Raw genomic sequence first — 144,179 nt, forward strand, 5'->3', positions numbered from 1 at the left:
TTGTTGTCTATATTTTTTATATAGTCAACGATTGTTGTCTAAACACTACAAGAAAATCATTAAATAGAAACCAATTTTTAGAAATCAAAATAATTAGTTGCAATAGTAACTAAATTAAATACCATTTTAGAAACTAAAAAAATGTTTGTTTTTAAATTAGTTTTTATTATTGTTAAATAGTTTTTAAATTGATATTTAATTAGCAATTAAGATTTTAACTACCAATTATTTAGTTTCTAAATTTGGTAGCAACAACTTTAATTGCTAATTAGATACCAATCTAAAAACTATTTAACAATAATATAAACTAGTTATTATATCTCATAAATAACAGTTACTTCATCAACTTTCGTCCAACCTATGACATATAAATAATTTATAGGAAAAAATATAGGTGATGATTGTTGTTTGAAACTGTCACCTTTAGTGTTAATGTATGAAAAAAGACTAATAGGTGACACTTATTGTCAAATATTTTTTTTCACTTTTGTTTGATCAAAAGATGAAACAATTGATGAGTTGTTATTGTGTATATTTATGCGTGTATGGTGATTTTTTATTTATTTTGATTTTCATCAATAATTATAAAATATTTATACAAATAATCATGGAAATTATATATTATTTATTAACGCTTGATGTACAATTTTTTAAACAAAAATATAAAAAAGTTATAATTATTAATAAAATTTACGAATCAAACTGACTGTTGAATTCATAATCAACTTTGACCTACAATGAGAAGACATCGAAGACATGAAAAACACTCCTAAGAAAAAAAATAACCTTGACTTTAGTTACAATCAGAATAATTTCAATAGTTTGGGATTTTGTAAGATCAAAATAAAAAATTAATACAAAAAAACATAATAAGTCATGCTCCAGAGTGCTTCCAAGGGAATCTTCTTACTTTTTCAGCACATAAAAGAAGAGGAAATGAATATTATTTTCTCTATCTACTTTATCTTCCTTTTTTTCTGTAAAGGAAGCTTAGATTTTAATCATAATTCCTCCGCAAGCACTTAAAACTTCATATGGTTTTGGCATGAGCTAAGATATTATTGATACGTAATATTAATTAGCTATTGATTAAAGCATAAAGCTATTGTACTTAATGAATAATACTCAACATTAGCTTGCAACTCCACACAACTCATATGCACTACTATTAAAAAAAATGTTAATTTTTTTTCTAGCACATAGGTTTCCATATAGTTTGACATGCATGATTCATGCATCTTAGATACGGTTTTCTCAAAATCTTCGTCACTTAAATTAATGTTTATCAAACTAGTGCAATCGTGTTAAAAATCATGAAAAATTCATAAAAGAAGTAAAACGAGTCCTGATAGAGAAAAAACGTTTATAGAAGTACACACAAAGGAGAAGTAATTGTTAAAATATTTATTATGGATTATCAATTATCAATTAATAATTATAATATTATATTGTTAATTGATAATAATTATGTTGATTTTTTTTAAATAAACTTGTTTGTTTAATGTATTGTGTCAAATAGTGGAAGTGGGTCATGTAAGGGGGGCCAGACGCACCTATCAGGAGATTGGTCAATCTTCGGACATCGGTACCATAGACCCCGACGTTGGAGATCGACATCAGAACTTACCAATAGAGGGAGAGATCGAACATCAGTGGTCTGAACGTTATAGTGGGCCACGTAAGGTGGACCCTAGAATTATACTAAGTTATCAGTTAAAACATCAGATAAGGGAAATGTCTAAGTCACGAGGGATCCATGCACGTGATGTGTATAGCACATACAGGCGCAACACGAGAGAATAATCCTTGGAGGCGCTAAGGCCCATTAAGGTTAGGGTTTCCAAGGAAAACTGCATGCATGACCCGTGAATACTTAGGGCACCCGCAGAAACAAATGATGTTAGAGATTAGGTGCACAAGTTGGTACCCAAGCGACCACTCTGTTAGTCGTTGCACTCCAGTTAAGGAAAGTTCTATGTGCCAGATACGCTAAGATTATGTAAATAGCGGTGCAAGGACGTTCCCCAAGGAACCCTAGACAAGGGTAACCGCACAAAGGTAAACCCAAGTTTCAACCTATATAAAGGGTGCCAAGAACCCTAGTAAAAGACACAATTTCTAAGACTGAAGCTACTATATACACTTGGTGTTTCTTTGCCCTAATACTAACTTGAGTGTCGGAGTGCAAACGACCGTCAAGGCGCCCCTTTGTCTTTTCAGGTGAGAGATTTCTTAATCAAGAAAGTATGATTCTCAGGCGGGGATAGAAGGGCCAAAGACTATCGTTATAGTCAACCGGCGACGCGAGTCAACTGGCAGGAACATTTGGCGCCCATCGTGCGGCCCGTTAAAGCAAGGTCCCACTCACAATCGTGTTGAGAGTTTCTACCAACAATATGAGGAGTACAAGGCAAGGATCTGTTGTAGCCACAGGTGTAGTACCCCTTGGAGGGGACAACGTTACCAGCAACAAATACTGGAAACTATGTGTGCCCATCAAGCAGAGGTGGCAGCATCTAGGGTTGAAATTGCCGCATCACGCGCGGACAACGAAGAACTGCGTAGGGCCAATGAGGAACTGCGCAGGGATTTGCAACAGGTAAGGGAATATGCAGTGGATGAACGTGCCCCACCTGTACCCCTGAGGGAATGTCCCATGCCGTTCTCGCAGGCAATCATGGATACGGCGTTGCCCAACACGTCTCTGGGCCCGAAGGTCACTTTCACGTGTGTGGAGGCCTAGAGGCCCATCTCACGATGTTCCACACTCAGATGATGCTCAAAGGAGGATCTGACGCTGTGTACTGTAAGCTGCTCATGAGCACGTTGGCAAGCACGGCGTTAGAGTGGTTCGTCAGTCTCCCCGATGGACACATCACCACCTTCGACCAATTTGCCACGCTGTTCAGGGAACAATACCTTGTTAACAAGGCCCCCACCCCACTTTCTTATGATGTCTTTGACATTAAACAGTACCAGGGGGAGTCCATGCAGGACTACTTGAACAGGTTTGGGGTCTAGGTGGTAAGGTTGAAACCCACGGATGAGGCCATGACAGTGCATGCCTTTGTCAAGGGAATGCTGCCATGACCTTTCAGCGAATCGTTGTTAAGGTTCTACTCGAAGACATTCACTGAGATCAGACGTCGAGCGTTGGCACACATCACCGCAGAAGATCGAGTAACGGAGAAACGAGGTCTTGCAGGTCCTATCCGACCTCGAGCAGCAGGACGACCTCAGCCCATGAGGGTGCACGAGGCGAACACAGAGAAGAAGGGAGCGGGAAAACCCTACGAACAGTCCCAGGCGAGGACACGCGCACGAAGGGACCCGCCCCCAAAACATAATTTCAGAGTGGAGCTCAAGGAGCTAATCACTATCCCGAACATAGCGGCAAGACCGACAGGAAGATGGGGCCCAACAAGAACGCTTGGTGTGAGTTTCACCAAGCACATGGGCACTACACACACAATTGCTTGGCCCTGGCACACCAACTAGATGAGTTAGTGAAGAGCGACTTCTTAAAGAATTACCATCAAGAGTAGCAGAACGATCAAGCGTTGGTGACTGCAGGGGCAGATCAGGGGCACGAGGTGCCCATTCATGGGGAGATCAACACGATCTCTAAAGGGTTTTCAGGAGGAGGATGCACTGCCTCCCAGCGAAAGAAGTATACGCGAGAAGTGATGGCAGTAGAGGTACAAAAGGAAGATCAGACCCCCGACGTCGACCTCATCTTCACCAGGGCCGACCGCCAAGATTTCATACCCCATGACAATGACCCAGTTGTAATTTCGTTACTCACAGTAGGGAGAAGGGTGCATCGCGTCCTCATAGACTAAGGAAGCTCGACCGACGTGATGTTCTGGTCTACCTTCAACAAGTTGCAGTTGTCTCCAGACCAGTTGAGGCTCTATATTGGGTGCTTGTATGGTTTCGCCGGAGACCAGGTGGAGGTACGTGGGCATATAGAGTTAAGGACGACCTTCACGTACGACACAACTTCGCGTACTGCCAACATCAGGTATCTTGTCGTTAACGCCCCATCAGCCTACAATATACTGTTAGGTATACCTGTTTTAAACAGGATTGGAGCAATTGACTCCATGAGGCATATGAAGATGAAGTTGCCTTCCCTTGAAGGTACGGTGATCACCATCAAGTCTGACGAGAAAGAGGCTAAGAAGAGTTACGAAAATAGCCCCAAGACGAAGATGTTAGAATGTATGGCTTTAAACTAAAGGGGGGGTGAATGGTTTAAAGAGGGTTTTCGCAAACTTTTAAGCCTAGAATGAAATTACTTCGAGAAACACTTGAATCAGAATTCAGTTTGCCGAAAAACAAAGCAAATAAGCACAACACCAGAAAAACAATCGGTTGTTTCGCAGAAACAATTGGTTGTTTATACCAGTTTACAAATATAAAAACTGAATTTAAAGAGATTAAGGATAGAGAGAATGCACACAGAGATTTATACTGGTTCACTCTTAACCCAGAGCTACATCCAGTCTTCCCAAAAACCAATGGGGAATCCACTAAGCAATCAACCCTAGATTACTTACAACACAACCAAAGAAATGACCTTGATCCCCTCAAGACACACACTTCCTTTGGCTTTAGCACAACACCACTAAGAATGCTGATATTGATCCCCTCAAGAACACTCAACACTTCTCAGCTATACACACAGAGTTTCTTTCAAAGTACAAAGGATTACACTTGTTACAAAAAAGATCTGAAATCAATACAAGATGAAAATCCTATCTCACACTCTTTGATCAATGCAATCTCTAAGCAATTCTCAACTTTTCAAAAGCTCAAAATTATGAAAAACTCAAATCTGTTTTTCTGTGATTAAAACAAAGTTGTTTGTTGCATAATCTTAACAAACTATTAATTGCATTTAAAGATTGGTCAAAGCATTTAAAACTGGAGCGTAAACAGTTAGAAAATCATTTAATGCTCAATCAAAGCACAAAACAGTTTTCTATTATGGTTCCAAAACAAACAATCGGTTGTTTCCACGAATCAATCGGTTGTTTTGGTTTGACAGCAAGTCAACCATCAAAAATAGTTTTCAACCTTTCTAAAATTACCTAAGTATAAAACAATCGGTTGTTTCAACAAAACAACAGGTTGTTTTTCACTTAGTTTGAAAAACACTTTTCAATTAAAAGGTTTGAGAATGCTTATGCTTTGGATTCAATCAAGAGTGGTATATACAATTAATCTACCCCAGATCCTATATAAAGACAACTCAGCAACAACAAGCACATCCTGCCTTTCATCAACCTTCAAAGGGTTTGGATTCTTCAAAGCTTGAACACACTTGGTTCAACAGAAGAGAGAGGTGTTCACTGTTACTACCCAGCCTCCAAGGGAAGAAGGAGTCACCCGTGTAGAGATCGCCCGAGAGAGGCGACCCGAACCCGCCGGAGATGTGCTTGAAAGAGAGATCGGTGGGTAGATGTTCAAGCTTGGCAGGACTTTGAGCCAAGAGTCGCATGATCAGATTGCCGAGGTCATAGCAAGGCACCTCGACGCTTTCGCGTGGTCTGCCTCTAACATGTCTGGCACAGACCCTGACTTGTTGTTGGGTCTATTAGTGTCTAAGTTCAAGAGGGGAGGGGTGAATTGAACATATAAAATTTTCGCAAATACACAGTTTTCAGTGTATCAAAGGAAAAAAGAACAGATTGTTTTTAAACGAAACAGATTGATTCTTCAGAACAGTCTAACACAATTTGAACTTGTTCAGATTAAAATTGCAATCAACAGAGAGGTATAACAGAATCAGATTGGTTAAATTTTACCAGTTTGAAGAATACAGATTATGCCAAGAAAACAATCAAGTTCATTCAACACAAGGTTTTCAAAGGAAATGAATCTTTGTCAGGATTTAATGAATAAGACTATTTGTCCTTAAATCAATGAAAACCTCATATACAAACACTGTGTTAGTGATTAGAGAACTTTAACAAATCAGGAAGAACAGTTTTTATTAAACCTAGAATTAACATATTTGATTTCAAATGAACAGATTTTGTTCTTGACAGAATTAAGCAAAAACTATAAACGAGTGCAGGGATGAGAAGAAAAGTACAGGCAAGCTTTTATATTGGTTCACTCATAAAGAGCTACATCCAATTTCACCTTACTCCAAGGTGGAATCCACTAAAAACATTATCAATCACTTACAAACACAACAGTTCTTGAACACTACAAGAACAATACAACCAATGCTGAAAAACCCTATTTCAGCACACCTTGCACTCCAAGAAACCCTATCAAGGAGTGACTAACACTTACACCTTTACAAACCAGAATAAAGGAAAGATAACACCTGAAAAGAAGATGCAAGAACTCAAAACCAGTAGTTCAATTTGCTGCAGAACTGCACCAGCACCTCCACCAAGATCAAAGTTTTCCTAGAACAAGCACACTTGAAAATCCCTTTGGAAAACCTTTCAAAAAACTCTTTTCAATCCTTCTTCTCACATAGAAAGTGTTTAATCTCTGTCAAAAACGTGATTGCTCAGCATCCTTTCATGTGAGAGAAGCTTTTCTTTATATAGAAAACAGTTTCTAACTTCTTTTCAAAAAACAGTTGAAAAGTTGTTATGAAAACAACAAATTCAGTTTTAAACTAAACAGATTTATTTTAGGAAAACTGCCAACTCAGCTAACTGAAATAACTGACTGAGTTGTACCTTTGGTGCCCTAACCAACTTTCGAAAATCCTTTCAGCACACAAAAAATAAACCTATTCTTTTACAGAGAAACAGATTTATTTTTGTGCAGTATCCTGATTTTTGGAGAGAACTCTAAAAAGCTTTTGGAAAAACTTTTAACCACTTCAAGTGCTTGATCTATGCTTGGTTAGGCATCTAGGATAGGTCATGTAGCAAAAGGCAACCTTGAATACACACAACCCTAAAGTACAAGATCATCTAAGACACATTGCAACCTACAAAGCAAACTAGCTAACATCTACATAAAACACACTAAGGCTAGGTAGATATGAGCTTCATCCATCTTCAACACTTGTGTCATCGTCTCACCATGGACCCCCAAGTTCGACCTGTTCGCCAGAGAAGACGAAAGTTCAACGAGGAAAGGCGTCAGGTTGTACGCGAAGAGACAGAGAAGCTATTGAAGGCTGGCCACATTAGGGAGATTCAGTACCCTGAATGGTTGGCCAATGTGGTGTTGGTGAAAAAGGTCAGTGGGAAGTGGAGGATGTGTGTTGACTTCACAGACCTCAACAAGGCCTGTCCGAAGGACTCCTACCCGCTGCCTAGTATCGACGCCTTGGTAGACAGTGCGTTTGGATGCAGATTACTCAGTTTCCTGGACGCCTTCTTTGGTCACAACCAGATCATTATGCACCCTAGAGACGAGTGCAAGACAACATTAATGACAGAGCTGTCTTGTTATTGCTACAAGGTGATGCCCTTTAGACTGAAGAACGCAGGTGCCATCTACCAAAGGTTGATGGACAGAGTACTAGCGCCCATGTTAGGGCGAAATGTCCAAGCATATGTAGATGACATGGTGGTCACCTCCCAACAGAAGGAGCAGCACGTGGCAGACCTGGAAGATTTGTTCTCCATGATAGCGAAGTACAGGCTGAAGCTGAACCCAGAGAAGTGTGTGTTCGGGGTCGAGGTAAGAAAGTTCTTGGGGTTCCTACTCACTGAACATGGGATAGAGGCGAATCCCGAGAAGTGCGCTACGATAATAGAAATAAGGATCCCAATCTCAGTCAAAGAGGTGCAGCAGTTAACAGGGCGCATGACCGCTTTGTCCAGATTTGTATCGGCAGGAGGAGATAAGGGGCATCCTTACTTTCAGTGCCTGAAGAAAAACAACAGGTTCGTGTGGACCCAGGAGTGCGAAAAGGCGTTTGTGAAGCTGAAAGAGTACCTGGCTAGTCTACCAGTATTGTGCAAACCAAAGTTAGGTACTCCCCTTCCCCTATACTTTGCAGTTACAAAGAAGTAGATTAGTTTGGTCCTGTTGCAAGAACAAGACCAGATGCAGAAACCGATTTACTTCATCAACAAGGTGTTGCAAGGGCCAGAGGTGAGATACCAGGCCCTAGAGAAAGTGGCTCTAGCAGTAGTATACTCAGCGCGAAGACTACGCCATTACTTTCAGAGCTTCACCGTAATAGTAATGACAGACCTTCCAATTCGCAAGGTCTTACAAAAGCCAGATGTGGCGGGTAGAATGGCGCGATGGGCAGTAGAGCTATCTGAGTTTGACGTACAGTATGAGCCTAGAGGCCCCATCAAGGCCAGGTTTATGCTGACTTCGTAGTAGAGCTCTCCTCAGCAGCCACACACCAAGAAGGATCAGGTTTTCAAATTGGTGCTCTCTGTAGATGGTTGCTTAAACCAACAAGGTAATGGGGTTCGTGTCATCTTGGAAGGACCAGATGAATTACTGATTGAGCAGGCCTTATGGTTCGCTTTCAAGGCCAGTAACAACCAAGCAGAGTAATAGGCCCTGATCGCCGGAATGATGTTGGCCAAGGAGATGGGAGCGAAAGGTTTGCTGGCAAAGAGTGACTCCTTGTTAGTCACGGGTCAGGTCACGGGGGAATACCAAGCTAAAAACCCCCAGATGGTCGCCTACCTAGGGTATGTCTAAGTTCTGAAGGGGACGTTCGAGGTGTTCGAGTTAGTTAATGTGCCCAGAGAGCAGAATGTCCGAGTAGACTTGCTTGCAAAGCTCGCCAGTTCGGACAAGGGGGCAGACAGAGGACATTAATTCAGGAGACCCTGGAGACACCTCGAACTACCGCAGACAATGTGGTTGAGGTCCAGCACATCAACACAGCGGAAGAAGTGAGGAGGAGTCATCGGTCGTTAACGCAAGAGACGTTGAAAACGCCCAGGATAAGCGTATACTCGATTGCTGGGAAAATGTCGTCCCGGTTCACCTAGTCGAAATAGGAGAAACTTGGATGACACCCTACCAACATTATTTGACCGATACAATACTCCCACTATAACCCATAGAGGGTAGAAAAATCAAGAAAAATTCGAGCAAGTACACCTTGATCGACGGAAAGTTGTTCAGGCACAAATTCATCTACCCTATTCTAGTAAGTGTAAGTGGTGAGCAGTGCACCCGTATTATGGCAGAACTGCACAAGGGAATATGCGATAGCCACGTCGGCGGTCGATCCCTCTCGTCAAAGGCCATTCGTGCAGGATATTACTGGCCAACCATGAGAGAAGATTGCACGAGGTATGCCCAGCAATGCAAATAGTGCCAACAACATGCTTACTTGCACAAGGCGCCTCTAGAGGAGGTGAGGTTGATCTACAGCCCATGGCCATTTCATACTTGGGGGATCGACATTTTGGGGCCTTTCCCTTTGGCAATACGACAGATGAAGTACCTCGTGGTTGCCATAGAGTATTTCACAAAGTGGATCGAGGTTGAACCAGTGGTGCAAATCACAGCCCATAAGGTCTAACACTTTGTGTGGAAAAATATAGTATGCCGCTTTGGAATTCCGAAGAGATTGGTGTCTGACAATGGTACCCAATTTGCAAGCCAACAATTGGGCAAGTTATGTACAAAGCTGGGAGTAAAACAGGTGTTCGCATCAGTTGAACACCCCCAAACAAACGGGCAGGTCGAGTCTGCCAACCGAGTTCTGCTCAGAGGTCTGAAGAGAAGGCTAGACAAAGCCAAGAGGACCTGGGCGGAAGAAGTTCCTAGAATTGTGTGGGCTTACCACACTACTCCCCAGTCCACAACCAGGGAAACACTCTTTAGCTTGGTGTATTGTTTGAATGCAATGATTCCAGTAGAAATTAAGAAGAACTCGCCGCGTTTCCAGAACTTCGTGGTCGAGGAGTCCAACGAAGAGAGAAAGGTGAACCTGGACCTACTAGAAAAAGTAAGGTGAACCTCCCTCTTACGTAAGTTTACCAAGGTTGAGAACAGTATGGTTCAAACGTTAAAGGCCTGCCCCTTGACTTCTTATAGCAAGGTCGCGATCAGACCTGTCCCTTGACTTTTTACAGCAAGGATGAGGTCGGTAAGAGTCGTTCACCCGAGTTAGAAACACCAAGATGAGGGCAGTATAGTTCCTTAGGGAGCCCCCCTCTTGTGTATAAACTCCAGGGTCGAACAACATGGCTCATCAGTTAAGTTCACCCTTACCTTTGTAATGCAGGGTTGAGATCGGGAGGACGCACCTCTTCCTTTGTTAGTAAGCCAAGGTTGAGAACAGTGTGATTCGCCAATGATCCCAGCAAGATACTCCCTTCGATCTTAGAGGGGTAGGGACAAGATCTGCAGAAAGCCTTACTTTGCAAGAAGAAGAGTAAAAACAGCAAGAGGAGTTTATCCTCGAACAAAGGTCGAGTCAGTTAAGGGATCCACGCACACAATGTCAACGTGTGCTACCTAAAGCGCGAACCAATGTCGCAGGTGCTGTTAGTTGAATTCGATGCAAGTAAAGGCAGAAAAATGCAAGCTAAAGCAGCTAAGACAAGCAGTTAAAGGAAAAACAAATGGTTATAAATATATATATATATATATATATATATATATATATATATATATATATATATATATATGAGCAGATTGTTCATCAAGAAGATAAAATTACAAGGCGGTTACTCTCTGAGCACAAGTTGCCCATCAACGACGCATTTGGACTCACTGAAAGGGGAAAGATCCACCTCAGGATACATACAGGCAAACTGAGCCATGGCATCTTGGAACCCCTCGCCGTAAGCATCGACAACATCATTGTTTAGCTTCTCTTCTGTCTTCTTGAAGAATTCAACTTACTCGGCCAACTCCATTTCTATCTGCCTCAGTTGGACCTCGCGTTGGGCGGCCCTCTCCTCCAACTTGGCCATTTGGGCTGCATTCCCTCGACCTTCTCCTCCAAGTCAACCACCTTGTTGTGAAGGGGCAAGATCTTCGCTTCTAGATTGACGACCTCTTGGGTCTTGTAAAAAAGAAGCTTCTTGGCGTCCTTCTCGAATTGGCGAAGACTTGCCAACTCCTAGTACATGGCGGTTTCGCGGTTGGAGAAGACCTTGGTCTTGAGGGCCAGTTCCTCCTCTAGTTTCGCCATCCTAGCTTGGAGTTCTTGTGTCTCTTGAGCTTTACTTAGCGCAAGGCTGGATGCGACGGGGAAGTCTCCAAGGCCGTAGGCCACGCGGTCTTGGAGGATGTTGCCGCTCAAGCTCTCCAACATCTTATTGTCTTGGAAGCGCTTGAGGGCTTGTTGGAGGAACACAGGGAGCTCGGGAGCAGGAGGTATTGGGCAGCCTTTAGGGGCGGTCTCCCCCCACCTTCGTGTACCACGAGATCGCGTGGGGAGGAAGCACTCAGAGGATTATCCCTGAAGGCGGGGGTGAGTCCGCCAAATGCAGAATGGGAGGGCGCTGCGGCTTCGCCCACCCTTGGCCTCTTGAAGACAAGGCCTGTACAGGTATCCTTATCCTCGGAATCAACAACCACAGCCACCACCCCTTTCTGCCAATCGACAGGGGCTGGCTCAGTGGTTTTAGGAGCAAAAGTAACAGAGTTTGGAGGAGATCTGGGCGTTGAAGTGCCCACGCCAGCAGTGACCGCTCTGCGCTTGGCAAGAAGTTCGCCTAGCTTCTTCCTCTTGTCTTTGTTAAAGCCCATATCTGCATGAAGACAGCAAGTCAAGACACGTAGGTAATAACAATAAAACAAGTAAAGGTGCGGACAAAGACAGGAATAAGAAGGGTACCGATGTAACTCTTAAGGGCCTTGGGGCTAAACTCAAGTTTGAGCAGCTCCAATGTACTAAAGGGGGTATGAAGTCCAGAGAGGAGGTCGCATACTTCCCGCTTCTGAGGGGGAAGGTCCTCGAGGCACCTGGGCTTCTGGAGGTTTGGATTCTCCGCCCAGTAGAGAAGGAACCCATCTAAAAGGGTGGGGCCCCTCCGATTGCACCGCACCTTGAAGAAGTGCTTCTTGAACCCCTTATAGGATTGTTGGAAGAGCGTTAGAAGCACCCTCCCAACAACGCTATTAAAGCTGCCCCACAGCTTCTTGCCTGGACTTTTCGCTTCGAAGAAGAAGAGGAACACATCCACCGATGGCGTATGGCCAAGACAATGGCAAAGGATCACAAAGGCCCTCACGAACGCCCAACTGTCGGGGTGCAGTTGGGCGGGGGCGACGTTCACCTCAGTTAGGAGTGCTCGCTCGAAGGGGTAAAGGGTAATCGAAGCCCAAGCCTCCGAAAAACAATGGAGTAGATAAAACAGAAAGGCCCTTCGGGGTCTGAAGACTCATCAGCACACACCGGCTCCCCTACTCTGCAAGCCACCATCCTCACGAACTTGTCGTGGTCTTTACCAAAAATGCGTGATTTGTGGCAGGTCTGCTTCTTCCTATAAGCAACTATACTCTCAAGAGAGGTAAAGCTGGAGGTCTCATTTAGAATAGCAGCGAGTGCCCAGCGGTACAAGGACTTATAGACGGAGGCGGAAGGAGGAGGGTTTGGTGTTGTAGATGGAACCGAGGATGGAGACGAAACTGAGCTAGAATATGAAGGAAGAGCTGGAGGAGATTCTTATTGGGTCATCTTAAATAAGGAAGCTAAAAAAAGAAAAGAAAAAAAACCGAAATTTAGAGGAGGAAGATGGTGTGACTCGACAAAACTAGAAAAAGCCAGAGAATAGAGACTCGAAGTGTAAAACAGAGGAAATGAATGTGCAGAAAACCTAAAATGCAGAAAACATAAACAGTCCCAGGCAGTTATAGCATGTTATGGAAAGCGGAATCATAAAGCAAGAGCATTCGTCGAGGAAAAATCATACCTTTGAATGTTGAGGTTCGAAGGTTTGAGGTTTCAGAAGAGAGAAGAGTGTTTCACAGAAATACTCGAGGGAAATATTCGCTTAAGTGAAAGTGATGAAACAGTGAAGAAAGCGTAAGAGTTTAAGGGTTTGAACAGTGCACGAAGAAGTTCGAACGCCAACAAGTCCCAGCCGTTGATCTTTCCATGTGTACGTTGATCTAAAAAGTGTGGTGAGATGTCACTTCGGTGTACTGTTCACGCCTGTTACCCAGTGCCACGTAGGTCGCCCAGCGCGACCACTTAGTCTCTTCAATGAAACAAGTTACAGCTCGAGACTGGGGGGCTTGTGTCCCGACTAGTCCTCGGTCATCGATCCCAGTGACTGACCTTAGACATCGCCCACTAGTGCCTGATAGTGGAAGTGGGCCACACAAGGGGGGGCCCAGATGCATCTATCAAGAGATCGGTCAGTCTTCGGACATCGGTACCATAGACCCCGACGTTGGAGATCGACACCAGACCTCACCAACAAAGGGAGAGATTGGACATCGACGATCTTAACGTTATGGTGGGCCACGTAAGGTGGACCCTAGAATTATATCAGATAAGGGAAAAGCCTAAGTCACGAGGGATCCATGCACGTGGTGTGTATAGCGCATACAGGCGCGACACGAGAGAATAATCCTTGGAGGCGCTGAGGCCCATTAGGGTTAGGGTTTCCAAGGAAAGCTGCATGCATGATACGTGAATACTTAGGACACCCGCAGAAACAAATGGCGCCAGAGATTAGGTGCATGAGTTGGTACCTAGACGACCACTCTGTTAGTCGTTGCACTCCAGTTAAGGGAAGTTTTATGTGCTAGATACGCTAAGATTATGTAAATAGCGGTGCAAGGACGTTCCCCAAGGAACCCTAGACAAGGGTAACCGCACAAAGGTAAACCCTAGTTTTAACCTATATAAAGGGTGCCAAGAACCCTAGTAAGGGACACAGTTTTTAAGACTGAAGCTATTATATACACTTGTGTTTCTTTGCCCTAATACTGACTTAAGCGTCAGAATGCAAACGACCGTCAAGACACCCCTTTGTCTTTGCAGGTAAGAGATTTCTTGATCAAGGAAGTACGATTCTCAAGTGAGGATAGAAGGGTCAAAGACTATCGTTAGAGTCAACCGGCGACATGAGTCAATCGGGAGGAATAATTGTTAAATAGTTTCTAAATTGGTATCTAATTAGCTACCAAAGTTTTTGCTACCAAATTTAGAATCTAAATAATTGGTAGTTAAAATCTTGGTAGCTAATTAGATACCAATTTAGAAACTATTTAAAAATAATAGAAACTAATTTATAAATAATTTTTTTTTAATTTCTAAAATGATGTCTAATTTAGTCAATATAGCAACTAATTATTTTATGTCTATAAAATTGGTTTTTATTTCATGATTATATGAGAATGGATTATACATGATTTGTTATTTTATTAGGAAAATTTAGACAAAGTCACGAAACAGTTCTTATAAATTGTGGATAGAAAACTCTCGAATGAAATCAGGGTTTTATAATTACCAAATGGTCCAAATTGAAGTTAATTAGTAATATTGGTGTTTAAACATTATAGAATCTTCTAATGATAATGATCATATTTAACGAGTAGTTAATTAGGTAGGAAAAAGCATGGTTAAATATATGAAGTAATTAATTAGTTGCAAAGGAGGTAGGACCACAGAAGAGATGTAATTAGGGTATCATGAGCAGAATTTCCACAGAATGGTTTGAAAGTGCAGTGATTTGAGTGGTCACTACTGGTTGTCTGAGCAGAGTGCAGTATCTAAAACAAAGAAGAGCACAACACGCACTTCCTTAGTGATACGCATTCAAAAGTAGGGTCTTGATACGACTCCCCGGCCATGGGGTGTCGTCCCTTTGCTCCAAACCTCTAACCTCTTAGGCTTATTAATCAAATACCATTTTCTTCAAATTAAATCTTACTTACAGTTTATAATTCTAACCTCATAATATAATTTTTAAATTATTTCATCTCTTTATGTAAATTTACATTTCATCTCTACAAATATCAACAGCAATAATGATGACTAATTAACAAGTGAAGAAAGATAGATGAAATTGCAAAAATAGTTAACACTTAATTTCTTAGAGTGATAAATAAACTATGAGAAGTCAAAAGAGAAAAGTGTTTTTAAATGTTAACTATTGTTTTAAAGTGGAAAAGTAGTCTTTTTATGCATTTTGTTGAATTATAGGGAAGCCTAGCTAATGTATATCATATATATTAATTCATGGCAGAAAAGGTATAAAGCATTATCATCAAACACATACACTTTGTACTTTATTTGCTAATTCAAGTGTGGATTTTGTCACTTGCAAACTTCGTGGCAACCAAGGGCATGTCGGTTCACGTAGTACATTTCATATTTTCCAAATGTCTGTACTACTTACAGTAAAATCGATATATCTTTATAATACTTTTCAATATTTTGTACTATAGTAAACTTCTACATATTCAAAACTGAAACATAATGAAAAAAAAAATGGAATTGAAAAGGAAATGAATTATATACAATTAATTAATCTAGCCTAGCACAGTGTAAATCATCCCGTAAAGTTAATTTTTATTCAGTAAAATCGTTACTAGCAGATTTGGTTATGTGCGTAAATAAAAAAATTTCTGCAACTTGAAATTTATCTTGGCAATTTAATAAAGAACACTGCTTAATTGTGAAAAGTTTTGAGGCAAATTAGAGTGTGACACGTATTATTCATGCAACTGTATACAAATAGTTTTGTGCTGTATAACTTTTCCCCTTCGACTAATGAAATATATGATTAATTCAACTGCGTAATATAGATGTGACGAAATGAATTGAACCACAGAATGCAGAACATATATTTTACTTTCCTTTTGGGCCATAAAATTAGATTTTAAGATACTTGATGCGTGAGCTTAACATAGACAAATATCATATATGTATTCCAATTTGAAAACAATACATAGTTGTTACATATTCAGCAGATTTTCTTTGTCCTTTGCTCCCAAATCATTGATACCACGTATTCTCCAATATATTTGTTTGCCTATGTCACGTTTCATGTTTTATCGTGGCCCATCCTTAACATCAATAAAAGTTTCAGACATATCATCAAAGACCACAATATCCCCAAAGAGGACGTGCAATGTTTTAGACCGCTAGATTAACAAAACGTCCTCGTAGTAGATTTCTCCAATCTACCCCATAGCCAGCAATCATAACACACTTTACTTCACCAAAGCCACCATGCACAGTGCACATGGTGCAGTTTGGGGAAAAAATATGCAACTTGTGAAATGACTTAAATTCCCTTCATCGTGTCAGCAGCAATTAGAGCAGTCCCCAAGTGACTGGGAATAGCTGTTTGAGCAAAAGTGGAGCATCACAGAAGCGAAATGGGGATCTAATCCGTAATCACATACCAATCATCACGACGTTTTTGTCTCCTAAACGTGACATCTATGTAACATATATAGCTAGGTCCAATGACATAATTCAGTCATCAACTTGTAACATTCTGGTTTCTATATCAGTATCTTTCGTAAGGACAACGTTGGAATTTTTCCTTTACTCTTTTCATCATCATGTGTCCAGTGTAAAATACTTTGTAACTTTATCTTACTAGTCTCAGTTTAAGAATACAGTTTATCACTTTCATTCACAATCATGCACATATACTTCATATAAGAAGTTTGAATTTCTAAGTCGAGTTCAACTCCATTGATTAAAAGTTTAAAACATGTAATAGGAAGAAAGAGAAAAGGTAGATGAAGAAGGGACAAGTTGGGAGTGGAAGCATGGAGCTGTAACGGGTCCTCTCAAGTAGCAAATGTGGGAACCGGGTGAAGCAGTGAGGAGCCAATGAAGATATCCTTCACACAAGTTGTTTGGTGTTTTTCTGTTTTCTCTTCCCTTTTGATTGCTCTTTTTCTCTCCCGAGTCATAGGCTTTTCAACAGTAGGGTGTGCAAGATTCCACTACCAAAGCATAGGCCTCTCATCAACGGCTTTGATAATGGGCTTGTGATGGGGTCGAGGTTCTCAAAAGCCACCTGAATATTTTTCGTCACTAGGGTTCATACTTTTGTTTTTCACAATTTGCTTCCTCAGTTTTGTCGGATTCTCAGGTGAAGTTGGATTAGGTTGGAAATTTTTCACGCATGGCTGGCTGATGAATTTGCTACCAAGGAGAGCACTAGCACACAAGAGGACACAACCATTCTCATCTTTTATTTGTTACAGTATGGAAGTCAAGACAGAACCTAATGAAAAACATTTGTTTGTTTTATTTTATAATGGCTTAAATTTATTATTTTCTATTACCTTTTTCATCCTATTTTTGTTTTGGCCTGCTCACTTAAATCTTAAAGAAATCAAAGAGAAACTTTTGGACCCAAAATTGTAACTTCACTTTCATCATTATATTGCTCTCAGTATTACAGCAGAACAAGACATTATGGCAGCTGGTTTTACTTTTTAATCATTTCCCTCACCACTTTCCAAATGTACTGTTTCAAGAATGCATTAAAACAAGTTGTTAAATATTTAAAGCAACGTTTTTTCTCTCTTACGATTTCGATAGATTAGCTAATGTGTATCCATTCTGTTTAAAAAAGTTAATGTCTTTCCAAATATAAATGATCATTTATTACGTTTTTTTAAGTTAATATGTTAGACGCGTGTTATACAATATAAACTATTTTTTTTAACTTAATAATTTAAATGTAGTTTGTTTAGTTATTTATAATTATTTCATTATATTTAATATAATTTCACATCATTCTGAAGAGTTGAAGTTAATAATAAACAATATTAAATGATATAACATGTTTCACATGTTACTTGAAATCGAAAGAATAATATAGTATCTTCTTTCTAAATTAGTTCCATATTCTCTTTAATTCTTCTCATAGATATACATTGTTTCATGAACATTTTTTAACAACTTTTCATTGTTTACATAATTTTTTGAAAGCTTTAATATCATGTATACGGTTCTTAGTTTTTGTGTATGAATTCACGTACTAAGCACCGGCCATAGAGCAATAGTTACACACGTTTTGGCAGTTCAAAAGTGTATATGGGGTAATATAGCTTGGGATAAAAAATGTGAGGACACAGTTGTTGCTAAATGTGTCTGAGCACAGTGACCTATTTGTGCACTCAAACTCTAATTGAAGTAAAAAAGAAAAAAAACTTTGGTCGGTCAGGCTAAAATTTGACTCATTTTGATCGTTGATTTGAATTGGGAAGGAGAAGCACCGTTCTTTTTTATTATATATCTTTTGATGAAAAAAAAAACATAAAGGGCTTCCACTAAAAAGTAAATGATACTAATAAATCATGCACGCAAGTTTGTATCTTTGAAAACCAACCAAAACAAAAAGCCCTCTCACTACTTTTCTCTCCCACATTATTTTGTACTCAACAAAACTAGGTTGATTGTGTTAAAGGGAAGGAGAATTAATGTGGTTAGATGAATGAAACAAAAACCCTCCGAGTTGTCATTCCTTTGTAGTAAGACTCCTCCTTTTTACTTTCAGCATTTTTCTATCTTTCAACTTGCTAAAACATATCCGTTTCAGCAATAAAGAGGGTCTATTATTGAAACCCACTTAGGTCGTCTTCTCCAAAAGTTGCTGGTCAAAAATCATTCTCACACAAAATGATTTGTCACACTTCGACTCCTTACAATCAATCATTCACCCAATCAAACATGCATCTTTATCATCTTTTCTTTCTCTAATTTAATACGAATCATGCACCGTCTTCACATAATTTATACAACCTCAATAATGCTTTCTCTTTATTAATTGCTTTGAAAGCAATGTATTCACAACACTAATCAAACTACGTTCAATCTCATGCTTGTAGCCCCCAATACATCCAACAATTTTTCTTCAACAGACGGAATTCTCGTTATGGAATAGGTCAGTGTTCAATAATATATATTGATTCAATTGCTGATGTTATATATATGAGGGACCTAAAAGGAATACACCTAGGGCACTTGGTGCGATTGACCTAAATTGTTGGGAACAGACTTTGAGCAAATGCCTTATGGATAACCTCACTTTAGGGAGATTGATGATCAATCCAATCGAATATAATAAGAAATTTGATTTCATTTAATTTCTTCAAGTTAAAAGTTATTCAAATTGGATTTGATGATTCTAATTTTATATTTTAAGTATAAATTATCACGTTAGAATTAATATTGAAATTTGTTTAAAAAAAATATTAAAATAAAATCAATATGCATGTATCTTAATAAAACATAATAAGAAAATAAAACTAACGTAATTTCATGATTTTCTACTTATATATAAGTATGAATTTTAATGGTAATTTCATAATATGAAGTACATGAAAATTAATCGTTGAAGATAAGAATATCTCTTTCGCCTTTCTTTTTATGTGTGTTCACTACACGAATGCGTTTACTTTACAGAAAGGTTTGATGAATTGATTTCAAGTTAAGGCTTTTCTTATTATAACAGGATATTCAAAAGTTTCATCAAATATTCTACTTTTTTTTTTCTCTGGACAAAATTCATAACTAGGACCAAGCCTATGTTTTGATTCAACGTGTACAAAAAGTTCTCGTCGAATTTTACCCAGCTTTCATGCCTCATTCACTCGTTCAATTACGAAGTTTTACAAAAAATTTGGTAGCTCGTGCATTCTCATACTTTAAGCTGTAAAGTGGATGTGTATTTGAATAAAAAAAATGAAGCTTGGTAATGATGAAGTGATAAATAAAAAATGGGAAATTAATTTGTGTTTCCACACACTAACTAATTGGGCAATCTTAAATTAATCCTAAAACCTAAATTTATTAAAGGGATTCGTTAGAACTATTTTTGTTTTTTTATTGCGGCTGAAGGTTTGGCAAGTGTATCAAAAATGGTGGTTGAGAAAAATTTGATTGATAGTTTGGAAGTTGAGGATAAAAAAGTTAAGGTAAAACCATGTTACAATATACAGATGATACCTTATTTTTCTTTGAAGCTAATACTAAAAGTGTGTTTAACATTTTTTTAAGCGAAAAACAAATAAATAAATAAGAGGTATTTTAGGGATACCTCAACCCTTATACAAGTATGAGAATCTAATCTTCTAACCTCTTAACAAAAACTATCTCTTAGGAACTTTAACTGACCTCATACAAAACAAAGGCTCAAGACACCAATCTGAGTATGAAAAACTTACACTGCGCACTTTAGACGTAATCCAAGAACAAATATTCATTTGAGCCATAGTGAAAATTTCAAAGTGATCTACCTTGCCTCCTTTGAAAATCCTCTTATAACTATGTTACCACCTTCTCCTACAACTACTATCCACACGCCGCCCCAAAATTTGATTTACACTTTCCTTGACACCACTAATCCTGAAGCTTTTAAAATGGTTTTTTGGCTCCCTATGATCTGTTGCTGCCAATCTCATCCACTCGTAAAACTTAGACCACACGAGCCAAGCTACTCTACATGTGCAGAAAAGATGGGACGTGGTTTCCTCTTCCTCCCCGCACAGACAATACAAAATGGTATTCATGCATAACCCCCTTCTAACCAAGTTTGATTTAGACGCTATTTTGTCTTCCAGAACCCTCCATGTTGTGAGATGTGAAGATGGTTGTGCCTTCAACCTCCATAAATCTCCATACAACTCCCTTTCAATCCCAAGAACATCATCATTGAACTTTGTACGTTGATTTTACCGTGAACACTGCTGACCCTTTGTCTTTCCAAACCCAAGAATTCTCCTTATCCAACTTTCCCCCAATACTTGCATCAACTAATGTTCTTGAGTCCGTTCCCATTCAAACATATTCCTTCTCCATTCGATCTTCCACTTCCATTCTAATTTTTGTGACATTTGCCCCGCTTGCCAAACAGACAAATCCTTGTTGGAGCTGATGGTGAAAAGTCTCGGAAAGGTGTCCTTGAGATTCAGGTTGCCTACCCATTTATCCTCCCAAAACCTTATCTCCATCCCATTCCCTACCTCCAAAAAAGAAAAAGTATCCTCAAAACTGTTTTCCCACTCGTCAAGAGACCAAACCTCCTTCAAATCCTTCCACCAAAGAGAATCTGTTATGCTTTTTCTTCGACTCCGAAGATCCCTCTAACCACCATATTTTGAATCTAGAACTTCTTTCCACAAACCCGTGTTCTCGGATCCTAAACGCCAGATCCACTTGCCCAACAAAGCAAAGTTAAAACGCCTTAAACTTATCACACCGAGCCCTCCATCCTCTTTTGACTCATAAACCTTTTTCCATGAAACCCAAGAAATTTTCCTTCCTTCCGAGTCCCATCCCCACAAAAAGTTCCTCTGCAACCTCTCTATATCCTTCATCACCATAGCCGACATTTTAAAAAGAGACAAGAAGAACAGAGGGAGGGCAGACAACACCGATTTAATCAAACAAAGTCTACCTGCCATCAAAATAAACTTACCTTTCCATTTGCTTAACCTTCTTTTCAATTTTTCCACCACTTCTTCCCACAATTTACTTCTTTTGTGGCATCCACCTACCGGCAAACCCAGATAAATAAAAGGGATCTTCATCTTCTCACAATTCAAAATAGTTGTGAACTGTTGAACTAGCAGAGGACTGCAGCCTACCCCTCCGACACTGCTCTTTTGAAAGTTGACCTTCAGGCCAGAGGCCAATTCAAAGCAATTTAGAATAGCCTTGATAACCAACACACTTTGTGCTTGTGCCTTGCAAAAGAACAACGTGTCGTCTGCGTATCGTAGCATATTAACTTTTATGAACCTACCTCCAATTTCCACACTTTTTAACATATCTTTGTCGACCGCCTCCCTAACTGCTCCAGCTAAGCCTTCTGCCACAATTAGGAAGAGGAACGGTGCTAAGGGGTCTCCTTGTCTCAACCCTTTCCTTGGTTTGAACTTCTTAGTAGGACTCCCATTAACTAACACGGACACCGATGCAGACACAAGACAAAATCTTATCCAGCCAATCTACTTGTCACAGAAACCAAGCCTCCCCAACATGTAGTAGATAAACTCCCAAACTACTTTGTCATACGCCTTCTCATAGTCGACCTTAAAGAACACACAACTGCTCTTTTTCCTCTTCACTTCTTCCATCACTTCATTTGCTACTAAAACGCTATCCAGAATTCCTCTACCCTTCAGGAACGCAGATTGTTTGGAATTTATTACCTTGTGTGTCACTTTTTTCATCTTGAGAGATAGAATTTTTGCCACAATTTTGTATAAGCATCCATTAAGGCGACTTTGAATTATTTTGAATTATCTTCTGGTCTTAAGGTGAATTTCTTGAAGAGTAGAATTGGTGGGTTGGGGATCAACCAAACTATGATTTAGCGTTTGGCGGCTATTCTTAATTGTGATGTGATGAAAACTTTATTTGAGTACTTGGAGTTGCTGGTAGGGGGTGTCATGAGAGATGTGTCTTTTGGGATGGTGTGTTTGAACGATTGAAGAATAGACTGGGCAGGTGGAAAGGTAGGCTTTTTCCAATGACCGAGAGTATTTGTCTGATTAAGTATGTTCTTTATTCTATTCTGTTATTTTATTTTTCTTTATACAAAATGCCATTCTGTGGTGTTAAAGGAGATAGTGAGAATTCAGAGGAATTTTCTTTGGGGGTGGGGGAATAAAGGGAGGAAGATTGCTTGGCCTTCTTGGAAAAAGATTTGTGAGGCTAGTAGTCTTGGAATCATTGATTTAGGGATTTTAATGTAGGTTTATTAGGAAAATGGATTTGGCGTCTGGGAAGAACAAGGGCGGCTTGTAAAAGAAGATTATGGAATCAAAATACAGAGGGTGGAGAAGTCTGAGAGTGCGCGTTAATAAATCTAAGGCGTCTCTCTAGTAGAAAGATTTGAAGAAGGTCTGAGATTTTCAGGATTGGGGAAGGAGGTTTGAAGATTGCTTCAGTTGGAATAAGGTAGCAACTACATGTACTTATGAAGATTAGATGGAAAGTTGCAAAGGAAACAGGCTCGGGTGAAAAAGTCAGAGTTGCAAGACAACATAGCTGCATACTGTAGAACAAACACTGGAAGGCATGCTAACTTATTGGGAGAAGATTATGCTCAATGGTTGATGGATTTGTGTCTTCTTCTTTGCGGTTTTGAAGGTGATTTGCGGAAGCTCCATGGATTGAAGGTGGAACAAAGATCTCACATAGAGAGCTGGACTCCTTGAAAGTGCATGCTAAGTATGAAGAGTGAGTGGCGAGGCCATCTCACTTGGAAGGTGACGTTTGGAAGATTAAAAGCCTAATCCTAAGAGGTTTTAGGCAAAGAGTGGGAATTTGGCAGCATTTTACTAATGAATTAATCTTGAAAATACATGAGGTAGGCTCCTCCTTTTATTGCCAAGGAGGACCGGAAATGGCCAAGGCAAATGGTGGGAAATTCAAATCCTAATGGTTTGAAAGTTCGCGCCTAATTGTAGCTCACATGGCAAGTGTGACAAGGTGTGCTTCATGTGATGCAATTAGGTCTAAATGACCTGCCTTAGTTAGATTAGGTGTTTCTAGAAACCCTAATCTAACTTAGGTTGGTTTTTAGAAGCCAATATTCAACCTAATTACAATTAAACAATTTTACAAAAGAAAATTCCTATGCTACTTTGACAAGAATTTAAAGACTATGCTACGCTTGAATTTGGACCTCTTGGAACATATAGGGGTAAGTTTCTCTGCCATAAGTAGTAGTGTTCCAGTCCTCTTCAAGCCTCTTAGCCATGGCCCTTGTAGTTGGCTCAATATGTCTTGATGTTTGGCTCTCCTTTGGGTTGGTGCTTGGCCCTCTTCCATCATCCCCTCCCCCTTGGAAAGGATTGGTCCTCAAATCCAAGGCGTCATCTTCTTCATTGGTACCTACGAAAGGGGATAAGTCAATGATATTAAAAGTATCATGTACTCCATATTCAGCAGGTAAATCTAATTTGTAAGCATTATTATTAACTTTCTTGAGGATTTGAAAGGGTCCATCACCACGGGGACTAAGTTTGGACTTTCTCTTAGTTGGAAATCTATCATTCCTAAGATGAAGCCAAACTAAGTCTCCCTCCTCAAAAATGATTTCTCTTTTCCCCTTATTGTTGTATTTGACATACTTCTTAGTTTGTTGTTGTATTTGCATTTTAACCTTCTCATGCATTTTCTTAACAAATTCAGCTTTGATAGCTCCTTCCTTATGCCCAAAATCTTGTGGATTAGGAAGGGGTAGCAAATCTAAAGGAGTAAGAGGGTTAAAACCATATACAACTTTAAAAGGAGATGCATTAGTAGTTTTGTGAACTACTCTATTGTAAGAAAATTCAATATGGGGAGGGTACTCATCCCAAGATTTGTAGCTACCCTTCATGATTGCCCTAAGCATAGTACCAAGAGATCTATTGACTACTTCGGTTTGTCCATCCGTTTGAGGATGACATGATGTAGAAAATTGTAGTCTAGTGCCAAGTTTTTCCCAAAGTGTTTTCCAAAAATGGCTTATAAACTTTGGATCTCTATCAGATACTATACTCCTTGGTAAACCATGAAGTCTTACCACTTCTCTAAAGAAGAGTTTAGAAATATTTTGAGCATCATCCACTTTGTGGCAAGGAATAAAATGTGCCATTTTACTAAAATGATCCACTACCACAAAGATGGAGTCATAACCTCTTGCAGTCCTAGGAAGTCCTAAGATGAAATCCATGCTAATATCTTCCCATGGAGCATTTGCAATCGGTAGAGGGGTATAAAGTCCATGAGGCATTGTTTTAGCTTTAGCTTTTAAACATGAGATACACCTAAAGCAATGTCTTTGGACATCTCTTCTCATGTGTGGCCAAAAGAATTTTCCTTTTAAAAGGTCAAGAGTTTTGTCAACTCCAAAATGGCCCATGAGACCCCCTTCATGTGATTCCTTTACAAGAAGTTTTCTATGTGTACCTTGGGGAATACAAAGTTTGCTTTCTTTAAAAAGATACCCCTCGGACACATAGTATCCTTCTTGTGCTCTACGTTCACATTTAGCAAAGATGAATGCAAAGTCTTGGTCTTCTTGATAAAGTTCTCTTATGTTGTCAAATCCAAGAATTTGAGCACCAAGTTTTAAAAAGAGCACATGTCTCCTTGAGAGAGCATCTGCCACTATATTTGTGCTTCCATTCTTGTATTTGATGACATAAGGAAATTGTTCAAGAAATTCCATCCATTTTGCATGACGTTTATTGAGCTTGTGTTGGCCTTTCAAATATTTTAAAGACTCATGGTCTCTATGTGTAACAAATTCTTTAGAAACAAGATAGTGTTCCCAAGTCTTTAAGGCCCTCACAAGTGCATAGAGCTCTTTGTCATACGTGGGGTAGTTAAGGGTGGCTCCTTGAAGTTTTTCACTAAAATAAGCAATTGGATGCCCTCCCTGTAACAAAACCGCACCTATGCCAACCCCCGATGCATCACACTCTAGCTCAAAAGTTTTAGCAAAATTTGGTAAAGCTAGAATGGGTGCATTAGTAAGTTGAGCCTTTAGCCTTTTGAAGGCTTGTTCCTGCTTTTCATTCCAGCAAAATGTAGTGTCTTTCTTCACTAACTCATTGACTGGTGAAGCTAGACTTGAAAAGTTAGGCACAAAGCATCTATAGAAGTTAGCCAAACCATGAAAACTCCTAACCTCTCCTACATTTTGTGGAGTTGGCCATTCTTGGATGGCTTTGATTTTTTCGGGGTCAACATGTACCCCCTTTTTGTTTACTACAAAACCAAGAAAAACTATGCTATCAACACAAAAACTACACTTATCACTATTTGCAAACAAACTATTATTTCTAAGCACTAGAAAAACTTCCCTAAGGTGTCTTAGGTGGTCATATAGGTTTTGACTATAAACTAAGATATCATGAAAATAAACTACTACATATTTACCTATGCAATCTCTCAAGACATGATTCATGAGCCTCATGAAGGTACTAGGTGCGTTAGTGAGACCAAAAGGCATCACCAACCATTCATATAGTCCAAATTTGGTTTTAAAAGCGGTTTTCCACTCATCACCCTCCTTGATTCTAATTTGGTGATAACCACTTTTAAGATCAATTTTGGAAAATATAATTGACCCATGTAGTTCATCAAGCATATCATCAAGTCTTGGGATTGGATGCCTATACTTGATGGTGATGTTGTTGATGGCTCTACAATCACAGCACATTCTCCATTTTCCATCTTTTTTAGGCACCAACAAGACAGGTACAACACAAGGGCTTAGGCTCTTTTGCTCCCAACCCTTCTCCAACAAATCTTGTACTTGAGATTCTATCTCCTTTGTTTCCTCAGGATTAGTTCTATAGGCTGGTCTATTTGGTAGACTAGCCCCCAAAACCAAATCAATTTGATGTTCTATACCTCTAAAAGGAGGAAGTCCTATGGGTCCCTCTTTAGAGAATATATCATCAAATTCGTTTAAAAGATCTTTGACTTGAGGAAGTAGAGTCATAGTCTCAAGATTTGTGGCAGTGCATGTAAGTGTTCCTTTACAAAAGATAAGGCTAGGTTGTTCAACAAGAAGCATATTTTCAAAGGTATTTTCAATTACTTTGTCTTGTTGAATGACCTTGTGGGAAGGAACACTCTTCTCCCACGCCTTTTGTTCCCTAAGGATTTTCTCTTTTTCTATTTTTGTTTTTTTTTCTCCTCATCCCTCTTTTGTTTCATTTGTATTTGATCTCTTACCACTTGGGAATGTGGTAAAGGATTAAGTACAAACTTCTTTTTCTTGTGGGTGAAGGTAATCTCGTTGGTTAGACCATTGTGCAAGGTTTTCTTGTCAAATTGCCTTGGTCTACCCAATAAGATGTGGCAAGCTTCCATAGGAACTACATCACATAAAACATTGTCTTGGTAGTTACCTTTAGAAAACTCGACTTTCACTTGTTTATCTACAGTTAGTTCCCCATCTTCATTTATCCATTGAAGTTTGTAAGGTTTAGGATGAGGGACTACTTGTAGATTTCACTTTTCAACCAACCTAGTGCTACAACAATTGCAACATGAACCACTATCCACAATGAGAGAACAAGTGAAAGATGTTCTCTCTTTGTGTTTCTATGGTTACACTAGTTTGGTTGTTGAGGGTCCTTCTAATCATCAATAATCCCCCCTTTAAAGGATACACTCTTTCATCTTCTCCCCCTTCTTCTTTTTCACTAGGTTCTTCTTCACAACTAGTATACTCACCTATTCCTTTCAAAAACAAGGTTCTTTGGTTTGGACATTGAGCTTGCACATGTCCTCTTCCAAAGCATTTAAAGCATTTAACATCCCTAGTGTGAATGGGTGGAGTGAGCATATCTTTTCCTATGGGTTTGGGAGTCTCTTTTGGTTTTTCTTTGGATGTACTCTCCCTCTTAAAATCTCTTTTTGGATAGGAGTTAGAGTATGAACCTTCCTTACGACTTGAAGTTTTCCTTAAATTTTGCTGTTCAACTTTGATACATAGTTGAACCAAGTCATTCAAGTCTTGATAAGGTAAGAGTTCAACTCTATCTCTTATCTCAAGATTTAGCCCGCTTAAGAATCTAGCTGTGGTGGTATGGTTGTCTTCGTTAATCCTTGCCGTTTTTATATATATCGCCATCTTTTGCCAATATTCTTCTACACTTAGATTTTTTGATGAAGTCCTTGGAGTTTGCCCATTGACTTCCTTTTGTAGGATGAGGGAATATGGCGACATCTCAAGGCTGCCCTAAGGTCATTCCAATATGTAATGGGAGGGTCCTTGTGGAGATGTCTCTCTCTTTTTAGGGCAATCCACCAATTCATAGCATTTCCTTGAAAACTTAAGATAGCTAAGGGTACCTTTCTTTCCTCACATACTCTATGACAAGCAAACAATTGTTCTACCTTCATTTCCCAATCTAGATAGGTTTCTACATTTTCTTTCCCATGGAAATAAGGTAGATCTACCCTAACCTCCTTAGTGCTTTCTTGTTCTTTTCTTTCTCTTCTAGTTCTCCTAGGGGGTGGTTGATAATATTCATTTATCCTAAGACTTTCTTCCCCAAAAGATTCATGATTGTGAGAACTAGATGCATGTGAATATATTTTTTTAGATTTTTTATAGCTTTCATCCTTTTCTTTAGCCATTTTCAACTCTTTGATTTGTACCTCATGTTCCAATTGTCTATATGGGAATGATTGAAAGTCCTTGGCTAATTGTTTTAAAAGAGTTTTAATGGACTTTATATCACTTTCACTAGATTTAGAAGAGTGAGTTGACATGACTAAAACTTTGTGTTTACAAGTATTTTACCTCAAGAAAGAAAAGGAAAGTAATGAAGGTAGCTTTCCAGGAAAGAGAGGTGGATCACTAGGATCTCTTAAGTACCAAGTCTTTCCTTGCCAAAATCTATCCCTCAAAAACTTCACACAATTCTTTTTCTAAGTAAATTACTTAGATCACAATTAGGAATGAAAAGTCAATTTTTATGCAAAGGAAAACAATGCAAAGAAATTAAACAATGCAAAACAAGTTTAACAATACAAAACAAGTAATTAAAGCAAAGCAATTAACTAAGCACAAATTAAAGATTGTTAACTACAAAGCTTTAAACTAGACGAATCCTAAGGTGAGGCTTCTAGACACTTGGAGCCATTGAAGACACACTCACCGTCTACATGTGATTAATCCACTAATTAATCAAGGTTAAATGTAATTACAACTCAAATAAATACAAAGAAATTGAATTACAAAAAATAAAATTCAGATTTCTTATACTATGCACTCCTTAGCTTGTGGTTGATCTTCCTTGTTGTGTTCTAGAAAGTGTATGTATTTGTATTTGCTGCAGCTCCTTGCCTTAACCTCTTATGGTTAGCCAATTAAATTCTTGAAAACAGTACCTACTAAGTAGAGATAGACTCACCACAAGGTCAATTCCACTTAACAAGCACCAATTGAATTTTATCCACCAACAATTTAGAGGTCAAGAAAAGAAAGCAAGAAACAATTCAAATTTTAAAACAGGACAACAACAAATGGATTTGAATTATATGACACAACTTAGAAAGAGTTTTGAATGATATTGGACAAGCAATAAAAATAGGCACTCAACAAATGATAGCACACAAAAGGAACCTAAAGAAATGCACTATAATTGATTAGAAAAACCAAAATAGCACTACTGGTAAAATTAGGTTCACAAAGCGTGATTTAAAATATTTATGCTGAGCTGGCTATTTTGAATTGGATTCTGAAATTTTAACCATAAACGATTCAAGGTCTTGGCAAACTTTTGGCGTTGGAATCGCACCAAATAATTGTGATAAATCTTTCAAAATTATTGTCCAACTACCGTATATTTTGGCACCAGGATGCACACTTTTTTTGTTTTATTTATAATTTTTTCTCTATTTTGTCTTTTGCTTTGATTCTTTTTTTCTTGATTTTCTAACACATCAAAATGTATAGATCTATATTTTCATAGTTTTTCTTCAACGTATTTGAATTTCATAACAAAAAACAGCCAGCACAGAATTTGAAAAACAGAGTAATCCTAATTCTAGAATTTAAAAACAGAATGATAAACTTCAAAAATACAATGGAGTGGATGTATATGAATTTCTATGGATCTAACATACAAATATGAACTCAAACTAAAAGAAAAATGCACCAAAGGATCAACAAACACAGAATTATAAATCTGGACTCAAATCAAATCAAGAAACCAAAATTATCAACAAATTCAGCACTACATGGGATTGATGACAAATTAGGAGAAACATGACTTAGACAAAACATAATAGGATTCAGAAATTAAAATGACTCAAGACACATATAATGAACCAAATAGAATTGCAAACAAGACTCAAACAAACTAAAAACAAAACAGCAACACAATTCTATATAGATTCCTACACAAATGTGAAAATTAGAAGCTCAAGAACAATTTGAACACAATGCACCGATTGAATTTCTTTAAACAACACCTAAATCAAATTAAAATGCAAAAAACAGCAAGACAACATGAAGAAGTGAAGAACAACATGGAAATAAGAAGAAAACACAAATTAAAATGGAAGAAGACACTTAACTCTTGTAGAACCATAGCTCATGATACCAAATGATGGATTTGTGTCTTCTTCTTTGTGGTTTTGAAGGTGATTTGCAGAAGCTCCATGGATTGAAGGTGGAACAAGGATCTCACGTAGAGAGCTGGACTCCTTGAAGGTGCATGCTAAGTATGAAGAGTGAGTGGTGAGGCCATCTCACTTGGAAGGTGACGGTTGGAAGAGCCTAATCCTAAGAGGTTTTAGGCAAAGAGTGAGAATGGCACAAAATTGGCAGCATTTCACTAATGAATTAATCTTGAAAATACATGAGGTAGGCTCCTCCTTTTATAGCCAAGGAGGACCGGAAATGGCCAAGGCAAATGGTGGGAAATTCAAATCCTAATGGTTTGAAAGTTCGCGCCTAATTGTAGCTCACATGGCAAGTGTGACAAGGTGTGCTTCATGTGATGCAATTAGGTCTAAATGGCCGGCCTTAGTTAGATTAGGTGTTTCTAGAAACCCTAATCTAACTTAGGTTGGATTTTAGAAGCCAATATTCAACCTAATTACAATTAAACAATTTTACAAAAGAAAATTCCTATGCTACTTTGACAAGAATTTAAAGACTATGCTACGCTTGAATTTGGACCTCTTGGAACATGTAGAGGTAAGTTTCTCTGCCACCAGTAGCAGTGTTCCAGTCCTCTTCAAGCCTTTTAGCCATGGCCCTTGTAGTTGGCCCAATATGTCTTCATGTTTGGCTCTCCTTTGGGTTGGTGCTTGGCCCTCTTCCATCAATGGTCTTGCTCATTGGTTTTTCTAAGGGAGGTGTGTCTGATTCAAAGTAGTAGTTGTTTTGTGTCTAGTCTGGATGTGCTTGATCCAATGCAGCAGCTGTGTGGTGCACCAAATCCACTACAGGTGAAGATTGAAGGTGTAGAATTGGTTGAAGGTGCAAGGACGACCTTAACATGGAAGTTGTTGGCCTTCTTAATGGAATTATGCAGATCCCTCAATGCAGAATTCAGGTCCAATGGCTGGAATTGATGAATGGAAGGGTACTTCTGAAAGGAGCATTATTATGTTGCACATCTTATATGAGAGAATCTAATCTTGTCCAAATCTTGTTCAAAAGCCAAAATTGGTTATGGGAAATAGGGTAATCTCCTGGATGGAAGACACATAACTGTGAAAAAACTAGGTGATTGGAGGGGCAGGGCAATTGCGGTTTCATGAGTAATAATTATGGAAAATGTGTTGTTATGCAAGCTTGTTGTTTCAAAGGTGCAGAGGATTATGCAGTTTATAAAGAACCATCTTTATATGTAGCTTTTTCTAGTGTAAAATGCAACTTTGGATGTAGTTTTTTGACCAATTGTGTGGGCCGAGTATGTGTTTGCAGTGCCAAATTATCATGCAGTAATGGTTAGGAATGTACTAATCATGGGTTAAAATTGTTAGGTGGGAAGCTATGAATTTGTTGTTTTGTTGCAAGTATGTTGGTGTTGTCATGGCAGCAACACTATTGGTGCAGTTTGGGCTGTTATATTGTGGGAAACTTTTGCCTATAGATGGTGAAGGTATTTTGTTCTTGTATACGGGTTGGGACACTCCTGAAGTGTCCCCGTTTTAATTAATTTTATTCTTTGCTGATAAAAAAAAGTTGGAAGGTTGGGAATGGGAAGGAAATCTCTTTTTGAGAAGATAATTGGGTGGGTTGTGGTGCCTTGAAGAACAATTTTCCGAGGTTGTGTTCTTTGAGTTTGTCCTCTGATTCTAAGTTGTTTGAGTGTGGGGATTGGAATAACGGTGTTTGGGAGTGGAATTTATCTTGGAGAAGGAGATTTTTTGAATGAGAAAAGAATTTGGAGAGCCAACTTCTTTAGAAAATTCAAGGGTTGAGGTTAGTTTTAGAAATTGAAGATAGCTGGGTTTGGAAAGATGGTGTGATTTTAACTAACTCAATCCCAAAAAATCGGCTCATGGGGTGAGGTTTGCATTCACTTATATACAATGAATTGTCCTCATCTCTAGTCGATGTGGGATCTCCAACAATGTGTCTAGTGTTTTACTTCTTTATCTCTAACAACTAAACTAAATCTCCAGTTGCAATTTGTTTATGTTAGAATATATAGCCTTAAACGAGAGGGGGGGGGGGGGTGTGAATTGTTTAAAAGGGATTTTTGAAAACTTTTTCAGCTTGAACAAAATCCTTTGTGTGAATCCAGATCAGAATTTCAGTTAGCCAAGAATTTAAGCATAAAACAGCAAAGCACCAGAAAAAAATCGGTTGTTTCTGCAAAACAATTGGTTGTTTATACCAGTAAAACAATAACTGAATTTAAATGAGTTTAAGGGAAGAAAGAGATACACAAACAATTTATACTGGTTCACTCTTAAACCAAGAGCTACATCCAGTCCCCAGAAGACACTGGGTAATCCACTAAGCAATCAACACAGATTACACACAAACCACTAAAGTAGTGACCTTGAACCCTTCAAGAAACACACCCACTTTGGCACAACACACACCAAGAATGTTGATCTTGACCACCTCAAGAACACACACAATACTTTTTGGCTACAACACCAAAATTTACAGAAGATTCATAACGAATTACACTTGTCTACAGAATAATCTGAAATCAATACATATTTAATCCTATTCCACTCCTTCTTGAGAAAACCCAAAGCTTGATGTGAATGTTCAAAAACTTGAAAGCAATCTTTTTCTCAACTAAAACTTAAATTTGTCTCTCTTGTTTGTTTTAAAACATAAACAAACCATTTATACTTTTCAAAGATTGGTCAAAGCATTTCACAAATCTAAGAAAGGGTTGAAGATATTGATTTTGGATGATAATGGTATTCCCACAAATTTCACTACTAACGTGGTTTACAAAGAAATATTCGAAAATGTTTGAAGTATTAACTTACAGCGTTACATATGAGGTATGAAATTTCTTTATTTATTTGAAATATATTTTTATTTATCATATTTTTTTGTAATATATGAACAACAATTTAAGAACTGATATACACCATCTCTTATAGGTTTTGATCAATGCTTTTGTTTGACACAATTATTCATGGTCATCTTGAAAGTATGGTACGTATCTTTTATTTTGACATATCTTTGTCAAGGTTGCTTAATTTAATTAATGTTTTACAGGAATTATTTATAAGAAGTAACAGTTTTGTAAAATTAAAGTTCAGAAATGATGAATCTGTAAAGCACTTGATGACGTATGTTTACTTAAATTATTAATTACATAATTTATTATTACTATTACAAATTTCGTGTACCTATTTGTGTACTTAATCTTTTATTCAGGCTCTTGAAAGGCAATGTGAAATTCTTGATTTATGGAGTCAAATTCTATTGAGGGTTGCGTACTGGATGATCATATCTCATTCAAGATATTAAGGACAAATATCAACATTGATTCAAAAGGAAGTAATTTTAATGAAGAAATTTGATGTAGTATTAGCACTGCTGGGACAGTTTTGCAGTATATTCGTTACTCTCTACATATTATTTAATTTATATTCACACTATATTTTGATGATTTGTAGAATTACTATTGCACATTTCTTTGTATAATGTTTTGGTCTCACCACACGACACAATGTTTCAGGTACTGTTAATATTAGAGTTAAAACAATTTCTTAAATTTCAATACGTTTATATATTATATATATAAATTTTTATTATTATCTTATTTTAATCAGTATTTTTTTTATAACTGATATAAATTTTTTTTATCTAGAATATTTCAGGTGAGTTATTTGTTTCAAGAACCTTTACAGGTATTGTCATCATTTTTGTATACATTTTAACAGTTTGTTTTATTAGTAATAACTATGTGTTTTATTAATTTTTAGCGTTTTTACTATTTGGACACTTTTAATTTTTTTGTGTAATGTGTTACTGTGCTCAAATTATATCTTAAATCATAACTTATACCTTAAATGATTATATAAGTTACTGTGCTCATATTATATCAACATTATGGTCAACAAGATAAAAGGTAGATCATTTCTTATTTTCAAGCCTTTTGTTTATTGATAAATGGTTGCATTAAATAGTTATCAGACTAATTAAGTCAATAATTTATTTTATTCTTTTTCAGATAGAGTGTGCCCTTTTTATTTTCCTGATACACTTTTTTCGAAATTTAATTGCTTTTTCCTATACAGAGTTCGTGAAGCAGGTAATTGATCCTGCCTGTTGACCGGAGCGCTGGAGAATGCCTCGTCAAAGGATCGACGTGCGCACCGCTTCTCACCTCCGTTCCTCTTCGGGATCTATCTCAAGAACATGCAAAGAAACGATACGGCGCCGCTGCGGCCGATCGCACTCCGACGCTCAAGTCAGTGACGGTATCACCAAATACTAAGAACGAGAACCGTGCAAATCCTCTCTCACAATCAGCTCTATCACTCGCAAGCGTAAAGTGTATGAACTGAACGTGCGTACCTCAGAAAGTCTGTTAAGAACTCTTATATACCTGGTGGCTTTCTCTCTCCTGGCAGTTACAGACTTGGACACGTGGCTCGCATCCAACTGTACACGTGCCATCATCTGGAGGCTCCCTGACTTGGCGCTGCTTCTACTCTCATTTTGGCTAAGTTACTTATGCATGGTACTGCCCAGTGCATAGCTAACTTAGGAGTGCGATCTCTACTGGAACTGGCGAGTTAGGGCTTTCATACACCTTCCCTGTGGTCTCGCCGGCCGCCTTCATAACCTGCTGCTTCTCCTTCATCTTCGGCGATGAGCTTGCTCTGGCGATCTCCAACGCCTAGGTCACCTGAATCTACATCTGGCGACTTAATCTTTAACCTGGCGATCGCCTATCCTGGTAAGCTGGAAGTCGGAACACGCCAACTTAACAACTGGCGACTACACGTGCCTCCCGACTTCCTTCCTTTCTGCCAACCTGGCGCCCTGCCAACACACCTACACTGTAGCAGGATACCACGTCATCACACCTGACCACCAGGGCGGTACACAAGCCCCCCAGTCTTAAGCGAAGACTTGTCTAGCGAAAAGACTGAAAGAGCCTTCGTTAACACCGATCTACGTGGCACTGACGCAGAATTCCAAGCGATTGTACTTTCTGCTGCTCTGACACTCCACCAACCCCTTCACTCATCGTTCGACACGTGGCTTCATCAACGGCTCTCTTCATCTGCCGTTAGCGCTTCCTAAAATCATTTCGAAAACCCTGAGATCATGGGAACCATGGTGCCTCCCAACCTGGTGGGGGTAAAAGCGTCGTTCAAGGGGGTAGAAGACCCGGAGGCGCATCTGACGGCATTCCACACCCAGATGATGTTGTTTGGGGGCTCAGACGCTGTGTACTGCAAGATGTTCATGAGCACATTGAGCGGAATCGCCATGGAGTGGTTCGTGAGTTTACCAGAAGGGCATATCACGTCTTTCTCTCAGTTCTCGAAGCTCTTCACTGAACAATACATCGTCAACAAGGCACCTGCAGTGGTGTCCTACGATCTGTTCGACGTGCGCCAATACCAGGGGGAGTCGCTGAAGGACTACCTCAACCGCTTTGGGGCACAAGTGGTTAGACTGCCCAGCAAAGATGAAGATATGCTTGTGCACGCGTTTAAGAAGGGAGTGTTGCCTGGCCCTTTCAGCGAGTCTCTCATCAGGAGCCATCCCAGCACTTTTGCAGAGATTCGACGACGTGCGGTGGCGCACATAGTGGCAGAAACAGAGGTTTCTGAGAAGAGGGGAAGTGCTGCACCACCCAGACCGCGTGGAGGGCAAGGAAAGCCACAGCAAGCAAGGGTGCATGAGGCCAAGGAGGGGAAGAAGGTGCGAGAGAAACCTCGTCCCTATGCACCAGGCAAAGACCAGAGCAGGGGGCGTGCAAGGGAGAACAACGCACCCCCGAGATATAACTTCATGGTAGGATTGGCGGATCTCATCGCCCTTCCTGCTGTAGCAGCAAGACTACGAGTACCAGAGAAGACAGATAAGGTGCTTGGAAGGAAGAAGAACGAATGGTGTGAGTTTCATCAGGCTTTTGGCCATACACTTCATTCCTGTTTGGCGTTGGGACACCAACTGGCAGAGTTGGTGAAGTCTGGTTTCCTAGCAGATTACCTGCGTGAGCCGCAGGGTGATCGCGCGTCAGGATCCCAGACTGGAGAACAGCAGCATGAAGTCCCAGTCCATGGGGAAGTACAGACGATCGCAGGAGGCTTCTCGGGTAGGGGATGCACAGCTTCACAGAGAAGGAGATACGCTCGGTCAGTAATGGCGGTAGATGCGGTGAATGAGAGTCATTACCCTGAAGTGGACATCATCTTCAGGAAGGCTGATCTACGGGACGTTGTCCCACACGACAACGACCCTGTGGTCATTTCTCTCATCACTGCGGGAAGGCGAGTGCACCGAGTACTCGTAGATCAAGGAAGTTCGGCAGACGTCATGTTCTGGCCAACATTCAACAAGTTATAGTTATCCCCTGACCAGCTAAGACCGTATACTGGTTGTCTCTACGGTTTTGCAGGGGATCAGGTAGAGGTGCGGGGATACATCGAGCTGAGGACAACGTTCACTGACGGAACGACAGCCCGCACTGAAAAGATAAAGTACCTGGTGGTGAACGCCCCTTCTGCGTACAATGTCCTGCTGGGGAGGCCAACACTCAATAGACTGGGCGCAATACCATCGACAAGGCATATGAAGTTGAAGTTGCCGTCGATGGAAGGGACCGTGATAACCATCAAGTCGGATCAGGCTGAGGCAAGACGCTGTTACGAGAACAGCCTGAAGCAAAAAAGAAGTGTGTGCCATGTCACCACAAAACCACCTCCGGGCGTGCGCGAAGAGCGATCGGTGGTCAGAGAGACACAGGGCGCTCAGAGGATGGAGGATGCTGCGGTGGGGGGCTCCCAAGTAGCCCAAGTTGAAGAAGAAGAGGAAGGCGCGATCACTCCTCGCGAGTCAGGGATCGCGAGAGCGGTCATTGCCAGTGAGAGAAGGCCCCACCTAGCTGAAGGATGGGTCGAAGTGGACATCGGGGGAAGAAAGTTCAAGTTGGGGGGATCCCTCGTTGAAGAAGAGCGAAGGCTGATCATGGGTGTGATTGAGAAGCACATGAATGCCTTTGCATGGTCAGCATCCGACATGCCAGGAATCGACCCCGATTTCCTCTGCCATCGTCTGTCGATGGACCCCATGGTTCGACCGGTGCGACAGAGGAGAAGGAAATTCAACGAGGAGAAGAGGAAGGTGATCCACGACGAAGCGCAGAAGCTCCTTGTCGCAGGGCATATCAGAGAAATCCAGTACCCCGAGTGGCTAGCGAATGTGGTACTGGTGCAGAAGGCAAGCGGCAAGTGGAGAATGTGCGTGGACTTCACTGACCTCAACAAGGCGTGCCCCAAGGATTCTTACCCCTTACCCAGTATAGATGCTCTAGTCGATAGCGCATCGGGGGGAAAGCTGCTCAGCTTCTTGGACGCTTTCTCGGGGTACAACCAGATCAGGATGCACTCCATGGATGAGTGCAAGACTGCGTTTATGACGGAACGGTCTTGCTATTGCTACAAGGTCATGCCATTCGGGTTAAAGAATGCGGGGGCTACCTACCAGAGGCTCATGGATAGGGTGCTCTCGCCCATGCTGGGAAGGAACGTACACGCCTATGTAGATGACATGGTGGTTACGTCCCAAGAGAAGAAGCATCATGCAGCTGATCTGGAAGAGCTATTCACCACCATTGCCAAGTACAGGCTGAAGCTCAACCCTGAGAAATGCATTTTTGGTGTGGAGGCTGGGAAGTTCTTGGGTTTCCTCTTAACAGAGCGGGGAATCGAAGCTAACCCAGAGAAGTGCGCAACAATCGTGGCAATGAGGAGCCCAACGACGGTAAAGGAAGTGCAGCAGCTCACCGGTCGCTTGGCAGCCTTGTCCCGGTTTATGTCCGCTGGAGGGGAGAAAGGTCACCCATACTTCCATTGTCTCAAGCGCAACAGCAGATTTCTCTGGACACAGGAGTGCGAGGAGGCCTTCGTTAAGTTGAAGGGGTATCTGGCAAGCCCACCAGTCTTGCGAAAACCTCGGGTAGGCATCCCTCTTCGTCTATATTTTGCTGTGACGGAGAGAGCAGTCAGCTCAGTCCTGGTGCAAGAGCAGGACCAGGCCCAGAGGCCTGTTTACTTCGTGAGTAAAGTGCTGCAAGGCCCTGAAACGAGGTACCAAGCCCTCGAGAAGGCTGCTCTGGCAGTGGTATTCTCAGCCAGAAGACTCAGGCATTATTTCCACAGCTTCACAGTGGTGGTGATGACTGATCTGCCTATCCAGAATGTATTGAAGAAACCTGATGTAGCAGGCAGGATGGTCAAATGGGCAGTAGAATTGTCAGAATTTGATATTCAGTACGAGCCCCGAGGACCGATCAAGGGGCAGGTGTTCGCGGACTTTGTAGTCGAGCTATCATCAGTCGCGACACCTGCAGAAGGGCTAGATTTCCGATGGGTGTTATCGGTGGATGGCTCCTCTAATCAGCAGGGAAGCGGCGCTGGAGTCATCCTGGAAGGACCAAACGGGGTACTGATCGAGCAGTCCCTCCGTTTTGCCTTCAAAGCTAGCAACAATCAGGTGGAGTATGAGGCCCTGATCGCAGGAATGTTGCTAGCAAGAGAAATGGGAGCAAGAAATCTGCTGGCCAAGAGCGATTCGTTACTGGTCACTGGGCAGGTTACGGGGGAGTTCCAAGCAAAGGATCCCCAGATGGCAGCCTACCTGGAGTATGTGCAGCTCCTGAAGACGTCCTTCACTGAGTTTGAGTTAGTGCATGTGCCAAGAGAGCAAAATGCCCGAGCAGACCTGCTTGCCAAGCTGGCCAGCTCAGGCAAGGGGGGGAAGCAGAGGACTGTCATTCAGGAGACCCTGAAGGTGCCGCGCGCGTTCGTATCAGACAACCAGGTGCTTCATGTATACAAGTCAATGGAGCGTCTAACGATCGGTCATCGGTCGTTGACTCAAGAAATGCTAAGAGCACCGAGGGTGAGATCGCGACCCTCAAAGACCGATGAGTCGATGGAGGTCCATGCGGAGAAGGAACCCGACACCTGGATGACGCCATACCAGCTATACTTAGAAGATGGTGTACTCCCGCTCGATCTGGCAGAGGCAAAAAGGATAAAGAGGAGTTCAAGTAAGTTCACTCTTATAGATGGAAACCTCTTTAGATTTGGATTTTCTCATCCTGTGCAGATCTGTGTGCACGGCGAGCAATGCACCAGACTCATGTCTGAGCTGCACGAGGGGGTGTGCGGAAGCCACGTAGGTGGTCGCGCTTTGGCAAGTAGAGTACTCCGCGCGGGGTATTACTGGCCAAAGCTGAAGGAAGATTGCATAAGGTTTGCTCAGCGATGCAAACAATGTCAACTGCATGCAGACTGGCACAAGGCACCCCCCGAGGATTTGAGGTCCATCCATAGCCCGTTGCCATTCCATACATGGGGGATTGACATCCTAGGACCCTTTCCCCTGGCGACAAGGCAGATGAAGTTCCTCATCGTGGCCATCGAGTATTTCACCAAGTGGGTGGAGGCAGAGCCAGTCGCACACATCACCGCACAGAAAGTCGAGCACTTCGTCTGGAAGAACATTGTCTGCTGCTTCGGAATACCCAAGAGGCTGGTCTCCGACAATGGCACCCAGTTCACAAGTCATCAGCTGAGGAAGATGTGTGAAGAGTTAAAGATACAACAGGTTTTCGCTTCAGTGGAACACCCACAAACCAATGGGCAGGTGGAGTCAGCAAATCGAGTACTGCTCAGGGGGCTGAAGCGAAGACTAGATAAGGCCAAAGGAGGCTGGGCAGAGGAAGTCCCCAGAATTGTATGGTCTTATCACACCACCCCACAGTCCAGCACCCATGAGACACCCTTCAGCCTGGTCTACGGGACAGACGCCATGATTCCCGTGGAGATACAGGAGAGCTCCCCCAGGTTCTTGAACTTCGTTGCTGAAGAGTCCAATGAAGAACGAAAGGTGAATCTAGACCTGCTGGACGAAGTGCGAGAAGAAGCCAGGGTCAGTGCTGAAGCTGTAAAGAGAAGAGTAGAGCGGAGGCACAACTCTAAAGTGAGGCCCAGGCGCTTCCAGGAAGGGGATCTGGTGATGAGAAAAGCGCATCAGAATGACATGCAGAACAAGTTGTCCCCAAAGTGGACAGGCCCGTACAGAGTGGTGGAGACATTGGAAAACGGAGCCTATCGCCTAGAGACTTTGGAAGGAGGAGCAATCCCCAGAACGTGGAACGCCATCCATCTAAAGTTTTATTTCAGTTAAAGTTGTACAGTAATGGCGTTCTCGCGCTAAAAGATACATGCTTTGTATATGGTGGAAACAGTTGAACAGACAAGGGGGCACTCTTTTCCCTAATGAGGGTTTTTAACGAGGCCACCCAATTAAAGAAAAATTTCCAGCATACCAAGTGTGCTCGAGTATTTAAGTTAAAATCCTCCTTGCCCCAGGTGCAAGTGCAGGTGATTGGTTAGGCCCTACTTGCCCTAGGCGCAAGTACTGGCACCGATCTAAGTCTTCCTCACCCCAGGTGTGAGCGCAAGCAGTTAAAGGTTTGAAAAGCCAGGGGTGCTAGTAAGACCAAGGGGGGGAAAGGAAAGGTTTTGACAAAACGTCCTTACCCACTTGGCATACACCAATATTGGCCCAGTAAGACTCTTAGTCAGAAACCCTTCTCACCCCAGGAGTGAGACAGGGAATGAGCGACTCAACCCGCCAAAGGGTGATGACCTTGGGGAAAGTAAAAGGGGTTAGCGAGAAACACTTTTCTTTCCCCAAGACGAGGCGTCACCTTGAGCGATCGATGTCAAAGTCCTTTATGCACTTAGCGCTAGAGCGACAGAGAAAGCTAAGTAAAGACTAAAGAGCGATCACTGATGAGTCGTCAGTAATTGGCTAGTGGTGCAAAGCAGCGCACGAGGACTGTTAAACACCAAGCTGAGGGAATAGCCAGTCGTGATCAAGTAGAAGCAAAAGAATAAGAGAAGCAGATCGCGCTAAGCCTAAGCTGGTTAACACTTAGTCGTGCGCAAGGTGAAAGACGAAGCTCAAGATCGCGCTAAGCCTAAGCTGGTTAACACTTAGTCGTGCGCAAGGTGAAAGACGAAGCTCAAGATCGCGCTAAGCCTAAGCTGGTTAACACTTAGTCGTGCGCAAAGTGAAAGACGAAGCTCAAGATCGCGCTAAGCCTAAGCTGGTTAACACTTAGTCGTGTGCGAAAGGAAAGGTAAAGCCCAAGATCGCGCTGAACCTAAGCTAGCTAACAGTTAGTCGCGCACATAAAGATAAGTGAAGTTCAAAGAAAATACAAGGGAAGAAACTTATGCAACAAAAGAAGCTCATACAAATTGAGAGTTTACATTCATAGCCAAGTCTTATACAATTCCAAAGTGCGAAGAAAGAAAAACTGTACAGAAGCTAAATTTACAGAGAAAAGAAGGGTTTAAGGAGCAGGGGGGATGAGCTTTCCATCCACCACTTCATGGTAGATGCTAAACTGTGAGAGGTCCAGGTCCGGGAGAACGCATTTGATTTGCTCGAGTGCTAGCTCGAATCCGTCTGTAAGGGCATCAGCACCCACGTTCATCAAATCAGCCTTCTCCACCTCCAGTTCCTGCTTTGAAGCCTCCGCAGCATCTCTCTTAGTGGTGACGGCAGCAAGGGAGGAGGCAGCTTCAGACAGTTTGCCCACCACCTCCTCAATTCTTTTCTCCCCAGCAGCAGCTGCTTCTTTGGCGGACTCGAGCTCCCCCAATAGCTGAGTGTTCTGTTGGCGCAGGGAGGAAGTCTCAGCCTTAAGCTCCACCACCTCGCAGTCCAAAGAGCTCACCACCTGCCCCATCAAGATCTCCGTCTTGATGGTCTCTTGGACCTGCGCTAGGTATTCCCTCCTAGCCTTCTCCACCATGCCTCGCATCAGATCAACGGACCCTTGAGCAGCTTCGAAGTCACTTCGCAGTGACTCCTTGTCGTGCTCAAGCTCCTTCACCCTCTTCTCCAGGGCTATTTGTTTACGATGCTGGGTGGAGAACTCTAGAGAGAGCACCACCTGCCTTGCCAGGTGCATGTCAACCTCATCACCATTCCACTCGACGAGCTCCCGGTTACTTATGAGCTGTCGAACCAGGGTGATGACCCTGCTGAAATTCTCGTGGGTGGCCCCAGAAGTGCTTGGGCGCGAGCTAGACCCACCACATTCAGCAGCGGTGTTAGGGATTGGCAGCAGTGGTGGTGGTGCACCCCCAGTCTGGGCAGAAGCGCCTCCAGCAGGATGAGCGGATGGACCAGGTGATTGGCCTGCTGGGGGGAAGATGGCAGTTGGGTAGTTGGAGGCAGCTGGTGGCCTGGAGAAGGAAGGTTGATGGGCTCTGTGGCAGTTTGAGCACAGGGAGGAGGGGAAGACCCTTCCTCTACTTCCACCACCTCAATCTCTCTAGGCTGGAGAGATGAGGCCCCCTCAACTGCTGACTTTTTCCTTTGGCGGTGTACCAGAGGAGAGCCTGAGCTCTCCTCTTCAGTTGAAGCAGCAGTAGCAGCAGCGGTTGAAGCGGAAGCCTTCACCAGCCTCTTCCTTTTCTTCCCTGGCTCGGGGCCTTCAGCTGGCGCGACCGAGAGTGGAGGGGCTGCGATGGGCTCTGTTGTGGAAGAAGAGGAGCCAGTGCCCTTGGCCCCCCTACGTTTGGCAAGCTCCAGTAAAGCTAGCCTCCTGTCCTTCCCCGTCATTGAGTCTGCATAGATGGAAAAAGGAAGAGTTAGAGGACCAAGGTATGCAAGTAAGTTAAGAAGCACATAAAAGCATACATGAAAAGGTGCAGGTATCTTAAGAGGAGAATGAAGAGCTACCTATGTACTTTTTTAAGGGCACCACATCGAACTCGTCTTTGATGAGACGAGCAGAACTGTACTTGGACCCCAGGAGCAGCCCGCACAGCTCGCGCTCATAGGGGGCCATAGTTTCGAGGTCCCTGGATTTTTTGAACTCAACCCCAGGAACCCAGTAGAGGGGGTACCCCTCGAGCAGACTTGGACTTTGAGGGGTAGCAGATATCATGTAGAATCTGCCCTTCCAATCTTTGAAGGATTGCTGGTACAGGCCCAGGAGCACCCGTCCAGCAACCCCGTTCAGGCTGACCCAGGACCTGTCCCCAGGATTCTTCGCTTCGAAGAAATAGAGGAACACGTCCACGGAGGCGTTGTGCCCGAAATAGTTGCAGAGGATTTGAAACGCCCGGATGAAGGCCCAGGCATTTGGATGGAGTTGGCAGGGCGCGACGTTTAACTCCATCATCAGCTCCTTTTCGAAGAAAGTGAAAGGGAGGCGCAGCTTTAGTCTTTTGAAAATGGAGGAGTAGATGAAGACAAAGGGCACCCCATTGGTGGCCCTGTCATCTACGCAGATAGGCATCCCTCGAGGAGGGATGCGGATTTGAATGTTGAAGTCGTTCTCCCTGTCGATGGAGCAGGAAGGCTCATCGGGGTTGCGACTTAGCAGGGACGTGAGATGACCCTCGGGCAGCAGGGTGGAGGTTTCGGCGAGCAATGCCAGGGGAGCCCACTGATAGACCCTGGCATTGTCGTGGTAGGAGGTAGCCACAGGCGGTGGTGGAGCTGGCGCACTCGCGGAAGGCTGTGCACCAGAAGAAGAAGCAATGATGCGCGCAGTTTGTTTCAAGCGAGCCATCGTGAGATAGCTGCAAATGGAGGAAAAACGAAAAAGTCAGAATAAATGGGAGAAGGAGGAATGATGAATGTTTCGGTGAAAACAGAAAAGGGAAAGGAAAAGGAGATGCCCAGATGAAAAGAAGAAGAAGAAGAAGCAGAAGCCAGAGTAAGAGCCTGAAAAAACCCTAGCGCGGGTTCGAGAGAGGGAAATGGAGAAGATGAATGCATGATAACTAGAATGATAAATGCAATCGGTAAAGATGACCAAAAAGGGGCCAGGGAAAAGAAAAACCATACCTTTGAATGATCGCAAGAGATTGGGAAGCAGAGAATTTGAAGAAAGATGGGTGCGCAGAAGAGAAGTTCGCAGAGAGTCTGGGAGTTGAATGAAGAAGATGAAGGAACAGTGGAAGGGCGTGCCAATTTGAATAAGAGAAGCGCTAGCGACGCGCAGCGCTGGCCGTTGATGGGGCCACGTGTCGCGAGATTAAGAGAAGAAGCCCAAACGTTAAAGAAGCAGCACGTGAGGTGGCACGTGAGGCGGCCCCACTTGCCACGTGGACTAGGGGCACGACCACTTAGTCTCTTCGCTGAGAACGAGTTCTCGACTCGAGACTGGGGGGCTTGTGATCCGATCGGTCATCGGTAGTCGATGACGTCAGCAGCAGAAAACCACGTGGACCACTCGAAGGGTGACACGTGGACCAGGTGGCAGAGAGGTCGGGGGGACGATCGCCAAGAGAGGTGATCAGTGGTCAGTAACCAAGTTACCACCGACAGATCAGGCGGCAGAGAGGTCGGGGGATAGATCACCCAGAATGGTGATCGGTGGTCAGTAGCCAAGTGACCACCAGCAGACCAGTTCCCAGACTCGTGCCTGGAGGCAGAGCGCGATAAGCGAATAAACACTGATCAGTCATCGGGTGTATTGTCATCGGGGTCTCGTGTTACACGCAGTTAAACTGGGACTAAGGTTCCCAACGAGAGCGTTACGCATGGACCTCGCATGAGCACACCTCAAGGAATCATGCACGAGAGTGGCCTGAGGGAACTAGTAAGCCAGTCGGTGATTGGTGATTCCCTCAACCCATTACGTGCGTGGCCTCGTGAAGGGTAAGTCGCCTACGCAGAGAGTAACGTTTGGTGAGTGTGCCTAGACCAGCCACACCCGACGTTCTCCTAAGAGTATGCGATTTACCCAGATAAGAGAAGCATCTTAAGTTACTCCGCAAGGGCGTAACTTAGGCACACAAAGAGAGGCGCTAGAGCCCTTCCAGTAAGTGACACGTGTGTGGTTAGATGTGAGTTGCAGGCCTCCACGTGTCATCATCTGAGAGGGGTGCGGTCCAGACAAAAGAGCACTCCGTACCACTAAAGGTACAGACAGGCGCAGCCAAGCGCAGACATGCGCAGACTCTCACGCTCCCCATTGCTGATTCTGAAGGTACGCTTTCTCTGAAAAGCATAACAGGGTTCTGACACATGCCAGAAAAGCATAACAGAATTCTGTTATGCCCATAAGCAGGGAGAGAGAGATAAAAGAAAGAATCAGGGTGAGAGTGAGGGGGGGACGAAAAACAGAGAGCAAGAGTTTTTCACACACACATTACTAGTTTCCAGTTTCTAGTGGTTCTGTTGGACTAACTTGATCGTCAGAGTGCAAACGGCCGCTAAAGGCGCCGTCTGTGTGTTTTGCAGGTCACATTTGAAGACATCTGAGAGAAAGTTCGGAGGGTGATTCTGCAGAAGACGCAGTCGCGTAGACAGGGCAGAGAGTGCTACGAAGCGACTCGTCCACGTTCGAGTTGCCGGCAGGATCAGTCCATATAGTGGAATATAACAAAAATTTATTGTCGCCGGAAATATTGAGTGGATGGTTTAATTTATTTGATTTTTATGGTTTCATAGATGATAACTACATTTTATTCCGTTATGTGGGTCACAACGCCTTCCATATAACTGTTTATATGGATGACGTCCCTCAGAGTGGAGTAAATCGTTATTTGGAAGAAATTGAAGGGAAGGAACCCTTAAGCATTGGTCCCTTTGATCATTTTTCAATAAAGTTGTCTCGATTAAGTATCCAACTCAGTTATCTGGTTAGTATAAAATTGATTTATTTCAAAATGTTGTGTATTTTATTCTACTTCATTTCTATTTTCTTATTATTTCGATATTGTTGTAGGATCTTCCTGCTAAATTTTCACAATATATTCGACAAGGGAGATTCAACAAGGATACTCTGCATGGTCTACTAATGGATGTGGAATGCAAGATCTTGAAAGGGAAGCCTCCTTTTAGACGGATTAAACTTGGAAAAGGGTGGAAGAATTTCTGTAGTCTTCATTCTTTTCGTGAAGGAGACAAGATTATCTTCGAATGTGATACGAGAAATCCTTCTTCTCATATCAGGGTTTTGTTACTTACTTCTATTCACAGTTTAAGTTATCCTGCATAATTTCGGTTATTATTCTCATAGCATAATAGTTACCAAGGACTAAGAAAGCTCATACATATTTATGTTTCTGCTTGGACTTTTTTGGAAAACTGAACAGTTAGGTACTCTTTATGTTTATATTATATTCACTATATGTTTCTGTTTAGTACTGTTCATATTCTATTTGTTCATCTGTTTATTATAAATTTGTTTCATTATCTGGTATATTTATAATAGGTTGGCATTATTACATATGCTTAACACTATAACAATTGCCAGTATATTAAAGTCAGAAAAATCTTTTATCATATTTTTTATTATATATATTTTGTGTTAATATTAGAGAATGCTTATATTCGTTTTATTCTTTGTATATTGTCTATTATTAATTAGTCATTCAAGTATTAATTGTTGCTTTTTTTTTATATAGAAACATGATGATGTATATATGTTTATTATTGTTGTATGGTTTTTAAGATCATTAGTTATTTATATAATAGTATTTCATTATGTTTTAGTTGTATTATATTACATTACATTTTAATTTAATTTAGATCATAAAAGGTGAATTCATAATTTAATATGATTTTGCCTACAATCTGTTTCTTGAAGAAACACACATTTACTGAGTTTTTTTGTAATAATTGTACTTGGTATAATCTCCTGAATTCTATTTTTTAATTGTAAAGATTTTTTGGAGAGTTTATTCTATTTTTTAATTACAAAGATTTTTTGGAGAGTTCTTTTGCAGATTAAATTACAAGTTGAAGATAGCATGAGGTTGGTGAAGAGGACTTCAAAATGAGAGACTTCAAAATGGATACATAGTATTAGATAATTGTTTATATAATAAAGTATTTGTTCAAAATATTTTATTGTATTGATATTGTAATGTATTTATTATGGCCAAAATATATTCATGAATTTTTAATTATGTTACATTATATTAAATTCATTAATATACTAAAATTATATAAATTTATACTATTGTAATATATTTAATTTCATTTCATCAAATTAATAATTTATATATATCTAAATAAATTTATTATTTTTAATATTAATATTTAAATATAAAAAAATTCGAAAAAGTCACGTGCGTTGCATAGGTCAACCTACTAGTGTTCAAAAACTTGAAAGCAATCTTTTTCTCAACTAAAACTTAAATCTGTCTCTCTTGTTTGTTTTAAAACATAAACAAACCATTTATACTTTTCAAAAATTGGTCAAAGCATTTAATAGAGGAGCGTATTTAGTTGGAAATCATTTAAAGCACATTCAACTACCAAAACAGAATTCTGTTAGGATTTTCAAAGAAACAATTGATTGTTTTGGTTTGACAACAAGTCAACCAACCAAAACAGTTTTCAACCTTTTAAAAAACACCTAAGAGTAAAACAATCGGTTGTTTCGACAAAACAACAAGTTGTTTTTCACTTAGTTTGAAAAACACTTAATTTCAAAAAGGTTTTTAAAAACACATTAGCTTTAGATTCAACAAAGAGTGGATTACACTTTTAAACTACCTAGATCCTACCCTAAACACAGCAGCAACTCCAACGTTGCATCAAACACTTTGGATTTCGATTCTTCAAAGCCCTTGATCACTCTTGATCAACAATCTCCCCCTATTTGATGAAGACAAATCCCTGGTTGCTTGGATTGGACTTTGTTTGAATGTAAAGCAGTTCCTGTAAAACAAAACTTATACAATACAAAGCATCTATAACAGCAGGTTAGGATAGCACATTTACTAAACACTATATCAGACAAACAACCGGTTGTTTCCTCAATTTAATCGGTTGTTTCTGTCAGCAGAAGCAGGAAAACAGTTTCAATTGTAGAAATTAAAGAGATTTATCAGTTTGAAACATTTTATAGAGAGCAGGCAACATAAAAACCAACCAATTCTCCCCCTATTTGTCTTCACAAATAGACTTTAAGAATTAAAAACAGTTTAAGAGAGATTTTGAGAATCAAGAATGCCTAACTCATTTCTTAAGAAGAAAAACCTTTCTTTTGGTAGAGGTTTTGTGAATATATTAGCCAGTTGTAATTTTGTTTCATTGAATTTCACTTCACAATCTCCATTGTTCACATGATCCCTTATGAAGTGATGACGAATCTCAATGTGCTTAGTTCTTGAGTGCTGAATCTGATTTTTGGTGAGATTTATAGCACTTGTGTTGTCACAAAGCAAAGGAACCTTGTTGATCTTCAAACCAAAATCTGCAAGTTGTTGTTTAAGCCAAAGTATTCGTGCACAGCAACTCCCAACATCAATGTATTTAGCCTTTGCAGTAGAAAGAGCTACACAAGTTTGCTTCTTACTATGCCAAGAAATGAGACTTGATCCAAGAAGATGACAAGTGCCACTTATGCTTTTTCTGTCCAGCTTAAACCCTGCAAAATCAGAATCTGATTAACCAATTAAGTGTATAGCAGAGTGAGAAGGATACCATAGACCAACATTGGTTGTTCTTTTGAGATATTTAAGAATCCTCTTTGCAGCTTTGAAGTGAGATTCCTTTGAATTTGCTTGATATCTTGCACAAAGACATACGACAAACATGATATCCAGTCTATTTGCTGTGAGATAGAGTAAGGAACCAATTAAACCTTTGTATTTTGTTTGATCTACCCCTTTTCCAGCAGCATCTGCATCCATATAACAGCTTGAAGGCATAGGTGTGCTAGCTTCCTTGCAACTTTCCATTTCAAATTTCTTGAGAATTTCTTTGCAATATTTTGATTGGCATAGAAAAATTCCATCCTTTGTTTGCTTGACCTGCAATCCAAGAAAGAAAGAAAGCTCCCCCATCATACACATCTCAAACTCACCTTGCATAGCAACTACAAATTCTTCACAAAAACTATCTTTGGTAGCACAAAAAATGATGTCATCAACATAGGTTTGCACAAAGATAATTTCATAATTTGACTTCTTGATGAAGAGAGTTTTTTCAATCATTCCTCTTTCATAACCATGAGATAAAAGGAAGTTGCTAAGCCTCTCATACCACTGCCTTGGAGCTTGCTTAAGCCCATACAAAGCCTTTTTCAACTTAAAAACATGATTGGGATGTTGATGATCCTGAAAACCCGGTGGTTGCTCAACATACACTTCTTCATTGATAAAGCCATTAAGAAAAGCACTCTTCACATCCATTTGAAAGATTTTGAATCCACTCATACAAGCAAAAGCCAGCAGCAACCTCACAACTTCTAATCTTGCAACAGGGCCAAATGTTTCACCATAGTCAATTCCTTCCTCTTGATTGTAGCCTTTGGCAACTAGCCTTGCCTTGTTTGTAGTAATTACTCCAGCTTCATCTAGCTTGTTTCTGAAAACCCATTTAGATCCAATGATGTTCATCTCATCTGTCTTGGGAACCAGAAACCACACATCATTCTTAGCAAACTGATTCAGCTCTTCATGCATAGCTTCCACCCATTTTTCATCTTTAAGAGCTTCTTCAATAGACTTTGGTTCAACTTGAGAGACAAAAGCAGTGTTCCTACAAAAGTTTGAGATAGAGCTACGTGTAGAAACACCCTCCTTTATCTGCCCAATGATGTTCTCCACTAATAGATCTCTTGGTATTCTCCACTCTTTAGGCAACTCACTCTGCTGGAGAATTTCAATCGGTTGTTTCGATGAATCAACCGGTTGTTTTTATGCACAGCAGTCCAGCTTCTGCAAACTGATGTTCTGCTCATCCTCTTCTGTGTTGTTCTTTGAGGCTTGAATGTTTTTGTGATCAACTTCATCAAACACCACATGAACAGATTATTCTACAATCATGAGCCTCTTGTTGTAGATCCTATAGGCATGACTATTTAATGAATAGCCAATAAAGATGCCATGATCAGCTTTTTCATCAAACTTTCCCAGATTTTTTTTCCCATTATTCAGAACAAAACAACTGCATCCAAATACTCTTAGGTAACAAATGTTTGGCTTCCTTCCATTGAAGAGTTCATAGGGAGTTTTCTTCAAGATTGGCCTTATTAACACTCTATTCATCACATAGCAAGAGGTGGTAACAGCACCAGCCTAAAAGTACTTGGGTAGGGAGGAATCACTAAGCATGGTTCTTGCTAACTCTTCAAGAGATCTATTCTTTTTTTCCACTACACTATTCTGTTGAGGAGTTCTTGGTGCAGAGAAGTTGTGCAAGATCCCCATCTTCTCACAGAATTTGTTGAATTTCTCATTTTGAAATTCGCCTCCATGATCACTCCTTATAGAACCAATGTTGTTGTTTTTTGTGTTTTGTAACCTTCTAGCAAGCTTTTTGAAGGCAGAGAAAGCATCACTCTTTGATTCCAAGAAGAGTGTCCATGTGTACCTAGAGAAATCATCCACAATAACAAGAGCATAATAGTTGCCACCAAGACACATGGTTCTTGAAGGTCCAAATAAATCCATGTGGAGCAGCTCAAGGGGTTTTAAAGATGAAACAACATTTTTAATTTTGAATGAATTTTTAACTTGTTTCCCTTTTGACATGCTTCACATATGTGGTCCTTCTCAAACTTAAGCTTGGGCAACCCAATCACAAGATCTTTCGAGATTAATTTGTTTAAGTGATTCATGTGAATGTGAGCAATTCTTCTATGCCATAACCAAGATTCATCATGCTTAGAAAGAAGACAACCAATAGAACAAGGAGAAGAAATATCCAAGAGATAGAAATTGTTGATTCTCTTACCAATCAACATTACCTCTTTTGAGTTGGAAAGGCAGATTTCACAAGAGTTTGTAGGTAACATTTACCTATACATTTCTTAAATCCATAAGTAATTTGTACAACAATATCAATGGGTAATATCTCTATATAACTATATATGATTGATCTATTGGATCCATAGATTATTATATTTTTTGTTTTTATCTATCACCCTGCAGGTATTGATCTCTTTACAAATTTTTGGACATTCATTTTAAAGTAGTCATTCAAGCAGTAGTAATACATGGTGAAATGAATAAAATTACATTAACCAAAATCATACATTAAAAAATTTGAAACATATACTTCAAAGAAGTATTTATTTTCCAAACATAATAATAATAAAATCCAATTGCAATAAAAAAAATCCAAACATGTTGTTGACTGACTTGTTCTTGTTCATTCTCCCATCTTGATTTTGGTGTTGGTGACTACCTAGTTGCTAGAAAATATTTTGTTTGGTTTCTCTTGTAGGTATAGGATGAGTTTTATATGAAACGACAATTTTATACTAGTTTACCCATAACTTTTGGATTATGTTCAATTCTCCCTTAGGTTAACATTTAAAAGGTTCCACTAATAAATAAACTTGATTACATAAAAGTACACTAAACATTATTGATTATATAAAGTACACAAATCACTCTTAGTTATAACGAGTATACAAGTCAATCCTAGTTGTCTATTTTTAATCTTCCCTTGAGATTAAGAACTCAAGTATTCTTATTGTCACATTTGTCTACAAAACTAAAGTTATTGTTTGAAGGAATATAACTCTCAAAGAAAGGGTATGTAGATGGCTTCCTCACAATTGTGTAACTTCATAGAGTGAATAATATAAAGGTTTCACACACTCCCACTGAAAACTAGTTTACACACTAGTTTCACACACTCTCATGCATCTTATTATCATATATCATCTAGTGGTATTTTTAAAAACTAATAATATAGACAAAATAACATAAAAGAACCCAAGTCCATCTTATTATCATGCATCATCATGGTCATGGTACCTAGAAAGTGAGTGCTCATGCCACATGATAGGAAAAAAGTTTATGTTCTTAGATTTGAAAAGTAAGAAGTGAGGAACAATAACATTTAGAGATAATTCATAAAGGAATTGTTGAAGTTGATTAAATTTGTGAAGCCCGTACCTTCTATTGTTAATTTTCTTTTAGTAGACAGCCTAAAGTGTAATCTACTTAGCATAAATCAACTATATGACAGTGAATATGATGTTGTTTTTAACAAATTCCAATGTGTAATCCAAAAATTATTACATTATATGTTGGTAACAACCAAACCAATGTACTTTATATAAAAATAAATTAGATAAGTTATAAACTCAAAAGATGATAAGGATCAAACACGTATTTAGATATTTATATTCATATGAAGCAAATAATATCAAGTAACTAATATGAATGTAATCACCGCTTTTTCATTGCATGTAGATGATTTTATAAGTTTGAATAAATAATTTAAATGAACAAAGGCGTTCAAGACAAGCATACGATCATATAGATTGAATTAAAACAACAACAAAAGGAACCATATTATTTTGGTACAAGAATTAATTAGAAGAAAATAAAGTAAAAATAGAAAAACATTTGAAACTTTTGATCATGAGCATCTTAAGTTTGAAACACAAAGAATGTTTGCATCTAAAGAAAGCTCGTATGATCTTGCGTTTCTGTACTTAAGGCATGACATTTTCTTGATACACTATAGTATTTTGCCCATGATCTTGTATCATCTTTTGCTTTCATCTACAAGGAATAAAGGTTAGTAATAACAGTAAAATAAAAAGGGGTTGAGATTGTTGTGCAGAAAAATAAAGTAGACCCTTAAAAGTAATAAAGAAAGTAGGTTGTCTCTCAAGTTCATTCAATAGTAAATTTGTCATCGATTTTCTTAAAATTATCATCCTTTCAATTCACACAGAGAGTCAAACTTAATCAAATAAGTGTTAAACAAATTCAAAAAAAATATTATCTGCAAAACAAGCATATACTAACATATTTAGTATCTCACTTGTCTCCAAGCGTCTATTTATTAGATGTTTATCTTTTACCTCTTAAATTAAGCAATCAAGAGATTCATTAGAATTAAGCAGACTAACCAAGACCTCAATTAAGAAAATAATTGAATTCTCAACAAGCATTAAAAAATAATTCCTTAACAAAAAAACCAATATTCAAAAGGATCAAACTGTTTAGCACAACCTACTACAAAGAATTTAAGAACAAATCTTTATTCAACAGAAATATCAGAATTTGTTGTGAAATTAGAAGAGAATCAACCAAAATAAGTTTAACCTTCCATACGAAGTTAACACGAAAGAATTATAAAGAAGAAAATAAAAAAATAAAAACTAAGAAAACTATGATGCTCTATTTTTCGAACGTGTTCCGCTATAAAGCTGGATGATTTCTCCTTTGCATCTTTTTATAGGTTTCTTTGCTCTAGGATATATTTCACTTTAGATATTGTTCACAGTTTCTCAGTTTCCAACTTTCCAAAATTTCTAAATTTTTTTCTTATTTAGACGCAAATTATGTTTCTTCGTATTTTTGTAGATGATTCACTAAAGAAAATCATTAACTAGAAACCAATTTTAGAGAAAATAAATAATTAGTTTCTATATTGACTAAATTAAATATTATTTTAGAGACTAAAAAAATTATTGTGACTGGCAAAATAAAACTCCTTAGATCTCTAGATTTCTTTGGCAAAGATTTCTGAATGATAGCACTGCAACCAACTTCTAATTCCATTTTCTCTTCCTTTTTAAACCTTCTATTTTTTGTCAACAAATCCTTCATAAACCAAGCATAAGTTGGAATTTGTTCCAAAGCTTCAATAAAAGAGATGTTGATATGCAATCTCTTAAGGATATCAAGAAATTTGATAAACTGTTATTCTTTATCCTTCATTGATGGGGCATGTGGATAAGGTAAATCTAGAATTGGAGCATTCTTCTTTGTATTCTCAATTTTTTTTCTCTTTTTCTTTTCTATATGTACACTCTCTTTTTTTCTTTTTTCTCTTCTTCTTTTTCCTCACACTCAATTTTTATTTCTTCATCTTTCTTGTCCTCACAAACAACCAAATTGTCACCATTCCCCTTTCTTATATCTATTCCACTTCTAGTAGTAATGAATTACATTGTTCCTTGGTATTTGTTGGTGTGTTGGCTAAAAATTGATCATTATGTGGATCTGCCAACTACTTTGCAATTTGTCTCACTTGTGTCTCCAAGCTTCTAATTGAAGCATCAATATTCTTCTAATTAGACAATAATGTTTGCATAAATTTCTCAAAGATATCCTCCAATTTTCTTGTTCTCTCAAGAACTGAAGGATATAACGATTGTTGTTGTTAAAAAGAGTATTGCCAGTTAGATGGACCAACATCTTGTTTCCACCCAAAATTTTGATTATGATTACTTCTCCAACCTTGAGGCATGTTATTCTGATAATTATTATTGTTGGACAAACCACCTTGCCTTCCCTGATTGTTCATGTAAAGGACCTTTTCTTCAGATGGATTATTCTGAAAAGAAAAGTGACCATTTGGATTATCACCTCCACAAAAATCACACTTCATGGATTCAGTTTGGCTCTGATAAGAATGCACAACTTGTAATTGTTGTGACAAATTAGATATCTACTTAGTCAATGTTTTAACCCGTTGTGTCAGAATTTTGTTTTGAGCCAAAATTGCATCTGAAGTATTATGATCCAACATCCCTTTTATTTGGCTCAATTGTCTATTATTATGAGTTTGATAATTTGTTGATGCCAATACATCAATAATCTTTGTCTCCTGTTTTACATCAACCGTCATCATTGCATCACCAGTTGCAACGTCTAAAAGTATTATTGTATTAGATATTAGGTCATTATGAAAGATATTTAATTGTAAAATATCATCAAACCCATAATTTGGCCATTTTCTTAACATCACTTTGAATCTCTCCCATGTTTCATATAAGACTTCATCTGATCCTTGTCTAAAATTTTAGTAAAAATTTCTCTTCTACATCTTTCCAACTAGTGAGACTTTGATTTGGATGGGGTTTGAGCCATTCTTTAACTTTTCTTGCTAATGAAAAGGGAACCAAACGCAAATAAACAAATTCAATATCACCTTATTGAAATTCCATTGTCCCACCAACTCATAAAATGTAGACAAGTGTGTATATGAATCGTCATGGTCCATTGTTGTAAATTGATGGGTACTGATCAGACTGAGCAATACTAGAAAAATGTATTGGCCCTTGCTGTATTGCGTAATCTTCAAGTGTTCTTTTGGGCTGTGGTGGTTGCTCTTCAACCTTGTTGCTTTCTTCCTGAAAAATTTCAATGTGAAGGGTAGAAGTGATTGAGGGTTGTTCTCTAATTTATCCTTGTTTTTTTTTTCTCTTTTTAACCATGTTCTTTCGAGCTGCCTTTTCAATGTTCGATTCAAATTGTAATTGGTCTTTAGAAACATGTCCTCTTAATATTATATAATACAACTCACTTAAGGATTAACACAAGGAGTAACTAACAATAAAAATAATAAAGTTATAAAATTTAAAATAATAAACAATTAAAATATTCACAATATTTAGGAATTTATACACTAAAATTAAAAATGTTTCCCGACAATGGCACCAAAAACTTGATGACTATTTTACGATAAATGTACTGAGTCAGAAGTAATAAATTGTCCCTAAGGACAGATATCAAACCCACAAGGAACAATTCTAAAATATCAAGTTTAGTATTTACTAAATATGAAAAGATGTGTCAAAGTTTGTTTGAAAAGTTTGTTTGTATCATGAATTTGTAAGAAATTAAATAAAAAGCAAAGTAAATGATTTCGATGATTCAATTAGGAAAATCGGGATTCGAGTTAATCCTCCTCACTCTTCTGTATTTTCAATGAATAAAAACATATAACATTCAATCTTGATTGACATTGATGCACATATAAAATCATTCATATTGATTCCTCACATATTTATAAAAACTCCTTATAATTATGAACAGATGTTATAAAGCAATTAACATTTCAAATTTATTCCTAGCATTCAAATATGTTAAGCATTATCATTTAGGTTAGATTCTTATAAGTACTTTCAGTCAAATCTAAGGATCAAAATCATGAATAAAGATTCAAACTTTAAAATAAAATGACAATATCAATCATCAATCAAGAAAAAATATTATAAATAAATATCAACTCAATGCATAAGAGTTTGAACAGATTACTCTCAATCCCAAAAGGAAGAATTAGCCAATCATGTTGGCCATTACAAGCATGGAAAGTAAGAAAAGAAGATTCAGGGTGTTTCTCCTTGACGGTTACCTCCTCTAGTTGTTTTCTATCTCTCAATGTTTTCTCAATGATCTTTAAGGTTATGTCTCACACCTTTTCTATTTAACCCATTTGGGCTTGGGTTAAGTGACATCTCGCTCAAGCGAGATATTGCTTGCTTAAGTGAGTTTCATGAGAAAAAGCCCAACTTCACTGGAATGAACTCGCTTTTGTCTTTAATGTGTTCATTATCATTTAGCCCTTTTATCTCCATTTTCCTCTAAATTCATGAAATTAACACAATTTGGGAATAAATCGTTCATATTCATCTTATAATCCAAAAATATGTAAAAATGTTCAAATTTCTAAATTAGAGGTTAAATTATAACTATTTTATCAATTAAAGTTCATAAGTTCCTATCTTTTTGTATGAAAAATTACTGAATTATGACACTTATCATATTATATTTGGTAATCTCAAAGCGAGAGAAAGGATGTTTTACTTTTGTTTTCAAGTATTACAATTCCTTAAGAGCTCAAGTAGAAGATTGGTTAGAAGGAAGGTGGTTGTTGGATAGTGTGTCAGTAGCTAATGAGACCCTTGAGGAAGTAAAAAGGAAAAAGAAAGAATGTGTGGTGTTTGAGGTGGATTATGAAAAGGCTTATGATTCAGCAAGTTGGGAGTTTATTTATTACATGTTAGGAAGATTGGGATTTTGTGGAAAGTGGAATGAATGGATAAAAAATTGCTTAAAATCTTCCTCGATATATGTGTTTGTAAATGAAATTCCAACTACTGAATTCAAACCAAAGAAGGGTCTAAGGCAATGGGACCCATTAGCACCCTTTTTCTTTCTCATTGCGGTCGAAGGGGTGGTTAGACAGACGAAAGAGAAGAAACTAGTAAAGATCATTGTGGTCGGGGAAAGGTGGGTAAATGTGAGTATGCTGCAATAAGCGGATGACACTCTCTTTTTCTGTAAAGCCACAACTCAAAGTGTAATGACCTTAAAAATAATTCTGAAATGTTTTGAACTTGCCTTTGGACTTAAGGTTAACTACTCCAAGAGTAAGGTTGGTGGAGTGGGTGTGCGCTCCAATCAGACAGTGTTTTATGCTTTTGTCCTAATTGCAAAATTGTGAAGGCACCTTTTACTTATCTGGGGTGACGGTATGAGGGAACCATAAGAGATGTGTTTTCTGGAAAGGGGTGCTCAATAAGCTACGGAGTAGATTGGGCTCTTTGAAATATAAATTCCTCTCTGTGACTGGTAGATTATGTCTCATCAAATATGTGCTTACCACATTACCACTATTTTACATCTCCTTATTTTGTATGCTAGCTACTGTGGTGAAGGAAGTGAAAAGGATACAAAAGAATTTTCTGTGGGGATGGGGCTCAAAGAGTAGAAAAATTTCCTGGTGGCCTGGGATAAGGTTTGTGAGTCGAAAGATAAAGAAGGTTTAAGGGTTATAGATATAAGAAGGTTTAACTATGCTCTTCTAGGGAAATGAATTTAGAGTAAGCCTGAAAAGAGTAGTAGTTTATGGAAGGATATCCTACATTCTAAGTATGGTGGGTGGAGGGGCTTTAAGGTCCAAGGTTAGGAATAGTAAGGAATCTGTGTGGTGGAGGGAAATTAGGAAAGTTTGAAATCTAGAGGAGTGTGGTAACGATTTTGATGACAAAGGATGGTGGGAAGTAGGGCACAAAAAATAAATTAGGCTCTAGGAGAATAAGTGGGTGGATAATGTACCTTTAATGCAAAAAATCCCTAGGTTGTTTTTAAGCTCTTTAGATATTGGTCGTACTCTGTCACAAGTTCGTGATTGGAGTAATAATAAATGGTTGTGGAAGCTGGGGTGGAGAATGGCTCTCTTTGTGTGAGAATCTAACCAGACTGAGCAATTATTGTAGTTGTTGGATAATAAGAGGTTATTGGTAGAAGGTGAAGGTACGACTCATAAGTGGATTTGGAAGGATGTAGAGTCTGTGGTGTTTTCTGTGAAGGCAACATATAATTTTCTAATGAGGGAGGAGTTTATCGTGTATGGGGACTTTTTTGTGAAGTTCTGGAAGTTAAAGACCTTACCTTCGACACAAATTACAATTTGGAGAGTGTTAACTAATACAATTGTCACTAGGGACAATCTCCTGAGACGTAGCATTACTTTGTTGTGTGACTGTTGCCCTTTATGTGGTGTGGGAAAGGAGACAATAAATCATCTTTTCTTTGAGTGTAGGGTTTCTTGGAGAATTTAGAGGCTTTGTTTTGAGTGGTTAGGGTTTTATTCGGTCTTCCATTATGATGCATAAATGCACTTTAAGTTGTTTAAATCTATAGGTTTGAAGTATGTTGTGATTAGGTGTTCGGGGGATTTAGTTAGGAATAATAGGAGAAATTTGGAATCATGGGAATAGGGTTGTTTTTAAGAATGAGCGAGTTGATATGGTTGAGGTTTTTCCTGTGGTACAAAGGAAAAATTGGTATTGGGTTACGGTAAAGAAAAGAATGGCAGATTTCTCTTACTCGGATTGGTGTTTGGAACCTTTATGTTGTATGAGGTATTTGAGAAATTGATGTTTGATGATTGTTTTCTAACGACTTGTCCAGGATTGGAAGTTTTATTGTGTTCCAATGTAGGTTTTTTGGTTTCCGTAGTTTCTCGCAAGTTTGTTTTGATTTTTCTGGCTCTAGAGTGGTAGCCTTACTTCAACTTGCTAGCAAAAATACCTTTCAGTTGTTGGAGAAGGTTGTAGGGTGATTTTTATTGTCTTTTTTTTGTGAAAACTTGATTCCTTTGAAGGGATGGTGTATTTGTGTTTTGATGTGATCATGCTTGTATCTATCTAATAATGTCTGTGTCACTCTAGTTGTTGTTTTGTAGAATCCGTTGGAACCCCAATTGGTTGGGTGTTATGAAGGTTAGTTTGAATTTTTCTATATAAGGGTTGAGACACTCTTGAAGTGTCTAATTTTATTTTATTTTATTTATTTTTTACTGATAAAAGAAGAACTTTGAATAAAACATCATCAAAACCTAAAATTATTTTAGTTTATCTAGTCAATTAATAATTCAAAGAAATTTTCATTCTTTTTTCGAAAAGTTTATAAATTTTGTAAATAATAAAAGTAATCACATAATTTTATATTAATAGGAATAAAATAAAATAAAATGTATGAAAAGATAGGTGTATATGAAATAATGAAATTGATTCGTAGGGGTAATAACTTTTTTTAGATACTAAAAATGAGAGAAAAATATATATAGAAGAGGTTTGACTATGTTTATTATGCCACATATGGAAATTAGAATAGAAATAATGTAAATTGTATTATAGGAAAGTGGCGTGACCTTAGATATGAGAGTTAGCATTTGTTATGATATAAAAGTGGTGGTTACGCAATTACTTTTGATGATACACATCTGTATTTCCATTTATAAAAGACGGTTCTTTACTTGTTTTGAATAGGATAAGAATATGAAACACTTGTTATATTATTACTCGAATGAACATGAAACGGATAATGAGGAACACAAGAAGAGTAAGAAATAGCTTAATTAGTATATTTAATTGGATGAACCTAACTGGGGCCTGTTAGTGGTGTTTTGAAATGAGAAGGCAACGCGTAAATGTAGAAGAAAATTGATATGAGATGGGGAAAATTGACGATGCTATTAAGTGCAAGTGAGATATGATGGAACAGGTCGTCTTCATGCAAAGCATAACCCTTTATTACGGATAACATCATCAATAAGGATACATGATTTAAGATAAAAAATAAAATAAAAAGTACGTTCATTCACTCAACATGTGTCTTATTAAGGGGTTTCGTGTTGAAAGGGGAACCTAGAGAACCATTTGAGATGAAAAATGAAACTAGTGGTGATTTTGTTTTTGATGTTGAGTGTAGCCAAATATTTACAAAAGTTACTTCATTAAAGGAGTATACGCATTTGATAATAAAATCTCCATATCTTTTCCATTCATTCATTTTTGTAACTATGTTCAACAATACTCAAAAAGAACTACATTTTTATTCTAATTATTTATTATTAACACTGCAAAAGGAAATAACATTTGCATGAAGTCTTGTGGTGGGAAGGTATGGGTAGGTGTCTGTTCATTGGACAGAGTCTCGGGAGGACTTTGGAAGGTGCTGTAAGAAGTTTGAACCGTAGTGGAGAGACTCTCTTTACTTATTTGGTTGATTAGAGAGTTTGACCCTTTTTTTATGAGAATTTTTGCTTTATAAGGAGTACCTGTTGGTCTTTTATAGTTTTTTTTATAAGAGTTATAACACCTCTTAAATATTCATTTTTATTGAATTCGGTCTTCATCGATAAAAAAAAATTACAAAAGAAAATAAGGAAATAAAGTTAAAAAAGCCTATATTTATATGTGGACATTGCATTGGTCCAAGTTGACTCTAAAATCCTGAAAGCTAATAAGTTTTCATGTTTACTAATTTTGCAGCTAGGGATGTGTTGAAGGATTTGCTGAAGAAGTACCTCCCAAGAGAACCTTGAAGCCTTAGAGCGAGGGATGTGTGACCTGCATTTCAATTTGAAAATGAAAATAAATTTACAAGTTCAATAAATAATTTAAAATAAAAAAATAAAAATCAGATTATCACCGCAAAACCACACCCAAAAGCCAAACATCTTCCAAACATAGTGTTGAGTTTGAGCTACAAATTGGATCTTCCTACATTAAGAGCTGAAGGAGTGAGAGTGACGAAGGAGGGTGTTGGGCGGAGAAAAGAAGAGAAGAAGATCAGGAATTTGAAGGATTTGGTGGAAAATGAAATAGGGTTCGGGCCGAAATGTAACTTAGTTAGCATGAGTCTCATCTACACAAAAGTTAGCGTTGGTTTAATCTATATATAGATTAAAAAATTATATTAATAAATATTTGTATTAAAAATAATTATATTAATAATATTTATATTAATAAAATAATAATAATAATTATTATTATTATTAATAAAAATAATATTAATGAAAAAAATTATTCATATTTATATTGTTATTATTTTTAATATTAACGAAACCATGATTATAATACTAATAATAACGTTATTATTATTAAAGTTACTTATAATACTAATAATATTAATAATAATATATAAATAATAATAATAATAATTCTAACAATATTATGATAAAATATAATTTTAATAAATCATAATTATATTATTATTATTATTATTATTATTATTATTATTATTATTATTATTATTATTATTATTATTATTATTATTATTATTATTATTATTATTAACATCGGCCTAGCATAACCAAGACTAGTGCAGACGTACAAAACATTTTCTGTATTTTATTTTTATTCAGAATTCATTTCAATTTCAATTTAATAAAAACTCGTACTATTATTAATTATAATTAATATAATATTCAGAATAAATATCATTTTTAATTATATTATTAATATTAATATTAATAATACTAATATTAGTATTTATAATACTAATATTATTATTAATATTAGTTATAAAATGAATAATAATTGTAACACTCCAAAAAATAACATCTAACTATTATAATACAAGTTCTACATATTTCTATACAAGTTTAGAGTTTTTCAAAACATTCCTAATACATGATTAGGACATATAAAAGTACAAATATTTACAATACAGATTTCAAAATCAACCGCCTAAAGCTCTTCAGACCCCTCAAACACCTGTAAGATCATTTGCTCATGTATGTAGTACAGTCATCGCAGTTCAAACACAACAAGAAAAGTAAGGGTAAGTTAGTGAAAATAGAATTTTATAATATACACAATTAAATCAAAAGAGAAAACCAAATTACATGATCAATTTATCAAATTATTCATTTTTCTTCAAATCTCAACAATAAAACAATCACATAGATCTCACATGGATCTACACATCCAGAATATTCAACAAACAACGTCTTCCGGAAGACCCATATTAAGTAAGTCCTACTAGAAACTAACACCTGATCCAAAGATTACCAGGGAATCCAACGGAAAGGATCAGGGTAAGTTCAATACAACACAAGTCGTGCATCTCATATGTCACGATGTGCATGAACTCCCTCATCAGCTTCTCACTACTTGATATCTTAGTCTATGTGACTTAGATCATCAATGATTCTCGGAGATCTCTATTACCACATAGGCATCAATACTTAATACACAAACAAACACAAGTCCATACATTATCCCAAATGTATGACTTCAATTCCATACCATTTCCATCATACAATATCATTCAAAATGCAATCCAGAATATTCAAAATCCTATTTAACATAAAAAAAACACACTTAAATATTAAACCATCAAAATCTAATATTTCCACAAGTTTAAATAATATATAAACAAACAACACAATATATATATATATACACAAACACACAACATCCCTACAAGAGAAATTGAATATTGGGACCACGTCCCCTCCGCATTCAGATCTTCTATCCTAGGGTGCTATTAAAAATTAAATTTAGCTTCCCTTACCTTAATTGCTTGCTTTCCAAGCAACTTTTGGAATTTTATTCCCCACAGTCTGGATAAGCTTCAAGATTTACGGGCCTAATGCAAGTTATCCAAACATAACAAAAATTCAGTATATAGTAGAATAAGTTGAGAGGATTAAACTTCTCAACTAACCCCACCAAGATTGATGACTAAATCCTAAGGAAAAACTGAGAACAAAGGATATTTAGAGCAAAAATGAACTTACTCTGTTTAAAAAATCTGATCGGGTATAAATGTTCCTTAACTCGCCAACTACAACGTGGTCCGATCAAATTCTAAAATAGATGAAGATTAGGAGAGAAAATTAAGAGAGAGGGAGAGGAGAGAATATGGAGAGAGAGAGAGAGAAAGAGAGAGAAAGGGAGATAAGGAAGAAAGAAAAAAAGGGTCTGTGCAGGGGAGGGTTCTGTTTTTTTTTAAAGAAAGTGTTGTTACATTATCTCCAACTACAAAAATTTTCGTCCTTGAAAATGAACTTACCAAGAAAGAGATTAGGGTATGATGCTCGTATCTCCTCTTCAATTTCCCAAGTGGAATCTCCAGAGATGAGATCCCACAATACTACCATGGGAATACTTCTTCCACGAAGTTGTTTCACTTGTGAATCTAAAATTTTGATTCGTTTCACTTTAAATGACAAATTTTCTTTCACCTGGATGAAATCAGACTATAGAATGTGGCTAGGATCAGGTACATACTTTCTTAACTGGGATACATGGAAAATATTGTGAATGTTAGCTAAAGGAGGAGGCAAAGCAATTTCATAAGCCACAAGGCCTATTCTTTGGAGAATTTGGTAAGGTCCTATGAACTTAGGAGTCAATTTCTTGGATTTGAGTGTTATTCCTAGACCAGTGAACGGTGTAATTCTAAAAACGACATGCTCACCCGCAAAGAATTCTAAAGGTCTTCTTCTTTGATCTGCATAAGATTTTTGCCTGTTGATAGATGATTTCAATCTTTCCTGAATCATTTTGACTTTCTCATTGGTTTGTTGTATTAATTCTGGTCCAATTAACACACTCTCACCATTCTGAAACCAGCACAGAGGTGTCCTGCACTTTCTTCCATACAATGCCTCGAAAGGAGTCATTCCTATGCTAGCTTGGTAATTATTATTGTAAGTGATCTCTACCAACGGTAGGATTTCATCCCAACTTCCCAAATGATCTAACACACAAGTCCTAAGCAAATCCCCTAAGGACTGGATAGTTCTCTCTGATTGTCCACCAGTTTGAGGATGGTAGGAAGTGTGTCGTCTTTGTCAACCTATCCACTATGACCCAAACAGAGTCATGTTTCCTCAAAGTACGTGGTAAGTGGGTAACAAAATCCATTGAGATACTGTCCCACTTCCACACTGGAATGTCTAACTGAGTTAACATGCCTCCAGGTCGTTGATGTTCAATCTTTGATTTCTGACAAGTCAAGCAAGCAACTACAAACTTAGCTACATCATTCTTCATGCTATGCCACCAATAAGACTTCTTGAGATCTTGATACATCTTGGTCATTCCTAGAAGTAAACTGAGTTTGCTTTTATGACCTTCAGATAACACTGTTTGCTTTAGTTCATTATCCTCTGGTATGCATATTCTATTTTTGAATCTCAAAATACCATTCACTCCTAAAGAGAAGTCTTTAGCTTTGTCAGTATTTAATAAGCCCATGCAGTTCTTCAATTTTGAATCTTTCAACTGCTTCTCCTTCACCTTCTCCAGAAATTCATTAGTTATAACAAGTGTATTACAACTAATGCAATTTGAAGACATGGAAACCTCCAAATTCATACTCCTGAAATCTTCAATCAATGCTAGTTCTCTAATCATAAGCGGCGACATTTGTATCTTTTTACGACTCAACGCATCTGCAACAACATTTGCCTTCCTAGGATGGTATATTAGCTAGAAATCATAGTCCTTTATAAATTCGATCCACCTCCTCTGCCTCATATTAAGCTCCTTCTGATCAAACAAATACCTCAAGCTTTTATGATCACCAAACACATCAAAATTAACTCCATAAAGAAAATGTCTCCAAAGACAACTGCTGCCAATTTTAGATCATGAGTTGGATAGTTTTTTTCATGCACCTTTAACTGACGAGAAGCGTAGGCAACAACTTTCTTATTTTACATAAGAACACAACCCAATCTCTGATAGGAAGCATCACAGAAAACTTCAAAAGATTGATTGGTATCAGGGATTGTTAATACAGGAACATTAGTCAACCTTCTTTTCAATTCTTCAAAGTTTCTCTCACATTGTTCAATCCATGCAAAAGGATGAGCCTTTCTAGTCAATTGGGTCAAAGGAGCCACTATTTTAGAAAATCCTTCTATAAATCTCCTGTAATATCCTACTAACCCAACAAAGCTTCTAATTCCTGTAACAGTTTTAGGACATTCCCACTGAAGTACAACCTCCACTTTAGAAGGATCTACTGAGATTCCATGTGCAGAGATGACACGTCCTAAAAATTGTATTTCTGACATCCAGAAGTCACATTTTGAAAGTTTAGCATATAACTGTTTTTCTCTCAAAATGTTTAGCATATTTCTGACAATTCTAAGATGTTCTGCATGTTCTTCCCTTGTACGAGAATAGATCAAGATATCATCTATGAACACTACCACAAACTTATCAAGAAAAGGTTTGAATATCCAATTCATATAATCCATGAAGATAGCTGGAGCATTAGTCACGCCAAATGGCATAACCAGAAATTCATAGTGACCATACCTTGATCTAAAAGCAGTCTTCTAAACGCTTTCACTAAAATTTGGTGATAACCTAAGCGTAGATCTGTCTTAGAAAAGACAACTGCCCCATGCAACTAATTCATCACGTCATCAATTCTGGGAAGAGGATATTTATTCTTTATTGTTAACTTGTTTAATTGTCTATAATATATGCATAGACGTGACGAACCATCCTTCTTCTTCATTAATAGCACTGGAGCTACCCATGGAGAAACACTAGGTCGAATAAATTGTTTCTCTAATAAGTTTTCTAATTGTTTCTTCAATTCAAGCTAACTCCACTGGTGCCATTCGATATAGAGAAATTGACACTTGGTGCCATTCGGCCTGCTCCAGGAATCAAGTCAATTGCAAACTCTATCTCTCTTTTAGGTGGAAGTCCGAAAATCTCATCAAGAAATACATCCATAAACTCCTGAACTACAAACATCTCTTTTTGTACTTTATTTGTAACTATAGAACAAGCCAAGAGCATAAAACATTTTGCACCTTCTTGTATCTCTCTTTTAAACTGTTGAGCTGAGATAACCTACATTCCTTATAATTTAGGGAAAATTAACTTCTTCTGGCCACAATCTATAAGGATATGATTAGTAGACAACCAATCCATTCCCAATATAACCTCCAAATCTTTTAGAGGTATACAAATCATGTTGATCTTGTATCTCTGTCCATCTATAATTATTGAACACTCAACACACATGGAAGAAGTTACTATAATACCTTCTGTTGGTATAGATACCACCAACTCAAATTCCAATTCTCAGATTGGCAAATTAAGTTTCTTAGCACAATCAAAATATATAAAAGAATGGGTTGCCTCATAATTAAACAATACAGATAACTGTGTTCCAAGGATAGAACAAATACCTTTAACAAGGCTATTAGATTGTGAAGCTTCAGCTCCGCTAATAGCAAAAACTCTGCCAACAACTTTGGGTTTTTTATTACTATTTTGTTGTACTTGCTGCACTCCACTAGAATTTGGAGCTCCCAATTGGACACGACAGTCTTTTTTTGCATGACCATACTTGTGATATCTATCACATGTCACATTTAACACTGAATGAGGGCAAAATCTAACAACATGTGGCCCACCGCATCTAAAACATTTGAAACTAGGTGGTGATTGAGAATTGGGTCTTCCACTGCTATAAGATTGAGGTCTAAAATAAGGTTTCTTTCTATCTTCATATTTAGGCATGCTTTTAGAAGGTCCTCCCACTGGAGGCTTAGCAAGTCTGCTACTACTTTTCAAACTATCCACTACTTTTGCTTTCTCCACTAGAGCAGGGAAATTTCTAATGGACATAGGAATCACCATTTCTTTAAGTTCTTACTTCAACCCAAACTCAAAATTTCTACATCAACAAGCCTCATTCATGGTCTGGGTGTAAAATCTAGCTAGGTGTTTGAACCTAGTAGCATATTTAGTAATTGAAAGATTTTCTTGTTCCAGCTGCATGAATTCAATTTCTTTTGCATACCTGACACTATCAGGGAACTACTCCTCCAGGAATCTTACTTTGAAGTTCTCCCAAGTGGAATCTTCTTCTTTGTCTTCCATCATTTGTTTCATGCCTATCCACCAAAACTCAGCTTCTTCAATAAGCATATAGATGGCGTAAGATAACTTTCTCTCTTCAAGGCATTGAGTAGTTTCAAAGATTCTTTCTATGTCTCTCACCCACTGGTCTGCTCCATCTGGATTTACCTTGCCATTAAATTTGGGTGGATTGTGTCTCAGAAAATCCTCCAGACTAAAGGTATGGGTTTGTTGATGAAGTTGAGATGCTTCTGCTGCTAATCTAGCTGTTTCTAATTAATGAAAGGCGGTTTGATGCTGTTGTGCCATAGTAGCACTCTGTTGTTGCAAGGTTGTTGCCATCATCTCTATTACTCGAGCTAAGTTGGGCATATCTACTGGTGGAGGATGAGTAAGTGGTCTACGTGCCATCTACTAAGCACATAAAGAATTAGATTAGGAATTACTAAAAATTTCCAACTACATCTTTAAGACAAATTAACTTCAAAGAAATAATCATACGAAACAGGTAAAAATCAATCAAAACTTATCTCTAAAATGTACTTTAGCTATTTAGAATTAAGATAGAAAATAATCTTGATCTAATCATAAGTGTGCACCCTCACCCCTCTATCAAGATTTTTTCATTCTTAATACTTTCATCTTTATTCATAACAACTGATTTGACACAAGCACAAAAAAAATTTCAAGAAAACAACTTTGTTAAACATCCTATTAGAAACTTTTATCTAAGTCTTGAAGCTAAACTTAAACAAAAAAATCAACACGCAAGAGAAACACAATAAACCCACTACCCTCAAGTTATCCTAAGGATGAACTGCTCTGATACCATTAAATGTAACACCCCAGAAAATAACATCTAACTATTACAATACAAGTTCTACATATTTCTATACAAGCTTGGAGTTTTTCAAAACATTCCTAATACATTATTAGGACATATAGAAATACAAATATTTACAATGCAGGTTTCAAAATCAACAGCCTAAAGCTCTTCAGATCCTCAAACACCTGTAAGATCATCTGCTCGTGTACATAGTACAATCATCGCAGTTCAAACACAACAAGGGTAAGCTACTGAAAATAGAATTTTATAATATACACAATTAAATCAAAAGAGAAAACCAAATTACATGATCAATTTCTCAAATTATTCATTTTTCTTCAAATCTCAACAATATAACAATCACATAGATCTCACATGGATCTACACATCCAAAATATTCAACAGACAACGTCTTCTGAAAGACCCGTATTAAGTAAGTCCTGTTAGAATGTATGGCTTTAAACTAGAGGGGGTGAATGGTTTAAAGAGGGTTTTCGCAAACTTTTAAGCCAAGAATGAAAATACTTCGAGAAACAAATGATAAGAAATTCAGCTTGCCAAAACACAAAGCAAAAATAACAGCACCAGAAAAACAATCAGTTGTTTCGCAGAAACAGTCGGTTGTTTATACCAGTTTGCAAATATTAAAACTGAATTTAAAGAGATTAAGGATAAAGAGAATGCACACAGATGTTTATACTGGTTCACTCTAAACCTAGAGCTACATCCAGTCTTCTCAGAAACCACTGAGGAATTCCACTAAGCAATCAAACCTAGATCACTTACACCACAACCAAAGAAGTGACATTGATCCCCTCAAGACACACACTCCTCTTGGTCAACACACCAACACTAAGAATGCTGATCTTGATCCCCTCAAGAACACACAACACTTCTCAGCAAACACACAAGGTTTCTTTCAACAGATACAAGGATTACACTTGTTACAGAATGAAATCTGAAATCAATATAAGAGAAAATCCTATCTCACACACTTTGATCAAACTCAATCTCTAAGCAATCTCAACTCTTTCAAAATCTCAAAATCAGTGAAAAACTCAAATCTGTTTTTCTGTATATATTAAAGTTCTTGTTTGTTATTAAATCTTAACAAACTATTAATTGCATTTAAAGATTGGTCAAAGCATTAAAAACTGGAGCGTAAACAGTTGGAAAAACATTTAATGTTCAATCAAAGCACAAAACAGTTTTCTGTTATGATACCAAAACAAACAATCGGTTGTTTCCACGAATCAATCGGTTGTTTTGGTTTTGACAGCAAGTCAACCATAAAAACAGCTTTCAACCTTTTCTAAAAACACCTAAGTATAAAACAATCAGTTGTTTCGACAAAACAACAAGTTGTTTTTCACTTAGCTTGAAAACACTTTTCTTGAGTGTTTATGCTTTGGATTCAATCAAGAGTGGATTACACATTAAATCTACACCAAATCCTATATAAAGGACAACTCAGCAACAACAAGCACAACCAGCCTTCATAATCCTTCAAAGGGTTTGGATTCTTCATAGCTTGAACACCACTTGGTTCAACAAGTCCTACTAGAGACTAACACCTGATCCAAAGATTACCAGCGAATCCAACAGAAAGGATCAGGGTAAGTTCAATACAACCCAAGTCGTGCATTCATATCTCACGGTGTGCATGAACTCCCTCATCAGCTTCTCACCACCTAATATCTTAGTCTATGTGACTTAGATCATCAGTGAAGCTCGGAGATCTCTGTTACCACATAGGCATCAATACTTAATACACAAACAAACACAAGTCCATACATTATCCGAAATGTATGAATTCAATTCCATACCATTTTCATCATACAATATCATTCAAAACGCAATCCAGAATATTCAGAATCCTATTTAACATAAAAAAAACAACACTTAAATATTAAACCATCAAAATCGAATATTTCCACAAGTTTAAATAATATATAAGCAAACAACACAAATATATATATATATAAACACAACATATCTGCAAGAGAAATTGAATATTAGGACCACGTACCCTCCGCATTCAGATCTTCTATCCTAGGGTGCTATTGAAAATTAAATTTAGCTTTCCTTACCTTAATTGTTTGCTTTCCAAGCAACTTTTAGAATTTTATTCTCCACGGTCTGAATAAACTTCAAGATTTACGGGCCTAATGCAAGTTATCCAAACATAACAAAAATTCAGTATATAGTAATAAGTTTAGAGAATTAAACTTCTTAATTGAACCCACCAAGATTGATGACTAAATCCTAAGGAAAATTTGAGAACAAAGGAGATTTAGAGCAAAAATGAACTTACTCTGTTTGAAAATCTGATCAGGTAGAAATGTTCCTTAACTCGCCAGTTACAACGTGGTCCGATAAATTCTAAAATAATTGAAGATTATGGAAGAAAATTGAGAGAGCGAGAGAAGAGAATATGGAGAGAAAGGGAGATAAGGAAGAAAGAAAAAAAGGTACCGGAGGGTTCTGGTTTTTTTTTTTTAAAGTAAGTGTTGTTACAATAATAATAAAAGTAATAATATTAATTATAATAATATTCAGAGAAATATAATTACTATAAATCATAATATTAATATTATTATTGTAGTTAATTTTAGTATTATTAATATTATAAATGGATATTGCTAACAATAATATTCTTATTATTTTTAATTTTAACAATAATATAATTAAAATAATTATTATATACTTTTAATATTAATTATTATATTATTAAGAAAATATATTATTATTAAAAATAATATTAATAATTGTATCATGGATTATTATTATTATTATTATTATTATTATTATTATTAATATTGATAATACTATTAATAATATTATCATTATTACTATTGATAATAATATTAATTATTAATTATAAGAGACAGATAAATGTGTATTTCTTCATGATTAACTGTGTATACTTTTATAGGTCTTTCAATGAGTTGACCACTATAACATGCTCTAAGATAAACCTTTAAGTAGTGCTTGATAATATGATCAGAAGGATATTTGTACAAATTTATGCTTAATATTAATTACTTGTTTGACAAGAGTTCATGTATGGGATGTTGTATCTCTTTCTTCTATTTTCATGTTATAAGTAAAGAAACAATGCAAATATTTGATGGATAAAATATTTTTATTATGTTTGTTTTCAAATTCCTCACTGATTTCAAGACTAATTGATTTCTTGAAAAGTATTTTTCAATGTTTCTAGATTCATATATTTCCTTATTTATTAAATAGCATGTTGGGATTTAATTGTTATGTTTAAGAGCAATTTTCATCTTAACAAATACATTGTTTTAAAAGTATAAAGTTGAAGTTGTCACGACTGTTTGTTTAAACTAACTAACGGATTATTTAACACATGATCAGATTTATTATAAGATAAGGTTTGATACATATAAATTTAATTCTGCTAAACAAAACACATGTTAGAAGGTTTATAATTAATGTATAGAATAATTACCTAGTTAACATCAAAACTTTTTCATTGAGAGATACTTTAGTGATTCCATATAGATCATTCGAGTATTAACAATCTTCCATTTCTTTTATGGTGGAAAATACCATAGATCTTGAATTGATCATAGTTAATATACAATTAAGCAGTTAAAGCAATTGTATCATCACATAGAAGACATCATAAAATATAAAAGATATTAGAAAAAGAAAATGATAAACGATAAAAAGAACACATAAAATAATATTTAGTTAGGGATGCAAATAGTTATCAACGTGTCTTGCAAATTAAATTCAAAACATGTTATCCCCATTTTGTTATAAACAACAAAGCTTCAAAAGTAGTCCAGGTCTAGTGGTGGTACTATACTAATAAGCAGTGGTAATTTTGTTTAGACAACAAAATTCTAAAAATTATTTTGAAAATATGATAGTATGCAATACTTCGAGGATCATGCCTATAACTACACATAAACTTATATCCATTTTGTTTTCATATTATGATTATTTTTATTATTATTATTATTATTATTAGAAATAATTAAATAAATATGAGATATTTGAGGATATCCTACCCTTACAAGAAAACAAAACCCTCTAGATTCATCAAAGGCATACAACAGTTTCACATAATAGTGGCAAAGCAACAAGTAAAACCAGCTAACAACAATTGAAAAAAAATAATCTTAGTTATTCATCAAGACCAAAATCTAACTCTGTAGATCTGTAAAATCCCATGCCTCTACTTCAAAAATCTTACTAGAGCCGCATTGCACCTACAAAATAGTAAATTTCCTACTATTTGATGACTTTATTTTACGACAAGTGTACCGAGTCAAAAGTAATAATTTATACTTAAGGACAGATATTGAACCCACAAGGAACAATTATTTTAAATTCTAATAATAGCATTCACTAAGTATAAGAATATGTACAATAATTTGATTTGATTTGATATTGACAATAGTTTGCAAGAAAATTAAATAAAACCAAAGTAAATAAGTAAAAGATTTCAATTAAGAAAATTGGGAATGGAGTTAATCATTCTCAATTGTCTGTAGTTTTAAACATATAATATTCCATCTTGATTGATATTGAATAATATGTAAAAAATATTTATATTCATTTCTCACATACAAAATTATTAAGAGAATCTCCTAAATATAAATTACTTGCATTTATAAAAACTCTTTATCATTACAAACAAATGTTGTAAAGCTATTAACATATCAAATTTATTCCTAGCATTCAAATATCTTAAGCATTATCATTTAGGTCAGATGCTTAAAAGTATTTTTCAGTTAAATCTAAGGATCAAAATCATGAATAATTTCAAGTTTTGAGAATAAAATGATAATACTAATCATCAATCAAGAATTAAATATTATAGAAAAATATCACCTCAATACGTAAGAGTTTGAACAAATTACTTCCAATCCCAAATGAAAGAATTAGCACTCATAGTGACCATTACAAGCATGGACAACAAGAAAAGAAGATCTAGAGCGTTTCTCCTTGACAAATGTCTCCTTTAAGGTTTCCTTCCTTTGATCCCCCCAATAATGTCTAGGGTTATGTCTCGTGCCTTCTATTTAATCTAATTGGGCTTGGGCTAAGTGACATCTTGCTTAAGCGAGTTTCACGAGAAAAAACCCAATTTCACTAGAGTGAATTCGCTTAAGCGATTTCCTCTGGAGTGATCTTGTTTGGGCGAGTTTTCAATGTTTCAACGTTGTCTTTTCATCTTGTATTTAACTTATCCATTATCCTTGAGCCCTTTTATCTCCATTTTCCACTAGAATCATAAATTTTAGCACAAACTTGGGAATAAATTGTTCACATTCATCTTACAATCCAAAAATATGTAAAAATGTTCAAATTCCTAAATTAGGGGTTGAATTATTTTATAGATTAAAGTGTTTATCTTTTTATATGAAATATTACTAAATTATGATACTTATCACTATTATTATTATTGTTATGATTACGATGATTATTATTATTTATTATTATTAATAATATTATTAATTATAATAACAATATCAGTATTAATAATAATATTATTATTAATATTAAAAAAAAAAAATAATAATTTGAATTTCAAGTTTAGAACAATGTTTGATTTGAACTTTTTTTTAAAACCAGTGGAAACTTGTGATTTAGAGTTGAAAATGTGTTGGAAGATGAAAATAACGCAAAATGTATTGTGTATTTTGGAATTTGAAAGAATAATTTTTTATTATATTAATTTTATCATTGTATTGATTAAATGTCCTTTAAATAATCCATATTTTCATAAATGTGGGCTAAAGTAACCGCGTTTTAATAATTGTTGCATATATTAAAGAAAACTTTAATTAAATATGACTTAAAATATTTCCAACTAAAGATCACATTTTTATTATTTTGGGTCTACTGGTGCAAAAAAATAAAATAAGTGCGGCTATTTCGAATTTATAAATGCGGCTTTATAGCCGCATTTGATCAACACGCACTTGTAAATCAAGAAATACAAATGCAACTATATAGCCGCATTTATAAATACCATTTACAAGTGTGACTATTTGTTTTAGCCGCACTTGTATATGCCAAATCAATAAAAAAAAATTAAAAATTTTAAAACATCCTCAATCTTGTGTGAAGACAATGTTGATGAAGAGTCACGAGAGTGCCAACAACGGTGGCGGCAGCAGAAGCGGCGACGGACAGGAAAGCAACAACGGAGCAAACCAAAAAACCCACAAGAACCCACGAAGACAATGAAAGAATACTGAGCAATGCAAGAAACCAAACAATGTAAGAAAAACGAATGTTAGCAAACGAAACAGTGCTTCGAGACCACCGATGCAAGGAAAAAAACATATATAAGAAAAACGAAAACATCTATGCATATATTTGTGAAGATCAAGAGGAAGAAAGAGAGCTCAAGAAACTTACATTGACACAAATGAAATGCAGATGTAGCAGAAGGAGATGAATTCAGAGTGCAAACGCGAAACGAAGGCAAAGACGAGAAAGAAAGTATGAAATTGTGTGTGGCGTGCTTCAAAATTTAGGGTAAAAAGGATTTACGAATGCGGCTATAGCCGCATTCGTAAATCAAGCGTTTTGATTTACAAGTGCAGCTATATAAATAGTCGCATTCGTAAATCAAAACTCTTTGATTTACGAATGCGGCTATACAAATAGCCGCATTCGTAAATCAAAATAATTTCAAAAATGTCACCCCGTTTTTTACGAAAGCGGGTAGCGCAAAAGCCGCACTAAATAAAGAGTATCCTTTTCTTCTTTTTACACTAGTGGTCACACTTTATTAATGTGATTTATTTTTTTGAAACGTCACAAAATTGTGGCTTAAACATCCATGACCCAAAAAATGTGGTCTGCAGTTATTCATAAGTGACAAAGGTTGGGATAGATTGGGCGTGTCTAAATTGGGAGTGGTTCGTGGGCAATATCATGAAGTAAGACTCGAGATTATGTATATGTGGCTTAGGGTAGAAGCGATCTTGTGGCTCTTCTATATAGACTAGGAAGTTAGGGACATAAGGTATGTGTGATGTGCCTTTTAGTAAGGCCACATGAAGATATATTTGGTTGTTTCGAAGGTTAAGAAGAGGCCAAGTGGAAGCCAATGTTTTTCTTGTAGTTGTTGTGGAAGGTTTTGTATTCTAATGTGGGGGATGACCTAAGTTACTTGATTTCATTAGGTTCAGTTTGTTTTATGATGATGATTATAGAATGTGTGATTTATGTGGTTAGGTGGGATGGATAATAAGGGTTGGTATGGAGGTCGAAGGTGGAGGATTAAGAAACTAAGGGTAAAGAAATTTTTTTCTTACCTAGGTGAGAAATGATCTAGGAGGTTTAGGGGTAGGTGATGGAAGTTTTTCTCGTTGCCTCTATGTCATTCGAATTTGTTGAGTCACCATCTATAATAATTGGAACAAAAGTAAATAGTGAAGCTATCTTTTTGGTTTGGATGTGCTTGGAATGAACTAGTATGTTGAACCAAGTGGTGTTCAAGCTTTGAAGAATCCAAATCCTTTGAAGGATGTTGATGTCTCTGTTGTGCTTGGTGTTGCTGTGCTGGTTTAGCTTAGTTCTGGGGTAGTTTGAATGTTGTAATCGACCCTTTGATTAAATCTAAAGCATAAGCATCTCAATCTTTATGAAAGTAAAATGTTTTCAAACTAAGTTAAAACAACCGATTGTTTTGTCGAAACAATCGATTGTTTATACTTAGGTGTGTTTTGAGAAAAAGATTGAAAACTGTTTTTAAATGGTTGAACTGTTAAGTACCAAAACAACCGATTGATTCGAGGAAACAACCGATTGTTTGTTTTGGGACCATAACAGAAAAACTGTTTTTTCTTTGACTGAGCTTTAAATGATTTAACTGCTTACGCTCCAGTCATTAAATGCTTTGACCAATCTTTTAATGCAATTTAAGAGTTTGTTAAGATTTGATAACAAACTACATCTTTGAATAAATTCAGAAAAACAGATTTGACAATCAATCTTTGACAATTTTTCACTAAGAGTTTTTGAGTTTTTCAAAGAGCTGAGATTGCTAAGAGTGTGTGATTGATCAAAGTTGTGGAATAGGATTCTGCTTGTATTGATTTCAGATTATCTTCTGTAACAAGTGTAATCCTTGTACTCTCTGTAAAGACAAGTTTCGTTTCTTTGTTTGCTAAGATTGGTTGTGTGTTCTTGAGGGGATCAAGATCAACAATCTTGGTGTTATTGTGTTGACCAAGGAGAGTGTGTTTCTTGAGGTATTCAAGGTCATTCTCTTGGTTGTTGTATAAGTGATCAAGGTGTGGTTGCTTAGTGGATTTCCTCAGGGTTCTAAGAAGACTGGATGTAGCTCTGGGTTTGGAGTGAACCAGTATAAACAACTGTGTACAATCTCTCTATCTCTAACTCTTTAAATTCAGTTTTATTTGTTATTTGCTGGTATAAACAACCGATTGTTTCTGTGAAACAACCGATTGTTTTTCTGGTATTGCAGCTTTTGCTTGTTGTTTTGGCGAACTGAATTTCTGAATCAATTATTTCCTGAGATAAATTCATTCTTGTTTTAAAAGTTTACTAAAATTCTCTTTAAACAATTCACCCCTCCCCCCTCTAGTTTAAAGCCATTTATTCTAACATAGTATGCTTTCTTACTTCCTCTTATGTCCCCTTATAAAGAAAGTTATTTGCTTCTTTAGAGGAAAAATGATTCTAGCTGATTTGGACCCATTAAAAGGCTTAGCTTTAGCTTCTTCCAATTGTTTACTACTCATTAAACTCTTAGAATGTTGCGATGGGAAGCTAGAAGCTCTTCCCATAAAAGATTATTGTATCTTCTTCTTCTTGATCCTTGTGTTTTGATCACCTTAAAGGAAACTTATCTTGGCTTCCACAAAAACAAATCTTTCAAATACCCCAAGTGATGAGACTCAAAATTCACTAGATAATGCTTCTTGATTTTCTCTAGATCAAGCACAATGACTTCTTTAACAGTTTAGCTTAGGCCAAGTTGCATTTGACGAATGTTAATGATCTAAAAAATGCTTGCCTTGAAATATTATCCCCTTTACTAATCAACATATGATGAGTTGGATCCTATCTTCTTGTAGAAATTGTCATACATACCTTACTTCCAGAAGATACGATTGATATTAAGGAGAGTAACATATTGCAAGTTGCATCATTGTCTCGTGATATAGGTTATGTGAACTAAGTACCAATCAAAGCATGACGTTTAAGTTGATACAATCTTAAATAGAAAAAATTACACATTCACTATTAACTATAACTTTCAGCTTAATAATAAACACTCGATCCAACGTAACATATTATATTTCAAAAATATTATCTACTTTTAGTTTGATTTGTAAATCTGAAAAGAGTCTTAGCTCATTTATCATACTTTTTTTTTTCAAGTTAATTCTAAAAAAAACTCCTCACAAAAATGTTTATTAAAAACACCAAATATAATATCATCAATATAAATTTAAATAATAATAAAATTAAAAGAGTAATCTTTATAAAAAATACAGAAAAAAGTGTAATAATTTAAAATAATTTTCTTTATTATTATTGTTATGGATTATTATTATTTTAACAACTGATATATATATATATATATATATATATATATTATATAGAGTTGTTATATTGATCGATTTTCTTTTTAATTCAATATTTGTTTGAACTATATTAATAATTAAGATAATTAAAATATATTTAGTCTTTAATAATTATCAGGTATGTTTATTAAAAAAATATTTATTAACATGTAATATATTTAAAATACACGTGAGTAGTAGAGTTATGATAAGAAAGGAAAACAATTAGGTGAATCAAATACAAAGGAAAAAGAAACTAAAACAATTCAAAGTAAATAATAAAAAGTGTACTTTCAATACGTATTTGAATTTATACCGCTATCATGAATACACGTTTATATCTTATATCACAATCTTAAATCATTATCCAACTTTTGATATAGCATGATAGCAATTTTTATAAATACCTATTAAAAACGTGTACACCGTCTCAATTAGTAAACGCGCTCTTTTGTAGAAGTGGAAGAAATTTGATGTATAAGTTAGATTAATTTGTAAAAATAACTTATTTATTCTTTAAAAAACTGGTTTTAAATTTTATATATAAGATCATTTTCTTTTATAGGAAAAATTATTTCATTTGTATTTTCTTTTCTAGGAAAACTTATTTCATTTTTATTTTCTTTTTTATAAATAGTTATGGACAAATTTATCCTACTGAAATCTTAATTTTATTAAATTTATATACAGTAAACTCAAAATAGAAACAAGAAATTTAAAAAGGCCCGACTGTAATAAAGAATGTTACGTTAACATGTGTAATAAATAAATCACTCAATCATTAGAAACAAGATAAAGAATGTTACATTAATAGAGAATATAAAATAACAAGAGAAGTAAAATAAAATAAAAAACTAAAAGAAAAATAATTGAGTTGCAAATGGAACAAGACACCAGTTAAAATTAGCCCTATTTATTTAATAAAAATTATATACGTTAATTATTGTTGTTATTATTGTTATATTTAAAATAAATTCTACGACAATCAAAACTTTAAATTCTATTTTTTTAGTGTCACAAATCATAAAACTATTAAAACAAAAACAACCATTTGATTTTGATGTGAAATGTGAATTTTGTGGTATCAATTGGTCGCAATCCTCTTTATCTTGTGTACAAGTAAAATATTCGAGTTAACTGGAATATTCATGGTGGATATTGCTCCTTAACACTTGGTGCTTGTGGCTAATATGAAAAGTATTGGATTTTTTTTAATGGTGCTATTTTTTTCTTCAGATATCTGTTTTTTTTTTAAGAAGGAAATTATAAACAGTCTTCAATATTAGATATAGACATTTCGAAAATTCAAATCTTAACAAAAGATTATGATTCTCTTTCTCCTAACTCTTTGTTAGTTTTAGTGGTGTTATTTATTTAATATGAATATCTACAAAAATTGAGAAATAAGAAGCAATTTAAACTGCTGCATATTTGTAATATAACTGTTAATTTTAAATAAAAAAATATAAAATGAGATTTAAAAGAAAATGTTATTCGTGTATTGTTGATAAAAATCGTTCAATTATAAGTGTTTCAACAAAGCATTAGTGTGCCCACAACCAACATAGTAAGAGGAATATTTTAAAAATATTTAATTATTTTCATAAAGAAAGCATGAAAAAATTTGTTAATATTATTAAAAGAAAGTTACATCATCCATAAAAAACTTTAAACATACAAGTGAAAGGAATGAGATGGTTATGCAATTATACGTACAAGATTAAAGTTATATATTTTGAATTTACAAATTTAAAAATAATGTATTTTTACAACTTTTTTAATTCTCATTGTTATCAAATTTGTTGAAGATCTTACACCCACTAGAGATAAAATTAATTTACACTAATATAGTGGAGGTAATCCTCATCTTACAAGTTGATTTTGAAGAATGAATTTGAATTACATTCCCTTCCTAATATGATATTCAATAAGGTTTGTAAGTTTTATCGTGTCAGCCACTATTAGACTACCTACTACAAATATACCTACATACGATATGTACATGTGGTTAAATTATAAGTTGTTTTTGTGAATGTGAGTTAAGTATAAATCCACTTATTAAGATGACATTAGAGTCACTGAAAGTTTATCCTAGTTAAGTTATTTGGCAATATTGCACTATTATTATTGAGCTCGTAATATACCATTCTTGAATATCTAATCTTACGTTTGAGATGTTCATTCTTTTGTGTGAGATGATATATTAGAGATCTCACATCAACTAAAAATAATGTAGATTATAATATATAAGTGGGTGACAATTTTCACCATAAACATAGATTTATAAAATTAAATTAATAAAAATTCATTTAATAAGACTTATCCATATATTTTTTAATTAATAAATATATTTAATTAGCGTAGGAAAACAAATACAAAAAAGTCATCATATAAAAATAAAAAAGTCTTAATATTTTTTATCAATAAAAATAAATTAAATAAATTAAAATATTTAAAAAATACCGTTATAAAAAAAATGAGATTAAGTATTTTGGAAACCAAGGCCAAACTCATACTTTCAGAAAAATAATTTAGAGTAAAAACCTATAGAAATCTAAGAAGGCTTAAGAAGCATGAATTGATGTACACCTATTGAAATGTAAAAAAAAAATACTAGAGAAACAAAAAAAACATAAATGAGCCCATCAAACGGAGTCAAATACTAGACATTAGGATCTTAGTAAGTACTTCCTAATTTCCTAAAAAAAAAACTGTTCAGATATGAAACTCTCCATGGTAGAAACGAGTTTTCTCTACAACCAATGAAACAAGACCCACCAAGAGATTCTTCTTTAATTGCATCCAGAAAGACAGTCCCATACTGTTTTGAGATAAAATCACCTTAACATTATTCATACATTTCTCATCACATATATCTTATTATTAATTTTGTAAGAATAAGTCGAAAAAACTGTGGAAAGAAAAGCAATATCCCAATTATATGCATAGTGGTATATAGTGGAATCCAGAATTCCATTTAGTATCCAAGTGATTGTATTGGTCATGTTTGGGAAAGAAAAAACTCACACTGGCATGCAGCAAGTAAGAAGAATAGTGTTATGTTGTCACGGAACAATATTAAGATGGGATTTAGATTTGTGCAAGTGGCCACGTACGACATATTTTAGCATAACAACATTGACACACATGCATGTTGAAACAATTTTCAAACAACTAGATAACCCTTTTAATTACCTAACGTAAGGGTTACAATTAGTTGCCCTTTCTTTGGGTGGACCAAAAGGGCAATTATTTTGTGGAATTTGAACTTAGTAGAAAAAGTAGCAACCTAACCCACTAACCAATAATGACCACATCATTAACATTCAACACCAACGTTTTTCCACGTCCCACTGTCCAGATCGTTCTATCCGTCGGTGAAAAAATTGTTATCAAATTTATGACTCGTCCTTATTTTACGTTTACGATCCCATTAGTTTTGGCATATTCTATCTTTATCCTCATAAATTTATTGTCAAGTAAAGTAAACGTGCTAGCTCTGTCATATATAGTGCCTCCATTTGCGTTCTCAAAGCTTCAACAATTTGTCCCAATATTACTTTAAGATGATTATTATTATTTTTTTAAATATTACTTTTCAACATGTATAAGTTTGGAGTATATTTTACATGCTCCGTTTATTTTTTATTAATACAAAATTATTTTTCAATATACATACTTTATCAAATAAATGAATTTTTATTTGTACGAGTTAAAATAAGTAATTGGTAGAAAATTCTTTTGGTTATTTTTTTCAACTTGAGTATATAATATTACAAAATGAACTTTAAGATTAATTCAACTTCATAAAACCAGTTCATGATGTGAGGTTTGTACCCACTTATATATCTTTTATATAATGAATTGTCCTTATATATAATGACAGCTCGTGCGTGGAATAACATATTATGGGTGGTCCGATAACGGCCTGATAACAAGTGGCACGATAAGTCCAACAAACACTCCATAGGATAGGCTTTAAATGACTTTGATACCATATTACAAAGTCGACTTTAAGCCCAACTCAACCCCATAAAACCGGCTCATGAGATGAGGTTTGCACTCACTTTATTCTAATCTCTAGTCGATGTATGATCTCCAACATATAAAGAAAAAAAGTTAAAATTCAAATTCATATACTCAAGATTTTAATTACCGTTCAAAATATTGTTGTTTGGTTTTACATATAGACAATTGAATAACTATACTATAATTGCTGTAACTTTACTAGTTTTAGTAGTGTGGATACTTGTACGAGATTTGATATAGTTTTGAATTGAATATTTTTCTACGGACAATAAAAAATATATTGAATGAGGAGGAACTAACTCGTATATAAAAATTAAACAAAATATATTCAAGTATACATTGTTACTAGGTTGGAACATAATCAACATAGAGGACCTGCTCCACCAAAAGCACCAAACAATGCCTCTAGCCAAAAAAGCCATGTTTTGCTAAAATACATATATTACATTAATAATGACTTCTCACATGTTTCGCTAAGCCATGTTTTCCTTTTTTTTTAACTTTCCACACGGTTATGGAGAAATGGACATGGTTAAGGTATTTTAAAAATGGGCAAGAGTGAAGGAGGTTTTCATATCTCGTAGACTTAATAAGTGGGGAAGGAGGTTTGACTTTGTGAGATTCCTTGAGGAAAAAAATGTGAGGCGGTTGGAAGGTGAACTGGACCAGATTTATATTGGTAATAGAAAGCTTCACGTGAATATCCAAAGTATCGGAGGGTTCAGTCAGAATCTAATGTGGCAGAACGAAGAACTCTAAGGATGCAGCGCATGGAGAGCCAAAAGGAAGCAAGTCATTTCAAGGAGGAGGAAGGAAAAGGCTCGCAGAGAAGGAATGAGATATGGGTGGAGAAGAATAGGACCAGGAATTTTGCCGAAGTTGTCATGGAAGCATCTCAGGATCAATGGAGGGGGCCCTCTGTTAAAGCACCTTAAAATATCCCACAGTGGATGTCGAACAGTTTTGTAGGGAAACTTGTTGAAGGTTGTGACTTTGATAAGTTGGGAGAGGAACTGGTTAAGGGGGGTATGTCAATGGTGAGGGCAAGATTTATGGGTGACAATTTGGTTCTGCTCACTCCAAGAGAAGGGGAAGCTATGGAGAATATAATGAAGCTAAATAAAAGGTGGTTAGAGAGTATGTTCTCTAGTGTTAGCCCCTGGTCGTTTAGTAGCAGAGCTAGCCATAGAATCATCTCGGTGAGGTGTTATGGGTTGCCTCTACCTATGTGGAACAAGGAATGCTTAGCGAAAGTGATGGGAGTTCTCTCAAGGGAGGCAGCGGTGATTTTTGTAGATGAAGCTACCCTCACTTGGGAGGTCTTAGAATACGCTAGGGTGCAAGTCAGGGTCCAGAATGGCATAAGTGCTAGATGGGCAAGAAAAGTGCAGATTAATGACCATCTTTGTAGTGTTCTAGTTGAGGAGGAACCCAATGATTGTCTTGGATGGGGATGTAAGGAAATTTCTCATTGGGATGACTCCTCCGATAGCGTCTCATCCTCTGAAACGTACGTTGAAGAAACTGCTTTTTCTGTGAGGAGTGGTGAGGAGCAGAATCGGTTTAATTCTGGTGATGATCGACGGTTAGCGGGGGAGGAGGACGGAGGAGAAAAGGCAGGGGAAGGTGAACATCCTTGGGAGAACTCAACTTTTCCGATTTTGGAACCTGGAAAAGGAGGACTAGGGAAAGGCAAGATTGTCGTTTCGAGTAATGCCAGACAAGTACTTCAGGAACAAGATGGAAGTTTTTCTGCTCAATTCTCTGACCAAGTCTGTGGAGGTGCTAGTTGTAGTAACCCTATTCTATATGAGGCGACTAAAACAGTAATAGATGTTGAGTGTTTCTTTACTCAATTTCTGCCATCCAAGGTAGTGGGCCGGGCGAATAATTTTGTGGCCCATTCCAGCAAGGGTGGACCTAACTCTCAAGCCCATTAGGAAGAAGATCGTGCAGGGTGTAACGGCTCTTTTTTGAAAGAGTTAGTTGGGCCAAGGGGCCCAGGCAGTCACGTAGAAGGAAACAAAGGAGTTGTGGTCGATACAGCTACGGTGAAGAGTGCTGGGCAGAAAGACGTAACAGTTTCCCCAGTTAATGGCCATGCTGGAATCCAAACGTCAGAGAGTGGCCTGTTATCTAAGACGGAGACCAACCTTTTCGTTGCACAGGTCTAATTTGTGCTGAAGAAGGTACCGATGGGGAGATGTCTTCTCCATACCGTGTTGTGGATGGAGCAAGGATGAAAAGCAGCTCGAACTCCCCACCGCGAAGGCGTAAGAAGAAAGGGATTGCGGAATTGGGAGATTCGTGCCCACAGCTGAGGAGGTCGGCAAGATTAAGTGTGAAACACCTTCAAGGTGGGCTGTTACCATGCTCCAGAGAGGGTCAGTCGTCTATCTCAATCTCAGATACGGCTATCAGAAACTGCAACTCAAGGTGGTGTGATCCTGTGAAGGTGGACGAACCTGCTAGGCTGTGGGAAGTTGGAAAACAAGTTGGTCTGAAATGTAGGGGGGAAGAGAAGGAGGTTACAGAGGAATTTGGGCGAATGGAGGTACGTGATGAAGAGGTATTGGGGGGTGCTAAGTCGGGTGGGAAGATTGTTGTCTAATGATAGTTGTCAATTTAAATATTAGAGGTTTGGGGGGGGGGGGGTCTATTAAATCAAGGTATCTGTGTCATGTTATAGCTAGCGAAGGGGCTGATTTTGTGTGCATTCAAGAGACTAAAACAAAGGCTGTTACGGAGGCAAAATGTTTTTCAGTTTGGAGAAACAATAGAGTTGGGTGGGTGCACAATGAAGGGGAAAACGGATATGGAAGCTTGCTCTCTATGTGGAATGAAGAATCGTTTAGTTACAGTAGTCATATGATGGGGAAAGGTTTCATAGCTATTTTTGGAGTTCATATAAAATCCAATATTAGCTGTGTTATGGTAAATGTGTATGCTGCCTGCACTCTAAATGATAAGGAGATTCTTTAGGAGGAACTATCAAATGTTAAATTGGCATCACAAGAGAAGGTTTGGTATTTTTGTGGTGATTTCAACGCCGTCAGATGTCGTAGTGAAAGGAAGGGGACAAGGGTGGGAGTTGACCATTCTAGTGAGATCGTAGGCTTCAATTCTTTCATTGATACCAATCTACTCCTAGACTTACCAATTGTGGGTAAGAATTATACGTGGTTCAAGGCTAATGGCTCGGCAAAAAGCAGAATAGACAGAGTGCTAGTCTCTGAGGAGTGGTTGGTAAAATGGCCCATGAGTAAACAATATGTGAAGCAAAGGGAAGTCTCTGATCATTGTGCAATAGTGGTGAAGTCAGTGGAGAAGGATTGGGGGCCTAAACCTTTTCGCTCTATTGATGCTTGGTTTTTGGAGAGGGGCTTCCGAGAGATGGTGAAAGGAAAATGGTTATCTTACCCTGTTGAGGGGAATGCTTTTGTGACATTCAAGGAGAAGCTGAAGAGGCTGAAGGGTGATCTCAAAATCTGGAATAGGGATGCGTTTGGTAATATCCAAACCCAAAAGAGAACAATTTTGCAGGAAATAGAGGATTTGGATTGCAAAGATTGTCTGGATGATTTGAGGGAAGATGATAGGTTGAAAAGGGCTGAGCTGGTGAGTCAGCTGAGGGAAATGGACAAGAAGATGGAGTCTCTTCTTTGCCAGAAGGCTAGAACAAGTTGGTTTAAGAACGGGGACTCTTGCACAAGATTCTACCACTCGTCTCTGAGATGGAAAAGGCTCAGAAATGATGTAAAGGGGGTGGAGGTAGGGGGACTGTGGAGTGAGGAACCTAGCACTGTGCGCTTTGAAGCGAAGAAGCTCTTTAAAAATAGATTTAAGGCTACGAAAGACTTCGGTGTTAGACTTGATAATGTCGAATTCAAGTCCCTATCTTATGAGGACAATTTGGGTCTGATCAAGGCCTTCTCAGAGGAAGAAGTTAGGGATGTTGTGTGGCTTTGTGATGAGTCCAAGAGCCCAGAACCTGACGGTTTTAACCTGAATTTTGTTAAGGAGAGCTGGGAAGTTTTTAAAGAGGTGATAGTGGAAGCGATGGTCATCTTTCATAAATTTGGGTGCATCCCAAAGGGCTGTAATGCTTCTTTTGTAGCGCTCATTCCAAAAGTAAGGGATCCTGTTAAATTGGAACAATACAGATCTATTTCCCTAGTGGGGGTGATGTACAAAATCATCTCTAAGGTGTTGGCAGAGAGGATGAAGAAGGTGTTACCTACAGTTATTAATGAGTGTCAATCAGCTTTCCTTAAGGACAGAGGCATACTTGATAGTGTTCTAACAGCCAACGAGGTGCTAGAGGATCTTAGGAGGCGTCGGATGAGTGGGCTATGTTTAAAGGTGGATTTCGAAAAAGCTTATGATTCAGTTAGATGGGACTACCTCTATGACATGCTACATAGAATGGGATTTCATAGTAAATGGATAATGTGGATTAAAGGATGCCTAGCCAGTGCAACTGTATCTGTGTTGGTTAATGGTTGCCCTACGGAGGAGTTCCATCCGTCAAGGGGGTTAAGGCAGGGTGATCCCCCTGCTCCTTTCCTCTTTTTAGTGGTAGCTGAAGGGCTTGCAGGGCTAGTTAGGCAAGCTATGAAGGCCAATCTTTACTCGGGCCTAAATATTGGTAGTAAAGAAGTAGAGCTTTGTATTCTTCAGTTTGCTGATGACACATTGTTCTTATGCCAGGACGCCTATTCTAATGTGTTTACCCTAAAGGCTCTTCTTAGGGGGTTTGAGGTAGCCTCGGGGTTGAAGATCAATTTCCATAAGTCCAAGCTTGTAGGTATTAATGTCCGGAAGAGTAATATGGATTGTTACACGAAGACCTTAAATTGTTCACAGATGGAGGTACCTTTTATCTACATGGGGCTTGAAGTGGGGGGTAACTCGAGAAGGCAAAAGTTCTGGGAGCCTATCCTAAATAAACTAAAATCTAGGCTCAATGTTTGGAAAGGGAGATTTCTGTCTATGGCAGGAAGGCTTTGCCTTATCAAGTCCGTCCTGTCTGCAATCCCGCTCTTCTATCTGTCCCTGTTTAAACCTCCGGAGGTGGTTTGTAAGAGTATAATTAGAATCCAGAGGAGATTTTTGTGGGGTTGGGGTAAGGAGAACAGGCCTGTCTCTTGGATAAGTTGGAAAGTCATATGTAAACCGAAAGAGGAAGGAGGGTTGGGCATTAGAGACATTAGAAAGTTTAACTATGCGTTGCTGGCTAAGTGGAAATGGAGGAGTATTTCTGATGACAAAGGGAGATGGAAGGAAATTTTGGATTCAAAGTATGGCCTGAATCCTAGGTGTCCTCATATATCTGTGAAATATCAGTCTTGGTGGTGGAGAGATATACTGAAGGTGTGTAGAGAAGGAGGAGGAGAAGGATGGTTTCAAGAACAAGTTGGATGGAAAATAGGGAGCGGGGGCAAAGTTAGGTTTTGGGAGGACGTGTGGGTAGGCAATCTGAATTTGAAAACATTGTTTCCTAGATTGTTTTCTCTATCGTTGAACCAAGGTCAGAAGGTGGAATAGGCTGGAGTGTGGGTTGATTTAGAGTGGAGATGTACCCTTACCTAGAGGAGAAACAAATTTGAGTGGGAATCGGTATTGGAATCTGAGCTTGATAACCACATTTCCAGGGTCAATTTTAGGAAGGATGAAGATGACACCCAGGTGTGGAGAAGTGATGAATCTGGTTGTTTCTCTGTAAAGTCAGCATATGAGTGCCTAGCTAAGCATGAAAGGGGCCCTCAAAAAGAGGAATTTATTAACCTCTGGAAGGCGAAGACTTTCCCTAATGTGCTGTTCACGGCTTGGAGGGCGTTGCTGGGCAGACTTCCAACAAGGTTGTGCTTGAGTAGGAGAGGGATAATGATGAATTCCACAGTGTGTGCTCTATGTTTGGCCGAGGAGGAGTCTTGTCAACATCTCTTCATGGAATGTAAACACGCACAAGGAGTGTGGAATAGGTGCTTGAGATGGATCGGTATTTTGTTTGTCCAACATAATGATATTGCGACCCATTTTGTGGGATTCTCTCTGACTACCTGCAGCCAAAAACAAAATATGGTCTGGAGAGGGATGTGGACAACTATAGTACGAAGTCTGTGGGACCATATAAATAATGTGGTGTTCAATGGAGGTGTAGTGGACGAAGAAGAGGTGTTCCATGAGGCTCAACTTAAATCGTGGTTGTGGTTAAAACACAAAGGAAATAATTTTTCCTACTCTTTTTCTGATTGGTTGTTGAACCCTTGGACTTGCATAAGTAGTTATAAGTAACTTTCTGCAGGTTATTTTTGGAAGATGATGCAAGAGGGAGTCCTGGGGTTTTTTCATTGTAATGGAGCAGGGACGGAGGCTGGATTAAAGGCTGGATTAAAGACAGGCTTATTAATTTGTGTGGTTTAGATAGGCATAGCAGGGAAGAGAGGTCAGGGTGCTCCGCAACTTTCCCACGCTAAGGGTACTCTGTAGTTTGACCGTGTTTTGGGTTGCTATGGAGTCTTGTGGTTTAATCCTGGGATGGCATGGTTCCTAAGGTGAGAGGCACTTTGCTTGGTTGAGAGCAAGCACGGGACATATAGGAGCTGGTTTCGATGGGGCACCCTATGCTGGTGTGGACATTGGTGTGATAGGAATAATAGTACGGCTGAAGATGTTGTGCAGGTGCTGGCTGGAGATGGGGTGGTGTTGCTGAAGTCATGTGCAAAGGCCTTCAAGTTGCCATGATGCCTCAATGACGCTCAATCATAGTTGTTGCTGTCTTCAGTGGCAGCGGTACATGAGTACAGATTGGAGGCATTAATATGAAGGCGCCACGGTGTTAAGATTGTAGGGCAAGGCTGTCGTTTTCTGGTTTTCTTGTCCCTCTTCGTCTGGTTGGTGGCACTGTAACGCATGATGCATTTGTTGGTGTTTTTGCTGTTGTTAAGCTACTGGGCTGTTGGGTTTTGGTGCCCAATAGTTGCTATGGTGAGCTACTTGTTCTTGGGTGTGATTAGGTAGGCTAAGCAACTTTCTGCTTGCTCCTTATTCGTCTTTTGGAGAAGTATTTATATGTTAGTTGTATACGGGTTGGGGTACCCCTGAAGTATCCCATTAATTTAATTCATTTTATTGCTGATAAAAGATAAAAAACATATATTACATTAATTGTTCCACTTGAAACTTTAGATGTTCATCCACCTTGTTATTATCTGCATTGATATCTTTACTAGTGAAGAAAATTTCAAAATAGAACCGGCTTCCAAAGAATTCCTTCCAAGATAAACACCTAGCCCTTCTTCCTTACATTGCAGTGTTGAAATTGTAGTGTTGAAGAGGATGTCGTGTATTGAACACAAACACATATTCCAATAGCATTAGCAGTTTGTAAAACAACAGTCATATGCCTTGAAGCAAAGTGTTAAACACCAGTGCCCTGTAACCTTGGATGAGGTCACCTTTTATCAGTAAACTCTGTTACCAACATTGTATCATCCTTGTGACTATTGCAGAGATCCTGAATTGTTGGCCAACCCACATACTGCAAATCCTTACTCAGTAGTTGCTCAAAATCAATTTCATTACTCCCTTCATTATTGAAAATGTGTTCTTTCTAATGGTTATGAAAACAATATTTTAGCTGCAAAACATATAATTTGATTGTGAAACCAATTTTGCATTTAGTATAGACCTTGTTTAAGCACCACATAGGGTGTTTCCAACATGTATCTTTCATAATACTATACCTACCTTGGTCTCTCCCTCTCATGATTCTATGTAAGTCCCCCTATTTCCTGCAAACTTATCCCTACCTTATGTCCCTATTGATTGAATGCATTGGAGTGAACATAGGCACTAATCCAAGTAGGAAAAAAATTCTTTCTGAATTTTGTTTGTGATCCAGACCTAGGGCCTAAGTTATGCTAGAGTAAACACCTCATCAGCGTCTCTTACACAATTCCTAAACATAACACTATTCCTATGAACACACTATGGCTACTCACATGTATCTCCACACCCTATTATATTTATTCCCTAACCCCGTTAGAAAGAACAGGCATAAGTGATCTTTTGACACGTTATGGTGTGTTGTGACAATACCAACTCATTTACCGCACCTCGTGGTAGAGAACATCCAAAGAATAAATATTGTGCACATTCAACTTCATCCACGCACAAGACACATTTTGGATTCGTAATACCAACCATTCTTTTAATTAAATTTTGACGGATTTGAACTCTATTTATGAGCACTCTCCATGCAAAGTGTACCGTTGTAGGTAAGACATTAATGTCCCAAAGTTGATTATACAAACCATCTTCTACATCAATAATTACATTAGAGACTTTGTTGTATGTTGATTTCACTATATATACATTACTGTCACGGTCCTTCCAAAGCCATACATCTTCCTTTATAGAGGAAGAGAGAGAGAGTATTGGAGAGGAAGAAAGAGAAGCAAGAGAGAGAAAGATAAAACTCTATGTGTTATTATGAGAGAAAGAGATGGGTATTTATAAACCTTGAGTTACATGTTCACGTATGAAAGAGGTTATAACAGATATACTAACAACCCTCCTTAAATTAATGGTTGTTTTTGTCTAACACCATTAATTTACGCGAGAAGACAGTGAAAGTGGTGGCCGTTAAGGGTTTTGTGAATATATCTGCAATTTGAAAAGTTGCAGGAACATGGAGTAGATGTAGTTGCCTTTGTTGAAGAGCATCTCTAACAAAGTAAAGGTCTAACTCGAAATGTTTGGTTTTAGAGTGCATGATAGGATTGGAAGCAAGCAGAACTGCACCAAGGTTGTCCGTTCGAATGGTGGGAGTGGTAGGAGGAAGATGAATCTCTATTAGTAAATTCTGAATCCATTTGAGTTCAGCAAGAGTTGTAGCAATGTTGGGATATTTTGCTTCTGTAGAACTATGAGAAATAACCTTTTGGTTCTTTGAAAGCCAAGCAATAGGGTTAGAACCAAAATATACAACAAGTCCTGAAGTGGATTTCCGGTCATCTGGATCAGAACCCCAATCAGCGTCTGCAAAGGCATTGAGGGAGAGATGAGAAGAACGGCGAAGCTGAAGACCATGTGTAGAGGTGCCTGCCAGATAACGTAAAATTCGTTTGACAGCTTTCCAGTGATGATGTTGAGGGTTATGCATGAATTGACAAACCCGATTGACATTGTAAGCGAGCTATGTACGAGTGATGAGCAGATATTGAAGAGACCTAACCACAGAGCGATACAGGGAAGGATCGTCAAACGCAGTGGTAGCATCCTTGGTTAAACAAGAGGTGGACAACATTGGCGTTGGTTGCGGTTTCGAAGAACCCATATTAGCTTTGTGAAGAAGATCATGAATATATTTTGTTTGAGAGACATGTAAACCGCCATCCGATGTCCAATGAGCTTTAACTCCCAGAAAGTAATGGAGACGACCAATGTTCTTTAAGCCAAAGTGTTTACTAAGGTCCGTGATGAGAGATTGAATAATAGTTGTAGAATTACCTGTGATGAGAATATCATCAACGTAGATGAACACAAATAAGATAATATCATTTTTAAAGTGAATAAAAAGAGAAGTATCACTTATGTTTGAACTGAAACCAAGAGAGCATAGAGTGGTACTTAGCATGTGAAACCATGATCTCGGTGCTTGCTTCAGATCGTAGATAGCTTTGTTGAGTTTACAAACTATGTTGGAATTTCCAGTGACAAAACCTGGCGGTTGAACCATATATACAGATTCTTCCAGATCCCCATATAAAAACGCATTATTTATATCAATTTGATTTACATACCAGTTACGTTGTAAAGCTAAGGTAAGAATGAGACGAATAGTAACAAGTTTAATAACAGGGCTGAAGGTTTCAAAATAATCCAAACCTGGTTCTTGATGGAACCCTTTGGCAACAAGACGGGCTTTGTTCCTTTGGAACGAGCCATCAGTGTTGTATTTGATTTTAAAAATCCATTTGCATCCTATGGGTGTAACCCTAGGAGGAAGAGGCGTGAGAAACCATGTGTGATTATGGTGTAAAGCAGTGAGTTCTTCTTGCATGGCAGAGAACCATTCAGGACGAAGGAGAGCATCCTTTGTGGACTTGGGTAGACCAGAAACAGTGGGTGCAACAAACGTGCGAGGTTTAAAAACACCAGCCTTAGCACGAGTAATCATACTATGGGTGTTTTGAGGTTCATTGGTGTGGGAGGGGAGAACAGGGGATGAAGGTGGGCTGATCTGTGGTGAAGGCATAACAGAAGAGGTATCATCTTGATGGGGAAGAGGGTCACAGGACACGGTAGGACGATCAATGCTTGTGGGTGGAGGCGCAGACTGCGGAACAGTTGGAAACACCTCTAGGGTAGGTGTAGAAGAGGAATGACTCATTATTTGAAGAAACAGAGATGAATGGGTTAGGAGAAAGAGCATAAGGATAAACTTGTTCACCAAAGATAACATGACGAGTGATGTATATACGACCCGTGGGCGATAAACAAATATAACCTCTGTGATTTGGTGCATACCCAAGGAAACCACATAAAGAAGAACGTAAATTCATTTTATGCTTATTATATGGCCTAAGCAGCGGATAACAGGCACATCCAAAAATTTTATATATAGAATAATCTGGTTTCTTATTAAATAGAAGTTGATATGGGCTTGAGTTGTGTAAGACAGAAGTAGGTAGCACATTTATAATAGATACAACAACAGTAAAAGCATATCCCCAAAAAGACATAAGTAAGGATGAACTAGCAAGCAAAGTTAAACCAATATCAACTATGTGCTTGTGTTTGCGCTCTATAGAACCATTTTGTTGATGCGTATGAGGACAAGTTAAGCGATGTGTGATACCATGAATGGAGAGAAAATTTTTAAAACACAAGAATTCCTTTGCATTATCTGTTTGAATGCTTAAGAGAGAAAATCCAGTTTGTTTTTCCGCATATAATTTGAAAGATTGGAAAACAAAAAGAGCTTGTGCTTTGCTGTCTATTAAGTAAAGCCATACGTATTTAGTGTAAGCATCCACAAAAGCAATGTAATAACAAGCACCATTAGTAGCAGGGGTATAAGAGGGATCCCAAATATCAATGAAAACAAGTTGAAGGGGTTTGGAATATACAGTTTGGGAAGTATGAAAAGGTTGTTGATGAGATTTTCCAATTACACATGCAGTACAAAATTCCCGAGTAGTAGTATATGGGATATTACAATGTTTCATGATTTAGTGAATCACTTTTGGTTGAGCATGGCCAAAACGAGAATGTCAAATGTTGTAAGTAGAAGAAGAAACAACAGAAGCATAAGCAGAACAGGGAGTATTGTGAACAAGATTTGTAAAGACATAGAGACCATCCTTAAGTTTGCCTTGAAGGAGTATCTCGTTTGTTCCCTGACGTTTGACAAAACACATGTCAGGATAAAACTCAAAAAATACACAATTATCACGAGAAAACCGAGAAACACTTAAGAGATTCTTGGAAATAGAGGGAACATGCAACAAATTGGTTAAAGAGAATGTATTATGTGTAGATAAGTCAGTATAAGTTGCAGTACCAATGGAATGAATAGCTAACCTTGAACCATTACCTATAAAGACTTTTTCAGAACCTGTGTAGGGTGTTTTAGTTGAGAGATTATTGCTTTGAGCAGTGAGGTGATGAGAGGCACCACTATCAGGGTACCACAAAGGATCATGTGGATTACCAGGCATGCCAAGGATCGATGGTTCATCATCATCACTAATAGATGAGAAATGAGATGTGGTAGCAGAGACTTGAGATGAAGAAGATGGTTCAAACCTGTGCCAACAATGTAGAACTGAATGCCCATATTTTCTGCATATTTGACATTGCACTCTTGTCGTGGAGGTAGTGGGAGGTATCTTGGGATAGTTCTTGAAGGGTGGAAAACGTTGTTTGGAATAAAAGCGTTGTTTACTATTACCAGAAGTGGCATGGGAAGGGAACTGCTTGGTTCGAGAGGAATAAGATTGATGAATGTTGGTGGGAGCAGTGGAAACATTAGCCTGCAGAAGATGATCAACAAATTGTTTGGCTTTCTCAATACGACTCTTTTGAGCCAGAAGAAGCGCTTCTATATCATTCACCGTATATGGATCAAGGCGAGACGTAACGGAAGTGACGAAAGGGTCGTATTCATCGGACAGCCCATCAAGAATAGCTTCGATGTGGTCCTCTGTGGAGATTGGGCATCCAACAACAGCAAGATTGTCGACGGTTTTCTTGATATCAAAAAGAAAGGTAGAAATAGACCTATGTTTCTTGGGGGCACGTAGATGTTGTTTGTGTTTCTTGATCTGTGCTCTGGTTTGAGAGGCATAGTGAGTTTGAAGTTTGCTCCACACCTGATGCGATGAATCCAAGCCTACCATTTGTGTGAGAATGCTAGTCGTCATGGAAGCCAATAACCAGGCAAGAACAGACTGATCTTGATGCTAATAAGTAAGATATTTGGGGTTGACAGACGTAGGAGAGGCATCATCAGTGGCAAGGAGGCGAGACGGCATGCAAGACCCATCCAAGAAATGCAGAAGATCCATGCTCCTTAAGGTTGTAGTGACTTGTTGACGCCAGATCAAGAAATTATCAGCATCAAGCTTTATCGGAATAGGAGTGTGAAAAATATAGGGCATAGAAGTCTCTATTTTTGAAGAAAAATTTTCAGAGAGAGATGATGATGAAGTCATGGTGCTTTGTACCATATAGAGGAAGAGAGAGAGAGTATTGGAGAGGAAGAAAGAGAAGCAAGAGAGAGAAAGATAAAACTCTATTTGTTATTATGAGAGAAAGAGATGGATATTTATAAACCCTGAGTTACATGTTCACGTATGAAAGAGGTTATAACAGATATACTAACATCCTTATCTTTTTCAATCGTGCATTCCCTCAGTTCTTTAATTAAAGTATCCACCATGGGATTTTCCCATTCAAACCATTCTCTTTGCCAATTCAAATTCCACTCTCAGATCCCCTCCTTCCAAACAACCATGTTCCTCACTTTAGTCTCCTTATCATGAATTGGCATACATCTTAGGATATTTTTCTAGAAGTAGAGTTTCACCTAGCCAACAATCCTCCCAGAACATAATCTTGTTTCCTTTTCCTCTACTCCAAGATATGTTACTATCAAACCAGTTATTATTATAACCCTTCCCACTTAATTTTCGTAAGTCTCTCCATGATTCATATATGTGATCAATTCCATAATTAAGGCTTCTCCATCCTTACTTTGATTTCTGGATGTCCTTCCATAGCCCCTATTTTTCTATTCCCAACCTCCATTTCCATTTTTCTAAGAGAGCTATGTTACAAATTTAAGTCATTGACCCTTAACCCCCATTCTGCCTTGGATTACAAATATTTTTCCCATCTCACCCCTGCAATTTTCCTGCCAATTGTTCCCTAGTCCCATAGAAATTCCCTCTTATGTCTTTTAATTTCCTCACTTACATGTGTTTCCATCTTAAAAATAGCCACAAAGAACAATGATAGTGTTGTAACGACTGATTTAACCAAAGTTAGTTTTCTTGTAAAAGTTAAGTATTTACCTCTCCACTTATTAAGTTTGTTCTTGACCTTCTGTATCATAAGATACCAAAACTATCTTTTCCTCTACTTTCCCAACAGGTACTTCTCAGTAGGTAAATGGTACAAACATTTTATTGTAGTTGAGCTTAACTAAAAACCTTTGAAGCATGGTTTGTTCCAATTCTATTTCCCCCAATCTAGTTTTATGAAAACTAACCTTCAAACATAAAACTAACTCAAAACACCTTAGTATGCTCTTTATAACCATGATATTTTGGATTTGTGCCTTGGAAATGAATAATGTATCTTCCATGAACTGAAACATACTAACCTCAACCTCTTTTATTCCCACCTTTACCTCTGTAACATGCACTACAAGAAAACCATTAAATAGAAACTAAATTTTAGAGACCAAAATAATTAGTTACTATATTGACTAAATTAGAGACAATTTTATAAATTAAAAAATTTTGGTATCTAAAGTTGTTTCTATTACTAATAAAAAATTATAAGATAGTTTGTAAATTGGTATCTAACCATTAACTACCAAAGTTTTAGGTACTACTTTATATTCTAAATTAATCTCTATTAGTCTTTTAGAGACTAATTTAGAATCTAAAATATTAGTAACTAAAACTTTGGTAGCTAATTTAGACACCAATTTAAAAATCATTTTATAAATTTTTATTAATAATAGAAACCATTTTATATACCAACATTTTTTTAGTCTCTAAAATAGTATCTAATATAATCAATATAGTGACTATTTATTTTTTGTCTCTAAATTTGGTTGTTATTTAATAATTTTATTGTAGTGATGGTTTTCTTAATTGCTTCCCTGATTAGTCCTACTTCAACCACTATTTAAAAAAAGGAATGAGGCTTCACCTTATCTAAGCCTTTTATTAGGTGTAAAATCTATGTTGGCTCCCATTTCCAAGGATAGATGTTGTGACCAAATATAAACAATCATTTATCCACTGAATCAATTTGGGACAGAATCTCAAGCTACCCATCATGTAATATAGGAAACTCAATATGCTTAATCATAGGTTTTTCCAAAGTCTACCCTAACTATCACCATACTTTGGCTTTTCCTTCTAATTCCATCCAACCTTCATTTGCTACAACTATGCTATCCATTAGCCATTTACCCTTTGTGAAAGTCGTATGTTTATAACTTAGGACCTTGTGCAACACTTTCTTCAACCTATTTGAAAAGTTTTTAGCTATAATCTTGTACACCCAATCAACTAATGATATAGGTCTATATTCATTTAACTCTTGGGGTTTTTGTACATTTGGTATCAAAGTAATAAAAGGTGTGTTCCCTTTCCTTGGTCATTTCCCCCAAGTGTGAAAGTTTTATACTGCTTTTGTTGAGCTTTGGAGCTTTGATATTTCAAATCCACATGAAGCTTGAAGCTATGTTGTTTTATGGTTTGGGTTTAGATTAGGTTGTTTTGGAATCTTTGTTAAGATCAGTTCTAATTCCTACACAAAGCTTGATCAATCAGTTTTAAAAAGAAAAAGTGTTTTTCCAAGCAAAGGGAAAAACAATCGGTTGAATCATCAAGATAATCGGTTGTTTGTCACTTAGCTGGCTTGAGGTTTTTAAAACTGCTTTTTGAATTAGTTATGCAATTGCTTAACTCATTCAACCAGTTAAATCGTGGTTTCAACCGGTTAAATGTGTGTTTTCATAACAACTTTTTGAAAACTTGTTTTAACTGATTTAGTGATTAAAACTGCCTTAAACGGCTACATTTCGAAGCTATAAATATAGTCTCTCTTTCAAGGAAAAATATATATTCAAATACAACAAGTATTGATACAGATTTGAGATCAAAGAAAGAGATTTGTTTTTGAAAGGATTTTTTCAAAAGTGTAAGATTGTTGTTCAAGCTTTGTTGTGGTAACAAGTTCTGATCATAGGAGTTTGTTGTATTGTGCAAATCCAGGTGTTTTCTATCCTCGTTTAGTTTCTTGTAATAGTACTTCTTTTTACTGTTGTGTGTGTTTGAAATCCTATAAAGACAGAGGTTGTTCTGTCTTGAGGTGTGAATTGTTGTAAAAAGGGTGAGTAGGCTTTGTGGGATTCAAAGTCACCTCTTTGTGGTGTGTGGTGTAATCTGTATTGTGATTACTAGTGAAACTCAGAGGATTGTCTGAGAACTAAATGTAGCTCTATGTGAGTGAACCAGTATAAAACTTTTGTGTAAATCTCTCATTCTCTTGAACTCTCTATAATTGTTTGTGATAATTCATTTATGTTGCTGGTATAAACAACCGAATAAAATGAAGTGTTAACCGGTTAAAATTCTTATAACAGTTTCAGTTTGATTGTTTGATTGCTTTCCTGAATTGCTTATATGAATTGTTTGAAAAAAATTCATTCTAAATCAAGTCTTTGTGAAAATCTTTCTCTAAACAATTCACCCCCCTCTTGTTTAAACCATCAATTCTTACAATTGGCATCAAAAGCTAGGTTCTTGAAAATTACTCAAGTCCTTGTTTCTGTTTTTCTGAAAAATCTTTTTGATGGTTGGCAAAATGTCTTTTGGAGAAGGGGCTTCTTTGAATAAACCACCTTTGTTTTGTGGTAAAAAGTATCCAATTTGGTGCATAAGAATGAAGTTCTTTATTGAATCATTAGATAAGGAAATTTGGAATGTTATTTCAAACAATGCCTATATGCGTATGCCTGAAAATAACTCTGCATCATCAAAAGAACACCTTGATTGTATAACAAAAAATGTAATTGTCTCTGCTCTAGATTTTGATGAATTGCTCAAGATTGCAGAATGTATCTCAGCTAAAGAAATGTGGGATACGCTTGAGAAATATCACAAGGATCCAAGGAGTGCTTTGGTAGACAAGAAAGAATATTCATCTTCTTCAAAAGCCAAGATGGAGGTTTGTCTCATGGAAAAAGAAGAATCTGGATTAAACCAAGTAAGTACAACTTCTTCCAACAATTGTGAAAATTATTTTCAACTTCTTAATGTTTTCCAAGAAACTCATGAAGAAGCTAAAAGATTAACCCTTTTAAATAACCAATTGAAAAGTGAAAACAACAGGTTGAATGAGAAAATCACAGTTATGGAAAATGATTTGAATAATTCAAATGCTGATTTCAAAATCTTGAACTGATTTATCAAAACTCATCCTGTAAATGTGATTAAAGTTTTTGTAAAAATTGTGAGTCCTTACAAAAGAAAGTTTTATCTTGTGAAAACAGTTGATAAAATTTCAAAAGGGAAATCAAATCTTGAAGATGTGTTAGCATCTCAAACATGTGTTTTTGGGAAATATGGTTTGGGCTTTAACCCTCAAAGCAAGCAAAGTGGTTGTTCAAAACCTTTTTCAACTTTCACCAAAAATGAATCGGTTAAAAAGTTGAAAGAACTGGTTGTTTGTTGTTTCTACTGTTAGAAAAGATGGCTTTAAACTAGAGGGGGGTGAATTGTTTAAAGGGGTTTTCGCAAACTTTTCAAAGCTAGAATGAATTTATTTCAGAAACCAATTGATTCAGCAATTCAGTTAGCCAAAACAGCAAGCAAAAACTGTAATACTAGAAAAAACAATCGGTTGTTTCTTCGAAACAATCGGTTGTTTATACCAGCAAACAATAAACAAACTGAAATTAAAGAGTTAGGGATAGAGAGATTGTACACAATTGTTTATACTAGTTCACTCCAAACCAGAGCTACATCCAGTCTTCTCAGAAACCCTGAGGAAATCCACTAAGCAACCACACCTTGATCACTTACACAACAACCAAGAGAATGACCTTGAAAACCTCAAGAAACACACTCTCCTTGGCCAACACTAAGATTGTTGATCTTGAACACCTCAAGAACACACAACCAATCTCAGCAAAACACACAAATGAATTGTTCAGCAGTTTACAAAGATTACACTTGTCACATATGAATATCTGAAATCAATACAAGTAGAATCCTATTCCAGCACCTTGATCAATCTCTCAACTCTTAAGCAATCTCAGAACTCTTAGAAAAACTCTTAGTTAAAAACTTTGTCTCAAGATTCTTAATCCTTAAAAAAAGTTTTTCAGAATAAATTCAAGGATATAGTTTGTTATCAAATCTTAACAAACTCTTAATTGCATTTAAAAAGATTGGTCAAAGCATTTAATGACTGGAGCGTATTTAGTTAAAGCATTTAAAGCTCAGTCAAAGAAAACAGTTTTTCTGTTATGGTTTCAAAACAAACAATCGGTTGTTTCCTCGAATCAATCGGTTGTTTTGTTACTTAACAGATTTCACCATTCAAAAACAGTTTTCAAACTTTCTCAAAACACCTAAGTGTAAACAATCGGTTGTTTCAACTTAGTTTGAAAAACATTTTACTTTGATAAAGATTGAGATGCTAATTGCTTGAGATTTAATCTAAGGGTGGATTACAACATTAAACTACCCCAGAACAAAGCTTAAAACAGCACAGCAACACCAAGCAAAGCAGAGGCTTCAACATCCTTCAAAGGATTTGGATTCTTCAAAACATTGAACACCACTGGGTTCAACAATCTCCCCCTATTTGATGAAGACAAATCCCTGATGCTTGTGTTGTACCTGATTAAATCTGAAGCAGTTCCTGCAATAGAACTTTGAGCAATACATTGAACTTCTGATATTCTGTTAGCATACAGATAAACATTTAAAGCTTAAAACAGTTAATATCAGAAACAAAATACATGTTACCCAAACTGTTTTTAACAACATGAAAAACAGAAATATTTAAACAAACTGGAAACACAAACACAACATATATCTCCCCGTATTTGTCTTCACAAATAGACAAAGATAAGAGGTAAAACAAGATATTGTTTCCATTACATCAGAATAAACCAGCAACAGCAGAAGGAAAGAAATTTTAAAACCAGAAAAGAACAGCCCAAAAACAATCAATTGTTTTGTTGACCAATCGGTTGTTTTTCCTTCATTCTTCTTCATCAGCAAACTGAAGATCAAAGATTTGATTATGGACAGCTTCAATCTGTTTATCCAGAGTCATAAACCTTGCATCCATGTTGTCAAACCTTGTGTCAATCCTATGGAAATTACTAACACACAGATCATGAAGGCTCCTCTGATTTTCAACAAAGCTATCTAGCCTATCCATCATTTGTCTTTCAAAAAATGACATGGTTGACATTCTTTCTCTTTGATATCCATCAGCAGCACTAGGCCCTGCATCTTGAAAATCTCCAGTTGGATCTTCATGTTGAACATCCATATCAGCAGGTTCATCTTGTTCAAGATGAGCAACACCACTAGATGAGGCACCATGATCACCATCTTTACTTATCCATTTTCCACCTACTTTTGTAAAGCCCATCTTGCTGAGTGATCCATTGTTCAACTCTTGAGTTGACTTGACCAACTCAGAAGTTTCATCTTCAAGATTAACTTCAAAATAGAGTAGAAACTTAGATATTAAAACAGCATAGGGATAATGGTAATCGCCTAACCTCATGCCTTTTTGCATATGTTCTTTGATTATGTGAATCCAATTGATCTTCACTTTCTTGGTGATGCAGAAGATGTAAACGAGATCTTCTTTAGTCAACACAGAGTGATTACTCCCCCTTGGAGTTAGAATCCAAGTTACAATGAGAGCAAGCAACCTCTCATGAAGCTTCAAACCTCCAACCGAGCATGTGCTAACTTGAGATTGATTGTTCTTCAAGCAACTTTTGTAGAACTGGATTTTGTTGATATCTTCCACCACACCAAGGTTTCCCTTGTTGATTCTTAGACCAGAGAACTTAAGCCCAGCAACAGCAGCCCAAACCTCATGAGTTATCTCCATTTCCACACCTTTCACATGAGAAACTAGATTGTTTCCCAAACTTCAAGTTGGTGTAGAATACCCTCACCAAATCTGGATAGATGTTCCCTTTTAGCTCCAGAAATTTTCTGAGTGATTGGTCCTTGAGAAGCCTCCTCACTTTGTCAAGCTTTTGACTTTTCAGCCAATCAAAGCACAAAACCTTGGGGTTGTTTATCTTCTTGACACTTGTTTCATACCTATACTTCTCAATGAGATCGGTGTCACCAGAAAACCAGCTTTCAAGCCTTCCTCCAGACCTTACAGCTCTAGTTTGGACTCTTTTAGAGGTGGGAGGGGTTGATTCCATGACAACAGAGACGAAAACTCACTTCACATAATTTTTTGCAAGAGATAGTGCAAGAGATGTTGCAATTGGTTGTTCTTGTTGGAAGAAATCGGCACCTGATTTTATAGCAGTAAGAGAATCAAATTGAATTTAATTTCATTCAATGGGTACCTGATTTTCAGAGAGAGGACTTGACTCTGCTCTGCACAGAAAATGTCAGAAAAAGCTGAAAATCACATGGTCTTCACATGTGATCTTTGACTAGTCATTAAGGCTCTTGAATTTCCAAGATTTTGGAATATATTCCTTTATGACTGTTGTAACTTCTTTCTGATCATGATCAGCTTTCAACACAGATCCTTTGACCAAGATTCTCCCTTTGAAATTGATCTGCAATGGATAGAATTTCAAAAAGCAATTAAATCAATTTCTTCACAGTGCTGTCAAACTCAAAACAATCGGTTGTTTCGAAGAAACAATCGGTTGTTTTTCTGCAGCAGTTAAAAACTTGTTTTGAAATTTTTAACCATAAACAAAAACAGATTAAAGCACATGACATTGATTAAAAGAAAATTAATCATAAGAAAGAACTTTGAAACAGAAATTGAGAACAAATAAAGGAAGGTCTTATCCTTGTGTTGTTTCTTCAATGAGCCAATTGCTTGTTAATCAAGAAAACTTCTTTTCATTGTTTTGACCTTTTGCATAGCATTGATACAACTTCAATGACTGCCTTTTTCTTCAACAGCTTGATCAGATGGCTCAGTTCTTCTTTTTCTCTTCATTTTTCCTGCATAAACAAATTCAAGTTGCAAGATTTGGTCCCCTTACAAATTTGGGTCCTTCTGGCTTTTCTTTGATGTTAGAAACATCACATCCCTTAGGAATCCATTTCATAATACCTTTAGGAACACAATATTTTCTAATTTTACAGAATCTAACAGAGTGGCCTTTCTTCATGTAGTAAAAGCATGTAACAACCGGTTGTTTCGTCTTAACAATCGGTTGTTTTTCTGATTTTCTTAGAAAACTTTTTGAAAACCTATCTTGCTTGTTCTGTGGATTGAAGCCTAAACCAGCCTTTCCAAAAACACAGCTTTGAGATGCCAAGACATTCTCAAAGTTTGACTTCCCTTTTGAAAGCTTGTCCACAGTTTCAACAAGATAGTGAACCTTTTTCTCAAGATTTTCACAATTTGTGCAATTGAGAGTATCACACTTGCAAGAGGCATTTTTGAAATGATTTTCTAGTTTTTCATAATCAATTTTTGCTTTTCTCAGATCCTTTTCAAGTGATTTAACTTTCTTTTCAAGCCCATTGTTAAGATCTTTCAATCGGTTGTTTGAAAGAACCAGTCTATTAGCTTCATCATGAGTTTCTTGAAAAGCTTCAAGCAATTCACTATAGTTTTGTTCATTTAAGGAAGCACATGAACTTACCTCACTTGAACTGCAAGAATCATCATCATCCTCAGCTACTAAGCATATGTTGGCTTTTTCATCTTCACTTGATGAAGAATTTGATGATGACACCTCATTTTCATCCCAAGCTATGTAGGCTCTTTTTGTCTTGCCTTTCTTCTCCTTGTAGCTTGTCTTTTTCTCTTTGCTCTTGTTGGGACAATCTGCCTTTATGTGACCTTGCTCACCACAACCAAAACAAGTATAGTTATTTGAATTAAATTCATTGGGTTTCTTGTTTCCATACCTATCCTTGTTGTTGTCTTTGTTGCGGTTTCTCTTTAGAAATTTGCTGAATTTTCTTGACAGCAAACTAAGATTTTCCTCATCACTATCATCACTTGAATCTTGCTTTCCCTTATGTTTGGATGCTTTGAAGGCTATGCTACTTGTGTGCTTATCTTCACTTTCTTGAACATTGAGTCTATTCATCTCTAGCTCATGTTCCCTAAGCTTTCCAAACAAAGAAGCAACACTTAAAGATGTTAGATTTTTAGATTCGGAAATAGCAGTTACCTTTGGTTGCCATGCTCTATCAAGACATTTCAAGATCTTGATGTTTAGCTCTTCTTTGTCAAACGTCTTGTCTAGGCTCATAAGGTGATTGATGATGTGTGTAAACCTTTTCTGCACCTCAGCTATGGTTTCACCTTTAAGCATTTTAAACATCTCATACTCTTGGATGAGAGCATGCTTTCTAGCTCTTTTCACCTCGTTTGTTCCTTCATGAGTGACTTCCAAAGTATCCCACATTTCTTTTGATGATTTGCATTGTGAGACCCTGAAAAACTCATCAGAATTTAAAGCAGAGGTTATAATATTTTTGGCAATGCAATCGAATTTGGCCTTTTTACTTTCTGCATCAGTCCATTGAGACCATGGCTTCTCAATGACAGAACCATCTTTTTCAAACTTTGGGATAAAAGGGCCATTTTCAATTGCATCCCAAATTCCTTTGTCAAGAGATTCCATAAATATTTTCATTCTAACTTTCCAAAACTGGTAATTCAAACCACAAAACAAGGGTGGTCTATTTATTGAGGCACCTTCCCCAAACGGTAGTCTATCAGCCATTTTAAAAGATTTTAGGATCAACTTGAATGACTTACAAGAACGAAGCTCTTGATGCCAATTGTTAGAAAAGATGGCTTTAAACTAGAGGGGGGGGGGGGGTGAATTGTTTAAAGGGGTTTGCGCAAACTTTTCAAAGCTAGAATGAATTTATTTCAGAAACCAATTGATTCAGCAATTCAGTTAGTCAAAACAGCAAGCAAAAACTGTAATACTAGAAAAAACAATCGGTTGTTTATACTAGCAAACAACAAACAAACTGAAATTAAAGAGTTAGGGATAGAGAGATTGTACACAGTTGTTTATACTGGTTCACTCCAAACCAGAGCTACATCCAGTCTTCTCAGAAAACCTGAGGAAATCCACTAAGCAACCACACCTTGATCACTTACACAACAACCAAGAGAATGACCTTGAAAACCTCAAGAAACACACTCTCCTTGGCCAACACTAAGATTGTTGATCTTGAACACCTCAAGAACACACAGCCAATCTCAGCAAAACAGACAAACGAATTGTTCAGCAGTTTACAAAGATTACACTTGTTATAGATGAATATATGAAATCAATACAAATAGAATCCTATTCCAGCACCTTGATCAATCTCTCAACTCTTAAGCAATCTCAGAACTCTTTCAAAAACTCTTAGTTAAAATCTTTGTCTCAAGATTCTTAATCCTTAAAAACAGATTTTCAGAATATATTCAAGGATATAGTTTGTTATCAAATCTTAACAAACTCTTAATTGCATTTAAAAAGATTGGTCAAAGCATTTAATGACTGAAGCGTATTTAGTTAAAGCATTTAAAGCTCAGTCAAAGAAAACAGTTTTTCTGTTATGGTTTCAAAACAAACAATCGGTTGTTTCCTCGAATCAATCGGTTGTTTTGTTACTTAACAGATTTCACCATTCAAAAACAGTTTTCAAACTTTCTCAAAACACCTAAGTGTAAACAATCGCTTGTTTCGACAAAACAATCGGTTGTTTCAACTTAGTTTGAAAAACATTTTACTTTGATAAAGATTAAGATGCTAATTGCTTGAGATTTAATCTAAGGGTGGATTACAACATTAAACTACCCCAGAACAAAGCTTAAACCAGCACAACAACACCAAGCAAAGCAGAGGCTTCAACATCCTTCAAAGGATTTGGATTCTTCAAAACATTGAACACCACTTGGTTCAACATCTACTGCATGAAAAAGTGCCACTCTATTAGGTTCCGTAAAATCAGGAAGTTTTCTGTTCCTAAAGGTATTGTGAAATGGGTTCCTAAGGATCCTAAGGCTCCTTAGAAACAGATTAACACTCATGGACACAAATTTGTAAGGGGACCAGATCTAGCCACCTGATTTTAACTTTTGTAGGGTTGCTTGGAGAGAAAACAACATCTATGATATCTAGATAGTGGTTGTTCCAAGCTTATGATTGGAGATGCATCCAAGTTCATTAGTATTTCTCTCAAACAAGATGGCATGTAACCTATGGTGAAAACAACAAGGGAAAGATTCTTGGAAAAGGTACCATAGGCAATGAAGATAGCTTGCTCATTCATGATGTGCTTTATGTTGAAGGCTTGAAGCATAGTCTGCTCAATATCAGTCAACTCTAGGACAGAGGATATCAAGTTACCTTTAGAACAAATTCATGTGAGATTCATTTGCCAAATTCAAAAGATGTTCTACTCATTGGTAAGAGATCTAACAACATCTATTTGCTTGATATATCTAGCTCCACATCAATAGGTTGTCTTATAACAAAACATGAGGAATCATGGCTTTGGCATAGAAGAATTGCACACATTCATATGAATCATTTAAATAAATTTGTTTCAAATAAACTTGTTCCTGGCTTACCCAAACTCAAGTTCGAGAAGGAACATGTGTGTGAGGCTTGTCAAAAGGGGAAACAAACTAGAAAATCTTTTAAATTGAAAAATTGTGTTTCAACTTCAAAACCCCTTGAGCTTTTGCACATAGATCTTTTTGGTCCTTCTAGGACTATTAGCCTTGGAGGAAATTTGTATGCTCTTGTGGTTGTAGATGACTTTTCCAGGTTTACTTGGACACTTTTCCTACACTCAAAGAAGGAAGCATATCCAGAATTCAAAAAGCTAGCAAAAAGGCTGCAGAACACATGTTGCAGCAACATTGGAGCTATCAGGAGTGATCATGGAGGGGAATTTCAAAATGAGTAGTTCATAAGCTTTTGCAACAAGTTAGGAATCTTCCACAACTTCTCTGCACCAAGAACACCCCAACAAAATGGAGTGGTGGAGAGGAAAAATAGATCTCTAGAAGATCTTGCAAGGACTATTTTGAATGATTCTTCCCTACCTAAGTGCTTCTGGGATGATGCTGTGAGTACTGCTTGCTATGTGATTAACCATGTGCTAATCAGACCCATCTTGAAGAAAACCCCGTATGAACTTTTGAATGGAAGGAAGCCAAACATAGGTCATTTAAAGGTCTTTGGTTGTAAGTGCTACATTCTAAACAATGGTAAAGATAGTCTGGGTAAGTTTGATGCTAAATCAGACAAAGGTATCTTTCTTGGTTACTCTTTATCTAGCCATGCTTATAGGGTCTACAATAAAAAGCTTATGACTGTTGAAGAGTCTATACATGTTGTCTTTGATGAAACTAACCAATCTGAACAAGGTTTAGCAAAGATCAACATAGAAGAAGATGACAAAACATCTTCCTAAAGAGTCTTGAAAACAACACAGAAATTCAACCGGTTGATTTTGCGAAACAACTGATTGAAAACCTGCAGCAGGATCTACCAAAGGAGTGGAGGATCCCAAGAGACCTATTTTTTGATAATATCATTGGCCAGATATGTTGATCTAGAGTGATCACATGTTTTGAAGAATCCAAATCTCATGTTTGATGCAAAGGCTGGAGTTGCTGTTGTGTTTTTGAGTAGGATCTGGGTAGTTTATCTTTGTAATCCACTCTTTGTTGAATCTAAAGCTTAAGTGTTTTCAAATCTTTTAAGTTTAAAAGTGTTTTTCAAACTAAGTGAAAAACAACCTGTTGTTTTGTCGAAACAACCGATTGTTTTACACTTAGGTGTTTTTAAAAAGGTTGAAAACTGTTTTGGTTAAGTCGGCTTGCTGTTAAACCAAAACAACCGATTGATTCGCACTTTCAATCAATTGTTTGTTTGAAAATCCTAGCTGAAACTGTTTTGTTAGTTAAGTGAGATTTAAATGATTTTATAACTGAATACGCTGTTGCTTTAAATGCTTTGACCATTCTTTGAAAGATATAAATAGTTTGTTTAAGTTTTATACCAAATACTTAAGATAGAAACAAATTTGAGTTTTTCACAGATTGCTTTCAAGATTTGAGTTTTCATCTTTGAGCTTTGGTTTAACAAGAGAGAGTGGAATAGGATTACATCTGTATTGATTTCAGTTCATTCTGTGACAAGTGTAATTCGTTCTGAATACTTTGTACTTTCTGGTGTTGTAAAGCCAAGAAGGGTTGTGTGCTCTTGAGGTTGTCAAGATCAACATTCTTGGTGGGTGTGCTGAGCCAAAGGAAGTGTGTTTCTTGAGGGGATCAAGGTCACTTCTTTGGTGGTGTGTGTATGTAATCTGGTTCTAATTACTTAGTGGATTCCCCAGTGTTTTTCTGGTGCTTTGCTGTTTTGAGTTGTGTTTCTTGGTTAACTGAATTCCTAATCTGGTTTCTTGCAAAGAATTTCATTCTAGCTTAAAAAGTTTGCGAAAAAACCCTTTAAAAAATCCCCCCCCCCCCTCTCGTTTAAGGCCATACATTCTAACAATTGGCATCAAGAGCTTGATACTTGAAAAATACTCAAGTTTGATCCTAAATTTTTTTTTGAATGGCTGAAAAACTACCTTTTAGATAGGGTGCTTCAATTAACAGACCACCTCTATTTTGTGGTTTGAATTATCAATTCTGGAAAGTTAGAATGAAATTTTTTATTGAATCTCTTGACAAAGGAATTTGGGATGCAATTGAAAATGACCCTTTTATTCCAAAATTTGAAAAAGATGGATCTTCCATTGAAAAACCTTGGTCTCAATGGACTGATTCTGAAAACAAGAAGGCCAAATTTGATTGTATTGCTAAGAACATTATAACATTTGCCTTGAATTCGGATTAATTTTTCAGGATTTCTCAATGCTCATCGGCCAAGGAGATGTGGGACACTTTGGAGGTGACTTATGAAGGAACCAATGATGTGAAGAGAGCTAGAAAGCATACTCTAATTTAGGAATATCAAATGTTTAGAATGCTTAAGGGGGAGTCAATCGCTAAAGTACAAATGAGGTTCACCCACATCATCAACTACCTTATGAGCCTTGAGAAAACCTATGATAAAGAAGAACTAAGCATCAAGATCCTCAAGTGTCTTGATAGATCATGGCAACCTAAGGTGACAACAATTTCTGAATCAAAAGATTTGACATCCTTGACAACGGCTTCATTGTTTGGTAAGCTTAGAGAACATGAGTTAGAAATGAATAGACTCAATGTTCAAGAAAGTGAAGACAAGCATGTAAGAAGCATTGCCTTGAAAGCTGCCAAGCACAAAAGCAAGAAAGAATCAAGTGATGAAAGTGAAGAAGAAAACCTTAGTTTGCTGTCCAAGAAGTTTAGTAGATTCTTGAAAAGAAATCGCAACAAAGAAGCCAACAGAGAAAGGTATGGCAACAAGAAAACCAGTGATTTCAATTCTAACAATTATACTTGCTTTGGTTGTGGTGAACAAGGGCACATAAAAGTTGATTGCCCAAACAAAGAAAGCAATGAAAAGAAATCAAGCTACAAGGAGAAAAAGGGAAAATCAAGAAAAGCATATATTACTTGGGATGAAAATGAAGTCTCCTCATCAAGCTCCTCATCAAGTGAAGATGAAAAGGTAAACATATGCTTGATTGCAGAAGGAGATGATGAGTCATGTAGCTCAAGCAATGTAAGTTCATGTGCTTCCCTAAGTGCTGAAAATTATAGTAAATTGATTCATGCTTTTCAAGAAACTTATGAAGAAGATAACCGATTGGTTCTCTCAAACATCCGATTGAAAGGGCTTAACAACTGGCTTGAAAAGAGGGTTAAGACACTTGAAGAAGAGGTGGAAAAAAAAATTGATTTTGAAAAGCTTGAAAAACATTGCAAAAACTCTTCTCATGTGTGTGACTCTTGTTTGTGAAAATTGTGAAAATCTTGAAAAGAAGGTTCTTTATCTTGTTAGTACTGTGGATAAGCTTTCGAAGGGAAAATCCAACTTTGAGAGTGTCTTGGCATCTCAAAATTTTGTTTTTGGAAGAGCTGGATTAGGTTTTAATCCACAAAACCAGCAAGATAATTTTTCAAAACAGCCAGTAAAACAACCGATTGTTAAGTCGAAACAATCGGTTGTTACATGCTTTTATTGCATGAAAAGAGGCCATTCTGTGAGATTCTGCAAAATAAGGAAATATTCTGTTCCCAAAGGTTTTATGAAGTGGATTCCCAAAGGTTGTGAGGTTTCAAATGATAAAGATAAATCAAATGGACCCACATTTGTAAGGGGACCAAACCTTCTTGCTTGAATTCATTTTTATGCAGGGAAACTAGAAGAACATGAGGCTCTAAGTCATCTAATCAGGTTCATAGAAGGAAAGGATTAAGACTGGAACTGAATTGAGGTTGTATACCAGTCCAAGTCTTTTCAAAAGTCAAAAGAAGTTTCTTGATCACAAACAATGACTCATTGAAGGGACTTCATAAAAGGATATGACCTTCCTTAACTCTGCCTTTGTCTTTTAAATCACTAATTCATGTTTAATTTCTCTTTTTAAAATGAGCATTAACATCTGTTTTTGAATCTTTCTCACTCTATGCTTGAAAATCACAATATGTCAACATCTTGCAGAAAAACAACCGATTATTTCCACGAAACAACCGATTGTTTCTTCTCTGACAGCACTGTGAAAGAATTGAATTAATTTCTCTATGCATTTTGTCTGTTGCAGATCTCAATAATGAAAGGATCTTGGGTCAATAAAGCAGTCTTGAAAGCTTAATAGTGTTTTGGAGGAAGTTACAAGATGTCATAAAGGAATAGATTCCATATCTTGGAAATTCAAGAGCCTTTATGTCTATCAAAGATCACATGTGATGACCATGTGGTTTTCTGCTCTTTTCTGACATTTTCTGTGCAGGTCTTGGTCCAGTCTTTTATTCTTGAAGACTGAAACCCACTAATACCAATTGATCAATGTAGAGTTCTATTCTACTATAAAATCTGGTGCAACAGTTCTCTTTTACAAAAACAACCAATTGAGCCATCTCTTGCAACATCTCTTTCTCTCTTTGTGTGTGAACCTTTGCCTCTTTTTCTTTTTTTTGTCATGGAGTCCACTCCACCTACATCAAAGAGGATTAAAACAAGAGCTGTAAGGTTAGGAGGGAGACTTGAGGGTTGATTTTCAGGGGATAATGAGCTCATTGAGAGATATCGTTTTGAAGCAAGCACAAAAGTCATCAACAATCCAAAAGTTGTCTCTTTTGATTGGTTGAAAAGCCAAAAGCTGGACAATGTTAGAAAGCTTCTCAAGGATCAGTTGCTAAGAAGATTCTTGGAGATGAAGGGAAACATTTATCCAGATTTGATTCGGGTATTCTACACAAACCTAAAGTTTGAAGGAAACAACCTTGTTTCACATGTCAAAGGTGTAGACATGGAGATTACCCATGATGTATGGGTTGCTGTAACTAGATTGAAATATGCTGGTCTTAGGATTAATAAAGGAAATCTTGGAGTTGTGGAAGATTTCAACAAGGTCCAATACTACAAAAGTTGCTTGAAGAATCAACAAGCACAAGTGAGAGCTTGTTCTGTTGGAGGGTTAAAGTTAGATGAAAGGGTGTTAGCTCTCATTGTCACTTGGATCCTAACTCCAAGGGGGAGCAACCATTCTGTTTTAACAGAAGAAGATCTTGTGTATATCTACTGCATCATGAAGAAGATCAAGATTAATTGGATCCATATCATCAAAGAACATATGCAAAAATCCATGAGGTTAAGTGACTACCACTATCCCTATGCAGTTTTAATCTCTAAATTCTTGCTTTATTTTGAAGTAATCTTGAAGATGAAACCTCTGAGTTGGTTAAATCAACACAAGAAGTGAACAATGGTTCACTTAGCAAGATGGGATTCACCAAGATAAATGGAAGATGAGTGAGCAAAGATGGTGATCATGGTGGTTCATCAAGTGCTGCAGCTGCAGATTTTGATGAAGAAGATCAAGCTTCTAATATGAATATCCACAATGAAGAACAACCTGCAACTAACCTTGGTGTTGGAACAAGTGCAGGAAATCAAGGGGACGAGATTCCTTCTATCTCTTCTTTTGAAAGATACATGGTAGATAGACTTGATGGTTTCACTGAAAATAAAAAAAACCTCCATGATCTTTGTGTGACCAATTTCCAGAGCATTGACAAGAGATTCCAGAGCATAGACAGTCGTTTTATGACCCTGGATGAACAAATTGAAGTTATTTAGAACCAGATCTTTGAGCTACAGTATGGCAAAGATGACTGAAGAAAAACAACCGATTGTTTTTGCTCTGTAACATTTTAACTGCTATTTTTTTTTCTGCATTATCTGGAATAATTTCTTTATATCTCTTTTTATAGTCTATTTGTGAAGACAAATAGGGGGAGATTTTATGCTGTGTTGTCTTTATATTTGCAAACTCTATCTCTGTTTAAGTGAATGTTTCTGCTGTTGCTGATGCTTTATGGTATGCTGGTTTTCTGCTATTTTAGTTAAGCAAAACACAAGCTATATGTACTATTCTAACCTGGTGCCATAGATGTGGTATATTGCTTAAACTTTGTTTTTCAGGAACTATTTCAGATTCAAACAAGTTCAACACAAGTAACCAGGGATTTGTCTTCATCAAATAGGGGAGATTGTTGATCTAGAGTGATCACATGCTTTGAAGAATCCAAATCTCATGTTTGATGCAAAGGCTGGAGTTGCTGCTGTGTTTTAGAGTAGGATTTGGGTAGTTTATCTTTGTAATTCACTCTTTGTTGAATCTAAAGTTTAAGTGTTTTCAAATCTTTTAAGTTTAAAAGTGTTTTTTAAACTAAGTGAAAAACAACCTGTTGTTTTGTCGAAACAACTGATTGTTTACACTTAGGTATTTTTGAAAAGATTGAAAACTGTTTTGGTTAAGTTGGCTTGCTGTTAAACCAAAACAACCGATTGATTTGCACTTTCAATCGATTGTTTGTTTGAAAATCCTAACTGAAACTGTTTTGTTAGTTAAGTGAGCTTTAAATGATTTTATAACTGAATACACTGCTACTTTAAATGCTTTGATCATTCTTTGAAAGCTATAAATAGTTTGTTTAAGTTTTATAACAAATACTTAAGATAGAAAAACATATTTGAGTTTTTCACAGATTGCTTTCAAGATTTGAGTTTTCACCTTTGAGCTTTGGTTTATCAAGAGAGAGTGGAATAGGATTACATCTGTATTGATTTCAGTTCATTCTGTAACAAGTGTAATTTGTTCTGAATATTTTGTACTTTCTGGTGTTGTAAAGCCAAGAAGGGATGTGTGCTCTTAAGGTTGTCAAGATCAACATTTTTGCTAGGTGTGCTGAGCCAAAGGAAGTGTGTTTCTTGAGGGGATCAAGGTCACTTCTTTGGTGGTGTGTGTATGTCATCTGGTTCTGATTACTTAGTGGATTCCCCAGTGGTTTTTGGGAAACTGGATGTAGCTATTGGTTTAAGAGTGAACCAGTATAAACTGTTTGTGCATCTCTCTTTTTCTTAAACTCTTTAAATTTAGTTGTTGTTGTTTTTACTGAACAACTGATTGTTTCTTCGAAACAACCGATTGTTTTTCTAGTGCTTTGCTGTTTTGAGTTGTGTTTCTTGGTTAACTGAATTCCTAATCTGGTTTGTTGCAAAGAATTTCATTCTAGCTTAAAAAGTTTGCGAAAACCCCCTTTAAACAATTCACTCCCCTCTCGTTTAAGACCATACATTGTAACAAGATCAACAAAGGTGTATCCACAAGAAGGAATATGGCAAACTTCTGCAACCATACAACTTTTTTTTCAGCAGAAATATAAAAACTTTATTACAGCAGAAATATGCTTCCATTGTGTTAATTTTTCACAAAAGAAGTTAGGTCATTACTTCCTGCATCCGATCAAATTTTAACCTACACCAGATTTTTATATGAAATGATAAAAATGTTTTTAAATTAAAAGATGTAAAATTATCCTTAAATAAAAGGGAGTGCAGGTCAAGTTATCCATATTTTGGAATAAATTTTTAAATTTAGATTTTCAAAACACTTTTCTGGATTTTAGAATTTTTTTTCTAAAATACGTTTCTAGATTTTGTTTTGATTTTTTTTTTCTAAATCGTATTTTTTACATTCTGGAATTAGTTTTCTAAAATTAAATTCCATTTTTAGAATACAAAAAATTATTTGATTTTACCATTTCAGAAATAATTTTTTTAATTCTAAATTTTCAATTATGAAATGAAGGACAATTTTGAAAATTTCAAAATGCACATATCGCAATTTATAAGGTGTAGGAAAATTTTTCCAAGAATTTAATGTAATATAAAACATATTTCTTGTATTAAAAGAGAAAACTAAAGAGATATGAAAATAACAAAAATCAAGCTATTTGTTACGGATTTTTTATAATTGGGTTAATCAAAGCCCACTTAACTATGGGCCTACAATCTTAAAGCCTATAAATAATGCTTTTCACCCCACATTTACTTATGGGCAGTTTCTTCTTGCACCCCAACATTTTTCTTCCTGAGTCCCCCAAAGTTGTGCAAAGACAAAACTGTCCCTATATAAACTGTACATTTTTTTTTTTGTATTCCGGATTATGAAATCCGATAAATTTTTGGATTGGCGCTTCCGGTAAATTTTTGGATTGGCTCCCGGATTGATGCTTCCGATAGTACATGAATGATAGTGTTAATCCAAAATAAAAAAATGCAAAACATCCATAATTGAAAAAAACATTCTTGATCTTTCAATCCTTAATTAAAAATATGCCTTCCAGATTCAAAAATCCATAATTGAAAAAAATCATTCCGGATCCACCAATCCGTAATAGAAATTAGGCTTTTGGATTCAACAATTCGGAAATCAATAATTTATGCAGACTTTGCTTCCAGAACACCCTCTCATCCAGAATGCAACATGATTCACTTCCGGATTGATGTACCCATAGCACACTCCCAGATCTCGAAATTGGGGGGAGGGGGGTCAGTTTCGGAGTTTACAAAATTGTGGGGGTGCAGGAAGAAAAATGTAGGGGTGCAGGAAGAAACTACCTTACTTATGATTACAAAATTACACTGTAGCTATGCTAAAGATTTGGTCAAAGTAACTGAACATTGTTAAGTCCCATGTTTTCTTGTTATGTTCGATATTTATCTAAAATAAAATATAATTGTCATTACAAATTAAAGAATTCAATTATTTAAAAATAACATGCATGTGATCTTATTTCTATCACATGATTATTTTCATGAGCATGAATTTAAGAAACCACTCACAAAATCAAAGGACTAACTCATTCAAGAAACTTTTTCCCTGAAATTAAATTGCCCATAAACTTAATATGATTAATAGTTTCAATTTAAGAACATTGCTACAAATTTAATCTCTCCATTAACTTGATTCTATAAAGGGTCATGCCATCCTTCAATTATTCTACCCGACATTATAAAATACGTCACTTTATTTATTAGCTCCTATCTTGTAGGATTCAAACTAAGAAAAGAAACTCCAGAAACTCTCAGAAAGACGGTAGATTTTTTTGTTTTACAGAGTGTGATTTTTAAAGAAATGAATAATGCAACATTTTAGTTTTTTTTATGTATAGTGCTTTTAACTTTAAACACAATTATTATTCATCAAAATGTAACATTTTAGTTTTTATGTATATAGTTGTTCCTTCTAGGGAGATGAGACTTAAAAAAACTGTTGAAGGCTTCGTCTTCTTCCTTTTTTCGGGTAGGTTGCTAGGGCTTGACTGTGATCCTTCTAGTATTCGCGCTACTCCTTCGGCTCTCTCGGATGAATGTCAAATGGGGGAGGTACCTGCAGAAGGCACTCCGACGCTCAAGTCAATAAAGAGGGTGTTTGACACTCGGGTGTGTATAGTGATAATGATGTACCTTATTCCTTGAAATGTGTGCTATTTATATTATTTTAATGGGCTTATCTTATTGGGCCTAATTAGTGGAATGGATCACACTTATGGTTGCATTACCTAATTCTTAATGGTAATTTAGCTTCACTAACCTTGATTTGAGTGTTAATGGTTAAATGTGTCGGTCGGCCAGGCCATCCGTGGGGGTCTCGGTCATCTCGGTCAGGGAGGCCGAGTCTCGGTTATCTCAGTCTTGTTTCATACCAGTACACTTGCCCCCCAGGCACGAGGAGAGATGTATCTGCTGAGTCTTCGGTCATGGGTGTCGATCAGTTCCCTTTGGGTGTGTAACTGTTGGACTTCCCAAGGTGTGATGTGACCTCAGGTGGCGTGACATGACCCACATTAATGAGGGGTTTTTCGGGTGTGAGGCTTTGTGGACCGTTGGATCTCTTAGATCCAATGGTTGAGATCATTTTGATGTTTCGTATTCCGAGGTCCTTGGGCCCTATATAAATAGTGGTCCCAACCGAGCCGAGTTATTGTGCTTTCTCTTTGTGAGTGATCTGATAACCGAGTGATATCTCACCCAGTGTTCTGATAACCGAGTGATCTATCGCTCTTATGCTTTTCCTTAGTCTTCTGTTTTACATAAGGTTAGTTATGTCAACCTTATCTCGGCCCACGTCTTCTTCTGATCGCCCCTCCCTTCCTCTCGGTCGTTCTTCTTCCTCTTCTTCTTCTTCTTCTCCTTCTTCTTCTTCATCCTCTACCACCGACTCCTTATCGGTCGGGGTGGTCAAGGTGCCACTTCAGGTAGAGGTAGTCAGGATCCAGCCAATGTTGTTGACCAGTCGGACTCTCCTCCGCTAGGCGTTCCTTTGGTGGACCTTAGCTGGGTAGATTCTAAGGTGGTCGGGATCTCGTTGATGTGAATGCAATAGCAAGAATACATGATTCTTTGACATTCTTAGGAACAACTTGAGTTGGTCATGAATTGGCACTTTAATTAGAATTGGATCAATGTTCTAATTCAAGAACTCACCAAGACTTTGCACCGAACCAAAGCTCACATGGAAGTCCATGTATTGTCAAATTGAATCAAGCAACAAGAATGGAAGAAAACACAATTGAACTCAGCCAAAAACAGAAAACTACCGAACAGAAATTGAAATACAGCAAAGGACCGAACAAAATTTGAAGAACAAGTAAGCTATAATGAAGAACATGAAAAGGAAACAAAGCTTGAGAATAGAAAACTTATGGAGATGGAAGGAGAGGTGAGTGATCACGCCACTTAGAGTGTGGATACTCCAAGATTAGTGAGCTGCCGCCACTTGAGGTTCACCATAGACACCCAAGATAAGACTTAATGAAGGCACCAAAGCTCTTCCAATTTCTCTCTCAAATTGAGTAGATTTTTCTTACTACAATTTCCAAATCTGATTTCTACAAGCCAAGCACCCTTATTTATAGCCTATAAGGTGCTGAAATGTAAAGCTAATCAAATGCAAATGTGCCCCTAAATGACATTCAAATTCGGCACCAACTAGTGCATGAAGGAAGTGTGACTTTCCTTCCTAGTTTGGCACCTCCTAACTCATATCTACACTCCCCCCTAGCTTCCCTTACTAAGTTCACACCCCCCTAAGCTACTATTATTTCTAAACTACAAACTAAGGATGGTTTTACAAAAGAGGTTTCTTATGTTTCCCTCTAAGCACCTTCCTAAAGACTATTTTATATATTTTCTACTAAAGAGAAATATTAAAAAAGAAGCCTTTTATTTGAGAGTTTGTAGACTTCTTTATCTTTAGGCTTGATCTTCTCTTTGACTTCTTTTAATTTGTGAGAAGACTAGAAGGAAGAACTTCAAATGTGTAGGTGAAAATCCGCTTCCTTCATCAATAAAATCCTCTCCTATTGGATATCCATCACTCGTCCTCCTATAAGACCGAGGCCTCTGTATCCAAATTTTTGGATAAGTACCCAGTTTTAAAGGTGGGCGGGCATTCTAGCTTCTTTAGCGTTGTGTCATGCTCGTCCACCGAGAGTGTCTAGTTGGAGAGATCAGGTATCGGTCCCCCTTCTTCTACATGTATACTTGTCTCTTTGCAGACTTACATGTTTCTCTCCCCTTTGGTAAGTTCACCATGGGCGTCCTTCGGGCCCTCAACGTGGCTCCCACCCAAATTCACCCAAACACCTGGGCATCCATTCAACCCTTTTGCCTACTGTGCGACGTCATGCGTCTTCACCCTTCTCCCTCTTCTTTTCTTTCGTATTATACCTCTCACCCCGCCCAACCTGTTTCTTAGCACTCCCTGATCAGTCGGTCAGGGAGTGTTTTTTTCAACTCCTTCGCTGTCTCTTACAAGAGATTTAAAGAGAGGTTTGTGAAGGTTATCGTTCGGCTAAAGGCAACATCCTATTTTTTTGATGAGGATGGTCGGTCACAGTTCCCTCTCTACTGGACTAGCCAGCCTCGTGACTTTAAGGAGTGGCCGATGCCGATGGGTGGTGCAGACGAGCTAGAGATTCTCTTGCTCTTTGATGCACTCTCGAGGAAGCTTCCCATTTGGAGGTTTATCAGTGCATATGCCGAATCGGCGCAATGGGCGGTTGTTAAGGTTATGCGTCTTTGTTTCAGCTATCGGTTGGTCTTGTCTCTCGTCTTCTAACACTTGTAATTTTTTTGCATAAATCATGGCTCAAGAGTCACCTGATGGCGCTGATGTCTTGGACACCTACCAAAAACAGGCGGCCGAAAAAAAAAGGCGTCGCAACTGTTGAAGCTGGAGGAAGCTTCTTCCCTACCAAGGCTTGATGTGTGTTTGATGAAGAAAATGGCTTGGGTGCTTTGAAGATTGTAATAGGTTTTTAGATTCATATGTAATTAGGCTTGTAAGTGTGTATGATTGCCTTTTGCTGTGTAACCTATCCTAGATGCCTAACCAAGTCTAGATCAAGCACATGGTGTGGTTAAATGGTTTTTGAAAAGTCTTTTGAAATGTTTTTAACAGTTTTAAAACAGTACACAAATAAATCTGTTTTATGGAGAAAGAATTTGTTTATTTCTTCTCTGTTAAAAAGGCTTTCGTTTAATGGTTTTACAAAATCTTTTTAAAATGGTTTTAACAGTTTTAAAACAGTACACAAATAAATCTGTTTTATGGAGAAAGAATCTGTTTATTTCTTCTCTGTTAAAAGGCTTTTCTAAATTTCTGTTAAGGCACCAAGGGAAAGCTCAGTTCGTTATTTCAGTTAAGCTGAGCAGGCATGTGTGTGATACTTCAATCTGTTTTACTGTGAAAGAACAGGTTTATTCCTTGGTGAGTTGAAAGGTTTTTCACAAGTTAGTTAGGGCTCCAAAGGTACCACTCAGACAGTTATTTATGTTAAGCTGAGTTGGCAGATTTCACAAAATAAATCTGTTATGTTCAAAACTGAATCTGTTGTTTTCTCAACTGCTTTTCAACTGTTTTTTGAAAAGAAGTTAGAAACTGTTTTCTATATAAACAATGTCTCTCTCACATGAACAAGGGCTGAGGAATTACGCTTTTAACAGAGATTAAACAATTTCCATGTGAGAAGAAGGATTGAAAAGAGTTTTTGAAAGGTTTCCAAAGAGATTTTCAAGTGTGCTTGTTCTAGGAAACCTTGAATCTTGGTGAAGGTGCTGGTGCAGTTTCTGCAGCAAATTGAACTACTGGTTTTGAGTTCTTGCATCTTCTTTTCAGGTGTAATCTTTCCTTTATTCTGTTTTGTAAAGGTGTAAGTGTTAGTCACTCCTTGATAGGGTTTCTTGGAGTGCAAGGTGTGCTGAAATAGGGTTTTTCAGCATGGTGTGTGGTGTTCTTGTAGTGTTCAAGAACTGCTGGTTTTGTAAGTGATTGGCACTGTTTTTTAGTGAATTCCACCTTGGGGTAAGGTGAGACTGGATGTAGCTCTGTATGAGTGAACCAGTATAAAAACGTGTGTATCTTGCATTCTCATCCCTGCACTCTTTTCTGTTTTTGCTTAATCCTGTCAAGAACTAAATCTGTTCTTTTTAAATTGAATCTGTTAATTCTGGGTTAAGTGAAAATTGTTCTTCCTGTTTTGTTAAAGTTTTCTGATCATAAACAAGGTTGCTGCATATAATGGCTTAAGTGAATTGTGAACAAACTGACCATTCATTAAAACCTGTGAAAGGATCATTTTTCTTGAAATCTTGTGTTGTGTCATTTTGGTTGATCTCTAAGCATAGCTATATCCTTTATCCTCACAATAATAAGCTGATCTGGTTCTGTTCTGATTCTCTGTTGATCACAATTTTACAGTGAACAAAATTCAAATTGTGCCAATACTGCTCTGAAAAATCAATTTGTTTCATGTAAAAACAATCTGTTCTTTTTGCCTCTGGAATACTGAAAAATTGTGTGTTCTTGCGAAAATTTTATAAGCTCAATTCACCCCTCCCCTCTTGAACTTAGACACTAATAGACCCAACAATTGGTATCAAGAGCTAGGGCTTGTATTTTGCTCAAGTGTGTGTATGATGTCTGAGTTTAAAATGCCTTTTGCTGAAGGTGCATCTATTAATAGACCTCCTATGTTTGGTGGTGTTAACTATGCTTTCTGGAAAATCAGGATGAAGATCTTTATGGAATCTATTGACATGGGAATCTGGGATGCAGTGGTCAGTGGACCTTTTATACCTATGCAGGTTGTCAAAGATGAAACAATAAAGAAGCCTTGGTCTGAATGGAGTGAAACTGAGAAGAAGAAGGCCCAATATGATTCTTTAGCCAAGAATATCATCACCTCTGCACTGAATATGGATGAGTTCTTTAGAGTCTCTCAATGTAACTCAGCAAAGGAGATGTGGGATGTACTAGAGGTGACTCATGAAGGAACTGATGATGTGAAACGGGCAAGGAAGCACTCACTCATTCAGGAGTATGAGCTATTCAGAATGCAATCTGAAGAAAGTATTGCAGATGTGCAGAAACGATTTACACATATTGTAAATCACCTCATTGGCCTTGGTAAAGTCTTTGATAAGGAAGAGCTCAACATAAAGGTATTAAAATGTCTTGATAGGAGCTGGCAGCCTAAGGTAACAGCAATCTCAGAATCCAGAGATTTATCCAAGATCTCCACTGCTGCACTTTTTGGAAAGCTGATAGAACATGAAATTGAGCTGAAAAGATTGAAAGAACAAGAAACAGTGGAAAACAAGGCCAAAGGAATTGCTCTGAAAACTACCATAGAACATGATGCAAGTGAGGAAGAAGGTGACCCAGAACATGATGAGACTGTGAGTCTGCTCACCAGGAAATTCAGCAGATTTCTTAGAAAGAAAAACCGTGACAGAACTCAGCAGAGAAAGAGGTATTCCAAACAACCTATTGATTCAAATTCTTCAAATTACACGTGTTTTGGATGTGGTAAACCAGGTCATATAAAAGCTGATTGTCCAAACAATCAAAGTAAAGAAAAATCAGCAAGCAAGAGGAGTGACAAAGGGAAAGGTAGAAGAGCATATATCTCATGGGAAGAAAATGATGTATCCTCATCTAGTGATTCTTCAACTGAAAGTGAAAAAGCAAATCTTTGCTTCATGGTGAATGATGAGGGATCCAACTCTGACTCAGTAAGTAATTTCTCCACTGATTCTGAAAACTATGATCAACTGCTATTAGCCTTTAAGGAAACTCATGATGAAGCAAACAGGTTGGCTGTAATGTGCAACAGATTGAATAAAGTAAATAAGGTACTTGAACCAAAGGTCAAAACTCTTGAAGAAGAACTGCACAAAGCTAAAACTGAATTAATTAGTCTTGAATTGACATGTTTGCATGCATCAATTAAAACTTGTGATAATTGCAAAAAGCTGGAAAAACAGGTTGAGTATTTGTTGAAAACACTTTCAAATTTCACTAAGGGAAGAGAAAATCTTGAAACCTTATTAGGTTCACAAAATGCTGTTTTCAATAAAAATGGTTTAGGATATAATCCTGGAATGAAAGGAAATGTGAAAAAGCTGTCAAGTTTCTTTGTTCCTTCCAAAACAAGTTTTTCCTCTTTCAATAATTCAAAAACAATGCATACTGCAACATGTTTTTATTGTATGAAATCTGGTCATGTATCTAGAACATGTAAGGCTAGGAAATATTTTGTTCCTAAAGGTTTAGCCAAATGGCTTCCTAAGGAAAGGTGTTAATCATGCTGGACCCTAGACTAAAAGGGTACCATATGTGCTAAATCTGTTTTGTTGCAGAAAAACAGCAGGAGAAACCAGTGGTATCTAGACAGTGGCTGCTCAAAGCATATGACTGGTGATGTGACTCAGTTTATAAATCTGAAACTCAAAGCTGAAGGGCATGTCACATATGGAGATAACAATAGAGGAAAAATTCTTGGAAGAGGAGATGTTGGTACTAAAGACTCAACTACAATTGAGAATGTTCTATATGTTGAAGGGCTAAAACATAGTCTTCTAAGCATTAGCCAGCTGTGTGACAAGGGATACAAGGTCAATTTCGAAGCAAATACTTGTACAATTTCAAATGAAAATTCTGGTAAGGTGCTGTTCACTGGAAAAAGGGTAAACAACATTTATCTCCTAGACATTATTAAGAGCTGTTCTGAAAATGAGTGTTTGCTATCTAAAAATGATGAGTCATGGCTGTGGCATAGGAGACTAGCTCACATTCACACAAATCACTTGAATAAGCTAAAATCTAAGGAACTTGTTTCTGGCTTACCAAACATAAAGTTTCAAAATAACAGATTGTGTGATGCTTGTGTAAAGGGAAAACAGATTAGAACTTCTTTTAAATCAAAAGATATGGTTTTCTCAAATAAAGCTTTGGATGTTTTGCATATGGATTTGTTTGGACCATCTAGGACTGCTAGCTTAGCTGGAAATTACTATGCTTTGGTGATTGTTGATGACTTTTCAAGATATACATGGACCTTGTTTCTTGCTTCTAAAAATGATGCATATAAAGCCTTTAAGAAACTTGCTAAGGTTCTGCATAATGAGAATGAAAATAGGATAAAACAGATTCGTAGTGATCATGGGGGAGAATTTCAAAATGCAAAGTTTGACAAATATTGTGAAAAACATGGGATCATACATAGTTATTCTGCTCCCAGGACACCCCAACAAAATGGTGTTGTTGAAAGAAAGAATAGATCACTAGAAGAGTTAGCTAGGACTATGCTAAATGAATCTGGTTTACCAAAATATTTTTGGGCTGATGCTGTATATACTGCTTCTTATGTGCTTAACAGAACATTGATTAGACCAATCCTTAAGAAAACTCCCTATGAATTGTATAAAGGAAGGAAGCCTAGCATTAGTCATCTTAGGGTGTTTGGCTGCAAATGCTTTGTTTTAAATAATGGTAAAGATAATCTGGGGAAGTTTGATCCTAAATCAGATGAAGGAATACATATTGGTTATGCTATAAATGGTCATGCTTATAGAGTATATAACAAAAGATTGCTTGCTGTTGAAGAATCTATACATGTTGTGTTTAATGAAACAGATTTTTCTGTGCCCAAATTTGTTATGGATGAACCTGGTATGGATGATTTAAGAACAATTATACAACAGAATCAATCTTGTGAGCTTGATGCTACTAATCCAAATTCTGTCAAAGAATCTACTGTGAGTGCAGGACTGCCTAAAGAATGGAAGACTCCAAGGGATCTCACTCTTGACAATGTAATTGGTAAAATTGAGAAAGGAGTCTCAACAAGGAATTCACTCAATAACTTCTGCAGAACAGTAGCTTTTGTGTCTCAGATTGAACCTAAAAGCCTGGAAGAAGCACTGCAAGACAGCAATTGGATAACAGCAATGCAGGAAGAGCTGAACCAGTTTGAATACAATGAAGTGTGGACTTTGGTTCCAAGGAAGCATGAGATGAACATCATAGGAACCAAGTGGGTGTACAGGAACAAGATGGATGAACATGGAGCTATCACTAGAAATAAAGCAAGACTGGTTGCTAAAGGGTATAACCAAGAAGAAGGTATTGACTTTGGTGAAACCTATGCACCAGTAGCACGTCTTGAAGCTGTCAGACTTCTTCTAGCATTTTCCAGCATACAAGGCTTCAAGCTATTTCAAATGGATGTCAAGAGTGCATTTCTAAATGGCTACATCAATGAAGAGGTGTTTGTATCTCAGCCTCCAGGATTTGAAGATCCAAGAATCCAGAACATGTGTTCAGGCTTAAGAAAGCCTTATATGGATTAAAGCAAGCACCTAGGCAATGGTATGAAAGGCTGAGTGAATTTTTGCTGTCTCAAGGTTATAGCCGTGGTAATTCAGATAAAACTCTCTTTCTAAAGAAGAAAAGTGAAGATATCATACTTGTGCAAGTCTATGTAGATGATATTATCTTTGGATCCACAAATGAAGAGATGTGTGAAGACTTTGTGAAAACCATGAAAAGTGAGTTTGAGATGTCAATGTTAGGAGAAATGAATTTCTTCCTTGGTCTACAAGTTAAGCAACTCAAGGATGGGATTTTCATAAGCCAAGAAAAATACTGCAAGGAACTGCTCAAGAAGTTTGATATGAATCAATGCAAAGCAATCAGCACTCCTATTTCAACAAATTGTCAGCTGGATCAAGATTCTGCAGGAAAATCAGTGGATCAAACTAAGTATAGGGGTTTAATTGGTTCCCTATTATATCTAACTGCCAGCAGGCCTGACATTATGTTTGTTGTATGTCTATGTGCTAGATACCAATCTGATCCAAAGGAATCACACTACAATGCAGCAAAGAGAATTCTGAAATATTTGCAGGGATCTAAGGATGTTGGATTGTGGTATCCTAACAAGGTATCCTTGAACTTGATTGGTTTCTCAGATTCTGATTTTGCAGGTTGCAAAGTTGATAGGAAGAGCACAAGTGGGACTTGTCACATGCTTGGATCAAGTCTAATCTCTTGGCATTGCAAGAAGCAAGCTTGTGTTGCTCTCTCCACAGCAGAAGCAGAATACATAGCTGCTGGAAGTTGTTGTGCTCAAACCTTATGGCTAAGGCAGCAGCTAAGTGATTTTGGTATTCTGATAAATAACATACCTATAAAGTGTGATAATACAAGTGCCATAAATTTGTCTAGGAATCCTGTCATGCATTCTAGAACTAAACATATTGAAATTAGACATCACTTTTTAAGAGAACATATAGCTAATGGAACATGTGATATACAATTCATTGGTACTGAGTTTCAATTAGCTGATCTATTCACTAAACCACTTGCTAAAGACAGGTTTCACTTTCTTTTAAATGAATTGGGTATAATTAGCTTGAATTGTCCTCTGCAGTGAAAATTTCAATCTGTTGTTTTATGTTTTAACATGTTTCGTTCCTTGTTTCAGAAATCACAGCTGTGACTAGGAAAGAGAAAGATTTATTTTTCTCTCTCTCACTTTATTGTTGACTGCTTTTACGGTTATTGACCAGCAGATCCATGCAAATTAATGTGTGGGTATCCTAACTAATTGGATTTTGTGTAGATGCAACAGATTTGATGTACCAAAATCAGGTTCCAAGATATTCCTACATGAATCCACACCTGAACCTGCTGCACCATTGGAATAAAATCTGTAGCATATCTGTGGGATTTGATTTTTCTTCAAAATTCATTATTTCCAAAATCTGATTACATTGCCCTGAATTAAAATTTGTGCTTTTCAATTTTGGTTTAATAATTCTATATAAACCCTGCTCAAATCAGTTCTTTCTCACACTTTCTCATTTGTGCTATAAGTTGTCCAGATTCACACTTGCTTCACCACAGGTTTTGTTTCTGCTTTTGAATAATAATCTGTAATGTCTTTCTTCTAGAATTGTATGGTAATATGTTGATGCAGGGAAGAACAGATTAAGCATGGCATCCTCCTCACATAGAAAGAAGAAATCCAAGGAGCAATCTCAAAGCAGCCAAGGTATCCTGGAAAACTGGTTTGCTGGAGATTCAGAGGCAATGACAAGGTTCATACATGAAACTGGCAGGAAGCAAATCAATGTACCCAAGCTGCTTGAGTTCTCATGGCTGAGAGAGGAAAATTTGATAGAAGCCAAAGACTTGCTCAAACATCAAAAGCTGAAAGGATTTCTGGAGATGAATGGAAATGTGTATCCAGACCTTGTGAAGGTGTTTTACTGCAACCTTGAACAGGATGGTAAAAATCTGGTTTCCCATGTAAAAGGAGTGAAGCTGAAGATCACTAGGGAAATCTGGAGCAGTGTGGGTGGAATCAAATATTCAGGACTGAAAGTGAGCAAAGGAAACACTGTTGGAATTCAAGGATTCAACAAATTGCAATTTTATAGAAGCTGTGTGAGGAATCCCACTGAACCAGTAGCTAGGTATCATGCAGGTAGCCTAACTCTAATTCCTAGACTCTTAGCTCATATAATTGCTTGGCAGCTTACCCCTAGAGGAAGTAATCATGCTGTACTTCATGAGGAAGACTTGATACTGCTGTATTGCATCATGAACCAGCTTAAGGTAAATTGGGTAAGTACTATGGTTGAACATATGCTGAAATCTGCAAGACTACCTGATTATCGTCTTCCCTATGCAATATTTGTGTCAAAACTAATTGATCACTTTAAAGTGGACACTACCAATGAAAGGAATGACTCTATTAAGGTTGCAAGTGAAATAGATAACTCCACACTCATGAAAATGGGATTCTATAAGGATGAAGATGTCTGGGTTTTTAGAAGGAATGCTGGACAAAGGGCTGAGCAAGAAGCTGCTCCACAAGGAAATGAAGAAGAAGAAAATGCTGATGGTGTGCAACACATGGACGAATCACCAGTACATTCTGCTGAACATGAAGATGTTGCTGCCACTAGTCAGAGTGCAATAGTTGCATATGAGGCACCTGAGTACAGAGGTGAACCTCTGTCTATGTTTGAAAGACAGGTGCTAAGCAGGCTGGACACACTCACAGATGAACAGAAAGCACACTATGAGATGACCTACGCTAGGTTTCAACACTTGGATGATCAACTTGAAGGAGTTCAAGTGCAGCTAGCTGAGCTTTATTACAACAACAAGTGATCCTATTTCTAAGTCTTTATCTTTTATATGTTGTTGAGCAATTTGGAATTAATCTGTACTGTTTCGTTTCTGCACTGGTGTTTAGTTGTTTTGTGATTTGTAATGAACCTCTATGGTTTATTGGTTTTATTTGAACTGTTATGTATGGCTATTATTGTTTATGTGGTATTTTGTGCTCCCATTCTGTTTGATGAATCCAAAGGGGGAGAAGAATAGCCTAGAGAACAGCCTAAGAATAGCCTGGTACAGGTTCTGCAGATGATATTCACAGTGGCTGCTGATATGATTCAGATGTTAAAACTGCAGGTATATCATTTCTAAATCTGTTGTTCTGCTTTAACACCTGTTTTGCTTTGTATATAGTTCTGTACAGATTTGGTCATGATCTCTCTTCAAAGCTGTGCAAAGCAAAGGGAATTTGTCTCCATCAAACAGGGGGAGATTGTTGAAGCTGGAGGAAGCTTCTTCCCTACCAAGGCTTGATGTGTGTTTGATGAAGAAAATGGCTTGGGTGCTTTGAAGATTGTAATAGGTTTTTAGATTCATATGTAATTAGGCTTGTAAGTGTGTATGATTTCCTTTTGCTGTGTAACCTATCCTAGATGCCTAACCAAGTCTAGATCAAGCACATGGTGTGGTTAAATGGTTTTTGAAAAGTCTTTTGAAATGTTTTTAACAGTTTTAAAACAGTACACAAATAAATCTGTTTTATGGAGAAAGAATTTGTTTATTTCTTCTCTGTTAAAAAGGCTTTCGTTTAATGGTTTTTGAAAAGCTTTTTAAAATGGTTTTAACAGTTTTAAAACAGTACACAAATAAATCTGTTTTATGGAGAAAGAATCTGTTTATTTCTTCTCTGTTAAAAGGCTTTTCTAAATTTCTGTTAAGGCACCAAGGGAAAGCTCAGTTCGTTATTTCAGTTAAGCTGAGCAGGCATGTGTGTGATACTTCAATCTGTTTTACTGTGAAAGAACAGGTTTATTCCTTGGTGAGTTGAAAGGTTTTTCACAAGTTAGTTAGGGCTCCAAAGGTACCACTCAGACAGTTATTTATGTTAAGCTGAGTTGGCAGATTTCACAAAATAAATCTGTTATGTTCAAAACTGAATCTGTTGTTTTCTCAACTGCTTTTCAACTGTTTTTTGAAAAGAAGTTAGAAACTGTTTTCTATATAAACAATGTCTCTCTCACATGAACAAGGGCTGAGGAATTACGCTTTTAACAGAGATTAAACAATTTCCATGTGAGAAGAAGGATTGAAAAGAGTTTTTGAAAGGTTTCCAAAGAGATTTTCAAGTGTGCTTGTTCTAGGAAACCTTGAATCTTGGTGAAGGTGCTGGTGCAGTTTCTGCAGCAAATTGAACTACTGGTTTTGAGTTCTTGCATCTTCTTTTCAGGTGTAATCTTTCCTTTATTCTGTTTTGTAAAGGTGTAAGTGTTAGTCACTCCTTGATAGGGTTTCTTGGAGTGCAAGGTGTGCTGAAATAGGGTTTTTCAGCATTGTGTGTGGTGTTCTTGTAGTGTTCAAGAACTGCTGGTTTTGTAAGTGATTGGCACTGTTTTTCAGTGAATTCCACCTTGGGGTAAGGTGAGACTGGATGTAGCTCTGTATGAGTGAACCAGTATAAAAACGTGTGTATCTTGCATTCTCATCCCTGCACTCTTTTCTGTTTTTGCTTAATCCTGTCAAGAACTAAATCTGTTCTTTTTAAATTGAATCTGTTAATTCTGGGTTAAGTGAAAATTGTTCTTCCTGTTTTGTTAAAGTTTTCTGATCATAAACAAGGTTGCTGCATATAATGGCTTAAGTGAATTGTGAACAAACTGACCATTCATTAAAACCTGTGAAAGGATCATTTTTCTTGAAATCTTGTGTTGTGTAATTTTGGTTGATCTCTAAGCATAGCTATATCCTTTATCCTCACAATAATAAGCTGATCTGGTTCTGTTTTGATTCTCTGTTGATCACAATTTTACAGTGAACAAAATTCAAATTGTGCCAATACTGCTCTGAAAAATCAATTTGTTTCATGTAAAAACAATCTGTTCTTTTTGCCTCTGGAATACTGAAAAATTGTGTGTTCTTGCGAAAATTTTATAAGCTCAATTCACCCCTCCCCTCTTGAACTTAGACACTAATAGACCCAACAGCAACATCGATGCCTTGGATACAACAAAGGCGTCGGGCGCCCGGGCTGATAAGGGCTCGACCGACCCTTCCCATAAGTCCAAGAAAATGTCAAGGGAGGGTGGTAACGCTGCTACTACCACCCAATCCCCTGACTCTCTGGCGACACCATCTCCTCGTCGGGACACGATCGAGGTAAACTCGCCCTCATCTAAGCATGCGGTGATGACGACTTACCCACCCGAGACCGAGCGGGTGATGGAGGTCTCGATGTCGCCCCTAGCCCTTCTGGGGGGTGACATGCAATTCACCCGAGGGGTGCGTCTGACACTTCCCAAAACCACCCGGAAGGTTATCCAAGACGTTCCGTCCTCGGACTTGCTGAGGGAGGCATGAAGATGCTATGCCGCTCAGTCGTCATGGTCCAGCTAGGGGTCCAAGAAAGGGAACGCCATGCCGAGGAGATATCTCGGCTGGAGCATGAAGTGGCTGAGGCATCTGACCATCTGAAGCAGTGTTTGGCTGCTAACTCCGAGCTCTCGGAGAAAATGGCTCGGGAGATGGCCGAGAAGGAGTTGGCTAAACAAGAGGCTGCTGAGGTTAGTCGTCGCTTGGCGGCGGTAGAGGCCGACATGGCGAGGGTGGTGGCTGAAAACACCCAACTAACGAAGATGGTCGAGGAGAGGGATGATAAACTCTCGTCCTCGATGAATGAGTTGGCCACCATCAAAGCTATTAGGGAAAAGGTCGAAGCCGAGCTTGACCACAACTTCGACCATACCGAGGAGTTGCTGAAGCAGAGCTTCCTTTGCGCTGTTCGCCAAATCCACGTGCTTTATGGGGGCACCGGCCTCTGGTGCCTTCGACCTCAACCACGAAGTGTACCAGGGTCGGGTCATGCCCATTGCTGAGGCAAGAGGCTGGGCCGACCGAAGGCAAGGAAGACGAAGACAATCAAGATTAGATTCGCCTTCGACCGGCTGTGGCCTTTTTTGTTTTGTAGTTTCTCTCTCCTCTGAGGTTGGGGTGTGGTCTCCCCCCTTTGCTATTAATATATATCCGGTCTTTTTATTATATCGTGCCTTCGGTCTTAATGATTTTAAGAAAAAAATTCACAAGTGAAACATGTCGGTCTCCATTTGATTGGGCGGTCGACCTTCAATGCGAGTCTTTAATTTGAACACGTTGAATCTTTTATCGGCCTTTACTGCGAATGTTTAATCGAACAAGTTAAATGGGTGATCGACCTTTAATGTGATTGCTTAATTGAACAAGTTAAATGGGGGATCGACCTTCAACGTGAATCCATAACTTGATTTCAAGTTTATTTGTGCCAAGTTAAGAGGTTAACTTGGGTGTGCTAATCGGTCTCGGCAGGGTATGCCTGTTAAGGCTACGTCCAGACCGAACTGAGTGAAAGGTGTTGGCAGGGTATGCTGATTAAGGCTTCGTCCAAACCAAATCTGGTTAAGTGGTGTCGGCAGGGTATGCTGGTTAGGGCTTCATCCAGGCCAAACTGAATGAGAGGTGTTGGCAGGGTATGCCAGTTAAGGCTTCATCCAGACCAAACCTAGTTGAGTGGTGTCGGCAGGGTATGCCGATTAAGGCTTCATCCAGACCGAATCGAGTGAGAGGTGTTGGCAGGGTATGCTGGTTAAGGCTACGTCTAAACTAAACCTAGTTGATCGGTGTCGGTAGGGTATGCCAGTTAAGGCTTCTTCCAGACCGAACCGTGGCTTTGAAGGAGAGTAGTGCTAGTACTTTGAGAAAAACGCCTCGTTAAAACCTCCCTGGTAGGGTGAGGAAAGAGTGCGTGATTTTATTTCTTTCAATTGTAATAAAACTTAAGGTGCGTGGCATTCCACGCCCTTGGTACAATTTTTCCTGAAAGCCATTCTAAGTGATAAGCTCCCCCCTTTGCGACTTCTTGGACTCAGAAAGGTCCCTCCCAGTTGGAGGAGAACTTCCCTTCATTTCTTCTCGCATCGCTGCGTATCCTCCAGACGAGGTCTCCCTTCTGGAAGCTCCTTGGTCGGACTTTTGTGTTGTAGCGTCTTGACGCCCGAAGCTTGCATGCAGTTTCCCAAATCTTGCTCTTGTCACGAAGCTCACTAACCAAGTCGAGGTTGACAGCTAGGCCTTCCTCGTTTAGGGTGAGGTCGAACATTTGCCTTCGTATGGTGGACTCGCCCACTTCAACCGGGATCATTTCCTTGATCCCGTATGTCAAGCTGTATGGCGTTTCCTGCGTGGTTGTCTAGGGGGTGCATCTGTACGCCCAGAGTACTTCTATCAGCTCCTTTGTCCATCGGCTTTTTGCCTTGCCTAGGTGCTTTTTCAACTCGTTCAGTATGACTTTGTTTGTCGCCTCGGCCTGCCTATTGGTTTGTGGGTGCTTGACCGAGGTCGTGATAGATTTGATGTTGAGGTCGTCGTAAAATGACTGCAGTCCTTGGTCAATGAATTGTCGGTCGTTGTCGGTTATTATCGTGTTTGGAACGCCGAATCGACACACGATGCTTCTCCAGACGAAATTTTGAACGTTTTTGGCCAAGATGGATGCAAGTGGCTCGGCCTCGATCCATTTTGTAAAATAGTCGAGTCCAATTAGGAGGAACTTGGTCTGCCTTTTCCTGGTGCGAAGGGACCGATGATGTCCATCCCCTAGATGGCGAATGGCCATGGAGAGATGGGACTGTGCCACTCTTCTAGCTTAGTATGGTGGAGTGGGCCGAACTCTTGCCATTTGGTGCATTTTTTCACGTACTCGGCACAATCTCCCTGGACGGTCGACCAGTAATAGCCTGCTCTCAAGACTTTAGAGGCCATCATCTATGCCCCCGAGTGGTTTCCGCAGACTCCTTTGTGGATCTCGGTCAGGACGTACTCGACCTGCTTGCTGGTGATGCACTTCAGCAGGGGGTCGAGTAACCTCTTCGGTATAAATCAGCGTTGATCATAGTGTACCGGGCACACTGTTGCTTCATTATTTTTTCTTCTTCTGGCTTGCATCTGCCGTCCTCGAGGTACTGGATGATAGGTGTCATCCAGTTGTCGGTTTCGGACTCGACTATTGTAAGACATTCGGTCTCTGACACACTAGGGTGCCTCAACCATATCAGTATGACTGATCGTTGGTGGCTCTTTTTCTGTGTGACCGACAGCTTAGACAAGGTGTCAGACCTTTTGTTTTCCTCCCTCGGTATGTGCTCCAAAGGTGCCTTGTTGAACCGGGTGATGCTGTTTCGGGCAGCATGGTAGTAGCGCTGTAGTAGGGGCTCTTTCACCTCGAACTCTCCATTGATTTGGTCGACCATAACCTGGGAGTCGCTTTTGCACATGACCTCACGTGCTCCCATGTCGTAGGCTAGGTTTAGCCCGACGAACAAGGCCTCGTACTCATCCTGATTGTTGTTCACCTTAAATCCAAACTGGAGTGCTTGCTCCAAGAGGAGATCACCCGGCCGACAAGGTGGGTAGCGGTGTGAGCTCAGCCGAGAAGTCGACCAAGCACTGGGACTTGATAGCCCCCTTGGTTGATAACGAATGTTGAATTTGGACAGCTTGACTAACCATCCTATCATCCTCCCTACAAGGTCGGGTTTAGATAAAATTTTAAAGATGGGGTAGTCAGTCCTTACAGTGATTGAATGATTTTGGAAGTACGGGTGCATCCTCCTTGCTGTGAGGACCAAGGCGAGCGCCACCTTTTTGATCATTTGATACCTCGTCTCGGTCGCATGAAACGTCTGACTGACGAAGTATATGGGTCATTCCTCGTTCTCGACCTCCTGCACTAATGCAACACTGATTGCCTCCTCTATGACTGTCAGGTACACTAGGATGGGTTGGTCAGATTTTGACTTCTGTATGACCGATGGAGATGTTACGAAATCCTTCAACTGCTTGAAGATTTCCTTGCATTTGTCGTCCCAGCTGAACTAGGCTGTCTTCCGAAGTAGCTGTACCATCGGTCTCGTCCGCTCGACCAATCGGGGGACGAATCTGGAGGGCTGTCAGACGCCCTAGGAGCTTTTGCACCTCTTTGATGTTCTTCGGACTTCTCATGTCAACTATGGCTTGACATTTGTCAGGGTTGGCCTCTATCCCCCTATGGGTGAGCATGAAGCCCAGGAATTTTCCTCCCTCAACCTCGAAAGTGCACTTATCAGGGTTGAGCTTCATATTGGCCCCTCTGAGGGCTTTGAACACCTCCTTGAGGTCCTCCACGTGCTGGTCGAAGGAGTCAAACTTCACCACTATGTCGTCCACATATACCTCTACACACCGGCCGATCAACCCTTGGAAGATTTTGTCCATAAGGCGTTGGTAGGTCGCCCCTGTGTTCTTGAGGCCAAATGGCATGACCTCATAGTAGTAGTTGGCATCGACCGTCATGAAGGTCGTCTTCTCTTTGTCCTTGGGGTGCATACTTATCTGGTTGTAGCCAGAATAAGCGTCTAAGAAGCTTAGAATTTTATGACCGGCAGCCCCATCTACCAGGCGATCAATGTTCGGTAAGGGGTAAGAGTCTTTCGGACATGCGCTGTTGAGGTTTATGTAGTCAACACACATCCTCCAGTTACCGTTCAGCTTGGTGACCATGACGACATTGGCCAGCCAAGTCCTGTACCGGGCCTCCCGTATGAACCTGGTCGATAGAAGCTTTTCGGCTTCTCCTTTTGCTGCTAGGCACTTCTCATCGCCGTAGTCTCTCTTCTTCTGGGAGATTGGTCGTGCTTCCTTAAACACCGACAACTTGTGGGTGATGATGGTCTGGGCTTACACCTGACATGTCGAACGGTGTCCACGCAAACACATCTACATTCTTCTTAAGCGTGGTATGCTTTATCTCGACCTCGGCTGCTGCCATGGCTGTTCCTACAGCGGTACTACGCTCTTCATCCAGAAGTGGTACTCGCCTAAGCTCTTCTCTGGCCTCTAACCTGTCCTCGATCACAGTGGGTCCAGGTCTACCAATGCAACGATTGGCTATACTGACATCGGTCGGGATTCTTGTGAAGAGCGGTCCTTCCGAGAGGACTTTCTCTTGTGAGAGATATCGTTCCTCAAAGGCTCCATTCGGAGGCTTTCAGCATAGCATTCTTGTGCCTCCTTCTGGTCCACATGGATTGTAAGAATGTCCCGCGCTGACGAAGGGAACTTCATCGCTAGGTGAGGTGTCGACACGATTTCCATCAGCCGATTGATGGACGGTTGGCCAAGGAGGATGTTATAGGAGGTATTGGCGTCGATTACCAAATATCGAATTCTTATCGTCTTGTTGTTCTTCTCTTGTCCGAAGGTGGTGTAGAGCTCAATGTAGCCCTTGGTACCCACCCTCTCACCCAAGAATCTGACTACATGGTCATCGTAAGGCACCATCTCAGCCTCGGGTATCCTCATAGCTTTAAACGTTTTCCAGTAGAGGATGTCTATTGAGCTCCCTTGGTCCACAAAGGTCTTCTTGATGGTAAATCAGTCTATATCAACCGATATCACCATGGGATCGTCCTGGCGATAATCCATGCCTTTGAAATCGTCATTTGTGAAGGTGATGGATGACATCCTTGGTCGGAATGTCACTGCATTCACCTGGCGCACTACCCACAGGTGTTTCGTTCGGGCCTTGTTTGTACTTCCTCCTCCGGCGAAGCCGCCGGCTATGGTGTCGATAACCTCTTGGTTCACTCTTTCTTCGGCCTCCCGAGAGGGTTGGCTCTTTGAGACCGGCGGTTGTCCCTGCGGTCTCGGTCATCTCGGGCTCGTTGGGGTGATCTTCGTCTCTTTGAGGGCTCCTCTCTACGAGGTGAACGCCCTGTGTCTCGGCCATTCCTAACGAATCGGGGTAGGTGCACATCCTGAATGAGTTCCTCAATCTTGTCTTTCAAAGCCTGACATTCCTTAGTGGAGTGCTCGCTGTTCTAATGCTACCGACACTGCTTTCTTCGGTCGACGTTGTTTGGACTGGCCATCTTCCTAGGAGGGGGAATCAACTCGGCGTTGAGTGCCTCATCTAGGATTCTTCCTCTCTCGGCTGTCAGGGGTGTGTATCTCGAGAATCGAATTCCTCAATCCTCATTATCTCTGTGCTTGTCACCCCGTTGACCTGATCGGCCAAAGCGGTCCTTCTCTTCCTTGCTCTTCTCTCCACTGGCCTCGGCACGGGCCTGGTTGCGGAACTCCCTGAGCTCTTCCAGCTGCATAAACTTAGTAGCTCTCTTCTTCAGCTCGTCCAAGCTGGCGACTGACTGCATGTACAAATTATTAGCAAAAGGCTTTGGGTGCAGGGTTGTCAGCATATGATCCATGGCAACGTCCGGATTCTCATTGCCACTTTGCTGAACCTATCAACAAAGGTTCTCAGCGACTCTCCCTTCTCCTAGCATATGCCTACCAGGGCAATGGATGTCAGGTGATGTGGCCTGCTGGTGGTAAACTGAGTCTCGAACTTCACCACTAGTGTGGCAAAGCTATCAATGGAATTGGGTGGGAGCTTGGTAAACCAGCTAAGGCTGCTCCCTTCAGCGATGTGGGAAACACTCGGCACAACATTGCATCGTCCGAGGTGTAGAGACTCATATGGTTGGTGTAGGCATGCATATGCTCGTCCGGGTCGGTTGACCCGTCATGTCGGTCTCGGTTGAAACCCTTCCACTTGTCCGATAGTGGAACTTCAACAATAGTGTTGGTGAAAGGATGTTGGCGGGCCGAGTCCATCGTGATGGTCGTCCTGGATGACTTGTTAAGGAAGGATTCGCCATCCATCTCATGGGTGGGAACCTTGTCTCTTGTGTCCTCCACCGATCTCGGGTTGGGAGGGGAGGTGAAGGACCTGCCGACAACATTGGTCGGTCTAGTGGACGATCCTCCCTCCATCAACTTCTTCTTCATCTCTTCATTCTCTCTTCGGAGAGCCTGCATCTCTTGTTCGTTCTTCTGGACAGTTTCTTCTGTCCTCCTCTTCATCTCGGCCATCTCTCTATAAAGAAAGCAACAACATTGCTTGGTCAGCTTCAGTCATCCTTTCCATGCTTCTGGTTGATACCATCTACTTTCTTTCTTCAGCTAGTTTCTCTTGCCCCCACGGTGGGCACCAATATTTCCTGATAGGGAGATGGGACCTAGAGAACTGTTGAAGGCTTCGTCTTCTTCCTTTCTTCAGGCAGGTTGCTAGGGCTTCACTATGATCCTTCTGGTCTTCGTGCTACTCCTTCGGTTCTCAGTCTCGGGTGAATGTCAAATGGTGGAGGTACCTGGAGAAGGCACTCCGACGCTCAAGTCAGTAAAGAGGGTGTTTGACACTCGGGTGTGTACAGTGATAATGACGTACCTTATTCCTTGGAATGTGTGCTATTTATATTATTTTAATGGGCTTACCTTATTGGGCCTGATTAGTGGAATAGATCACACTTATGGTTGCATTACCTAATTCTTAATGGTAATTTAGCTTCACTGACCTTGCTTTGAGCGTTAATGGTTAAATGTGTCAGTCGACCAGACCGTCCATGGGAATCTCAGTCATCTCAGTCTCGTCCCATACCAGTACAATAGTCTTTTTAACTTCAAACACAATTACTATCATTTATCAATTTTAAATTTAAATACTCTCATCTAATACTTTTTTTTCCTATTAAAAAAACAAACAAAAACATGGAACTAAACCAAAATCCATGTAAAAAAAAACTTTCAAAAGTTACCACTGCACAATTTCCTATTCAAAATAACATTTTCATAGTTACATTTATTTAAAATGTTACAATATATAAATTTTAATTACTATAGTAACAATTTTTACATAAATTTTACTATAGATAAAATAAACAGTGATATTTTATAAATAAATGTTACAAGTAGTTAATTTAAACTAGTATCATTTTTTAAATATCACCTAAATATAACATTTTTTAACTTAATAAAATTTTCAAATACTATATACAATCGTAGATTAATAAAAGTTATTCTCTCAATTTCAACTCACTCTCAAACACCTGTTTTTCTTACTTTCTCAATCTTAGTCTTGTTTTTCTAATTCACTCCTTGACTCTTGTTTCGCTCTCCTTCTTTACTCTCTCAATCTCTCTTGTTCATCTTCCTCATTCTCTCAATATCGTATCACTCTCTTCTCCATGCTTTATCTTTGTCTTCTCATTCGCTTAATTTCATTGTCATTGCCATTGCTACGTGATTCATCACTTTCACTGTCTCATTTTTATTAATTTTTTATAACTCATTTAAAAAAACCAAAACTAACATGAGTGTATGTGCAATACTTTGAACAGAACCACTCTTTTTGCTCTTAAATATAGGGAATCATAAAGGCAACATAAAAAATAATTTAATACATGATACTAAAACAAATAAATGAAGGGTGAGAAGTTATAAAGCATATTGTTCTCACAAGTTCTAACTGCTCTTAAATAAAAGACTTAGAAAAGTTCATTGACTTTTAGACCTCTTTTTGAATTGGGATGTCATATTCCTACTAAGGCCACTTTCTGGAATGGGACTTCAACCCTGCTGTTGTATCTCCAATAATGGGTGCAATTGTATTTTAGTGCATGTATTTTTGGATGTATGTGGGTGTATAGTTTGACACTCTTCAAAATTTACATTCCTATTTAATAAGTACTTTTATTAATTTTTATTTAATAATTTAATTTATATTTTTAGGTATAGAATGCGAGCTGACTCGCCTCGTACAAGAAATGCGAGTTCATTTTGTTGGCCGCCTTGCATAAGAGGTACCCGCATTAGAAAAATATTTTAAAATAAAATAAAATTTCATTAATTATAAAAATAACTATTTCTTTTATGAAAAATTAAAAGTTTATGCATATTTAAATTCATTCCATTAAGATAAAAAAAATATCAATTCAAGTACTAGGTTGTTAGAAGGGTTGATTAAAAATAATTAAAGTTTTTTTTTTCATATATTTTTCCTCTATATGTATGTAATTGTATTAGGGTATCTTATCAAAGTTTTGCTACAAAATATTTTAATGATAAGACTAATTTTTTAAAGAGTATCTTATTGAAATCTCTTCTTTATATTATTTTTTTATTAACAAATTTTAAATAGAAGACTTTTTTAAAACTAAATCTATTGTCACTCTTAGTATTAACTCTTTTAGATTATTAAAATAAAACATTTCATTTTTAGTACATTAAATTCAATTTTTTTAAAATAAAATAAAATAAAGGTCACATTACAATAATGAGTGAGTGGGGTATGATTTTTTTTTTTAGAAAAAATAAAATAATTATTTTTTATTTATGTGGGTCAAGGAGTAACTAGTCTCGACCCGTGCAGGTTGTGGATTATGCCAGACAGACCTAAGCGGGTTAGCGGGCTAGATTAATGAGTCCACCCTGCGCTTTTTGGTAACATGCCCGACCCAAATTGCCATCTCTATATATTTTAATTAAATAAATTAATTTAGTATTTTATTATTATATGTAGTTGTTAAACATATGAAAATGTAGGGTATTAAAATAGTGTTTTTCATTTGGAAATTTGATTGCAACAGTTTTTTTCAGTGCACTTGTTATATTTTTTGAGTCCCTATTTATTCACATACTCTCTATTAACAATTAACCATGTGAGTTTTAAGTTTTTCTATGCAGTTGCAAATTTTGTTGTGTTTTGCATTCCAATTTTGATGTAAGAAGGTACCATTTAGTGCCTTTTCGTATGATAAATTTTGAGCACGTGTTTCTGTTTTTATAATATCTTTATACAACGGGCAATTGTGATTTTGGGTAAATTTGGGTCCTTCTGCTATTTCTTTAGTCCCATTATTTTTACTGGCCTTTTTTTTATATTAAGAATTGTCTTTAGTTTGAAAAATAGATAGAGTGAATTGTATTAGTATATCTCTTTTATAAATTTATTGTGTATTCTTAATACTTTTAAGTATACTTAAATTGATTGATTGCTTTCTTATTTATTATGTTTACCTTTGTTAATTGCCATATTTGTGGAATACAAGGTGTCGGGCTAATAACATGTTCTTGATATTATTGTCTAATAAAACGTTCAAAAATAATGTTTCACTCTAATGACTTATTTTAACTTATAATATAAACTTCTATTACATAGAACTGAAACTCCAATCCTAAGACAAGAATGATATACTTGAACTATATGCATTTCAAACTAGATGGTGGACCATTTTTTCCATATGTTACTGTTTGCATCACTTTAACTTGCTGGTCTTAGTTGGTTTTTAAACATTGGCATGTGCCACCACTAGCAGCAAATACCCACCTCACAACATTGTGATTCTTGTCTCGTTATAATCCTAATGTTAATTACTATACTATCAAGGCATTAACTACTTAGCTCACACTAGTGTTTTTTCACTTTGATTCATTGTGATGTGATTCCAATAGCCACATAGAACAAGATTCTTGATATTTTTACGAATCACCTTGAGCTGGAAAATATAGAGGCACTTTTCTTAGAGTTGGATCATTGTTCTAAGACAAGAACTCACCAATAACTAGTACCAAATCCCAAACTCATTTGGATGAACCAAATATTGTCAAATTGAATCAACAAAGAGATTAAAACTGGAATTGACCGAACAGAATTGAACAAATGATCAAATGAACCGAACCAAAACAGAAATTAAAAACAGAAACAGAACATAGTGCTGGAAAAATAGAAAAACCGAAACTGAAAAACTCAAGAACACAAAGCAACATGAACAATTGAAGAAGAAGAAAGGAAGGAGAAGAGAATGCTCATGAAGATGGAAGGAGGATGGATGATCTCGCCACTAGAAGTGTGGAATGCTCCTAGATGAGAGTGATGCCGCCACTTGAGGACTCCATTGATCCATCAAGATAAGACTAGAGAAGAAGGCTCCAAAAGCTCTCCAAAGGTCACTCAAAATTTGAGTAGAGTTTTCTTAGATTAATTCCAATCTGAAAAATACAAAGAGAGCACCTCTATTTATAGCCTAAGGTGCTGAAATATAAGCTACACAAATTCAAAAAACTCCCTCCCAAAAAGCTTCTAGAATTTGCGCCTAAAACAAAGCATGAGGAAGGTGTGACCTCTTCCTTCACTTTGGCACCTCCTTTTCTACTCCTACACCTATCTACTAACACACCCCCCCTAAGACTCCTAACTAAAGACTAAAAGATGCTTTAACAATAGAGGTTTCTAATGTTTCCCTCTAAGCACCTTTCTAAACAATATTTATTTAATACTTGGCCTTGCCCTTCATGGGATGGACTTTGGGCTTTGGCCTTCTTGGGCTTGGGCTTGGGCTTTATCTTTTGCAAAGATTAACAAGTAAAACTTTAAATATGAAGGCGAATGATCTTGTTCTTCATTATAAAAAGCCACCTTTAGTTGATTCTCATCACATTGTAACATGTACCTTGCAATTGACTACTCCAGGGATAAAAGGTGTTTAGGTAGTTCTTCTTTATCGGGTTAATATAGGGTGGTCCCATGGATTTTAGTGCACATATTATCCTATCCATATAATAGATGGTTGTATTTTTTTAATATTAAAATTTTGCATGAGCATTCACTGCTTCACTAAAATTTGACAAATTAGGAATCATGTTGAATTTGTTCTTACAGTGTTTTTGTTGTACTTTCATTGTTAATTGTTGCTTTATGTTTGTGGTGTCTTTGTTTATATCATGTCACATAATTTTTGAAAGTTAATCATGCTACTGAAATTTCACATCATGTTGGTTGTATCTTGTATTCTAGTTTTGATCTTTTGATTTTCAGAATTGTTAATGCTTTGAAATTCTTTGAAATATAATTTTCAGGCTTGGAGGTTGTTAGACCCAGTTGTTCATGAAGAGTTCACTTGTTTAAAATTTTAACAGTTAAAGTTTAAGAGTAAAAAAATACTTAAAGTGACTTTAATGTGTTATTTGTCGCTTCTAGACTTAGATTCAAGTTTAACTCAATCTATTTAATTATTGAATAGTTATGCTGCTTTAATTCCTCAAGTTCATAGATAATTTTGTTATTAATAGATAATTTTCATTTTTATTAGGTATTTCTTTTTTAGCTCTAAGACAACATAAACATGCACAAGAATTGGGTGGTAGCACCTAGAACATCTACTAGGTATTTAAATGATTTATATTTTTTTCTAAATTTTTCATTTGAACATGCTACACAAGGAGATGATATTTTATGTCCTTGCAAGGAGTGTAATAATTGTACTTGGGGTAACTGAAAGGATATGCATGAGCATTTAATGTGTGTCGGATTTGATAGAAACTATATAAGGTGGGTTTTTCATAGAGAAGGTGGCTCTTCAAAGAAGATATATGATAATCATAGAGAGAAATATAGTATGTGTAAGGATTTGAATGGTTTGTTGGAGGAAACTTTTATGATGCCCACAAATCTTGGAGAAAATGAATTCAATGACATTATAGATGGAAGATAATGAAGAGGTTGATACTGAAACAACTAGATTTACCAAATTGATATGGGATGGTTATCAAGAAGTATACTCAGGTTGTAAACATTTCTCTAAGTTATCAATCATTGTTCGATTGCTACATATTAAGAATCTTCATGAATGGAGCAATGTTCCATTTTTCATAACAAATGAGATATCACTGTGTTATTCTTGGTTCTGGAGTTATCTATTTCAAGTTTTATTAATTAGTATCATTGTTATGTTATTGCAAATGAGAAGAATTTTCATTTGTTCCAGAATGTGCACAGATTGATTTCAGGAGCCAACTTACATTTTTGTCTTTTCAATGTAATAAGCAACTCCAATCAATATGTGATAAATGAGATGGAGTTAAACAAGAGTGACAATTTATTGACAGGGCATGTTTGAATTCACTTTCAAACATTAAAAAACCATTGAAATACTATAAGCGTTTATATTGACAAATTTTTAGTACTAACTTTCTTATAAAATAAAAGCATCCAAACATAAATTACTTCATTTCAAAATCAATTTTAACTATAACACCCTGAAAATACATCTAACTATTACAATAAAATTTCTACCAATTTCTATACAGACTTAGATTTTTCAAAATATTTCTATTACGAGATTATGACTTATAGAAATATAAATATTAACAATATAAATTTCAAAACTACATCCCAAAGCCCTCCATACCCTCTGACACCTGTATGATCATATGCTCATGTACGTAGTATAGTGATCATAGTTCACAACACAATAAAAAAAGCAAGGGTAAGCTAATGAAAAGAATTTTCATAACATATTTAATTCATGCAAAAAGAACCAATTAAACTAATCATTCATAAACATTTCTTTTAAATATTCTCCTATAAAATTTCAATATCAATTTCATCATTCATATAGACACACGTGGATCTATTTTCAATCACAATCATTGAATTTCATTCAATCCCACTTCGTCTTCTAGAAGACACGTATTAAGTAAGTCCTACCAGAGACTAACACCTTATCCCAAGATTACCAGCGAATTCAATAGAAAAGATCAGGGTAAGTTCAATACAACCCAAGTCGTGCATCTCATATGTCACTGTGTGCATAAACTCCTCCATCAACTTCTCACCACCTGATATCTTAGACTACGTGACTTAGATCATCAGTGAAGCTCGGAGATCTCTGTTACCACATAGGCATCAATACATAATACACAAAAAAACATCAGTCCATACATTATCCCAAATGTATGAATTCAATTCCATAGCATTTCATCATACAATATCATTCAAAATGCGATCCACAACATTCAAAAGTCTATTTATCATATAAAAAAAACACGTAAATTCTAAACCATCAAAATCTAATATTTCTACAAATTTAAATAATATATAAACAAACGCACAATATATAAACGCACAACATACATCATGCAAGAGAAATTGAATATTGGACCACGTCGCCTCCACATCCAGATCTTCTAGCCTAGGGTGCTATTAAAAATTTAAGTTAGCTTCCCTTACCTGTAATTTCTTATTCCAAGGAAATTTCGGTTCAAGCAGGGGAATCACTCTAAAATATAGGGACCTAAAGCAAGTTATCCAAACATTACCAAATTTTAAAATAAACTTAATCAAGTTGAGAGAAACACTTTTCTCAACTGGCCCCACTAATATTGATGACTAAGTCAGAGAAAAATAGAGAATAAGGGAACTTTAGAGTAAAAATGAACTTACTCTGTATGAAAATCTGATCGAGTAGAAATGTACCCTGACTCCTCAGCTACAGCATGGCTTGATCAAATTTTGAAATAGATAAGGTATGGGAGAGAAAATGAAGAGAGAAAGGAGAGGGAGAGAGAAGGGAGAAAGGAAGGATGAAAGGAAGGTGGCTTACGGTTTTGTTTCTTTCTTCTTCTTTTTTACGGCTTTTACATTAACCATGATCAAAATGTAAAGTTTTCTCAATGTATTAGCAGTCCAAACCTAAGTAATCTGTTTAATATTTTAATTAAACAATTAGTAAGATTTTTATAATGTTATTTTTCATTGGAAAAATATTACTAAAAACATTTTGTAACATTTTTAAATATCACTTCTTTATTAAAAAAATATTAAAAAAATTTAGTAACATTTTTATAATGTTAATTTTTATTAAAAAAATATTACTAAAAATATTTAGTAACATTTTTTAAATGTAACTTCTTTATTAAAAAAATTATTAAAGATTTTTAAGTAACATTTTTATTAAAAAAATATTACTAAAAATATTTAACAATATTCTTAAAATGTTATCTTTTTATTAAATAAATGTTATAAAAATAATTAGAAACATTTTTAAAATTTTATTTTTTATTAATACATGTTACCAAAAAATTTAGTGGTATTTTTTAAATGTTACTATTGATATTTAAAAATATTATTAAAAGTTTTTAGTAACATTGACTATAAGTAACATATGATAAAAATGTTACTAAATCATATTAGTAATATTGTGTTTGATTTAGTAACATTTGTTTTATGTTACTAATTCTCATATATCTAGTAGTGAGTCTAAGTAACTGATATGATTCCAATAACAAGATAGAGATATTTCATAGACATGTTATGGATTCAACTTGAGTTGGAATATGATTAGACACTTTTCTAGAATTGGATCAATGTTCTTTCATTCAAGAACTCACCAAATCATAAGCAACCAAGACAAAACTCATATGGAAACCCATTTCTTGTCAAATGAACCGATTAAAATGAACAAGAAAGCAAATGAACCAATTAAAACTCTCTAGAAAGCAAATGAACCGAACAAAAGCATGAAAGGAAGCTAATGAACCGATTAAAACAGTAAAGAAATGAAATGAACCGAACAAAACAGAATAAGAATCAAATGAACCGAACAAAAGTGCAAGAAAAAGCAAATGAACCGATTACAAAGATTAGAAAAGCCTAAGACATGTTTTTAGAGTTTATTTGGGAATGGAAATGGATGAATAAGATGGAAAGGAGAAGAGAACTTATGTGGTTGGAGTCCTTGGAGAGAAACACACCACTTGAAGGATGCAAAGCTTCAAGATGAGTGTAGATGCCGCCACTTGAGGTTCCAAGATTGCTCTCAAGATAAGACTAGAATAAGAGAAGACACAAGTCTCTCAAGCACTCACCAATTTGGGAGAATTTCGGTAGTCAAAATATCAAATCTGCATTTAGAAGGACTCAAGCCCTCCTTATATAGGAAGAGGACCGGTCATGAAGTACAAGAAGCTTATACAAGAAGCTATCCAAAAGGTCCGTTGCAATTCTCTCACTTTCTAGCGCCTAAAGTGAGTGATGAAGGGTCAACTACTAGAAAGTTCTAAAACTAATATCTAAAGATGCCTATACATAAGAGGTGTCTTTTAGGTTTCCCTCTTATCACCTTTCCTAAAACTATATGTAAGCATTTTAAAAGTTTATACAAAAGATATTACAAAGAGAAAATATTTGACCACTACTTTCTAATTCCTTAAATTTGCTCATAGTAATCCTTTGAGGTGAGAAGGATGGTGAGCGAATATCCTTTTGAGCATCTTCATCTTCGGCTTCTTCTTGTTGAGCTTGATATCCATCATACTCCCCGAGTTGGAGAGAATTCGACCACGAATTCTGGAGACCTACAGAAAAAGGAGTTAGATCACTGATATTAAATGTATGACTACCAA

Source organism: Phaseolus vulgaris, chromosome 1 (genome assembly GCF_051622355.1).
Source record: "Phaseolus vulgaris cultivar YP4 chromosome 1, ASM5162235v1, whole genome shotgun sequence".
Taxonomy (NCBI): Eukaryota; Viridiplantae; Streptophyta; class Magnoliopsida; order Fabales; family Fabaceae; genus Phaseolus; species Phaseolus vulgaris.